At 39.4% G+C, this 144,179-nt stretch overlaps 1 protein-coding gene and 1 long non-coding RNA gene across 2 annotated transcripts in view; both read left to right on the forward strand.

Annotated features, from left to right (window-relative positions):
• Positions 1-8,875: 8,875 nt before the first annotated feature.
• tbx15 (T-box transcription factor 15) lies at positions 8,876-89,773 on the forward strand. The gene is made up of 8 exons (XM_052014277.1): positions 8,876-9,378; positions 45,551-45,776; positions 50,142-50,243; positions 55,198-55,369; positions 62,282-62,449; positions 65,530-65,594; positions 83,734-83,831; positions 87,717-89,773. The coding sequence occupies exons 1-8, from the start codon at positions 9,177-9,179 to the stop codon at positions 88,493-88,495; spliced, it is 1,812 nt and encodes a 603-aa protein (XP_051870237.1). The 5' UTR covers positions 8,876-9,176; the 3' UTR covers positions 88,496-89,773.
• A 48,359-nt stretch (positions 89,774-138,132) lies between these two features.
• LOC127569994 (uncharacterized) overlaps positions 138,133-144,179 on the forward strand; it is a 13,380-nt gene continuing 7,333 nt past the window's right edge. Inside the window, exon 1 of the long non-coding RNA XR_007956286.1 lies at positions 138,133-138,193. This is a non-coding gene — a long non-coding RNA (uncharacterized LOC127569994). The remainder of the gene's footprint in view (positions 138,194-144,179) is intronic.

A 144,179-nucleotide genomic window follows, 5' to 3' on the forward strand; every position in this document is an offset into this window, starting at 1 on the left:
TTACATACTACTACAGTGTATTACATACACCTTGCAACTGCCTATTATAAGATGCTATTGTAACAGTGTGCCCCTAGATTAAACTTTGCCTTGCCCTGCCTCTGCCATGACTGACTAGAATCATGAAATGTGTTGTTTTGCGGCAGCAGTACAGTGCAAGACATAAAGACTTAAAAATTACTATCAGTTACAAAAATAAATAAATAGTGCAAAAGAGGAATAACGAGGTAGTGTTCATGGGTTCATGGACTGTTCAGAAATCTGATGGTGGAGGGGAAGAAGCTGTTCCTGAAGCATTGAGTGTGAGTCTTCAGGGTCCTGTACCTCTTCCCCGATGGTAGTAATGTGAAGAGATACTGTGCTCAAGCTTCTTTCAATGATAGTCCTGTTGCTCCTCCTGGCCTCCTTCTGTGTATTAATCATTGTGTTAGTCTTCCGATTTGATGAAAATAGAGCCATGAGATTAGCAGGATGTGGGCATTGTCGATGAGATCAAAGTTTAATTTTCATTCCCAGTTGCCTTTGAACCATGTGTTGACTAGTCCCTTTCACTCAGCATTTAAGAATCAACCACAATGTTGTAGGCCTGAAGTTACATATACACCAGACCCAGAAAAGACAGCAGGTTCCCTTCTCTTAAAAAAATGGTGTTTTTACAACAATCCAGTAATTTATCACCATGACTGAAAGTAGCTTTTGTGTAAAAAAAAATATCAGATTTATTTTAGGTGGTTGGATTTAAGCTTTTATTTAAGGATTTGAATGCCTGTTTTAAGTTGCTAGCTCAGTCCTCCGGGTACCCAGTTACCATTATGCTATCCCACATAAGTGCCCTGTTTGGTTGCTGCATCTGGCGAGGTAGGTGTTCACAAAACACCAAGGGGCACTTCCTCACATGAAGAACAGGCGGAGGCGGATAGATTCTTGATAAACAAGGGGACGGTGGGTTACTCGGAGTAGGCGGGAATGCGAAACTGAGTCAGCAATCAGATCAGCGTGACCTTATTGAGTGTCGGAGCTGGTTCCAGGGGCCCAGTGACCCACTCCAGCTCCTAATTATCGTGTTGGTATGCAACAAAATATTCCAAAGGATGGTGATGGAAGAATCTGGTGCTGGCTGGAATATACGGGCGGGTGAACAACATTCTGTTCGGTTGTTGCTTGACTAGACTATGCTGGCAGATCTCACAATTTTGGACACAGACAGCTAGATGTTAATGAGGAAGAATTTGCGGAATGGAGGTGCATTGCTCAGGTGGCTGGATCTTGCCAACAGAATGGATGATTGCTGTCTTCTTGCTCAGTTCTGCGGCATTGATAACCGAACTGCTTATGAAGTGGCTTTAAAAAGTTATCCCAGCAGTGTGACACAAGGTACAGGCAAGATTACCCTGAAAAATATTTGAGCAGATTACTAATCAGGTCTGTTTTTAACAATTATTGCTGCGTGACCCCGTTCAGCCAGTAGAGGACACTACAGCGTGTTTAATGCAACTCCTGCATAGAGCGAATCCAAGGGAAAGGACCGTTCGGAGCAACTGGGACCCACGAATTCCCTGAGATGTATTCACCATTTGAATTCATAGCCATGGTCATTGTAGCCAAATTGGTTAATTAGAGCTTTACTTTGAAATATACTGTTTCTGTGAATACTTCCTGTCTGCATCAAATATCAGCTCATTTGATTATACGAAACTGGTCTTGCAATTGATTGCTTTTCTCAGTTCCCCGGTTTTGATGAAGGATCTTCGCCCTGAAACCTTAACTCTGTTTCTCTTTCCACAGATGCTGCCTGACCTGCTGAGTGTTTCCATCACTTTTTTTAAAATTTCAGATTTCCAGCATCAGCAGTTTTTGATTTTCGTTTACTGGCGAATTCACTGCCACTTCTCTCCCAGGAAAGCCAACTTCGTTCAGCTCTTCTCTCGACCGGATTTCCGTCTGTCTCTATGGCCTCGAAGTTGTCGACCTGACACTGTTGACTGTTTCTCTTTGCAAAGACGCAGCCTGACCCGAGCGTTTCCAGCATTTTCTGTTTTTATTATTGATTCCCCTAAATTTATGCTCGTATTGTTTTCTTTGGAATAATCTGAATTTTTACAGGATTTACATGCTGAGATTCTGGTTATGAATGTATTAAACTCTTTCCCAATTCGCTTTCTGGGATTCTTAGAATAATTTTGGAAAATATCGAATATGAATTTGAATTTGAATTTGATTTTGAATTTGAAAGTCCGTTGATCGGTTCCAATAACATTGCCCGTTATGATTACAGTAATTAATTGTCCACTTGATAGCTTGGTATACCTGTAATAGGAGGGACAGCCTGAGTATATCTGAGCCACTGACGGCTGCCCACGATGCTTGTATTACCGGAGACTCCCTGAATAAATCTGTAACCGGGAAACTGGGAATAACTACAACGAACTGATGGGAGAAATTATGAGTTCCTACTTTATCTCGTGTAATTTTAGTAGCTATGTAAAAATTCACTCGAAGGTAAAAGGGTCTGGGAACTGGAACACCGGAGATTGCGAGCTCGCTTATTTCTTGTGTCTAATGTACCCCATAAATGTCAGCTGCCATCCAATACACTTGGGAAATTACCATTAGTTATAATCGCTAAATGGACCGGCCAATTAGATGTCAAATAATTCATTAAAATATATGCTTAAATAAAAATTGCCTGCCAAACATTGTATCGATAGTAGATATTCGCTTGGAAATTTTCGAGTTATTTTAGAAGTTTAGCTGTCATTTACAGGCGCGTGGATCTGAGAGGAGACAAGTCTAATAAAACATCACTTTAAAATGTTTTGTTGATTGTCTTTTATTTAAGCGATGTATTCAATTAAGATATATATTAGCAGAAGTGAGATTAGTGCCTGATTATTGTTGCACACCTGGTGGCCTTATCGCTGGTGAGAAGTCAATCGTCGAAATGATCTTTAACCTTCCGTCTGCCTCGTTCCTGTTTATTCGTTCAGCTAGCGCCGATGTATGAAGTGTGCAGTGCTCTTACCTTTTTATACTTAACTGTATAGTCACAGATCCATTTCTAACGATTCAGTTGATCACATTTATTCCCGTGAACGGTCAGTTGTGTAACTTCCATTGCGCGGCGCTTCTCATGGATTCAATTTAAAAACATCGTTAATATTAAATGTCAGCTGTAATACTTAAATGATACATAAATAACTATCTAAATAAATCGATAGCACTGCCGATAACAAGAAATTCAAAGGAAAATGCGCAGAGAAATATTAGCATGACTTGAGCTTGCAAAGCTATTCTGTGGAATGATTTCGTTTCTTTCACTGAGCCCAACCACTGCGAGTACTGACCAGAGCTACTAAAACTAACCCAAGATTAATTAGTTTCCAAATAGAATCCGTTAAATTCACGAAGCGTAATGTTAGACATACTTGCGGAATTGATTTTAAATGATAATTCGGTTTTGGGTTTAGTTAGATGGAAAGATGAATGGTTTGGATTTGAAATAAGGGAGATGGCACTCGGGAAATATTGGTGAAGAAACGGTGGCGCAATGCAAATAAACATAGAATCAGAATAAATGTGTGACGGCATCGGAGGATGCCTTTCGGCCCATCGTATCCATGGCGGGCGAAAAAGAGCTACTCAAAATCGGCTCGCATTCCAGCACTTGATCCGTCCCTCAGCGGGTCTCGGCTCTCCAAGCCTATGTCCAATTCATATGTTGCTGGTGCTTGTGTGGACTCATAGTATGTCTAAGCGAACACGCATCCATTAAATTCTTTAATGTCACTCCAATGGTCAGCTACCGAGACAATCCCTAATTCGAATTTTGTAAAGTATAATCATTCCAACGGTTGTACAACATGCACATCATATTGACTAGTTATTCCACAGGATCAATTGAATCACAATGAAGTTCGACTTGGTCATGTCGTTCATAACTGGGGTCTACGTTGGATTAAGATCGCCAGCCGTACCTAATCTGTGATGGAAATTATTTCAACCAAAGTAGTTTAAAAAAAACTCCTGAACATTTGTTTCACTTGTAAGTGTATCATTTATTTAACACGGGCTGAAATGTATAAATGATAATGTTCCGTGTGGATTCAGTATTGAGCAAGCGAAGAGTTCCAGAACCACCTACAATCCAAACAGTAGAAACGCCGCCCGTAGATTAATTTATCTGCAGATAAACCTGGTAAGAGACTGGCAATGTCGAGCCGAGCCAGAAGACGTTAAATCGCTTTGATTGAGAGGCCTATATCATACAGTGAACAGGAGCAAATTTAAACTTAATTTCATCGATTCCACTTTCCTTTCTAAAATCTTTTGCTCTGCGTTTTTCCGAAGTTTCTAGGCATCGCCCACTACCCGCCATCAACAGAAAGAGAAATTCGATCAGTATGAGTTGAGGCTAAGGTTTCAACAGACCGAGGGCAGCAATAAACAATTCATTAACTTACACCGGCAACACGCGGCGACCAGGATGCCGGGAAGAGGTGCTTTTTTTGGGGCGACTCCTTTTGATTGACATATTTAGAGAGCCAGGGAAACTAGCGTCTCATTATTATTTTTATCCAGCAAGTAGGACTGACAGCAATGCAGCTGAAATGTTTTCATCTAATACATCTCTCAGTTATTGAAGTAATTCAGTTGGGCTGAAACTTCACTGATATTTTTATACTCAGATTCGACAACTCCCTTCCCCCAAGCATTAGAACAGCAAACCACGGAGAATAAAACCCGGGGGATCTTTTAAATGTAGAACTCATTCCGGGGTTTCTGATACCCTAAAAGCAGGAGAGTGGAGCTGAAAGTTTAAATCCAGTCCGAGTCTCTGGGCCTCGACATAACTCTCCACTTCAGAAGTCAACAGAAATTGATACACTTTTTGATAAACTGACAGGATTTTATTTTCCCGGTAGATTATATAAAACACCACTCAATGTACGGAACCCCCCGGTACCTTCCAAAATAAAGATGACCTAACTGGTTATTCGTTTGTTTACGGTCTGTCTGGGCCCTCCTGTTAATTGACTGCACGATTTAAATGTAAAAGTGACGGCACTTCCAGAAGAAACCGTTGCCTTTGAAGGACTGTGGGGCGTTCTTATTAGACACCACAGAAACGTGGGTTCTCGTTTTTAGTTTTCTTTAGAATCAAGTAAAATGTAGTGAAGATACCCGGCCAAATCAATTGAGCACCACGCAAGGCTGCATGAAATCTAAGATCGTGCAGGAGCAGAGGCGTGTAATTGACTGCACCACTAGAACCCTCGATCATACCTTAGCAATAGCACTTTTGATTCGACTTTGCCTGGGGCTCAGCACCACGCATAGTAATCGCCCCTGTGCGATTTACAGCTGCCTGGTGCCCGGTGTCACACCACGTCAATGGCATATTTGTGAATATGTATTTCATGAGGTTCAGCAGCAACGGCGAGTTGGACTGAACGCAGCTCCATGCCACAGCAAACATAAATTAGCCGACAGTGGTAGTTGTGAAGCCACCATCGTACAAACTTTATTTTAAACAAGGTAACGACTGCCTTTTGATTTCGCAATACTTTCATGACCATAAACAAAATAAATTCAGGACACATGAATATAGAAATTATCCGTGGATTATCAAACCATTATGCACACTGCTGAGAATTTTATCACTCGTAAACTCAGTGACCACGTTGACCTCCATGACTGTCAGTAACCCCATAGATTTCTGGGCCGTTTCACCTTGTCCAGAAGAGCCGCGGGCACGAAAATATTAGACGTGAATGAACTGATCGCATTTAACGTATTTAAAATAATTCCAAAATTTTGGCACCGGATGGTGGTAACCATCAATCTGTAAGAGAAAATTAAATGTTAGGGACACACAGATGTTGGGCATGGGTCGCCGCCAAACTTTTTCCAAGACTTAATCTGTAGATTCTAAAGAGATTCTGGAATTAATTATACGGGGTGATTTGGTCTTTGACAGAATAGAAGTTATTAAAATAAAAAGGATAAAGATAAATGCACCTATTAATAATAGATTAAATATCTCTTTTCATGGACACAATTATATGCATATAGAGACGTGCATATATTTCAGCCATTTAAAACATGCAGTACGGGAAGGCACCGCGCTTTCTATCAGCTACAGAGCGTGATGTAATGAATTATAAAACTGACCGAAACAGTTCCAATGACTAATGTACAGATCCTTCAGATCCAGGCTACCATCGCGTTTGTATTACGATATTTTTCTCGGATTATTACATCAGCTCTATACTCTCTAATCACTACATTAATTAATTCCACGTTTTTTTTTAAAGATCTTTGGTTGGATTCTGATGTTTGTATCATGTTATGATAACAATGTCAAATATGCCCGTTTCTCCTAGTTCTTTTTATGTGAGATTTCACAGATCTTGAAAGATGTGACAGTACTATAATTTCTAAATTGACTTTAAGTAATAATTCGTGTGATGGAGGTAGAAGATGCGGGAGAGGGTGATTCAATTGAACTACTTATTCTCCTGGTTTTTGTAGTTATTCTGAAAGTTCATCCAAAGTGACAGACGCAAACCAGAATAAAACCCAATCTCCAATTGATTGCAATCACAGCTCTTCAATTTACAGAAATAACGATAGCGGCATCGCTTGAACATTTAAATTCAAAGGTAAAATGCAAGCCAAACAGAAAATTAAAATGGATATTCACGTTATGTTTGTAGACAATTTTGTAAAAAAAATACAAGGTTGGCTGAAGTGTGCTGTACTCAATAAAATATTGAAGGGAGACAATTTCCCTTCGGTTCACCTCTTCTAAACATTTTCTTACCTTAATTTCCTACAATATTTTTGTATGTTTCAATTTCCTTAATTCTTGCTGACCGGGGAAATTTCCCAGGGTAAACCCAAACTTTTTCAGCTGGTTGCGGTAGGACAAGGGGGTGGTGGGGGGGGGGGGGAATCTTTGGAACAGGAAGAATAAAATTAATATTGCTATGGTTCAATCTGATGGAGAAGAGCAGAAGAAAATTATTTAAAAATTTGCGTTGGCTTGCAGTAATTTCAAAAATTCTAAACATCATCTGTAATCTGCGAAAGAGCAACGAAAAGCTAATGGCACTAACTAGGGTAACTTTACATCATATGTGCACACTCTTTTCTATAGAATATATCCAATTGTCTACCAAACCCTCAAAGACGTGTGTGATATTCACTATTAACATTTAGGTATTATTTCCTTTAGCTTTAGTTTCAAACAATTATTTAAAGAGGAGGTTTAAATAATTAGGATAATTTGTGAACGGAATCTGAGTTATTATCCAATAACCATTTTAAGGAAGTAACCGAGAATACAGAAACAACTAATACCTTTAAATTAATTGATGCAAATATTTGAAGCGTCGTAAGCTAACAAAAGGCCAACAAGGTCGTCGTGTTTTCTTATTGAAGAGCATGTCTTTAGAAAATGGAAATTTAAAATCTATTGGAAAATCTTGCAAATGCACGGCATGTGTTTGTGTGTGGCGAGGGGGGAAGTTGGGAGGGGAGGGCGCTGGTGGAGAGAGCGGGTGCAGCCTCTGCACGTCCATGCCCCGACCAGTAACCTGTCTCAGTATAGATTATGATAGAGCAATTATGTATTTCCAACATTTTCTATTTTATTTCGTTCTTTCTCGGCGTCAGCGCGTTGTCAGCTGAGCATCTTGCGACACATTCTGATCAAGGGTTGGTTTAAGACTTTATTTTGCAAATTATTTGCTTGAAATCGGATACCCATTCCATGTTTGTTCCCGTTGGTGCCCGTACCCCGCTGCGGGGTGCTGAAATCAGACTGATGTATTTTTAAGCAAGGCTAATGCTCCCGCAAAGTAACCCCGTGATCCTAAATCAAAGTGGATTACATTAATGGATATAAACTTTAAAACACTGAATAGTGCATCAGCTGTGGCCAACGAATGACGTTTTCCAGGAAAACAATGTAACATTTATTTTTTTGGCAGTACGCAGTACTTTTTTTTACAGATCGATTTGTTTGCTTGTATTATTTTATAATTTTGCCTTTTTATTTAATTTCTGTGACAAATATCTTACCCGCCCAGATTCAAACAAAAATCCCGCCGAGAAAGTCCAGCACGTTCCCAATGCTCTTTGATTTGCATAATACAGGGCCACCGAGGATACCGTGAAGTTATTTCTGAAACATTAAGTTGTTTCTGCTTTATTTCTCAAACGCTGCATTTCGCAGTACTTGTCTCCAGTTCGCTTTCCTGCTCCATCTCAATGTGGCAAGGGGAAATAGAAGCACATATGGGAATTAACCACTGAGGAGCAGGAAAACACTGACATAATGTGCAGAAAACTGGTGTTTCTTCACAAGCTGTGCTAGCACGAATGTAGGTACTAAGGTATTTATTGTCAACCATCCTCAGTATCAGAAATGTGCGAGGAAATTTAACAAAATGATTATTTGATGGGTTTCTAATCGAATTTCAAGCACCAACCAAGTGTGCCAGCAGCTGCCAAACGGTTAATCCGAAACACTTCAGCTCCATTTTAAAACATAGCGCGGAATAGACGGGCGACGGAGAGAAGCGCTTCTAATTTAGTTGCCCAGAAACTTTTATGAAGCTGTAATTCTCCAACAGATAACTGTGATTCTCGAGCAGTTTTCGGTCGCCGTGTATCGAGGTGTTTGGTGGAGACAAAACGTCCAAATTTACGGTTGTTTGTTTTGGAATTCTGCAGGCATTGGATCCTGGTTTGTCTTGGGAGTTTTGTCTGTCATTGGATCCCGGTTGCAAACTGCGATCCTATTGGACGGCAGAGTTTGACTGACACCCAGACCTCTCCCCTGCAGTAAAATGCTGCAGAAGTTTGCATCAATCAGCCGGGGGAGGGGGGGGGGGGGAGATGACAGAGTGGAGGCAGAAAGTGGACTAAATTCAATAACTGCTCTCCGTTAGCCAGAAACATGCTAACTGGGACTGTGAGAGATGTAACCAGCTCTGGACCTCTGTAACCCTTGTGTCTATCAAGTGCTGAATTTGCAACCATTATTTTGATTATTTTTTTAAAATTTGGAAACCGCTGCAGTGCTCACTGCCGCCTCTCAACTTCTCATATTGGTGTGTCTGAAGGAAAGTTTGGGGTTTGTTTGTTTCTGGACGATCCCTGTTCGGGCGATGAGTGAGAGGAGGCGATCTGCGGCTGCCCTCAGTTCGAGGGCGCACGCCTTCTCGGTGGAAGCGCTGATCGGGACAAATAAAAAGCGGAAAATCCAAGAATGGGGCGAAAAGACCATGGAGCTGAGTGTGGACAGTATAAACCCGGATTCGGAGCTTGGCGACAGCGTGGATTCAAGCCAGTGTATGGAGATCAACTCCGGTTAGTGTACAAATAAAAACAGACATCCTCAGCGGCTCTCTCCATGCGTTAGAACTTACCAACACAAGCGTGACTGTAGATCATTTCCCTGAGCCAGAGAACGATCAATCGGAAGTGCCCTTCTCTAAAAACAACTCCCCTCTCCAACCTTTTATTTCCCCGAACTAGTATTGCAACCCCCACCCCACCCCACCCCGTTTTCAGGGGCACAGGCTCTTGATGGGAGGGAAAAGTCCGGCTGGTTCTCTGTTTGAAAAAGGAAATATTCAGTTCTGTTTTTTAAAAAGAAACAAACTCTGCCACCAGCCTCTGCTTTAAAACTTTAGGATCTGACTCCGTGCACGTGTTGCCCGTTTTAATCTGCGACCGGACTGCTGTTTAAAAGCAGATGGGACCGTGTCACTACTGGGGCAGGGAAGCTGGCTATTTCGACTTTGCCGTTTGGTTGGGTCATGCGTAGAGTCGGGGTTAAATGTATTATACATAGAACATTAAGATCTTAAAACTATCCCGTTTTCCCTTAGCATTGTTACTAGTTTCACTGGGTATTTCTGCACTCGGGGCACGAATCTCGCTGTTCAGCGGATTGTTTAGCGAGCCACGAGTCGGACTGTCTTCTGTTGCTGTTACTTGATGTTGAAGAGTCCAACTACTTTTTCTGTGCCCAAAATGAATGACACAGCTACCGTAATAGCCCGAGTGATACCTAATGAAACCATTTCAGTAATAAAGCGGGCCACTGTTTCATACGGGTTTTCGCACACCCGTTAACTATCCTCTCTAGGTATTGCGATGGTCTCAATTCAATGATCAAACTCTGCCAAAAACGTTCATGGTAACTAAGTCACCCCTGATTCTACGAAAGCAACTCAGCAAAATTGAACCATGGTGCTTATTTTATAGAACGACATAAATGGTTTGTAATTATGTTTGGTTCTGTTTTACTGTTTTATTTAAACCCTGCAACATGAATTTCTATTTTATACCCTTATTAAGGACATAAAATGCTTTCTGTGTTCTATTCGAGATAATTATGGAACACAGAAGCATCCACCGTTGTATTTTGTTTGCGTGTAAGGCAGCTAAGGATCTGTCCGTGGCCATTAGTTTCACACGGCGCACTCGGGGTGAAGTACCATGTCCGCTTTAGCTTGTTGGTTCCATCGCGGGACAGTTGCACAATCCTCCAGAAAAAGAAATCTCTGTATTCCCTACAATGCGACAGTCACAACACGGATGGATATTAACATTTTTTAAGGATTTAAATGAAAATAATGATTTGTAATAATACACCATGCGGTCCCAATCGAAATAGTGCAGGGGACAAAGCTAGCGTGGCAGACATCCGCATTAAAATGATGATGCCGTCCCTCCAGTAGTTACTTCCTATTGATTTTTTTGATTGTAAATGCGAATTCCGCTCGTGGAAACGGCTCCAACTCGGCTTACTTTGGAGCTTTACAAAACAGAGGCGTTTCCATTTGCCTTTGTACCTGGTCGTCCTCCGTTTACAGGGGAAATGGTGGAGAGAGATAGTAGTGTGCGGGGTACAGGTAATCGCAACAACATGACAGGTGTCTGGGCGGCCGGCTGCCCCGGCCGTTTCTAGTTTGCCATGGCGATGGATGTTCGTAGATCAACTCTGGACCGCACTCTAAAGAGAAAGGAAATTAGCGTTGTAATTTTTTTAAAAGTTAAATCTGAGTATGTACAAACAAAACATCGAGCGCAACGCTTCTGGCGGGCAAGGAAAGCTTTGGGAGTGAGTTGGAATAGTCCCTGCTCCCGGCAGGTTGGGACTTTAGTGGCGCAGCTCCTTCCATTAGTGCGAACGGGTGTTGCTCTTCAAAACGCTGTCGTTTGTTATTCCCCATTTAATTAATTAGAAGAACACAACCCGTCGCTTGGTTCTCATCCCAAATTTTAAAAAATTCCAAACACACTTCGGAGTGTGCTACAAGGTATTGGAAGAGCGTTACTATCGCCCGAAATTGGGAAGAAGTCGTTTTTCAGCAAGAGGCTCTTCTGGCCGTGCTTCTCGCCAGCGACATTTAGGAGCGCAGCACTAAACCTTTCTATTTCAGTCTGCTATTGGGATTTAGTAGGGCTTGCTTCAAAAAAAAACTGCTATGAACATTCCAATTCGTATTACTCTTTTTACTGGCAAATCTATCCCCCCCCCCCCCTCCCCCGCCCTCACCGCACGCTCATACAAAGAATAAACTGAGGTTCAATTAAACTTCGGCCAATTTCCCAACGGTGACCGGGAAACATTAGTTTCAGGTTGTGAAAACGGGCAGCACAAAACAAATGCAAAATTAACCGAACTGTTGGTTAAAGCGTCTGCTTTTCGACGCAAAATAAAAAAAAACAATCTTTAAGTTTGAAATCTCTTGTTCATCCCGCTCGGGGCTGTTTTCTTTGGCCGTTTACTCCAGGTATGTTTCTGCGTATACTTTTTAAATATAAGTCTTTGTGAGCATTATTTATATGTTGATACTGGAGCCTCGGTCGCCTATTTATTGAGAACTTAAGAGTCGTCTTGCCTTTTCGCAGTATCCGAGGTTGGCACATTTCTCTTTCAGCAATAGTGTTGAAAATGCCCACGGCTGATCCTAAATTGGTAGATTAGTTTATTGGTAATTGCGAAGCTGTGAAATAAAAGCATAAGAATTGGCTAATAACTCAAAAAGGACAGAGGAATGGGAAGTTCAAAATGTATGCGTGAGTATGTGTGAATGTATTTGCAGATGTACTTTACAAGTCACCTTGTTTTGCATTCTTTCTCCGACACTACAAGGGGCGGTGTTGGACGGCATTTAAGACATTGATTAGAAAATGGATTTTACATTCGACCTAGTTCTTATTCGAGAAGGGTCGTGCTTGGGACGGCGTTTAGTACTTTAAATATTGCAGCTTGGGATAAATATTTTAGTTTGGGAACACCCAATGAATGTTTAACTAGAGGCTCTGTTGAGCATCTCCAATTATAGCAAGTATTGTTTCACCCCAAATCCCAAGTAGGGGTTTAAATGTGATGATTCAAAGATAAATATTTTAGCAGGCACCATGTTTCAATTTCAGTTTTATACTTAGGCGGTACAATGTCGATGATGCTATTTATTTTGTCTAATCTACTAATGTTTGGATTAGGCTTGTGTCTAATGTCATAAAAGAGTTTTACGTATTTTTAGTGTGGTAAATGAGCAAGGGCGCTCTATGTATTTGGGAACGGACAGTTTTATAATTTGGATCTTTTAAAACTGAGGTAAATAAACTAAAAGAATATCATTTATACTTTCAGTATGATCTTTAGAGAACATTTCCCACTTCAAGGTAGAGACGCGTTAGTGTAAAGGCTTCTTTCCTGCGTTGTAATTAGAAAGTACCATTGATGTATTAATTGATGTTATGTTAGAACAGTCAGTGTTATAACTACTTTTGATAAATATTAAAAAGAATCAGGCGTTGAATCAACGCGATATTTTAGAAGATGTAGGATGCAATTTTCGTATAATCCGGTCATGTTGACTTGTTACTACAGCGAGAAGTGACAGGTGTTCCGTTAGAGTGAGCTTTGTTATTTGAATTGTTATTTGTATGTAATGTTTGAGACGAGGCGGCGTTGCAGTTTGAAAATGCCTTGTTGGAATTTATCTGAAGTACTTCTATGGGTTGTTGATACAATTTCAGTCTCTCAGATTGCTCTCAATATATTTCTTGTAGTAATGAGTACAGTGTTATAAATTGGGTGTAGTGTTTTAGAAAGAGTGTTGTAATTTCAGTTTAAAATACGGCACCATGATACTTATTGCAAACTATTTTAGATGAGGGTGTAATGTGGGCGAAGTTCTTTCAGGATGCAGGGATGTAATTTCTACATAATATAGCAGAAAGGGCAGAGCACTAACATCTATTTAATACGTTGACACAATATTGGATTTTGGATTCTGAAGTTTTATAGTTTCACTGCAATAGTTATGTTTGATTTTTTTAAAGTGCTGTTCTATATGGAGCAGTATAATGAAGTTAATGTAATACAGTAGAAGAAAGATTTCAATGTAATTGGAACAGGCTGAATTTTAATTTCCTTGCTATTAGAAAAACAATGTTAGACTGCTGCAATAAGATAGAAGAGGCAATATTTTAATTTCACTTATTAATATAGAAATGGATATATTCTATTCTGTAAATATGTTTCATTAAAGAGACAAATTTCAATGTAATTTATTTAAAGGTACAGTTTATAATTTTAGTGCAATCCTTTAGAACAGCTGATATTTTAACTAGAGTGAAGTAGTTTTGAAGAATCATTGTTTCAAGTCAGTGTGACGTTTAAACAATTGTGGAAAAATCTGTATGGGATAGACAGATTCCAGAAAATTGGAGAATGCTGGAGGCTGCAATTGTTGGAATTGAATCCCAGAGATTTTTGAAGCCATTGACTATCACTCTTTCCCTTTACTCTTTCAACTATTGTGCCTTCTGAAATTTACAAAAAGCGCACAACTTCACAACAGGTGTATAATGCAAGTACTCTCACTATCTCTTCACACAAATATGCACACATATTCTGTTTGAAAAAAAATGGTTAATTGAAATTTTATCCCAATAATATTTTGACAACTATTTTTATTGTTTCTTTTTTTCAAATTATTTGAAGGAAAATATTGATCAGATATGCAGTGAACTGCAGCTGATGCTTTCTGAAGAGTTATTATCATATGCTTGCACTGCAGAATCTAAATTCAGCTCATAGCTTCTTGGCTTTGGGGAAAAAAAGTCCAAATGCAAATCACTGGGAAAGTGTTTTAATCAAAGAAAATTATTATATAGGCACTAAAAGACACAAAAAAATTCTCTGGGTAACTGTAATAATTTAATATTTAATTCTGAAATGTGTTTTCATATTCAGTTAATCCAGAGATTGGACTTTAGATATTTGTTTGTGATAAAATATGAAAAAAAATACAAAAAACTTTTAGTCAATTTGTATTCATGTAAAGGTGTAACTAAATTATGATATGTGGCCATTCTGTTTATTTTTTTCCTTTACCATTGGGAAAAAAAACCTGTCTGCCTGATAGCAATAGATATTGCAGCACTTTTCAAAGCAATGCGCATCCCTTAAACTGAGTTTTCTATAAAATAGCTCTTAAATGTTGCCATAGTAAAAATTTATTCTCATAAACAGGAAAAGTCTTTGTTGCAATTTTTCAGCATTAAAAGATGCAGCATTAAATTAAGTGAATAATCAATATAATATTCCTGAACAGACATTTTAAAGAATTATATATTTGAGGAGGCAATATCATGTTTTGGTGTCTTATATTAGTTGGTGTCTTATTCAGTTTGATGTTCTAGTGAGAAAAGCATTATCATTTTACTGCAATAATTTTGTAAGAGTAGCATTATTCGGCAAAGTACAGAGAATTAATGTAGTTTTAATTGAATACTTTATAAAATGTTCATCACCCTTTATGTGGTTATAGCTATACTCTGCATCTTCCCTTTTCTATATAGGAAGACCATGTTTAATTGTCCTACATCCTTAAGCATTTCTGAATCCCTGAATATCTTTCTTGTGACTTCTGCACCAGAAGATCCCACAAACCATCACAAGATAATAGGCCATTTTTAGGTATTGGTTGAAAGACAAATATTAACCAGGGATCTTTTACATCTCCAAGAGGAAAAGCAGACCTTAGTATTATGAATCATCTGAAAGATGGCACCTCCAAACAATACAGGCTGTACTTGATTACTAACTTTGATTATGTTCTCAAATAGCTAGAGTGGGACTTTAATCTATAGTTTTCAGATTCATGGTATGATCAAATGAGCCACACAGTGGGTTTTTTTGTACTCATATGGCCACCTTCTGGCGTTTGTATTCTGATTCTCTCCTATACATATAAATATAAGATCCAATTAATCTTCCCTACTGCCATGGACACTTGTGATTGCCAGACAAGCAGTATGCCATCATACTCTCTGTTGTTAGTTTCAGTTGACTTCCACCAACGTTCTGAAATCACGTCTTGTGTGGTGTCTTGTGCCCTTCCCTGACATCATCACTATACATTTATCCTTGATAAATGGCATATTCCAGTCATCATCCCATCTTTTCAAACTACTTACAAATGTTTGCGTTTGGTCCGCTTGTTTCATGTTATTTGAATCCCACCACATCTCAGCTCTTTATTTCATTGTGACCTTGAAACATTCAACAGATTTACTTCTGAACCCAAAATACAAAAAAAACAGCAGCTTTTGCACTTCCCCGTGGCTTTCTTGTAGTGATCTATGTTGGCACTATTCTATTTAGACCATGTCAATGATGACTCAGCTGGAAGCATGCGTATCTCTGACTCAGAACATTGGGGGTTAAAGTTCCACTCCAAAGCTTTAAGCTGATGCTTCAATCCATTACAAAAGTACTGCACTATATTCTGTGCTGCCGTTTTCCTTCAAGTCAACCATTATATGCCAACCCTCTGGCAGACAGGCTGATATCAATTCCTCAGTCAACATCACTGAGGATATATTGCCTGATCATTGCTCATTGTTATTTGTGAAACTCCAAACTGGCTGCATGAATTGTCTACATTTTAACAACAACCACACTTTAAAAAAAATCATACTTCATTGGCTGCAACACAGTTTAGTATTCCTAAGGTCATGGAATATGCTTTATCAATACATCTCTCTTCATATGTTTCATTATCCTCTTTTCCAGGATACCCTCTGACATCAGCATTAGTCTATTTTCTGAATCATCCCTATGACAAAAATATGCAATTTTATCTGTCCTTCTGCCAGGTCAGTGCATAATGATATTTCAGCCCACTTTTGATAAAACTCTGTCGCATTTAATGAGCAGGAGGAAAGTCTGGTCACTCAATTCAACAGATGTACTTTGTTCAAATTCAATTTTGAATGCAGTAATTAATTAGGTTCTGTTAGATTTCAGTCTGAAGTTACTTAATGACCTGTCTTTTTGAAATAGATTAGTTTGCCTGGAGTCTCATAAGTGAATTTGTCTGAAACTTCCAAAGAGACCTACTAAGGTTAATGAAAGTTAATGAGCTAAAAGTGACAGAAATTCGATATATACATCAAGAGGAAAAATTAATTTAGCATGGTATTTGTAAATTATATACTATTTTGTATTGCTATTTTGGATAAACTTAACTATGTTAAAAATAAATATATTAGCACTTCTATATGTTCAATTGCTGTTTCGTAAGCATATTTGTCAAAGTTTAAAAAGCAGGTAGACAGTGCAGAGTTGTCCTGCCCCTTCCTACATCAAGGGGGTTCCTTTAAAGCACGTGATAAAACCAGTAGCTGAAATATATTTTTTGAGCTTTGCTGTTATGTTATCCAGACTTCATTCAACTTTTAGCTCAAGTAAATGAAAACACTCACTGGAACGTAGGAGACTACAACTCAGGAACAAGAATAGTCTGGAGTATGAATCTAAAAATATCTTTAGTAAAAAAGGATAAAAGAAACCCAAAAATGCAGCAGTCCCAACGCACCTTCTCAAAAATGTGTTTTACATTTGTTACTTTCAAAACTTCAAGCATTAATCCTGTTTCCAATAATCTCTTGAAGCTATGACATGACCAATTTCCCTAACCATTTTTTAAGTATACTTGTATTGGTCAATCCAGCTTTCGTACTTTGATTTCCTTTAGCTCTCTTGGCCTATCAATAACTGCCCTGTCTGTAATTTTCATTTCTTTAAGGTTTCCTCTTCCTTCCGCCAATCCTAAAGCTTTAACTCAGCATGTCCCAAAGCGCTTTGGTCAATGAAATAATTTTGAAGGGTAGTAATGGAAAAACAAAAAGAAAACAGACAATTTGAACACAGCAAGGTCATTCTAAAAATTAGATAAATAATCAGATAAACTGGTTGCTGACGATATGATGCAGTTTGCAGGATGAATGTCGGTGAGCCATTGGCAAATCAGTTGGGTTTTCACAAATGCTTGACATTCCTCTTACTACTCCCTATCATTAAACCTGATTCTACACTCACCTTCTTTACCTTGATGTTATATTTGTACCAGATACATGTAATTTTAAACAGAAAATTAATTTCTGAGGATTCTTCTACTCCTCTACAATAACTTCAGTGAAAGAGCCTAGAACTCCAGAAAACTTTCTAAAAAAAAAGCTTTATTCCATTTCACTGGCATTTTTGTTGCCCTTCTGCCACTTTTACATGGACAAATTGAAGAATCACAATGGCTATTCACCACCATGATGGAAAGGCACCACCATTCACTTCTTCTAAACTGTATTCACTGTATTATTTAGGTTGTACCCAACTTAAAGTTTTCCCTGTGTACCTAGCAATCTAAATATTATTTATTTGTAATCTTTCCTTTAATTCTAATCATTTCTTTAACTTACCTTTCCACCTCCCAAAATCTGCCTATTTTGTTAACACTTAGACTGTTCACAGCAAAGTCTATTCTTCAAATGCAGTAGAAATGAGCTTCCATTGTGTTCTGTTCTGAATATTGAACTTCTGTTTTCAGCTTCTGGATTTAGCACCACATTAAGTCTGATAAAATTCAATGCATGGGTGAATTTTTTAAGCAATCATTCCATGTAACAATCCAATAGTGTATCTAGGATTATGTTTTCATTCTTATTGCACTATATTTTCCTATCTTCCCTGGCAGATTGAAATCACTACAAACAACCAACTTCATTAGCTTGTCTACATTTCTCTTATTTATCCAGAAGCTCTGGACCCTTTCCTTCTCTCAGTTGCTGATATAAGAAGCCCATTGTTTATTCTCTTGCTATGATAGTTCTTACCTCTTTAAAAGGTGAGCATGCAAACTATATAGCCCTATCAACATGATAATCAAGTCATTTTTCCCCAAAATTCAACTCACATACTAATTAACTGTGTCCATGTTAGACTGGTCCTTCTTCTACTTCTCAGTCTGTCTGCCACAGGTTATATGAAACTGGTAACAATCCTAGAAAATTACAGGATGCTTTTAACAAATTTCCTGATTTTTCTTTGAAAACCACACAATCATCCTCCAACATCTGTCTTGGATCAGATGGCCTTCACTTGGTTCTGTTCCTATATATCCAGTAATATCCAGAAAATGAACTGTGATGGATTATTTTCCCCTGCCCACACCTTTATCTACCTGGGTCCCCCTAAGATCTATACATGTCAAGTCCTATTTCCTATGCAACATCATTCAAAAGCAGATTGTTAGCTTTTGCAAAAATGTTCAGTCACCCACCTGTACTTCCCCAACATATCACTTGACCCCTCCACAGCCTCTGATTTTTCACACAGCTTGTCAAATATCTAGTAATGTAAACAGAAATTTCTTCTGGTTAAATGGAAGATCACTAACATTTTCTTAGATGTGCCACAAACTCTATTTTCTAATGATTGGCTCCCTCCCTCTCTCACAGTCTGAGGCTGAACTAGACTGTTTGCAACTTTTGTATCCATTTTGACTTTGATCCAAGCTTCCAGCACCAATCCTCTCTTCTTTTACACATGTGGCAAAGCTCACCCCCGTCCTTACCTCTAATTACAGCTGCTGAATCACTCATCCATGATTCTTCCAGTCTTCTCCTGGCGGGTTTGCACAGGAACATTTTAGACTAAGCTCATTTAAAAGTCCAGTATTTCTGCTAGACGTATCTGAATTTTCCCTAGGCCCTGTTTGGCCATAATGCCCGTGCATGCTAGCTATATTGGACCTCTGACCAGCAACATCTCAAATTGAAAACAGCCAACTGCCATGTTTTCAAATCTTTTCATGGTCTTGCCTTTCCCTATCTTGACTAAGTCCTTCATCCCTGGAAGCCTCCAAGATTTCTGTTCTCCTCCAATTCTGACTTTTGCACATTCCTAGTTTTAATTCTTTGAGTTGTTTATTGTTCAGAATGTGGACATGGCCAGTAAGGCCAACATTGATTGTCCATCCATAATTATCCTTGAGAATATGGTAGTGTGATTGTAGACAAATTTGTTGATGATCCAAAGTGGGAAAGCAGGTTATAAGGAGGACATAAAATGTCTGCAAATGGAGATAGGTGGATGACGTGAGTGGGCAAAGATTTGCCATATGGAGTATAATATGGAGAGGGCTTGCTATGGAGAGGGCTTGCCAAGATGAATGCCAGGAGTAACACCTACGCTTCAGAATGTGGGGAAGTGTGAGGTTGTCCACTTTGGTACAAGGAATAGAAAAGGGGAATGGAAAAAGACTACAGAAAGGTATTGGACAGAGGATCTAAGTGTCCTTGTACATAAATACAGAAAGTTAGCAAAGAGGTACAGCTAGTAACCAGGAAGACAAATGGAATGTTGATTTTTATTGCAATGGGATGGTGGTTAGAAGTAGGGAAGTCTTGTTACAACCATACAGGGTCTGGTGAGTCCATCCCTGGAATACTGCATATAATTTTGATCTCCTTATTGAAGGAAGGATATACTCGCTTTGGAGGCAATGCAGAGAAGGTTCACTCAGATTCCTGAGATGAGGGGATTGCCTTATGAGGAATGTTGAGCAGGTTGGGCCTATACTCATTGGTGTTTAGAAGAATGAGAGGCGATCTTATTGAAACCTAAGATTCTAGCTTGCCAAGGTGAATGCTAGGAATAACACCTACTCTTCGGAATAGTGCCACACTGAAGAACATCACCTGTTACCACATTACACCCCCTCCATTGCCCACTTACACCATCTTTATCCTTTTGCAGAGTCATTGCATCCTTCTCATTATTCACTTTCCCAGCCAGCTCTGTTTTGCCAGCAAACTTCTGTTCATGTTACAATCTGTCCTTTCATCTATATTTGTTACCATAGACAGTAACGACAGAAAGGCCCATTACTGATCCTTGTGTCTGCCAACCCAAAACAGACTCATTTATTTCAATGGACCAAACCATTGACTCCCCACCGATACTGCCTGAGCTGCTGAGTTCTTCCAACATTTTCTGGTTTTGTTTTGGATTTCCAGCATCTTTGCTTCAATTTATTCCTTTGCTCATTTCCTGCTGATCTGATGAAGTACCAGTCTACAGACAGGACCAGGCAGTCTCTCTCTCTCTCTCTCTCTCTCTCTCTCTCTCTCTCTCTCTCTCACTCACACGCACACACATATATAGATATATATATATATATATATAGAGAGAGAGAGAGAGGTAAACTAATTCAAGCAATTCCTCACATTCATTTCTAGATATTGATGGATAACCAAGTAACGAACCTATTGGAAAAGTACAGACATTACGTTTCTCAACCATGGTGAAGAATGAGGCAGATTTAAAGTTCCAGAAGTACATTCAGCTGAAAGTTGGGAGTGGATAATACTATTTAGCTAATAGAAATCCCCACCAACCCTGTCCCAGTCACCAGAGAGATCATGGATGGTTATCCACAGTGTCATCAACTGAGTGCCTTTTTTCAACGGTTTTGCCTCAGGAATTAACGAATTACTATCAGTGCAGGGGAGCTAAAATGGAGATACACAACGACTTGAAACGTATTTTGGATCAGTGGTTTGAGAGACATCGGGTATGTATGCACGTGCATTTTGTTTCCGATGAATCATCTCAGACATTTTTAAGATTTGGCCGTTCCTTTTTACAGCTAAAATATCTTTTTTTTTTGTCATCCATCAATGCAACCTTACAAAACAAAAGAGGAGCTTCGCGCAGAAGTGGAAACCTCGTGAGCTAATACCAGGCAAAGAAATATAACTTTTCTGTTCTCCACTGGAATGTCTACAGGATGTCCTGGGGACCTGGTCTGACGGGTTACACCTTCTCCGGGCGCTTATTTCAGGACGACTGTTCTGGTACAATTCTGGAAAGGACAAATGAAACGGGCTTGGGAACTGCTGGAGAGACACATTGTAGAGCCCTCTTAAAAAAAAGGTGAAAATAGTGAAATCAGACTGGCGTTGGTTTTGATCATCGGGTCAGGCTTTGCTCGGTAAATTCTGGAGATGAAGAGGTTCCGGAAATTGATTCATTTAAATACGAAACTGTATTTTCACAGAATTGTGTGGGTGCTATCAGGAGGTGTAAATCTCGCGGGAGCTCTTTGTAGGAGTGTTTTAAGAGAAAGGTAACGATAAATAGGGAAGGTAATATTTCAGGCATGGGTGGATTTTAAAAAACCCGAAGTCAGTTGTTTCTTGTCATGTTGCTGGTAAACGCGGTTATTTGTTTCAGGAGGTAGATTAGTTAAACAGGAGAGATTCTCGGTCCAAAGTTCTACTTAAATATTCGATTACGAAGAAACAGTGACACCCGCCGTCGGCTCCTCTGTGCATTGGCAGAAAGAAGGCTTTTCCACAAGACAGTGAAGTGGGAGCCGAGCAGAAGGCCACGGTGTATCAATTAAATAGACTCTTATTGGTCCAAACTACTAAGATCTCAAAACAAACTATAGCAGTATTGCCTCCTGTGGATGTAAACTAGTGGTATAAAGATCCCGGAACGCTATGGATCACTTTAAACCACATGTAACTTTCACCATTAGACGAGTTAGTAAAGCAAAGCATCGCAGATCGGGATAAACAAAAACCGTGTTTGGTTTCCAGAATGCATTAAACGCAGGGAAATGCGGACGAGAACCAGACTAAACAGCCTGAAATGGAAAACGACTAGATCAGCTAATTTCTACATTCATTATAATGTTAATTTTGAAAACTTAAACAATAACGGAGTGGGTCAGATTCAATAGAAGTATTTTAGTGTTTATCTAATGCTTTCGCCTACCCTGCACCATTTCCGTACTGTTTATTAATTCCCAATATGAGTCATAAAGGTGAAGGCGGAATACCTACAAGATGTTTATTAAAAAGCAACGAAAAAAACGGTGGACTTTAAAATTCACAGTTCATCATCAGGGCGAAGATTTGAAACTGTTAGCAAGCCTTTCTTTTGTACACAGTGTACTAAAGACTAGGGTCTGTACATGCGTGAAAGTTGAAGTCCACACGGTTAGTGCTGGACCACCCTTGCGATGGGATCCTAACCACTGTGTTAGTAAACGTCGTTGAATGACTGCATATAATATTAGGTTGAAATGATATTCAACGTTGCATCAAATTGGCTAATATATGGCTATATCCTGATTGTTGCTTTATTGCTTGTTATTCAGTGTCAAGGTGGGAATGAGGGAAAGGCTGGATGAAATATTCCGAAAACAAAACATTCTAGTTTGCCAACGTCGTCTTATTTTGACTCATTGAATCCTGAGTGGAATAATACTACACCGAGGGCCAAACAGGAGCTTCTGAGGGGAATCCCACTCTCCACTACTGGTTGAAAAACATTACGACTGCTCAGCAGTTCCTCCAGCATCATAATGTTTTTCATCTGGATTCCAGCATCTGCAGTCCTTTGTTTCTCCATGACCGGTTGTAGTCACGAAGCACCAGAGATCATCAATTTTGTTTAGATCTGTGGCGGCTCTTGTGCCTCCACTGCCCTCTCAGACAGTGAGTTCCACACTCCCACCACTCTTGAGGTGTTAGTTCCCCGCCCCAAATTCTCTCTCGTTCTTCGTCATTTGTTTTAAACCTGTGCGCCTGAGATCCTAATGTGTCTGGGTCAGCCTCTCCTCTCCTCTCCTCTGACTTGAATTTGAAGTATTACTCGACTATAGTGATAAACCACATGTATGAACTTCCTGGAGCCGTTAGAAACAGAGTTTCGTGTAAACATTAGAGAACAAATAAAAGACTGAACACTCTCTTGACTGGTAGAGTTGCAACCATTCAGTCTCTACAGATATTAGTCTCAGTTCGGCCCAACGGAGTGCTGAACATGCAACACACAAAGTTTCTACCACATGAATTTCTAACCATCAAAACCAAAATGCACCAACGATATTTTCACTGATTTTCTGCATTATGTGTACAAAGATGCGAGTTAAACGGAATTGTTGTGATATTCTCAGCTATAATCAATGACGCGTGGTGGTCTTAGTTTAGGCATTGGTCCCATTGTCAGCGGGCGGCAGAGAGCCACGGGTTGACCCAAAGTTCCAGACTGAGCGGTCTGGAACCTTGCAAAAACTAGATGCGCAAATAGGGAAATAAGACAGAAAATCCCGGAAAGGCTCAGCAAGTCAGGCAGCACCCGTGGAGAGAAAAACTGAGTAGCGTTTCAAACCTTTTATCAAAACTGATTCCTGTTATAGAAAGACTTGAACAATTCTAACTGCCTGGGTATGGATAAGACTGCAGTTTAAATTTGTTTTTTTTTAAACGAATCAGAAGATATATAAACTATGGGAGAAAGTCTCTTGATGAAACACAATGAATTATTTGCTTTTATCAGAACATTATGTCCATGGTTTATTGTAAAGATTTAATTTGTTGACTGAATTCTTTGAAAGAAGTGGTGAGAATAAGACCTAAATTTATGATTATTTTAGTCATACATTTTGAGGGGGGAGATCGTGTTTAGATAATTTTCTTGTTCTAAAGCATTATTGCGATGCTACAAATAAAAGGTGATTCTTATATTATGTAATGCACAAGCATTTCTTTAGTTTCAGTTTTCAAATAACATTAAACTTAATAATTAAAAAAAATGTTTAGTTTTAAAACAATTGAGGTAATAACAATTAATTTTAGAATATTTGTGTGGGGTTATAAAAAGCTCAATTATTAAGGTGACTGATGATGGTTAAGATATTCTGAAGACGTTTCTAATGGGCCCACTCATTTAAAAATTGAAGACCCATTAAAGAGCCCTGTCAATGAGAAGTGGTCTCTTCAGTAATCTCTTATTATCATAAGAACCTCCTTAAACTCTCACTGCAATCTGCAGTTGGCAGAGTTGCAAATTCATGGATTTCAGATCAAAGATCTAAAGATGGAAAAAGTTGTATTGGTGATGACTAAGATTTGTACATCTCAAAAGCAGAAGAGTTTTTAAACAGATTTGTAGATCCATATCATTATATGGAGAGTGCAGAATTTTAATTAAAATAATACCTTTTACAATTATTGTAAAATAACATGTAGTGAAGTGACAAAATGACAGAAGATCCTTAGCTATGTTATTGCTTTGGTTCACTATGAAATCATATTTACTTCAAAGTCTACTCCCTTATTTCGTCATTGGTAAAATAATGGAATTCAAGGTTCGGTACAATATTGTGATGGGTACGGCAGTGGCTAACTAACAGAAAAAGTGAGAGGGCATAAATGTGTGATATTTGTATTGGCAACCAGTAACTACTGGAGTGCCAAGGGATCAGAGCTGGGGCCTCAACTATTTACAGTGTATATTAATGACATGAATGCATCAACCTATTGTACCGTAGTCAAACTCCATGATACAAAGTAGGTTAGCAAGTTGTGAGGAGGATACAAAGTATCAATGAACATATAGATAGTTTAAGTGAATGGACAAAAATTGGTGGATGGAGTATAATGTGGGAAAATGTAAGGTTATTCGCTTTGAAAAGAAGAATGAAAAAATAAATTATTAATTAAATGGAGTGAGACTACAACATTTGCAGTGCAAAGGATCCCAGAAGTTGACTATAGGAAAACACAAAAAAGTAGCATACAGGGACAGCAAATAATGGAATGTTGCCCACTCTTGCGAGGGGTGTGGAGTATATGAGTTTTGATGCAACTTTACAGGGCTTTTTGAAGACCATACCTGGAGTACCATTTGGTTTCCATATTTAAGGAATTATATACTTGCATTGGAGGTAGTGCGGAGAAGTTTCATTGGATTGATCCCTGGGATGAAGAAGCTGATGTTTGAAGAAACATTGAACAGGTTGGGTGATACTCATTAGGGTACAGGAGAAAGAGAGCTAATTGAAACATTTATATCAAGAAGGAGGGGCATAGATTCAGAATAACAGTCACCCATTATGATGAAGATAAGGAGGAATTTCTTCCTGCAGAGGGTGGTGAATCTTTGGAATTTTCTAATTCACAGAGCAGTGTGAGTCATTGAATATATTCAAGGCAGAGATTGACAGACATTTGAGCTACATGGGAATCGATGGGTCTGCAGAGAGAGTGGGAAAGTGGTGCCGAGGCCAAAATTGGATCAGCCATGATCATAATGAATGATGGAGCAGGCTCAAGGTGCTATATTGGCCTACCCTTGCTCATGTTTCTTGTGCACTTTTTATGTTAAAGTACTACCAATTGCATCGTAGTTTAAGATAGCCTTAAGGAGGCCACCTCACACTGCTTGAACCCCAAGCCAAAGTCAAATATGGCCATGGAGTTATAGAGTTGCACAGCACAGAAACAGGCCCTTTGGCCCAACACCTCCATGACAACCTTTTTGCCCATTGACACTAATCCCATTTGCCTGTTGTGCCAGGTTGAAAATACACTCAGTATTTCTTTGAACACTTGGGCACTTGTCTCTATTCTTTGGATAATGGTGATATCAATAAGACAGAATTTATTGGTCATGCCTGATTTGCTTGAGGACACTTAGATTATAGTGTTTACTGTTGGACTAACATGCAGATCAGACCAGTTGGGAAGGAAAAATTCCAATCCCCAAAGGTCATTACTGAATCTGTTAGATTTTTATGACAATTGCTGATAGTCATAAATTAGCAGTTTTATCAAATTCAATTTTAACAACTTACAGCAATAAGATAGGACCTCCAAAGCTCTGGGTATTAGTCTATTCCAATACATACCGATTAAAAACCAAAGCAGAACTAATTTCAAAGACTTGAAGGTGAGAACACACTTTCCTGTATTCTTAGCGCTGTTCCCACATCCTAGGGAGTAGAAGTCCACGTGCATCTGTATGCACAAACATTCAGAACTCCAACTTGGCTCCCTCAAATCTAGTTTGGCTGGCAGATTCAAACTTGCAGTCAGAGGCATAAATGAGGGAGTTGTTGGGTGTGAATAGACTCTGTATCAACCTGAGACTACAGCTACAATGTAACAACAGTACGAGATTGAAACAGAACTGAGACAGGAAGGTGCTGGATATGGCAGAGCCCAGTGGGTCTTGTAAAACAACATGGCTTTTTTCTGGCAATGAATTCTGAGAACATAACCTGCATTGCATGTTATTGTACTGAATAACAATGAAAATCAAAATTCACACTTAATCTTTTAACTGTTGGCTAAAACCTGAGAAATTCCAGTGTTTAAATCATTCTCTGCTGTCATGAATTTATTACAGTACATGTGTGTATAAACTCTTATGGTGCGGACTTTTAATATCCTTGTTGGAGTGTTAAAAATTCCTTCTGTTCTCAGAGGTGTTTGAGATTCTCAGCATTGTGTGGACGAGTGTTCATTTTTAAAAAATCTCCCTTGGTTTAACTGAGTTCCTGTTGGTAAAATGGAGCCCACAGCATTTAGGGGCAAGTCCAGTCTGCCCTTGAAAGTCCATATGTCAAGTACTTCCTCTGGGGAAGTGGTCTAAATGGTCCCTAAGGTCAATTTGAGGCTAATTATTGTTGTTGTTAGAAGTTTTCAGAAAATAGCAGCTGCTTAGCCCAGCTACTTGTTCTCAACCACATTTACAGGAAAAACAAACAACAGAAAATAATTAGATTTCTTTTGAAGAAATGTTCACCTGATTTGTTCATATCTGATGCAAAATCTGATTCCCAGACTGTGAATTCTGGAATACATCTTTAGAATCAAGTCTAACACTCTCAAAAGTTTTTCATAAGATGGAAATTGAAAGAGAATGGTATGGAGGGCAGAGGCTTGGAGGACATTTAAATGCATTAGTAAACAAGATGGTGGAACAGGGTCAGACAATTCTCACAAGCAGTCCAGTAATCTGGTAGAAAAGTGTTCATTTGCACAATGGATGTTGATTTTTAATGTTCATTGGAGCAGCTGCATTTAGACTGAACAAGTCAAATTAGTGCTAGTCAGGTGAAAAATGAATTCATAGAATGCATACAAGATAGTTTCCTCAATCAATACATTGAGGAAACAACTTGTGTAAAAGCTGTCTTAGGTCTCATTTTGTGCAAAACAGTTAATTGATAATCTTGTTGTAAAGGGGTTATTAAATAAGCATCACCATAATGTGATGGAATTTGAAAGTGATGTAGTTCAATCCAAAATTAGAGTCTTGAATCTAAACAAGAGAAACTGTGAATGTATGAGGTGAGAGTTGACAGTGGTTGATTAGGAAAATACATTGAACTGTATGATGTTGGACAGGCAATGGCCAGCAATCGAATAAATAATGCAAAAATTGCAGGAAATATATCTCCCTTTAAGGCACAAATAACATGTGAGTAATAGCAGTAGGCACGAGGATTGGGAGCACCTCAGAACTCAGCAGAGGAGGACATGGAAGCTGCTAAAGAAAGGCAAAATAGGATATGAGAGTAAACTGGCAAGAAACATAAAAAACCCGTAGGAACTTCTGCAGGTGTTCAAAGAGGAAAAGACAAATGCAGATTTTGTTCAGAGAGAGAGAGAGAGAGAGAGAGAGAGAGAGAGAGAGAGAGAGATGGGAGGGGCAATTCGTATGGGGCATAAAGTAATGGTAGTGGAATTAAACAACTACTTTGTGTCTTTGCAGAAGATTACAGAAAAGTTAGTGGGAATGAGGAACCGAAGGAAACTGGAATTGGTAAAACAATAATACTAGAGATGTTGATGGGACTAAAAGCTGATAAGTGCCAATGAGCCGATGATCTACAACATCCCAGAATTTTGAAATAGGTGGCTATGGAGATGCTCTGATTATAATCTTTCAAAATTCTATAAATTTTGGAATTATTCCTATGGATTGGGGGGGTGTGTGATACCAAATGTGACCCCACTGTTTAGAAAAGGATGGAGAGAGATAATGAGGAAGTATTGTCTTGTCAACCTAATATCAGTGGTAGGGAAAGTGATGAATGCAGTGACAGAACACCTTGAAAATAATAATAGAAATGCGTAGAGTCAGCTTGGATTTATGAAAGCAATGTCATGTTTGATTAACCAGCTAGAGTTCATTGATGATGTGAATAATAAATAGCTAAGGGGGAACCAGTGGATACAGTGTATTTGGATTTTTGGAAGGCTTTTGATAAGGTTGCACACAGGAGCTTGGTCAGCAAGGTTAAAGCAGACACAAACAGGGGTAATATACTGATGTCCATTGAGAGTTGGTTATCAGACAGAAAGCAAAGAGTGGGAATGAATGGATTTTTCTCAGGTTGGCAGGCTGTAACTAGTGTGGTGCCACAGGGAATGGTACTGGGGCCACAGCTATTCACTATTTATACCAACAGTTTAGCTGAGGAGACACTTATCCAAGTTTGACTGAGATTTCATATTTCCCCATGGCATAAAAGAGGCCATTCAGCGCACCAAGTCTATGCTGGTTCTTGCAGCAATCCCATCAATCCTTTCCCCCACTTACTTCCCTGTAATCTATTATCTCTCACATGTGTATTAACTCCCTTCTGATTCTCCTGCCACCCACCTACCCATCACAGGGGTAATTTTATGGTAAGCAATTAACCCACCAAGCACATCTTTAGGATGCGAACAGAAATGAGAACATCCAGGGGAAATCCACACAGGGAGGATGTCTAATTAGACAACACAGACAACACCGAAAGTTGGCATCAAACCTGGGACACTGGAGCTGTAAGGCAGCAGCACTACCTGCTGTGCCACTGTACTGCATTGTGATGGTACACAACTAGAGGGGATAGTGAGTAGGCAGAAGGATATCAAGAGGCTTCAAGGGGAAATAGACAAGCTGAGTAAGTGGACAGGAACATGGCAGATCAAATCTAACATGGAAAAACATTAAATTAATCCACTTTTGTGCACAAAATAGCAAAGCCGAAACTGTTTTTTTAAATTGTGAGAGACTGGGTAATGTGGTTGAAAGGGACCGAGCTGTCTTGGCGCACAAGTCAATGAAAGCCAACATGCAGGTGAAGCACGCAATTAGGAAGGAAAACACTATGTTGGTCTCAATTACAAAAGGATTTGAGAACAGCTGCCTGGAGCATTATGTACAGTTTTGGTCCCTCTACCTATAAATGGATATACTTGCCATATAGGAAGCGTAGTAAAGATTCACATTACTGTTTTTCCAGGAATGGTGGATTTGCCATATGAGGAGAGATAGAATTGACCAAGCCTGTTTCCTGTAGAGTGCGGAAGAATGAGAGAAGATCTTAATGAAACTCACAAAATTCCTACTCAACAGGCTAGATTCAGGGAGGATGTTTTCCCCACCTAGGGAGTCTAGAACAGGGATCACAAGCACGAAATAAGAGTTTTCTTTAGACAGAAGGTAGTGAATCTTTAGAATTCCCAGTCCTGGAGGGCTATGGAGGCTCTGCCATTGCATTCATTCAAAACAGAGATCAAAAGATTTCTGGATGTTGGGGGAATTATGGGGAAAGGGTAAGAAAATGGCATTGAGGTATAAGATCAACCATTGATGAATGGGGAAGCAGACCCAAGGATTAGAGAGCCTACTCCTGCATTTTTTCTTACGTTCTTATGTTTTTCTCTTACTTACTACAATCTCAGTAAGTGGAGTGCGTTTGTGTGCATTTCCTTCACAAGTGGGTATTTACCTTATGTACCTAATGTGTCAGCATTTGGTATACATCTTCCACAAGTCTTGTTCAGAAATTACCTTTCTCATATATTTATTTACACAGAAAGCACGGTAATGCAGCGGTTAGCATAACGCTATTACAGCGCCAGCGACCCGGGTTCAATTCCAGCCGCTGTCTGTAAGGAGTTTGTACGTTCTCCCCGTGTCTGCGTGGGTTTCCTCCAGGTGCTCCGGTTTCCTCCTACGTTCCAAAGACGAACGGGTTAGGAAGTTGTGGGCATGCTATGTTGGCGCCGGAAGTGTGGCGACAATTGCGGGCTGCCCCCAGAACATTCTACGCAAAAAGATGTATTTCACTGTGTGTTTCGATGCACATGTGGCTAATAAAGAAATCTATCTTTCCTTGCGACATAGCAGGAAGTCATTTGGCCCATCAAGTCTATGGTAGTCTTCAAGAGCATTAGCATTAATTGCATTCCTCCAATTATTTCCTGTGACCTATTCTTTCACACATGCCCTTTGACACTCCACTGATTCTCCTGCTACCCATCAATACTCGGAGCAATTTATGGTAGCCAATTCATCTAGGGACTAATACTTCCTCAGGACATTGGAAAAAACTTTTGAGGTGAAGGGGAGAACATGCAAACTCCACACAGATAGGATGGAATCCAGGTCTCTGGAGCTGCAAGACAGCTACACTATTTGGAATACCACTGTGCCGTCCTATTTTGTGAAGTAAGAACATTGTTTAATACCATTTATTCACTGGAAAGCTGACTAACACTGGTAGATTGGATTAACCCTTCCCCATGTGCCTTCAACTTCCTAATAGTGTGCACTATTCAAATGGCTTCCCAGTGACAAGAGGCAGTTGTCTGTCAGTATCCATCTGTAGGGTTGAAACAGGCCATTTAGATCTTGTGTTGGTCATGGAGAGAGCACTTTTAAGAGTTGGTACTGCCCATTAACCCATCTTCTCAGCCAGCAAACTCTCAACACTTCATGTGCTAAGTCTTTAAAATGATTGATCCTGCATTATAATGTGAGGAGGAGGACAGGTGGACTCAGCTCATGGAGAGCTACAGTTCCTCCAGCACTTCACGCCTATTACACTGTTAGCCTGGGTCTCAGCCCATTGCATAAGGCTGAATGTGGAAAAGCTATTTCTTAAATTTGATTCGTGATTTCTCTTTCTTAAATTTTGTATGAACAATGTATCCCACTGCATCCTCATCAATTCTCTTCATGATTTTATAAAAGTAAGATTGTGCTTGTATAGATTTTTATTCAGTGCACATATAGCTCTTCAGGTGTGATAGCATTGTGCTCGTGTTACTGGACTAGTAATCCATAGACATGGACTATTAACTTGAAGCACAAGAATGCAAGTCCTACCGATGCAGTTGATGAATTTGAAATCAGATGAATTAATATGAAGTTAGCTTGTTATTTAAACTGATTTACTGATGTCTGTCAGATTATGAAACCTGATGGTCTTGGCCTATTTGATTGATATGATGTCATGGTATAGGTCCTGTCAAGTGTGCTTATTTGGTAACACTCTTGCCTCTGATTTAGAAGGTCTGAGTTGGTCCCACTCCAGAGACATGAGTAACAAAAGCCTTATACTGCAACACTGAGGCAGTGCAACACTGTCAGAGGTGTTGAATTTCAGATGAGATATTAAACTGAAGCTGGGTGTGCTCTCTCAGATAAAAGATTTCATGGCACTATTTCAAAGAACAGCAAGTAAGTTTCCTTGGTGTCCTGGTCAATATTTATACGTCAACCAACAGGAAAAAAATAGATTAATTGGTCACTATCACATTGTTGGCTGCTATGTTTTCTCCATTACTGTACATCACTGACTACACTTCACAAGTATTTCACTGAATGTAAAGCTGTTTGGGTTCTGAAGGGCTCCTTCTAATTCCAAATCTTTCTTTCTTGACTTGACCTCTACATGATGTATTTTGCTCTTATCTGTCCTCTGAAATGGACAAGCAGTTAATTTTGTTGTATCAAACCACAATGAGTGGTCAAGTAGGTGTCCTGCCATGACTTTATCAAGGCAATTAGCTGTCAACAATGTTGCATCCTTAGAATGTTTTTTTTCTAAATTCTCTTTTCAAATAGCATGCATCTAAAACTTGAAGACATTGTCATTGTTCTTTAGATTCCTGTAACAGATAAACCATACTAAATAAAAGCCTGAATAAAGATATTTGACTTGGTTTTGATTGATATATAGGGAGTAAAATGAGAGCAGCATTGATAATATTTAATGCATTCTCTGAGTTAGAGTGAAATAAAATCTAAGTATTTCTTTTCTCCCAGCTTTATAACCTACCTGATTCTCAGATGCTATTGAATTTATTTTGTAAAATAGATGATGAAATAATTATCACATATATATGTTCCCTCTCCACAATTAAATATATGCTGTACATGTAAAAAAAAGAAACTGGAATGTTTACTTCAGAGGAACAAATAGCTTAGGAACTAACATCAAACGTAGACTCTGGACTGGCAAGAGGAAAATCAGTAATGCTTTCTGCTACTAATCATTATCCAGAAATATCCACATACGTGTGGATGTCAAAAACACAGGCTTAGCTGCAGTGCTCCCATGATTCTGTAGCCTGATTCAATAATTAGGTTCACTTGTTAAATATGTCCATGGTACATGGGAACAGTGAAACTACTCCAAAATTAACATGTTATACTTAGGGAAGAACAGGAGCAAAGTATAAAAAATTGAGGGAAAAACCCATGATAGAAAGACGTAGTTTGACTTCATATGTTTGCTGCCCAAATAAATTGGAACGTATTAAATTTGATTCAGATGTTTAGAACTACTCTGTTTAAGTCTTAGTTCTGTGCAGTACGCTATGGATTCTAAGAGAGAATATAGTAAACACAAATACAAAATCGAGGCCAGAGCAGCAAACTAACTAGAACTTGGTTAATTTAGTCGACTTTTGCTCCATGTCCTAAGGCAGAGCATTGTTCACATTGGAAATTGCTTCCATGACATCCTGAGGTCACATTGTTGTTCAACCCAAAGATGATTTTTAAATAAATGTAATGTGAACAGGACTTCCAGCAGCTTTTTTCTGCCCCTAAGGCTGCATCCCACCTGGCAGCTGGAATGAAAACTGATGAAATTGTGAAAGTATTTTTCAGTGTCAGAGACATTTGGGCAGGGAAGCCATATGTCGTAGGAATCTGTGACTCAAACCACTTGCTCCATTCAACTTTACGTACTTTATGAACTAACATAAATTATTACTTGGCTTAAGAAATTAGGTGCAATCTGGTTGTTTTGTATAGTTTCTGACTTTTTTATTTGTAATATTTTATTGTATTACCTAACACCCAGGGGAATCACTGACAAAAGCGACAACGTTAAATGCTGGCATTGTTATTTTGAATACTATTTTTGTAGGGAGCAGCTTTCTTTGATTTTTTTCCCTTGTACTCAATTGAACATTCCTACCCCATGAGCAATTCACAACCAAGAAGGCAAGTTTCCACCAATACTACAATATGCCTAGAGGCACATAAGAGTGTCAAACTTGGAAATGTCTTCCAGCTTAATTTTCCCTGCCCCTTCCATATGAGGAAAATACAGTCTCTTATTTTATACTTGCAGAAGGATAAACATTTCCACTCTATGTTGCAGGAAATCTTTGGAATTAATAAAAACCCTTCCATTCTGTGATATCACAAAAACTCCTCACATGCCAATGCACTATGCCTTACTTAAGACAATATTTAAACACAAGTGGAGATGTGGCCTTTTTTGTATAGTTGTAGTGACAGAGAAACTAAAAACAGTTGCCCTCACTTCACTGGGAAACTGACAGCAGCTTTGGGATTTCAGTGCACTTGCAGTTTAATATACAGGCTGTCCCCGGGTAAGGAACGGGTTCCAAAATCACTCAATATGGTAACCGTACCTCCACAGTATTGAAATGAATGGCATCAAAATCACTTCAGGCAGATATGAAAGAACAATTGCTAGAAGTTAAGAGAGAGAGAAAACTAGCTTGTTTGTAGTACATATGTTGGACTTCTGAATTTAATAATATTATTGGAGCTTGTTCATATTTAGGGGTGTCAATAAGTCAGGTGTTGTAAACCAGGGACAATCTGTAGAAATCTGGAAGTCTCTGTTAGTGATTTTAGTGCTCCCCCACAGGCTCTGCAGCTCTATACCTTTCTCCTGCATAATCAAGAGAAACCTGTGAATTGGCAGCAATACTTCTAAACCTTTCCTGCTCAAAAATATCCTGACAATGTTACACTCACTTACCTTAGAGGCCTGAAGCCATAAAGACTGTTTAGCAAACTCTCTGATTCTGCCTAATCTCATGCCTGTGTTCCAATTCCTATTTACGCTCCATAAAATATTTAAATCTTAGCTAATAATTGGACTTATTTTTCTTCCTGGTTGATACGAATTTTGCTACGTGATTGGTTGCCATTTTGCCACTGAATGCAAAATCAAGGCCAATATGTTTCATGATTTGTACATTTGAAGTGGATAGTTAGATGTATTATCAACTTAAGTAGAGGGATATAATGTGTGTGGAGCAATACATAAATGTCAGTGAGTTACAGGATTGTAATTCAATTGAATGTCTCTGAAAATGTCATAAGCAATGAAAGAGCCTCAGGCACTATATAAATCTCAACAGGATTTTACAGCTCATTTACTACATTCCAGTGTGCCAGATGTTTGATACTTTATATATTATTTAGTCTGGGAATACAATGCAACCATTAAATGGTTGCTACATGGCCGATAGATAAAGTTCTCCTTCTCATCTACTCACTGGCCCTTGTTGACATTTCCATGATCTCAGTGTCAGTTTCCATATGTATGCAGGCAACACTCAGCTCCCCCTCGCCACCACTTCCCTTGATGCCTCTGCTGTTTCTATATTGTCACAATGTTTAACACCCAGTACAGGATAAACAGGAACATCTCCTGACTAAGTCTTGGGGAGACTGAAGCCATTGTCTTCAGACCCAGATGCAAACATTGCTCCCAAGTAACCCACTCCATTGTGACCTGAAACTGAACAAAGTGTCCATACCCTTTTTGACCTAAAGAGGGGCTTCAGACCATACACCATGCCAATCCAAAGACTGGTTATTTCCATCTCACTGACATCCTGATGACCCCGGTCTTGCCTGAGCTCCTTCTGAATCCGCCACTCTTGCCTTTGTTACCTTGAGACTTCACTATTCCAACACAATCCTGGCTAGTTGCTCTCATTCCAACTGGAATAAAACTGAGTCATCCCAGGCTTTGTGGCCAGGCCTAATGCACATTAATTCACATTCACCCTCTCCCCAACGCTGACTGCTCTGGATCAGTTTAGCAGCCCCCCAATTTTAAAATTCCTCCTTGTTTTCTAATCCAGGCCTCATCACACCTTATCTTTGCAATCACTTCTAACCCCAGATATAACTTGCACCCCCCCCACCCCAGTCAAAAATAACTGCGCTCCTCAAACTCTCTTAATTATCCCAGAATTTAATTGCCCCTTTCCATTGCCTGGCTATCCATTCACTGTCAGGGACTCAAGCTTTAGAATTCCCTCCCAAAACCTCTCAGTCTCTCTTTCCATTATTAAAAAGTTTCACTTTTCCAGGTGTCAGGAAGTTGAGAGTGAGAACAGGAATTTGCAAAAAAGCAAGTTTCGTTTCTTACAAGTTTCAATTTTCCAGGAGGTAGGAGCTGAGAGGGCGAGCGGGAACTTGTAAAAAGGCAGGTCTCGGTGATTCGCTAATTGGAGGGCACTTTAAGCAATAAAAGGAAGGTGAGGTGAAGTGGAGCGGCCATTTTGGAGCAGCCTGTGTGACAGTGGGCCAGTGAAAGAGTGGGGACTTGAGGCTTTGGCTAGAGGGGCTTTGGCAAGGAAGCACAGGTGAGGAGCAGGTAAGGTTTTTAATTTCATATTCATCCTTAGCACTTGACTCAGTGTAGGCAGGATGGCAGTGGAATGCTTCTCCTGTAAGATGTGGGAAGTCAGGGGACATCACCGTCTCCCTGATGAAAAACACAATGATGCTGGAGGAACTCAACAGGCCAGGCAGCATCCGCGGAGAAAAGCAGGCGGTTAACGTTTCGGGTCAGGACCCTTCTTCAGGAGCGTTGCTTCAGACAGTTGTTGCCTGGCCTGCTGAGTTCCTCCAGCATCACCGTGTTTTTCGTCTAGGTTCCAGCATCTGCAGTCCTTTGTTTCTCTGGTATCACGGTCTCCCCGATGACTACATCTGGGGGATGTGCACCCAGCTGCAGCTGCTGGCAAACCGGGTCAAGGAATTGGAGCTGGAGTTGGACGTACTCGGGATCGTCCAGGATTCTGAGAACACCATAGATGAGAGTTTTAGTGAGGTGGTCACCTCCAAGGTACAGGCTTCAGATAGATGGATGACCACCAGGAAAAGCAAGGGGAGTAGGCAAACAGTGCCGGGTTCCCCCGTGGCCATTCCCCTCACTAACAGGTATACCTCTTTGGATACTGTTGAGGGGGATGACCTTTCAGGGGCCAGCAGCAGCAGTCAGGTCTCTGGCACTGTGACTGGCTCTGAGGCTCAGACTGAAAGGGTGCAGTCAGACAGGGTGATAGTGATAGGAGACTCGATAGTGAAGGGGCCAGACAGGAGATTCTGTGGACACGGAAGAGACACCAGGATGGTGTGTTGCCTCCCGGGTACCAGGATCAAGGATGTCTCTGAGCAGCTGCAGAACATTCTCGAGCAGGAGGGCAAACAGCCAGAGGTTGTTGTGTACGTTGGTACAAATGACATAGGTAGAACAAGGGATGAGGTTCTGCAGAATGAGTATTGGGAGTTAGGTAAGAAGTTAACAAGCAGGACCTCGAGGGTGGCTATCTCCAGATTACTCCTGGTGCCACATGCTAGCGAGGTCAGAAATAGAAGGACAGGCCAGATGAATGTGTGGCTGAGGAGCGAGTGCAGGGGGCAGGGATTTAGGTTCTTGGACCATTAGGATCTCTTCTGGGGTAGAGGCGACCTGTACAAGAGGGATGGGTCGCACGTGAACCAGAGGGACCAATATCCTTGCAGGGAAGTTTGCTAATGCTACACGGGAGGGTTTAAACTAGATAGGCAGGAGGGTGGGACTCTGAGCAGGAGCAAGTCATGGGACAAAGCAGTAGCCAGCGAGAACAAGTTTAGTAATAAGGGTAGCCAGGGGCACAATAAAGGCAGGGAAAGGAATACCCAGTCAAAGTGCATTTATTTCAACGCACGAGGATTAACAAGTAAAGCGGATGAACTCAAGGCGTGGATTGGCTCTGGGGACTGGGATGTTACAGCCATAACAGAAACATGGCTGAGAGAAGGGCAGGACTGGCAGCTCAATGTTCCAGGATACAGATGCCACAGGCGTGACAAAGGTACAGGTAAGCCAGGAGGGGGTGTTGCCTTCTTGATAAGGGAGGACATAACAGCAGTGCTTAGACATGACATCCTTGGAGGATCGTCCAGTGAAGCCATATGGGTAGAATTTAGGAACAAGAAGGGGAGGGTCACTCCAGTGGGGCTGTATTATAGACCCCTCCCAATAGTCTTGAGGAGGAGGTGTGTAGAGAAATTGCTCATGGTTGTAAGAATAATAGGGTTGTATTAGTGGGAGATATTAATTCCCCCATATTGACTGGGCTACCCAGAGTGTTAAGGGCATGGATGGGGTGGAATTTGTGAAATGTGCCTAGGAAAGTTCCCTGAGTCAATATATTGAGGGCCCTACTCAGGAGGGTGCAATACTGGACCACCTGTTGGGAAACAAGGAAGGGCAAGTAACTAAAGTGGCAGTCAGGGAGCAATTTGGCTCTGGTGAACATAATTCTATTAGTTTTAAGATAGTGATGGAAAAGGATAGGGCAGGTTCACAGGTTAGGGTCCTAAACTGGAGCAGGGCTAATTTTGGGGGGTATTAGGCAGGATCTAGCGGAGGTCAACTGGGTGAGCCTGTTTGAAGGGAAAGGAATGAATGGCAAGTGGGAGGCTTTTAAGAGTGTGATATCAAGAATCCAGGAGCAGCATGTTCCTGTTAGGGTGAAGGGTAAACCTGGAAAGTTTAGGGAACCCTGGCTGATGAGGGATATTGAGCCCCTGATCAAGAAAAATAAGGAAACATGAATAGTATTTAGGAGGTGGGGGACAAGTGAATCCCTTGATGAATATAAAAAGATTAAGAATAAACTTAAGATGGAAATCAGGAGGGTAAAGAGAGGATATGAGATGGATCTGGCAGGTAAGGCTAAGGAAAATCCCAAGAGGTTCTATAGATACATTAAGCGTTAAAGTGTAGCTAGGGAGAGAGTAGGTCCCCATAAAGATCAGCAGGGCTACCTATGCCTCGAGCCACAGGAGGTGGGTGGGATTTTTAACAAATATTTCTCCTCGATGTCTACTGAGGAGAAAATCATGATTGCTTAAGAGATAAGGGAAACAAGTGGAGATGTCTTGGAGAGCATTCATATTACCAGGGAGGAGGTATTTGCAGCCTTACAGCACATTAAGGTGGGTAAATCCCCAGGGCCTGACCAACTGCATCCTCGAACTTTGTAGGAGGCTAGAGAAGAAATTTCAGAGGCCCTTGCAGAGATATTTGCTTCACTGTTAGCCACTGGTAAAGTTCGTGAAGACTAGAAGGTGGTTAACATCATTCTGTTGTTTAAGAAGGGGAGCAAGGACAAGCCTGGGAACTACAGGCTGGTCAGCCTGATATCAGTAGTAGGGAAGTTACTGGAAGGAATTCTGAGGAACAGGATCTACCAGCATTTGGATAGACAGAGTCTGATCAGGAGGAGTCAGCATGGCTTTGTGCATGGAAAGTCATGTTTGACGAATCTTTTGGAGTTCTTTGAAGGGGTAACCAAAAGGGTAGATGAGGGTAGGGCAGTGGATATTGTTTATTTGGACTTTAGCAAGGCCTTCAACAAGGTCCCACGTGGTAGGCTGGTCTGGAGGGTTAGGTCCAATGGAATCCAGGGAGAGCTAGTTAGGTGGATTCAAAATTGGCTCAGAGGTAGGAAGCAGAGGGTAGTGGTTGAAGGTTGTTTCTTGGAATGGAAGCTGGTGACTAGTGGTGTGCTGCAGGGGTCAGTGTTGGGACCCTTGTTATTTGTTATTTATATAAATGATTTGGATGTGAATGCACAAAGCTTGATCAGTAAGTTTGCAGATGACATGAAATTAGGAGGTGTTGTTGATAGTGAAGAAGGTTATCGTAGATCACAGGGGGACCTTGATCAGTTAGGGAAGCGGGCTGAGCAGTGGAAAATGGATTTCAATACAGATAAGTGTGAGGTGATGTATTTTGGAAAGTCAAACCAGAGTAGGACTCATGCTATGAATGGAAGGGCACTAGGTAGTGTAATGGAACAGAGGGAACTAGGAGTACAAGTGCATAGTTTGTTGACAGCGGCGTCACAGTTCAACAGGGTGGTGAGGAAGGTGTTTAGCACGCTGGTCTTCATCAGTCAGGGCATTGAGTATGGGAGTTGGGACATTATGTTGCAGTTGTATAAGTCGTTGGTGAGGCTGCACTTGGAGTACTGTGTACAGTTTTGGTTACCCTGTTATAGAAAAGATGTGGTTAAACTGGAAAGAGTGCAAAGAAGATTTATGAGGACGTTGCAAGGACTAGAGGGCCTGAGTTATAGGGAGAGGTTGGCCAGGCTAGGTCTTTATTCCTTGGTGCGTAGGAGAGTGAGGGGCAACCTTATAGAAGGGTTTAAAATTATGAGAGGCATAGATAAGGTGGACAGTAACAGTCTTTTCCCCAGGGTAGTGGAGTCCAAAACTAGGGGGCATAGAGGGTGAGAGGGGAACAACTTAAAAGGGACTTGAGGGGCAAATTTTTCACGCAGAGGGTGGTGAGTATATGGAATGAGCTGCTGGAGGAAGTGGTTGAGGCAGGTACAATAGTATCATTTAAGAAGCACTTGGAGGAAAGGGGCCTAGAGGGATATGGGCCGAATGCAGGAATTTGGGACTAGCTAAGTGAACAATGTGGTCGGGATGGACTCATTGGGCAAAAGGGCCTGTATCCATGCTGCATTGCTCTATGACTCTATGACTCTAAAACCAACCACTCTGTTCCAATATCTCCTGGTATGACCAGTGACAAAGTTTGATAACGTACCTGTGAATTGCCTTGGTATATTTCACTGTATAAAAAGGCTTTGTATAATTGCAGGATACTGCTGCTATAATTGTAAAGTAACATATTATTATGAAAACATTATAATTAAACATAATAATAGTGCAAAACCTGATTGCATAAGTCAAGTGTTGTGAGCCCACAGGATGAAGGGGAGGTCAACTGTGGATTATTGGAAAATATACTGCAAACTATATAATATAATGTGGTTTAATAAAACAAGATGGAACACCCACCTTAAAATTACATTTTTACATTAATATGATGCAATATCTTAACTTCTATTTCTAAATTATGCTTTGTTCAGCAAATTAAAATAACCATCCTTAAATTTGGTTGCTATGTGGCCAAGAGATAAAGTCTTTCTTCTCATCTAACTCACCTCTTTATTGGCGTCATTCCCTGAGCTCAGTGTCAGTTTCCATAGGTACACAGGTAACACTCAGCTCTCCCTCACCACCACTTCCTTTGAGACCTCTACAACCTCTATGTTGTCACACTGTCCAACATACAGTACTGATCTGACTAGTAAACAGATCCAGGTTTGATGAGCTACTGCTTAGGTTATTAATTGTGGTTGGAACAGTAAACTGCATGTAAGTCAAATTAACTTTCTGAGCAGGAAATGTTGAACCCGTGTTCTGCGGTATGCAATGTTCCATTGCTTTATAAATAAGTTCTGTCGTTTTTGTCTCAGGCTGGGTTGTCTGATGATTTATATTGCATAACATTTTATCTGTAATTGTGACACTAATCCTGTTTATCACTTTTTTCATTCTTTTAGCAACAAGTAATCTGTAAAATTCTTCCCATCTCCTAACCAACATCCTTTAATAAAAGTCTGGATAAATTAAAAGCAACTGTAAATATAATTTGGATGCAGCAGAGAATCCATTTGTGCATCTCCATACCTTGCTTAGTTCCATTCTATACTGCCACAATGTACCATTTCACATCCATCTTACCAAATTGCTGCATTGCACACATTCATTACCCAGTAGTGGAAAATTCTTTGAATCTCTCATCTTGCTTGAGAACATGTGAACTCTTTGCTCATGTCTTCTATTTCTTCAATCATAATCTGCTAAATTGATTACTGACATCTGTATTATCCATTCCTCTAAGCATTTTGAAATGTGGGATCATGTTCCATTTCGTTCTGTTTTACATTGAAAACAAATCAACTCTGTAAGGTTCCTGTCATAACTTGGAGCCATAACTTTTTGAATTATTCCGACTGCCCTTCTCAATCCTCTCACCGATTTATTAATGTTTCTTTGATGATACGAGCCTGGAATTTCCCTGGGGCTTTTCCTGAATCTGTTACCATAATGTTGGTTAGCAGTGCCACTGGCATCTTGCTGTTGTGGTAGTTGATACAGAAGAACCTGGTATCGTGAACAAATTAAGAAAATCTGGGTAGGCTAATCTAGATTATCTACCATGATTTTGGTCTTTTCTACTATTTCTCCTCAAGGTCCAAATTCATCCAATATTCCAATTATAGCCTTGGGTACAGGTCATTGTAATCTGCTTAATTTGTAATCAAATGTTTTAAAAATATACCTCAATTCCCGACAATCTCATTGTTACATTTTGCTTTCATGTGAATGCTGCATTAGTGCAGAGTAAATCCCTGCTATGCTCTCTCTGTTCTATGATAAACCCCTTCTGTTCCATGATAAACCCCTTCTGTTCCATGGTATAGCCTCTCTGTTCTACTATATACCCTTTCTGCTCTGACATATCTAATCTACAGACACTGTGCACAACCACACACAAAACACTACTACCATCTTAATGTTTTATGGAATGTAACTTTACTTTTTAAGTCTATTGCACCTATTTATATAAAAAGCAGTGTTCATTCCTAATGACCATAGTTTGACAATATGTTGCTCGTATTATGATCCAGCATTTAAAATTGAGGCTTTTGAGTTTAAGTTCCTGCAAAATACAGACTATTCCATATAATTGGGTTACTATTCCATTCAAAGGATCCAATTCTATTGAATTATTCTGTATCATTCCCATTATATAAGAGCTCTCATTGAAGCCACGTAGGTTGATATTTCTCTCCCTCTGGGGTGGTTGTGGGCTCAAATCCTTGGGCAATAAAAGGTAGGGTGCAAAATAGCTCATGGAGTGCTGCATTATTGGAAGTGTAACTTCGTGTGTGTTGTAAAAATGAGGCAAAATCTGCCATTTCAGAGGAACATAAAAGATAATGGAGAAATAATGAAGAAGGAGATTATCTATAGTGCCCTGGATTCTCATAATAAAATTCACTAATTACAGCTAATGGACAGACAATCTACAACACAGAATCAACATCCTCCAGTAATGCTATTAACCCAATGGTAAAATGGACATTTTTGTTAAGTACATTCTTCTCATGCCGTTTATTCTAATTGAATCATTTGTAAAGCTGTGGAGCAACCACTTGGCTGTCAACATACAATATACGAGAACCCTACCTACACAGAGTTTTCAGCAGAAGCATAAACATTTTTAGCGATATTCATCAGAATTATAATTTTTATTTTGTCTGAATATGAAGAAATTTCAGTTTGAATTGTGACTAAATAGCTAAATGAATATTGTAAATACTGATCCACTGTTAACTATATCAGAATTATGGATATCACTCAACTAACTGACTCTAATCAATTCTGCTCTTCAACAATCCTGAACACGTGATTAGCATCAAGTCTCTCACAGTGATTCATAGGGATTTACAACAGATAAATTTATTCACAAAGGCCTTTATTTTATATGATTTCAATCCAAATAAACAAAAAAATAAGAACATGTCACATTTTGGGATTGGGATTGTTTTCCTGTAATTTTTTTTGTGCAAAAATAGTTACTTTTCAAATGCTTTATTTCAAAGCATGATATATTTGCATAAGGAAAAGGGCACCGAGATGTAAACAGAAGTTAATTTTCTTCTCTAAAGAGTGTAAATAATAATTCCAGAAAATACTCAGCAGGTCAGGCAGCAGCGTCAAGAGAGAAACAGAGTTAATGTTTCAGGTCACTGACCATTTATCAGAATCAGGAAAAGTTAAGAATCAAACATGCATTAAGTTGTAGAGAAGTTGGAGAGGTGGAGAGAACAGAAGTAATGTCCAATGAGACTAAAATGAGACTGAATGACACAAGTGGTGGTGTTGCCAGCTGGAAGAGAGCAATTTGTGTTTCTTCACCACAGTTAATTTGTCTGAAGTAGATGTGGAGAGAAACAGATGAATGAGAACAGAGAGGAGAGACAAAATAAAAATGTTTGAACTGTAAGATACAAAGCACTATAGCTGTTGGAAATCTGAAGCAAAAGAGAATGCTGGAAATATTCAGCAGGTCAGGCAGCATCTGTAGAGAGATAAAAACAGAGTTAACTTGTTAGTTCTGATATAAACTGGAAAAGCTAGTTTTCTAAAATTGTTAAGTTCATTTTTAAGTTCTGAGGGGTGTAATGTATCTCGTCTGAAGATGAGCTGCTGTTACTTGAGCTCATGTCAGGCTTCAATAGAGCAGTGTAAGGCATTATTGATGGAGAGCTCAGAGTGGAAGTGAGATGGAGAATTAAAGTGACAGACAACTGGAAGCTCAGAGTCACTCTCGTGGACTGAACAGGAATGTTCTCCAAAGTTGACTGCATAGAACATGGAACAGTACAGCATAGGAACAGGCTCTTTGGCCCAGGATATCTGTGCCAACCTTTATGTCAACCTAAACTAATCCCATTTACCTGCATATGGTCCCTGTCCCACCATTCCCTGCCTGTTCATGTGCCTGTCTAAGTGCTTCTTAAATGTTGCTACTGTATCTGCCTCCACCACTTCCCCTGGCAGTGTGTTCCATGCATCCACCACTCTCTGTGTAAAAAAAACTTGCCTCATAAATCTCCTTTAAACCTTCCCCCTCTTAGCTTAAAGCTATGATCTCTAGTATTTGAATCCAGCATGTGAGTAATTTTTATTTCAGATTTTCACCATTTGTACGTTTTGCTTTTAAATAATAATTAACTGTCTTAGTAGTTATTAAACATCTCAAAATTGATTATTTTTATCATCCTAGTTCCTGAAGCATTCTACCATTGAATGGATTCCAAACATTAATGTGACATTTTCCTAAATGGTGGTAAATGACTGATCTAGTATTGTTGAAAACTCTAATTGTATTGCTAGTTGAATCCTAAGCATAATCTTCTGAGTGAAACTTCACATATTTGTACTTACCATGAGCTAGCAGTTAAATTTATGTCAAATTATCTATCCAGAAGGAAAACTCTACTACGAACCGCCAGCTGAATGAAATCTGCTGTGTCAGATTCAGGAGGAAAAGAAATTTCATAGCAAGAACAAATTGGTAGAGAAGTTTATACTGACGATAATTTGACTATTGTTTAAAACTATTAACCAGCACCAATCCAGTATCCAATTAAATGAGCTTTTCATACCAGCTCAATATTAAAGCCTTCAGTACTGGTAATAGACCTAGAAATGCAATTAAAAAATCCTGAAGCCATTACCATATGACTTCTTTGAAGCTCCTTTTTCTACAACTTGGTGAATAATTTGGCAATATTAGCAGTTTAAAAGGAAAATCTATCTTGATATCTTAATATTGCTCAGAGAAGGACAGATTAAAATCAGCTGAACGTCACACTTTTGCACAGCTGGGAAAAAATGAATGCAGAAAATATAATTGTGATAAGAAGATATCATTATTCGTGGCCTGAATCTTAAAACTATGAAAACCATGCAGCAGTATCAAGATGTTGCCATGGTCGTGTTTGTTTATTGTGAAGTTACATGTAATAGTGGCAGCTGATAAATAATCTGTAGTAGAAAAAGGCCTCAAATGACATTAAGGAATCTTATACAATAACTACATCATTTGCACCTTTAATTTAACTGAACAAAGTCTAAACTGGGCCAGGGTAGGCAAAGTATAGATTCTTTAAAAATGCTTTTCAAAGTGGTGATGATATCGCAAGGTAATAGGACATAGGAAGCAGATCCAAACTTCGGGATAGGAAGGCTGAGGGTTCTTACACTAATGTTATACCAAAGGAACTTGACCCCCCCCCAATAATTATCATAATATTTAAGAAGATAAAGGATTAGTAACTTGGTCTTTCTCCTTTTTGGACTGGAGAACTCCAGGGGCCTTCACAAACAATTCCTTGCTGCTTCTGTGGGTGACAGCGAAGGGTTCCATGTGAAGTGCTAACCCATTTTGTTTCTTCTTTCTGGTGCTGGTTGAACTGTTCCAATTTTCAAAGTTTTTAAATATATTATCCTATATTTCTCAGGTTCTGATTGCTTTTATCCTGAATAGCTTGTAATGTGATTTCCTCTGTTGTGTTGCAGAGTCCCAGCTGAGCTCAGATCAAGAGCAGAGCCCGGCGGCAGAGGGGGAGAGCCCAGCTCAACACACAGCCTGTTCCTATAGCTCTCCCACAGAACTCACTGCCAACCCCTCCTCATCTCTCCCAACCTCCTCCATGGATGAGATTCAGATGGAGCTACAATGTGCTGATCTTTGGAAGAGATTTCATGACATTGGCACCGAAATGATTATTACCAAAGCTGGAAGGTACCACTCGAGGTTTTTTTTTAGATCATTTAAAGTTGTGCCATTTCAGTAAGCCTTAACATGAGATTCTATTTCAAGGCTGTATATTTTATTTTAAACTTCCAAATTATTCCCCATATATTTGTGCAGGAGCGTATGACTTGTATCATCTCACTCACAGCTTTCTGCATACCATCGGGTCTCAGACCCAAAGAACAGTGATTTTATAGTTTATGTTTATGAGTTAGTCTGTGGTTGGTGCCTGACTATCTTCATCAATTTGTCACAGCATTATGTTTGAACATGGAACTTTTGCTCTGACCTGCTCTTTGGATCTCCATTATTGCTAGCAGACTCCTTAGTCACCATATCCCTCTGCTCTGAAATTCATATCCTAAACAACAACTATTTATCTGCTTCACTTCTAGCAAAGCCTTTTTGATTGCAGTTATGGCCAGTTTCTGTTATTACTCTGGTTTTCTGCTTGTTGATCTCCAGTTTTTTGTAAAGTAGTATGAAATGTCTATGAAGTTATTCTATAAGTGCGCATGTTGCTGATACAAATTGTTTTAGGAGCCCATGGCATGTAGTTACTTTTGATTACTCGCCAATAGGACCAGTTGTAAGAGCACATGCTGGAGATGAGGGTAGGATTAGGCTTCAGTCACCTGCAACCACTCACTGCAAATTCTGGCCATTTGACAGAATGGCAGAAAAGGCCCCATTACCTGTGGGGCTGTATCTCAGCAAATAATTCATGTTGTCATGACAAATAAGCAAATAAAAATTAACATGAATGTGGTTTAAATAAAAATATAAAAAATGGTCACCATTTGTTTAAAATTAATACACTCTTAAAATTATTATGAATTATACATGTCAAGAAACACTCTTGGTTCCTCCCTCCTCTTCTGCATGGAAGACTTCCTGTGAGTTTAGCAACACCGCCAAGAATTAACAAAACTTGGATTCATGAGTTTTGAAGCTGCCAACATCTGGCTAGCTATACAGACATTGAAAAGGAAACTATTCAAATCATGGTTCCTATGAATTAAAAAGTTAAAATAATTTACTTAACCTTTTCCCCCAATATTTACATTTTTAGAGATGATTTATTAATAGAAATTTTGATCTGAGCTTTATGGTTTTTTTTTGGCTGAAGCATTTGAGGTCATTCTTTAAAAGACTTCCATCTGCGATTCTGCCAGTTACTCTTGGGTGGTGCCTGCCTGCATTGATTGCACCAAAGTCCTTATAGAAGATATATCATTTACACGGGATCAGTGGGTGCCCAGGTGACAATGGGGAAATCTTTGGTGTCTGTGTATATAATCGTCCCCAGTAATTTCTCTCTTCTACTTTCTACTGAAGAATGACTTAAATTTATAAAACACCTTTTACAACCTCATGACATCCTTCTGAAGTTTAATCACTGCTGTAACATAGGAAAATGGGGCCAACAACTTGGGCACAACAAGCTTCCATACATCATGTGAAAAAGAACAAATGATCTGTTTTTTAATGATGTTGATTGAGGAATAAATTTCCGCCAGAAAAATTGGATAACTTTACCGTTCTTCTTCAAAGTAATACTTATGTAAGGGACATGATGGGACTGTTTAGTATCTTATCCAAAATACCCACCTCTGACTGTGCTGCACACCCTCAGTACTGCACTGGATTGTCAAGCTAGATTTTTGTGCTCAAGCCTTCGGACGGGCACTTGAATCCATAACCTGATTCAGAAGTGAGGATGAGTTGCAGCTCAAGCTTTCCTCTTCCTTGTGACTCTAGTCATCATCACCCCTCTCACCTCTCCCAGATTGACACAAATTTTTGGCAAAATAATTTGTGTCTTTTTACAGTGCTGCTGGATATTTTCTCTGCCTGAACTAATACTACCACAGCCCCTGAACTTCAGGATGGGCCCATTCTGACTATGTCTCATCTCAAAGTGTACTGGTGTCAAGGACCACATTGAGCCTATTTCTCCGGGGAAACAGCAACTCCCAGGGTGTGTATGTCTCTCACATCTATTCCATGACCTGAGGCTACCTCCTAGCACTAGTACCTCTGGAGTTCAAAGGACTCTGGAGTTCTATTCCTTCTAAGGTTGACCGAAAATTTGTAGATTTGGAAAATACCAAAGCATGCTTTATACTTTCTGGAATACAGCTCCTTCCCAACTTGTACTCAACTGTATTTTCCCCACCAAAGTTTAAAGGATTATTTCCAGTCCAAACACTCCACTGAGTCAGGAAGTGTACTCCGTGGCACATGAATTCAAATATAAACCTGTCATCAGTTTTAACCTCATCCACCAATTCAAACGGTTAAGTTGCACTGATGTACTTTTAATTCTGAAATTTTTTTTGCTCATAAATTGAACTCTCGTTCAATGCTCACTTATTTCATCCTGCTCTGTGGAACTCCTTGCCCACCAACATGATGAGTTATTTCCAGGACAGAATGGCTTGGTGGGTGATCTGTGCCAGACCACTGTTTATGGAGCTTCTAAGCAGGTGGGACAATTATCAGGGAACTTCGAACTGGCTTGGCTGCTAATTTTACTGCCCTGTCCAGAATGCTCAGCTGAAATGAAGAATAAATAAGAAATAACTGACACCAGACAAATTTACCATTCTGTGTTCTACCCTGTTGGTGCTTAAGCATGTGGTACTGCCAGGCATCACTCACACCCCATCCAAAAACAACCTCCATGAACCTGATGGAACAACTTTCACCTTGCAAGCAAACAGCTTAAACAAGGCATTAGTCTGAAAATGGTTTCAAACAAGTCATTGAAACTATAACTGGGAAAGGATTGTGAAATAATCACACAGATGTTGCTGACCATTTCAAGGAATCATTTTAGAATCTTGCCCTGCTCTGATTTCATTCTGAACTAAATATAAGTGTATAGCACTGAAAAGTTTAAAAGGGAAGGAAATCCCTGGGGCAGTCAGTGTTAATAAAAATAGGCCTTTAATTCCTCTCCCTAAACTGTTTCTGCCATATAATTTCACTTTTACTTATTCCCTTGTCGATTTTTTTTTGACTGGGGGCAAAGGTGAAAATGCAAACTGGCATTGAATTTCAGTGCAATGAATTCTGAGCACACAACTCTCTTGCATTATGCATCCATGTCACCACTTATTCTGTGCTCGGTAGACCATATGTAAAATGACTGAAACTCAAAATCCCTTTGAAAGCAAATTTGAAGCTGGACAAGAATAGACAGCTTGCAAATCAGGTTCAAACAGAATTAACCCTTCTTGGATTGATCAACCTTCAATTACATCGAAACAAGTTTCTCTTTGTATACGTTTCAGAGTACAGAAGCAAAATAAAAGCTATCACTAAACACAAGGAATTCAGCTACAGCTTTCCTATTATATACTTTAGAACAAACATGAACAATTGTTCTTCACTTTTCATATTGAAACCTATTCATGTTCCATTTCTTTCCCAGGATTTGCTTGTTACACACCATTTCCTTCATAGAGGATACACTGTACTTATGTTATTGAACATTGTCATTTACAAAGGCTGAATGGTAGACAGTGATTCGTGCCAAATATTATACCCACTTACACTTGCCCAATCATTCAGAATGTATCAGCTCATGATAATTGAAGCAGACATATTAATTTTCTGATGAGCAAAATACGGCAGATGCTGGAAATCTAAAATAAAGCTAAAAAATACTAGAGTTACTCAGCAGGTCAAACAGCACCAGTGGATCCCCAGAAAAGGACCCAGTCTCATTTCTGAATCAGAAAATCATAGTTCAAATCCCATTCTGGAGACTTGTGACTTCAGAAGTGAGACATGGCTGAGAATCCATGGGCTTTGAATAATGCATACAAATAGCATCTTGTATTAAAGGCATTTAATTTCAATTTATATTGAATGATGCAAATTAGGCTTTATTCAATAGCCAAATTCTATAACTGGTTTGAGGAGATGACAAATGAAACTAGGTGTTTCCCTACTACCACAGGGCTAGCCTTATGTAGAAATGAGTTAAAATGGGAGGTGTGTGTGTGTGTGTGTGTGTGTGTGTGTGTGTGTGTGTGTGTGTGTGTGTGTGTGTGTGTGTGTGTGTGTGTGTGTGTGTGTGTGTGTGTGTGTGTGTAGAACTTATATTTAAAGAGGTTGGTGGTGAGCAATTGCTTCTCTTTCCCTCATAGTATGGTGCACGTGCCTGAGGAAAAAGAACCACATAGAAGAGGAACTCTCAGCCCTGTACTTGCACATGCTCTGCTCTGACAATTAGCAACCTGTTTGTAATCCCAGTCAGGGAATGGTAATAGTTTGGCAGATTTCAAGGGAAAAGGGGAAACATATAACCTTTGAACTAATTCATTATAATTTCATTCATAGGCGAATGTTCCCGGCAATGAGAGTGAAGATCACAGGGCTCGATCCACATCAACAATATTACATAGCAATGGACATCATTCCTGTTGATAACAAGAGATATCGGTAGGTTTCTACAGAGTTTGATCACTTTGGGTTGATTGTATGGATATTTTAATTTTTAGAAATGAGAGATTAATTTTGGAAGGAGTCCTACACAGGAAAGTTGGCTCATTAAGTATTTCTTAATAAAGATTTCTATTTTAAAGGATGGGCTTTCATTGTTGCTTTTCAAGGATTGATTATCAAACGAACATGTGTCCATTGTGTGAGCAGTCACTGAATAACTCACTGTAATAGTCAAAATGAAATATATCAAACTTAAAAGATATGATGTGACATTAAAACTGACTTACAAACAGATTATCATGTCTTGTTTAACATTTTAACTTGGATTATGGTGTGGTACTTGATATTTCCTACAGCATGGTGACATAATATACTAGGTTGCTCAGCATCTCCATTTTGCATTTGACAGCAGAACACAAGAGCCAAACTTCTCCTCTTGCAACTTGAACCGAAATGTTCAAGATATGAGCAGCAGCATCAGCATTCTGTAAACAATTAACTCGAGGATTCTCAGATACATTTTATATATGGTTCCACATTAGGTTACAAATGTCTGCTGCCAGCACGGAAGCTTGTTAGTGGCATGCACATTTCTGAGAAACAAAGCTGACTCATAGTGATATTTTGTAACTTGTAAGTTTTGGGACAGAATGCAGATTGCACTACTAACAAGACTAGGTTACATTTATATCATGGAAGTAGTTACATGAGCTCCCACACTGAATTTTACAACTGTGAGAAGACTGACTCAGCAATCTTCTAAAAGAAGCTCTTCTGCTTGACCTATTTTGACCTCAGTCCTAGTGCAAGACTTCTGTTATTTCACTTGGTGTTGTGGTACTGTTAGTAGTAAACATTTGGCACATAATCATATGCCAGTTGTAATATTGGACATACCATTTATAGACTTCTTATGCATTGTGTATCTTTTTGTTAAAACCATTAGGTTGCCATGTAAAGGTCTGCTGAAGTATTGACAATTGTAGTACCAATTCTAATGAACAACTCTGCAAGAAGTACCTTTGGGTGAAGGCAGTGAGCTCATAAGAAAAAGAGTCTTTGGGACAAATACCTTCAGTTGGTATAGATACTCAATAACCTATCCCTATGTAAAATGTCACTACTCTCTGGGTTTTTCTGAGCAGCAATTAAGACTAAAAACTGCAGATGTATCAAATCTGAAACAAAAACAGAAATGGCTGGGGACACTCTCCAGGTCATGCTGGTAAGATCTAACTTACTTAGTGTTTCTGACATTTTCTGGTTTTATTTTATCTGAGTCAGAAGGTTTTCAACAAATCCATAACTCTGAGAGGTGGTACCACAACACTCCACTGTGCCTTGTGTAAAAGTTTGTGAGAGATTTTTGGAGAGTCAGGTTAACTGTTTGAGCCATGGTGCATGACCTTAATTAGAGCCTCCCCCAGCCTATGGAATAGCACAGATATACAAAGATCCAAGGCACCACCAAGTTTCTGACAACTATAACACCAAGATTTCAAGTAGCAATTGCTAAAGTTAGAAGTTATGTCTCCTCTGGCCTTCCACCTCCCAATCCCTGAAACCATCCAGACCATTTACCAATGAAAACTTAGCATTTCCCAAACTCACAGTTTCTTGTATATCAGTCCTCTCAACTGCCATTGCAATGTCCCTTCAGTTTTGAAGGCCATTCACAATCACCTCCATCATTCTCTCCCTGTTTTAACATCCTCCTTGAAAGCATCTCTTTGAACAAGCTGTTCTTCTCCCCTCCTAACATCTCTTTCTTTGACCAAGAGTCAAACTTTGGTTGGTCCTACTCTTGTGAAACACTTTGGGACATTAATGACACCATATATGTGCACATCAATGTTGCTGTACATAAGAACATGAGAAAATGAAGCAGGGATAGGCCATTCAGTCTCTTGTGCCTGCTCCACTAGTCAATAGATCATGGCTAATATTTTACCTCAGTACCACTTTCTTGCACTAGCCCAAAAGCCTCGATTTCTTTAATGTCTAAAGATCTCTGACATGAATATAGTCAGTGACGGAACCTCCACAGCCCTCTTGTTAGAGAATTCCAAAACATTATGAGCCTCTGGGTGAAGAACTTTCTTTTCATCTCTATCATGAATGGCAACCCTGTGTTTTGAGATTGTGACCCTTGGTTCCAGACACAGCCAAGAGAAACATCAACTCTACATCTATCCTTTGAAGCCCTTAAAGAATTGTGTACATATCAATGAGGTCACTTCTCAATCTTCTAAACTCCAGAGAGCTTAGGTTCCATCTGCTTAATCAAAATAGACTCTCTGAGAGATGCTGCTACTTTTAATATGGAGTTAATTTTATTCATTACACATTATACCCTCTGGGTAAAGAAATCGAGAATGAAGTGTAAAAGGCAGACTGGAGAGAGATGTATAATGCAATCTGAGTTTAAGATTTTCTTATTTAGAGATCTTGTTCGAGAGAACAGTGAGGATCATGAAATTAAATCAGTGCAAGAAAATTAATAAATGCTGGATATTTGGGAGATATCATGTCTCCAAATGCACCCCAGCTAATCCTCTCAGGTGAATGCACCTTCATCCTTTTTAAAGGTGAGTAGTTTCAGCCTGATCTCTTCATGGACTGGCCTGTGCCTCCTCTAGCAGCTGAGTACCTCTTTGACCTGTCAGAGCAGATTTCAGAGATTTCAGGAACTGCATGATTGCCCCAAACAACACTCCCATTCCCGAACCACTTGCTTACCAGTGTCAGGCCTTTGCAGGTTAACCTTGATGCGTCTCCTAACATTGAGTGATTATGTGCAGCATAGTACTGTGACATACTACACTTAAACCATATGTTGTGTGAACAAGTGCTGTAAAAAGGAAATGGATATTCTCTGCATGCCATCTGCACCGTGTTGCTGGGAATGAACATTCATATTGGATTCACTTTCTTATAGGTGAACACCAAACTTATGTACAAAGGTAACCATCTATCTTGGCATTCTGATGTCACTGGCATGTTTCACATCTTCTCACTGATATGCCAGCCTCAAAAATTGCATTTCTTCTTCCAGCTCCCTCTGCAAGTAATTCTTGTGCTCCAAATCTATCAGTGGGTGGCCTTTGGTATGAATGAATGCCCCTTAATACATTGTTTTCCTACAGCAGTATCTCTAACAGCAGTCTCCAGCCTCATTATTTATATCTCTCTCCAGTTCTGTGCTTTAACACCTCCTTTTCTGTGTATGTAAAATAAATAAAGTTGTCTCTTAAAAGAAGACACAACATAATTCCTTGGAAATGCATTGAATTGATTTAGATTTCATACATATCTGTGAATTAGGAGTATGTCGGCCCCTCAAGTCTGCTTTAGCACTTCATGATGTGGCTGATCTGATCATAACTTCAGCAACAAACAATCTGCTGGAAGAACTCAGTAGGTCAAGCAGCATCTTCTGGAGGAATCGTCGATGTTTCAGGTTGAAACCCTGCATCAGGACTCAATCCTTTCCTTTCATTCCACAGATGCTACTCAACCCATTGATTTCTTCCAGCAGATTATTTGTTGCTCCAGATTCCGGCATCTGCAGTCTCTTGTGCCTCCTGATCATAACCTCAACTCTGTGTTTCTGTCTACCTGCGGTAGACTTTAACTCCCTTGCTTATCAATTATCTGCCTCTGCCTTAAAGATATTAAAAGAATCTGCTTCTATCACTCTTTGGTGAGGAGAATTCCAGAGACTCATGATACAGAGAGAAAAAATGTTGCCTCATCTGTGTCTTAAATGGGTGACCACTTATATTTAAAGAGACCGCTAGTTGTAGATTCTCCCACAAGAGGAAATATTCTCTCCGTATCCATCCCGTAAAGACTCTTAAGGATCTTATATGCTTCAGTCAAATCCACTTTCACTCTCCTGAACTCCCCCTGATATAAGCCTATCCTGTCCAGCCTTTCCTCATGTGGAAACCTGCCTACTCCAGAAATCAATCAAGCGACCTTTATCTGGTCTGCTGCCAGTGCATTAACATACTTCCTCACACAGGGAGAATGATACTGCATACTGTGAGCTTTCCTAATTACTTGTTGTACCAACTTACTAGCCTTTTGTGAATGGTGCATTAGGAGACCCAGATCTTTCTGGATCTCCGAGCGCTGCAGTATCTCACCATTTAAGTAATACACTTCTTTCTTATTTTACCTACCAAAAAGGATAATTTCACAATGCAGTGTTCCAACATCACACAAACTATTTACCAGACTTTTGCCCACTCACTTATCTATATCACTTTGTAACCTCCTTATGTCCTCTTTGCAACTTCCCTTCCTACCTATCTTTGTGCAATCAGCAGATTTAACATCTATATCTGCAGTGCCTTCATCCAAGTCATTCACATGTTGAGGCCCCAGCACTGATCCCAGTGGCACATCACTTGTTACATCTTGCTAGCTGGAGAAAAATCATTTGTGCCTACTCTTTGTTACCTGTTAGGCAGCAGATTTTCTACCCATGCCAGAATGTTACCTCCCACACCATTTCTTAGTCATTGTGTCTGTCTGAAGGGAAGTGCTTGATGGCTGGGGAACCTGAGGTAAAAGGGGACAAGTGTAAATAATAGGGCATGTAACTGATCCTGACAATATTACAATAAACTTATTTCTGTAGTGGTCACAGAAAACTCTGATGGCATAGTCTTACCAGTAAAATCTCAGCATTATACTGTGACCACTACACAACACATGTATAAATAAGTGTAATCATTGTTTTCAATAATCAACAAACACAGTTTGTCCACATTCCTAACTAAGTATTTTACGAGCTCACGATCAAGTCACCAGTGCTCATTTGTGAGACTCTGTTACAGTTTGAAGCCTCAATTACCAACCAAGGGAATTGAAGTTGACTGGGAGTGCATTGTTCCAGGTTCTGCTGAGGTTTTCTGATCTCTGGTTTCCTCTCCATCTGCAGATACGTTTATCACAGTTCAAAATGGATGGTTGCAGGGAACGCAGATTCACCAGTCCCTCCTCGAGTCTACATCCATCCAGACTCTCTAGCATCTGGAGACACATGGATGCGACAAGTCATCAGCTTTGATAAACTCAAACTTACAAACAATGAATTGGATGATCAAGGACATGTATGTAGATAGCAATTTATATTTTAAGACTACTTTCATTTCACAGTGATGTTTATATTGCAATTTTGGGCAATGTTAATCAACAGACAAGCAAGGATACTCAAGCTAATGGCTCGTGGCATTAGTTAATTATAACATGAATATATATTTCTTTAGTTCCTGAAGCCAGCAACACATCTAAATGCACTTCACAAGAACATTTTCCAACAAGGACAGAGAACTAGATGACCAGCAGAAAACAGAGTTGGAATAAATGTAAACAAAAAAAACACTGCTGATACTGGAAATCTGAAATAACAGGAACTTCTGGAAATGCTCAGCAGGTCAGGCAGCATCTATGGAGAATGTTTCCGGATAATGATCCTTCCTCATCAATTGGAATAAATGACTCATTTTCAGGTTGGCAAGCTAAAACTAATGGGATGTCACTGGGATCAGTGGTGGACCTTCAACCATCTACAATCTACATTAATTACTCAGATGAAAGGTCTGAGTGTGCAGTAAATTTGCTGACACTGGTGGGAAAAGAAGTTAGGAGGAGGACAAAAACTGTTGTAATGTAGGTAGGTTAACTGAAGGTAGTGGTGGGAGAAAAAACATGGTATAATGTGAGCAAATGTGAGATTATAAACTTTGTTAGCAAGGAAAGAAAATCAGAATATTGTTTCAATGAAAAGAAGGTTCATAGTGTTGCTGTACCTTGGAATCTGGGTGTCCTTGTACATGATGTAGAGACGTGCACTTATAGCCAATAATCAGGAAGGCAGATTGAATGTTGGTCTTTATTGGAAAGGGTATGGAGCACAAATGCTCCAGTTTTGGTCTCATTATTTAGGAGGGGTATATTTGCATTGGAAGCTGTTCAGAGGAGGTTCTCTAGGTTAATTCCTGGGGTGAGAGGTTGACATATGAGGAATAATTGAGTATACTCAACTCCAATGAGCTAAGAAGAATGAGAGGTGATATTACTGCAATATGTAAAATTCTGAGAGAGCTTGACAGTGTAGATTCTGGAGGTATATTTCCCCTCCTGAGTAAATCTAGACCTCAGGGGCATAGTTTCCAGATAAGGAGTCAGCCATTTAAGATGGATTCCTTCTTGAAGAGGGTTGTGAATCTTTGGAATTCTCTACCCAAGAGAGCTGTGAGGGCTAAATCAGTGAATATTTTCAAGATTTTTGGACAGTAGAGGAATGAATGGTTATGGGGACTGGACAGGAAAGATTAGTTCAATCATAATCCTACTGAATTACAGAGTAGGTTCAAGGGGATGTATGTCCTACTCCTGCCTTAGTTCTTAAAATCCCACTGAGCCATGTACAACAAATTAGGGCAGATGATCATTAGCTTGGTGAAAGAAATAGGTTTTGAGGAGCATCTTAAAGGAGAAAGCAAGTTGGATGGATTTAGAGAGAGAATTCCAGAGTTTATGGCCTTGGCAGCTGATGGCACAACCATTGACAGTGGTGATTAAATCTGGGGATCATAAAAAAGCCATAACTGGAGGAACATTGGTATCAGGAGAGTTGTAGGGCTGGAGAAGATTACAGCGATGTGAAAGCCACAGGAATTTTTAAATCAAAGCATTGTTTAACTGGGAGCCAATGTAGTTCAGTGAGTACAGGTGAGTTGGATGAATGGGACTTGTGCAAGTTAGGACACAGACAACAGATTTTTGAATGAGTTCAGGTCTAGGGAGGGTAGAATGTGGAGGCCATCCAGGAGTGCATTGGAAAGTTGAATCTCGAGGCGTGGTGTGAGTTTCAGCAAAAGAGGAGTGGTGGCAGAACACCAGTAGATGAACAGTCCAAAAATAAGCACAATAGCAAACTCTTCACTGGATTACTTCTCCAACTTTTACCACAGAATTGAAAGTTTCATTGATGTTTCTGGTGTTTCATTTCCATAGTTCTCATCAAGTAATTCTGCAGAGAATATTATTTTACAATTTATTTTCCAGACATAGTTCTTCCTTGCCTGTTTCCAGGTCAAAGCATTCAAATACAGTTTGTGAAAGTTAAAGCTTTAAGAGACTAATAAAGTAATTCAAACCTGAATTCATACAAATCTGATGAACATTTCAAAATATACCAATCACTAGCATATTATCATTATTTGATACATTTTCCATATAAATATACGTTTACCCAATCTTATTATATACAAATTAAAACATAAGCAACTCCGAGTCATTTCTGACTACCAAATTAATATTTATTGTACAATTTGTGGGATAGTCTTGGTGAAGACTGTAAAAATTTATACATGATTAGTGATAAAGAGTGCAGTATTTACACATTTCTGAAACAGAATTGCTGCTATTCTTTTCAAACTAAAAGCTATTTTTAAAATTAGAACCGACAGCCAGTGAATAATTGCAAACTTAAACTGCTTTGCGTTTGGTGAAGGCACCAAGCACTCTAAGGTCAAAAATAGCAGAGACCAGATGTGATCCAAATCTTCCATTCCCAAAATGTGCCTGGGTTATAACTTCTGAAGAACACTCTGTACCAGTCCTGTGATGTTTTCCATTCTCCGTTACCTTCTGTGCATGTGTTCTCATTGATGCCAATTGATGCCAACTCAGTGGGCACTTATAACCTGTGAATTTATTTCCATTGGGGTTTGGAGTGAAGTCAAATCTTATTCACCATAACAACAACTATAAAAGAGAAACATAAAGGTGGACAATTTCAAGTTAGACCACTAAGTAAAATGGAAAATACTAGAAATACTTGACATGTCAGTCAGCATTGTAGAGAGAAAAACAAAGCTGACATTTCACGTCAATGACCTTTCGGCAGAATTTCTGATCAAACGTTAACTCTGTTTGAGAGAAACCTGGCCTATTGGGTATTTCCAGCATTTTCTGTTTTATTTTGGGTTTCCAGTACCTGCTGGATTTTGCTTTAATATCATGAACAGCACCTTGATGAAGGTTGCAGACTTCCTTGACAGAAGAGATTTGTGTTTGTGTGTGCACACACTGTGTAAGACATAGAACAGTACAGCACAAGAACAGGCACTTTGGCCCATGATATCTGTGCCGACCACAATGCTAATTGAAACTAGTCCCATCTGCCTGTGTATAGTCCATATCTCTCCATTCCCTGCCTGTTCATGTGCCTGTCCAAATGTCTATTAAATTTTGCTATTGCATCTGTTTCCACCACATCCCCTGGCAGCACATCCCAGGAACCTACCATTCCCTTATAATAAACTTGCCTCGTAAATCTCCTTTAAACTTTCCCCCTCCTACCTTAAAGCTATGCTCTTTGGTACTTGACATTTCCACCCTGGGAAAAAAGACTCTGACGATCTGCCCTATATACGCTTCTCATAATTTTATATACTTCTTTCAGGTCACCCCTCAGCCTCTGGCACTTCAGAGAAAACAATCCAAGTTTGTCCAACCACTCCTTATAGCTAATACTCTCTAATCCAGGCAACATTCTGATGAAACTCTTTTGCACCTTCTCCAAAGCCCTTCACATCCTTCCCGTTAAGCAGCGATCAGAACTACACACAATACCCCAAATGTCATCTAACTAAAATTTTATACAACTAAAGTTTGATACATTCTACTCTCCTGGTCTTGTTTCACATAGTGGTCAAGATTTTCCTGAGAAACGTTGTGACTTCCATGCAGAAATATTGATATTTCCTATCATAAGTGTCAGGAAAGCTGGGAATCCTGTACAAAAATGCATGAATACTCCTACATTTCCCAGGAAATATTTGGTGGTGATTTTGCAGCTATGCTCTGATGTTAGATTTGCATCTAGCAATATTGTCCACTTCCAATTTTATAATAGTGATTAACTTTGATATTTTTTGGATGGCTCTGCATACTAGAGACATTCAGAAACATTTATGTTGTTTGACAGACAGTTAAACCTGGGGGCTTAGCTTGACTGGTTGTCAAAGCAATTTGGGTGGGGCTTGTACTGTCCTTTCATGTGATGCTATTTACTGCGAGAACACATTGTGCTGCGCAGGGCTTTGCCAAACAGATTGGAGTTGGCTTTGTTCAGGAAGTTGCCATTTGTTGATCTGCTCAAAGTAAATGCTGACCTAACAGGTATGGGGCTGGCAAACATGGGTGGTATTAAAGGGAATAAGCTTCAGTATATAAAGGTACTAGGAGATTCTTACTATTTGAAAACATAGTTCTACATCGGAATAGAATTGTACAAAATCCAAGAATGCTTGGAACAAATTCATTCCTTTTTTTTATTATAAATCTTTAAAATATTTTTTTCAGTAACGCCTATTTTAACTCCAATGTGAAACTGAAATGAAATAATGTGATTGCCAACATTTGATTTTCACCACAGTTGTGTTTCACATTTCACATTTGCTTAAAACCAAAGCTAGCTTGCTTCAATGTAAAAAGTGTAACAATATATTAAGAGAATTATTTAAAGCCTGCACAAAAGCAGAAAATGCAAGTTATCTTTGCATTTTCCTAATTTCTTATTCTTTCTAAATGGGATGATTACACTGGACATAAGCCAACTTGGAACTGGACTAAGAACTACCGAACTCGTTTCACAGGAGTTTGATTAAACCCATCAGGGAAAGTATTTTGTTTTTCTTCCAGAGAAAGGAAACTTTCATTCCCTCTGTTTGGACTGGATTTGATCCCAGTTTCTGGAAACGAGGAGGCAGTGTTAAAAAACATGGTACTATCACACCTTTCAACATGGAAACAGAATATTTTTTCATCTGCCGTGGTTAGATCTGAAACCAAACCTTAGAGTATACTGTACTGCCAAGTACTTCACATGGACAGATGCTTACCTGCTTTTGAACTGTACAACACCTGGGTTCCTGAAGTAAAAGTACAATACTCTAATATACTTTACATCAACTTCTTCAAACAAGGAGTTTATTCTCCTTATTTTCTTGTGCCTGGTTTGGATTACAAAGCAAATTTCTGAGGTGAAATAGTAATATTTTAAAGCACTTTACCACCAAGTGAAAGGAGCAAACATTTTTATGGTCAATTAATGAATGTGATAAAATTGTAATATAAACTTTAAGTTGGTGAAGAACGTCAATGCAGTAATTTCAGCCAGATATCAAGCCACTGATTCATTGAAACCTTACAAAATTCTTAGGGACTTCAAAGGCTAAATGCAAAGCTGATATTTCCTGTGGTTGGGACATCTAGAACTGGGCAACAGTCTCAAATTAAAGTCAGTTAGTCAGAAATGGAGTGTACAGAATCTTTGGGATTCTCAATCCAAGAAGGCTGTGGATGCCCAGTCATGAGTAAATTCAAGATGGAGATTGATTTTTAGACAGGAAGGGAATCATGGGATAAGGTCCTGCTTTTATTTTTCATGCTCTGATATGCTCATGGCACTGGAACTACCAGTTTGTCATTACAAACTCATCTGATTCACTGATGTACTTTATTGAAGGGAATCTACTTTCCTTACCTGATCTGACTCTTAAAACCTATTTTTGAAGTGGCCAAGCAAGTCACTGAGCTGTACCAAGTCTATAGAACAAAGCAGTGGTACCTTCACCAAAGGTGGCAGAGCAGCAGCACCTCCTGAAAGGGAAATAAAGATTTTTCTGCTGATATCCACATCCCCTGACTGAATAACTAAATAAAAACAGATTTCACCCTCTGCTTTTAACAAAATGAATAACTGAATTACAGCAAAAAGGATCTAAAAGAAGAGACATAGCAATTTTTAAATGCATTGACTGTAATCTAATAATTGGACAAATTGTATGTTAATGCACACTGGTTTGAAAAGGAGAGGTTATTCTGTGGCAAGAAGAATTGTAAAGTGAATTTGCAAAGTCAATGGTACCCTGGTGATATACAACTAAAATAAGGAGTACAAAAGCCATGTATAAGGAGATTCCATGTCCGATTGGTATGATCATGTAAAGGCACGCACCAAATTAGGAAAAGTTATAAAGCAGCTAATACCAAGATTCTTTTCCATGGCCTAATTGAACATAGTGTTCTCTCACCTCGATACAGGAAAAAATTGATTTACTAGCGAGGTTGGGCGTTCTTTACATATAAAATCAATTCCATTGTATTACGGCCTGTTTGGGAGGATTTTTTTAAAATGGGACCTTTTCAATACAACACTGATTTTTTTTTAAGAACAAAAAAGATCCGAGAGTTATAAATGTGCTCCGAGATAATGGATGAATTGTGTTAATTATCTTTATGTGGGACAATCTCGGACTGTCTGGAACTGAGGCTTCTGTCCGCTTGAAAATAGAACTGGCTGGAATGCAGGGTTGAACAATTAACCGTTTAATTTGGCTAGCACTCACTCTGCGATCAGTCACTCCAGTACTAATCACTGTGTTAATAAGAGATCTAAAACTGGGTTGAATTAGTTAAAGCTTTAAAGTATTTCCCACTCAATATAATTCAGTAATGAGCGCCCGCTATATCCACCAAGAAAGCAAGGGTTATCTTCCCACACAATTGATCAGTGCATTTTTTAAGTTCAGGGTCCACAACGCAAGTAGAAGACTGCCCACTTGTTTTTTTTTCCTAATTTAACCCTTTTCTAACCAGACTGCGAGAGTTCTGTTTAAAAAAAACACGTTTTTAATAAACGCAATTACATGTCCATTTATTTTATTGGATCATTTTACTAATTTGGTAGATTGATTGAAAGAAACTGACGCCTTTGAACACATTCAGTGCGTTTTGTGTTTATCTAAGTCTGGGAATGCTTCCGTTTGAACCAAGTATAGCGCACGTCACTTTGTGAAGTTTTAATCGGCGTGTCTTTTGTTCAAATTTTGATTGCATTTCGGCCCGTGCATGATGTAATTTAAAGCACATTTGGCTGATTTTTTTGTTACTTGGCTAACTCAAAAATAATGATCTTTATTCCTAATCTCTCCTCGTTCTCCTAACAGATAATTCTTCATTCCATGCACAAATATCAGCCCCGGGTGCATGTGATCCGAAAGGATTTCAGCAGCGAACTGTGTCCAACCAAACCAGTGCCTGGGGGAGAGGGGGTGAAAACTTTCACTTTCCCAGAGACGGTCTTCACCACTGTAACAGCATATCAAAACCAGCAGGTAGGTCTTCTACCACTCTACATTCTGCAGAAAGAAGTGGCGATTTCTTTCGAGTTCTTGGATGCTGATCGGGGGGAGATTCGGAACATTGGTCTGCTGTAGTGCTGTGCCTTGATGTACAGTCGTCACAAGATAAAATATAACTCTCCCCATCCCCCTCCCCTCCAAAGAAAGCCTTTACATTGATTTCAAGTCTATTTAAAGAGTCCATAAAGGCGTGTCGAAGCCATTAAGTGCCCCTCTACACAAAATTCTTCCCAAGAGGAATCACCGTGAAGCAAAAGCTCATTTCGTGTTTAAATCAAAACAGATAAAGGAAAACTAATTTCCTCATGTATAGAATAATTCTACATAGTTTCCAGAGTACAGCTTGGAAAAGATTCAGACATATAAATCAGGGGAAGGAGTGGAGGTATGTGTTATGAAGAATATGTTGCTGAAATAGATCCGAAACTCGAAAGCTGTCTCCCCCACCCCCGCCGCTGTATATTTCCAGCAGTTTCGTTTTATCTCCGTGTGCTTTTAAGAACTTCTTCAGCATTTCTCAGGAAATTGCGTAAATTGTTCCATGAATATGTAAATAATTAACTAATTAACTCAGTGGATTTATTTCCATGCATTGTTAGCTGTTTGGTTTAATTTTAGGAATATTAGATCATGCTACAGACCCTTTCAATAATTTTTAACCGTACAAGAGTTGCTTTGTTCAAATAGCAGGTAGTTAAGTGATTATAAGTGAAACGCTGATGCGGTGAGGAGCATAAACACAAATAAAAGTACGTAATTGGCACAGTTCTGTCAGAGAGGGCCTGGTCTGCCCGATCCGATCATCTAGGCCAACGGGAATGTCTTTGGTGTTTCAGCGGAAAAACTGTCTAGAAATCTGCTAAATATTTAGTCACAGTCTTCACTGAAACTCCTGGCGCTATAGATAAAAAAAACGAATGAGTGATTGAACCACAACTGCATGTCTTGTTTTTAAATATTCTCCAACACCGTTGTGTTCTTGTAAACAACCTGAACGAAAATGTTTAAAAATAGCCCTACTCTGGACTATTTTAAAGCAAAAGATTCCCATACCAGGGAAGAATTTTGCTCGGACGCTGGGCTGCTGCTCCTTGCTATCTGCCAATTTTCCCGCGTTATTTACCTGTATAAACCGGTAGCACAAATATGTACGTGGCCCACCGACTTTCTAAATGCAATATATGTATTATCACAACAGTAAATGTAGCGTTAGCCGCCACTTTTACAAATGGAGGCAAAATTTAAGCTAACACGAGATATGTGATTAGAAAGAAGACTACTATTGAAGTCCCACCAGTTCCTGGAACAGTTCTTTCAAATTGGCTGCTAATTAATTATTTCAAATCACATTTGGTAAGTCTTTTGTACGGGCTCGAGCCGCTGAAAAGACCATTTCTAATGAGTGAAAATAAGTAACAAGTCCAGTAATTCGACTGGTCAAATACAATTTTTGTTTGTACATGCGGGAGAAAGTCTGCGTGTTCTCTTTGAGATGGCTAACGCTGGCGTTTGTGCTGTAAAATGCCCAAGCGAGTTTAGTGAATTTAAACGATAAATATTCATATCTTTCTGGGGAAAATCGTTAAATGAAATATTTTTAAACCGATTTTTTCATCCTAATCAAAAACTTAAGTTGACATGTATGATCTGTTTTTAAAAGAAAAATCTCCTGAATTATTTTATTCAAAGTCCACAGATTTTTACTTATTTCTGTTTAAACTGTCGTTTCTAATTGCACCACACATCCTCCAAAAGGAAACAATATTTCGCCTTTAAACAATAAATAGGGACAAACAACATCAGAGGGCGTTGGAAAGAACGCGAGTCAGTATTTTCTGGATCCATGGACGGGCTGATAAAGTTAACGTTAATAAACTCTGCGTTATTACACTTCACTCTAGTTATCTGAGCCTGGTTACAGCCGTCGACTAATTCCATTCCTTCCGCAAGGGAGAAAATTGTGCGTCTTTACCAGTGCCCGGAGCTCAACTCGTTGATAATGGTTTATAAGTTTTCGAAGCAACCAATGCAGCGTTTAAATTCTCAAAAGGTTTAAACATTTACATATGTTGATTCGGTGTCCAGGAGATCAAAGAGAGAGCTGAGCAGTATTGAAACCAAATTTGACACCACACTTCAATTATACTCAACAGCAGGTGTGAGTTCCTTCCTCCAGGCTGCTTTTACATCGCTGGACTGTGGACCAGATTTGGGAGTTGCACTGTCAGTTTCTGAACACATCCCAATTCTATTCCTCGGCAACGTACGCCCGGCAGAGCGAGTCCATCACTCTACATCTGAACTTCCAATGCATTTGAGAGTGGCACTGTATGCCTTGTATGTCTACTTTAACCTTTAGAGTATTCCCAATCTTTCCCCGATACAGGAGTTGAATTTCTTAGAAGAGTCGGGGCTCCGTACCTGAACGTTGTGGTGTGGAGGGTGGAAGTGGACGAAGATTAGCCCCAGTAAACGGAAGATTCTTCGGAATGATTGAGGAGTTTTACTTGCAGCGTTCTCTTTTAAAAGAAAAACAGTCTCCCAACCGCTCTCCAATGATCAATTTCAAAATTACACCCCCATCGTGAATATTCTTAAAGTTTTAGATTCTTTTAGACCACGTCCTTTTTAAAATACAATTAACCAGCTAACCGCGGCAAACCTGAAACCTGAACAATTTCAAAGCTGAACAAATTCGAATCTGTTAAAGATGTTAATGTAATTGAAAATAATAATTTAGTGCGCAGGAATAAGATGATATTTTAAATGCAATCAACTTCTCGAAGAAACTTCTAGTTTTCGGGATTATAACGCTGTTTTCAAGAATTAATATTTACCACTCTCATTTCCTTTACTACTTTTATTACTGAACTGTTTTTTGATCTTGGAGGTTTTCCGTTTTAAGGCGGAATTAGATGTATCCACTGTGGAATGTTTCCCGATCTGTTCTCCCGGGGAAACCAGGGCGTTTTTTCTCTCCGCCCTCCCGCGTTCACCTTTCTGCAAACCATTATCATCTCACCGCTCTTTGAATCTCTTCTTTTATTCTCCAGATTACAAGGCTGAAGATCGACAGAAATCCATTCGCGAAAGGATTCCGGGACTCGGGCAGGAACAGGTGAGGAGTCAAAGCTCAACAAATACTTTGAAAGAAAGAATTCCGACCTGGCAATAGAGGAATGCGCTTTTTTTAAACTTTCATTCCCAACTCCATAGATATGCATGCGCTACAGACAATGGTCAAACATGTTTGCCACTTAAAAGACTCGGGGAGCGCTGCAGACATCTGCATATTTTTAAAGAAAACTAAAATGAACGTGCTTATATTTATTCTTTGGGTCCAGGAGTCGGTTCTGCCCGCGGAGAAGCGGCGGTGTTGTCGACTGCCGATTCCTGGCATATCCTGCAGTGATGTTTGCGACAACTCGCATGTTATCATTTACGTTGAATTTGCAAACTACAATGCAGAATGTGCTGTGTGCTATTATTAATAATTTTTGCATTTGCACGATCTTTACCGATTTGCTTCCAGTATTTTGCGAATAAATAGCTATCTTAACACCGCCCTGGTATTAAACTGCCTTTACAGAGCATTTGTGGAATTGCACATTAAAGTGGAAACGGCAGAATATACTGGGAAACAAATGTCAGGGTTACAAGACGCAGTTTGTTCCTCTCAGTAGGTGCAGTGGTACCAGATACAGTGTAGGTTAGGTACCAGATACAGCGAAGGTTAGGTACCAGATACAGCGCAGCCCTTTGCATGTTCACACTCTAGCCCAGGAGAGGGTTTTAAGAAATGTCAATGTTAGGATAAAGCTGGCGTTCCCTTCGCGGCTGCTAGTACTTGTAGTTAGGCGGAAATAACACCGCTTTCACTGAAGTATAAACACAGGAGTCTCTGTAATACCGACATCGGTGCAGTCAGCGGCCAGCGCCTGTCAGCACCCACCAATCACACTTGGCTGAGGAGCACCAGGCTCATCCCGCAGACAGGCGTTATACCGTTAAGTGCTGAATGCCGTGAGTCCAACTGTAATCAGCCGGCCTCCGTGTATTGGCGTACACTCGAAGCTCCCTCCTTAGGCGGGAGAATTAACTTTCTCCGAAATTTATTTTTTTGGGGGGAAAAAAAGGGATTTAAAGTGCAGATGTGCCGTAAGGTAGCGCAGGATGCAGTAAAGCTCCATTTTAAATCAAAATGTGGCAGAGCCCAAGAGGATTTCGCTGCCTTTCACGGCTTCCATCGGTACCCGATTCTCCCACTTGTCTCATTTCTATCCCTCATCATTTGACAACGCACCAGATTACACACATTCACCTTTATCCACCTCTCCATCATTTGTCCTGTCTCCCACACTGAGTCTAAATGGTCAGTCTGCAGGTCCGACATCCAACACTAAATGAGCAGACATTTCCTCCAACTAAACTGAAGTTTCTAACCATTCATGCCATCCCTCTTCCTCACAACTATCTGAAGCTGATCCTCAATCTCTGCAATTGTTGTGTTATATTTGACCTTCCAACCATGTCCCCTACATCTGTGAATCACCCATATCCACTCCTGGCTCCCCTTATTTCGCCCTGACATGCTTGCATGTGTCTTTGTGAGCTCTGGGCTCAATTTTTCCAATGCAATCCTGGCTGTTTTCTATCTTCCAGCCAGCCTCCATAACCTCTGTCCACATCCTAAATCACCATCACATACACCATCACCCCCGTGCTTGCTGACCCTCATTTGCTCCCAAGTAAACAATATTTCAGCTTTGAAACTTGCATTCCTGTTTTTAAAGTCCCTCCATTGCTGATTTACTCAATCCTTCCTTGTGTCCTTAAACCTCTGACAAGGCCAACAAGCATCTCTAATATTGGCCTCTGGTTCACCCACTATTTTAATCATTCCACTGTTGGTGGACATGTTTTCATCCACTCAGGTCCAAAGACCCAGATTTCCTTCCCCAAATCTCTCTGTCTGCATGCCTCTTTCTTTTTAAAATGCTCCTTAATGAATATATCTTTGACCAAGTTTTGGGTCATCCATCCCTGTATCTCCTCAATGGTATATTTTGTTTGATCGTGTTTCTGGGAAGGATCTTGGGATATTTCAATATATTAAAGGTGCTAGATAATGCAGCTTGTTGTTTATCGTATGATACTCCTTTGCAAGATTCTCACTTAGAATTACATTGCATTGATATGGTAGTGGAAACATGAATTTTGTTCCAAAAATTTTTCCAGATATTAAATTTGAGTTAGTTGCTTTTTCAGCAATGATGTTGCAATTTTATTGAAAAAAATGCACCTGACCTATTTTCTATATAAAATATCTCACAATACCTCCACTTTGGAGCATATTTTGCCATAAGCAATCAAGAAAATTAGCTTGTGTTTGCCTTGCTGAAAGCTGTTCACAAAGGTTTTTGACCCATATTAGAGCACCAGTTTCATTGAATTCAGTGTCTGTTACAGCACAGTAAATCTCCTTGACTAATAATTTTAAAGAATCCTAAACAGAGTTAAAATCAGTGAGCACAAAGCCAGAAATATAAATTATATGTGAGTGGTATACAGGAAGTGAAATGGAGATTTGAGAAATGCATCTGGTAATAACAAAAGGAAAGATGCTGTTAGAAAATATCTCTTTATTTATTAGTCACATGTACATTAAAACACACAGTGAAATGCGTCTTTTTACGTTACTGAGAGTGTTCTGGGGGCAGCCCGCAAGTGTCGCCACGCTTCTGGCGCCAACATAGCATGCCCACAACTTCCTAACCTGTACATCTTTGGAATGCGGGAGGAAACCGGAGCACCCGGAGGAAACTCACGCAGACATGGGGAGAATGTACAGACTCCTTATAGGCAATGGCCAGAATTGAACCAGGGTCGCTGGCACTACACTAACCACTACACTACCATGCTGCCTTCCAAGTAAATCTCACACCATATTTGTAAAATTATTTTGGGAACCAGTGATGTTCAGCACTGACTCTTATCTTTTAAAAAAAAACTCACTCACTCTTGAATGTCCTAACTTTTTAAGGCAACTTTAGTGAGCATCTTTAGTGAGCAACTTCAGTGAGCAAGTTCAAGTTGTTGCCATTGCATCCATTTCAATGCTTTGTCAAGATGATGGAATAATTGGATTATTCTGTGTGATGGTGGGTATGGATGACTACTAATTTAAGATTTCCTCTCAGAAAGAACATTTCTCTCAAAAACAACAGCCGTGAACGTGGACTGGTCAACTGAAAAGACTGAATCTGCAGTTTAGTTATAAAATGTTCTGATAGTTATTGCGTACTTTGATTCGTCAAATATAATTTGAATAGTCTGGTAAATCCTCTGATCAACAATGTGAAACATTTGTATTTCTGCAGCACCCCACATTTGTAGGAAGGTGTTGTAAAATTCTTAAACTAAAGGAATATTGTAAATAGTCCGCATTAAAGAAGAAAAACATTAAATCGCAAAAAAGAAGAAGGAACAATGTAAAAGTGGTAGGACAGTTGATTATCTTTCAGGGCAAGAGGAAGGTACAACCATGAAATGGTGATAAGACAAAAGGTAATACTATAGTAAGCATGATGACGTTGGTGTAAAGACCTGAGTGAGTTGAGAGGATACTGGGAGCACATAGTAGGACTCATTAAATGAATGTCCTGAGGGGAAGTTGTGTGAGAAACAGGAATGGTGTGGCCTCAACTGACTGAAGTGCAGGAGAGATTCCTGGGAACTGGGAGATTAGAACAGCAGTGATTGTCTAAGAATATTTGTTTTTGGGATGCTGTTAATAAAGCTGAGGGAATGTTGCACATTGTGGATTACAGTTGTGTGATAGAACAGGCGGAAGTGGCAGATTAACTCACCTTGAATAATATTGGGTGAATTGGTTAGGTCTTAATTGTAATCTAGCAACCTATTTGACAACTCTCAAATAATTTGATTGCCAAATTCAGTTTCATGGTTTATTATGATACGATTTAATCTCTTGATTTTCGGGTTACTAGCCTGGCACTATAGCTTTTACACTACTGCATCTAATCGCAGATGACCACTGAGCACATAATAGGTGCCTTGAAGCAGCAAATCTGCTGCTTGGAAAGATGTGGAGGTGCATTCCATGCATCCCTGAGGATTCGGCAATGTATTTCTATAACCTGGCATTAATGTGGTTGCCAACATCTGAGCAATAGGAAAAAGGGGAGGAGGAGGAGGAGCAGGAAGGATGAAAATCATGTCAGAAACCCCATTGCCATGCAATTAGACATCAAATGATCCTCATATGATTCTCTTGTTGTCTTGAATATTCTGTTATAGAAAAGCACATTTACTGCAGCACTCACTTTATTCTCTCATTAGCATCCCCTTAATCAAAAACACTGCAGCACTCCACACAACCTACTTTCTGCAGCATTTTTCGACTTGCACCATTAATTAAACCCAAACAACTGATGCACCCACTATTCTCCCCTTGTTTTGCCATCTGCCTTCCACATGTCTCTGCCTATTCTTGTGTCCTACACCATGGCCCCACCAATGGCTGTGCAGACCTGGTGGAAGTCTGCTGACCTGGACTGGAGGAGTCAGCAGATGGCCTCAAAGTGTAACACCCGTCGTGTTCGGGCCTGGAAGGTCTGCACCCTCCTGTCCCGAGAGACGGCCATTTGCACCAGCTGGCTGACAGACAAGGGCAGTAGTGGAATTTCAGTGATGAGACAACTAGTGCTGCTACACTGAGAACAGCAAGTCTGCACTCCGTGAAACAAATGCTGCTCCCTTCAGTTGTCATGTAAAAGCCTCCTTTTGAGCTGTTGCAGGAGAGATTCTGGGCTGATGTCTCTTGTGCAAAGCCCTGTTCATCACTGGTGCCTGAGGCCATGATGGCAGCAGTCTGAGCATCCACTGCAGTGCTCAGATGTTGGATGGCTTGTTCTTGGTGTAACATAAGCTGAGACAATGGCCATTAAACGATGCCTGATTTTTGGTCCATGTATGTTAAAACAAAACCAGCTTACCACCTTCCTGCAGGAAGGAATGGGCTGCAAGCTTCCTTCAAAGCCTGGTGTCAGGTTGGAACTGGGTTGCCCTGTGTTCATTTGGAGTTTTTGGCAGCTCTGCCAACAGATCAAGTATTTCTTTGGTATACACATCAACATTTATGTTTATAGGCAGCTTTGTTTTACCCTTCACTTGCGACTTCTGTAGCAGGACTAACGTATTACCTTGCCCTCAATGTTGCAGTGTTTTCCCAGTTGTGAAAGAACTTTTAGCATCATTTTCAGCTACAGCATGCCTTCCATTTAAAAGGTGCTGGACAACTCCAGCTGGTGCTGACCACTTCAGATTCAAGAGCATGATTCAGTGCTACCAGTAATAGGGCATTTAATACAGGCTGATTACTCTAGCCATAGTAAAACGGTCCAAGCAGACATTTACTAGCTGACCTCTATGGGCTCAAACTGCCACAGCCTAATCGTATATTGGAAATACTGTGTCCATTTTACAGCATTGCCCAATTACTCTCTAGTTATCTAGTCCAGTCTAGTCTACTTACCTAGTCTAGGAAACCCAGTTTCCTCCCACATTCCAAAGACATACGGGTTAGGAAGTTGTGGGCGTACTATGTTGGTGCCAGAAGCGTGGCGACACTTGCGGGCTGCCCCCAGAACACTACGCAAAAAGATGTATTTCACTGTGTGTTTCGATGTACATGTGACTAATAAAGATGTCTTTTATCTCTGCTGTTAGCTGTTTGCGTTATCACTATTGTATTTTGTATAAAGCAACACTTGGTTGTAAAATATTTTCAGATATAATGTGTAAAAATTTCTATCTGAAAGCAAGTCCTTTCCCCTTTCTGTGCGGACAGTGTTGCATATTGCTTAAGAAGATACCTTGGTTTATTCATAAGGCAGCAATTGGTTTGAGATTGGAACCAATGCAGAACAATTAGAAGCCCACAGGCTGGATGATATTACCAGTTCTCTGCAATTTTTGGGCTATGTTTAAATCACTGACATTAGAGTGCTGAACAACTCTTCAAAGGTAACAAAAAAATCTCTCAGCTTTTCACAAACATTGCTCATTTAACACAAATTTACTCAGAGGGTGTAGGAGACTACCTAAGAAGGAAATTAGGAAGGCAAAAAGAGGTCATGAAATATCCTTGGCAGGTAAGATTAAGGAGAATCCTAAATTATTTTAGATATTAGGAGCAAAAGGATTGCTAGTGAAAGGGGGGTAACCTATGATTGGAGCCAGGGAATGTAGGCGAGGTCCTAAATGAATACTACTTTTCTGTATTCACCAAGGGAAGGGGAACAAGGATAAGCCTGATAATTACAGGCTAGTGAGTCTTGAGTCAGTGGTAGGAAAATTGCTGCAGAAAATTATAAGGGACAGGATCTTATGCTCATTTGGAAAAGCAGGGACTGATTAGGGATAGTTGACATGGCTAATTTGAGCTTTCTGAGGAGGTAACAAACTGATTGATAAACATGGGGCAGTAGATGTTGTCTACATGGACTTTGGTAAGGCAGGGCAGCAGAAGTTTACTATACGGACTTCAGTAAGGCATTGGACAAGGTCTCACGTGGTAGACTGATCCAGAAGGTTAAGGTGCATGCAGTCCAAAGCGAGCTGCCTAATTAGATCCAAAATTTGCTTGGTGATAGGAGGCAGACTGGTAAAAGGATGTTTTTTTCTGATTGGAAGTCTGTGACCAGTGATATACCAAGGGGATCAGTGCTGGGAGCTTGGATATTTCTGATATATATTAACAAATGGGATATAAATGTAGGAGGTATGATTAGTGAGTTTGCAGATGACATACAAATTGGTGGTGGTGTGGAAGGTAACCAAGGTTACACAGAACACAGATAAGTTGGTAGGTGTAATTTAATCCCAAGTGCAAGATGATGCATTTTGGGAAGCCAAATAAGGGTAGGACACGTACAGTACATGGTAGGGTACTAAGGAATGCTAATGAGCAGAAAGACCTTGGAGTCCAAGCCCATAGTTCCCCGAAAGTGGCAACATGGGTGGATAGGGAGACGTAGAAGGCATATGGCATACTTCCAGGGTACAGAATATAAGAGTTGGGATGTTATGGTGCAAATTTACAAATCACTGGGGAGGCCACACTTTAGCATACTGTACACAGTTCTGGTTGCCACACTGTAGGAAGGATGTGATTGTGCTGGGGAGAGTGCAGAGGAGATTCACCAGAATGTTGCCTGGATTGGAGGAATTTCGATATGGGGAGAGATTGGATAGGTTGAGGTCATTTTCCCTGGAGTGAAGGAGGCTGAGTGGTGACCTGTTAGAGATTATGAAAAACACAGATAGGGTAGAGAGTTAGAATCTTTTTCTCGTGGCAGCGGTATCAAAAACAAGAGGGCATAGGTTTAAGCTGAGAGTTAGAAGCTTTAAAGAGGATCTGAGAGATAAGTTTTTTTTAATAGTGTTGATATTTGGAATGCACTGCAAGAGGAGGTGGTTAAATCAGATACAATTATTATGTTAAGAGGCATTTAGTAAAATACTTAACTAGGCAAGGCACAGAAGGGATTAGTGTAGATAGGTGCAAATGTCAGTATGGATGTGTTGGCCAAAGGGCCTGTTTCTGTGCTGTGTAGACCTATGACCCCATGGCTATTACATGTAGTGACTGTTCTGATTCTGGTATCTGCAGGCTGGGTTGCTAACAGGTTGAACTATGTTTACTTTGTCTGACGGGAATGGTAGTGGTGGTCTTGCCTATAGAGAGTGGTATGCATGCAATACAGACATGTGCAGTACTCCCCTCCCAAGTTATTAAACCTAATTTTAGGTACTTTTGCAAATTACCTGCAAGGACCATCTGAATGCTTTGTAAATCAAGGTTGGTTCCTCATTAGATTGACATTTCAAGTGGGGTTAAACCTATGCCACTTAGTTTGTTGTTATTAAGAACTCAGATTTGGTTTGAAGATATTACATTTGTAGATATTTAGAGTAAAGGGCAGCAGGTCACCTGAAATCCCAAGTTTTCTCAATAAAGTTATTAAATAAATGTCTGTACTGCAGTTGGATTCATACTGCAGCCAGTATGAAGCCAGGTAGTGTGACATTAGTTCCTTGTGAAGGTGGCACAAGTGTACACAATCTGATGTGGCACCAGATTAATAATCTTTTCTCTTGCTCTGTGGCAGTTTATTTGCATGCAATTAGCAACAACTTTAGGACCACATATGTTTATATATTCATCGTGTTTCATTGCACTATTGGATGCATCGACTTCTCTACCTCATTTCCTTGCTGATATCATTGCTGTTACATGTTTGAACAAAACCTCTGATCATAATAGCAAAAAAAGCAATGAAGAGCGACAGCTCCACTGCTGAGCCTAGTTTTGTTTTAACATCCCTCTTGGGGGAAAAAATGGTATGATCCTTGGCTTTATATCCTAGAGTCACAATAACTGAAATCCATGAGCAATGTGCCACAGGCACTGGCTACCTGAAATGAGAACAGAAAATGCTGGAAATACTCATGAGATCAGGTCGGGGAAAGAGTTAACATCCCAGGTTTATGACCCTTCATCAGAATTCAGCATCATTCCTTTAAAATTCACGTCTCAATGAATTCAAACTCAATGTGATGGTGAACTCTTCTTCCATTGCCTTCCCTTTCATGTCCATTTCTTTGGTCAAACTGTGGATCCTTTCTCTGGATTTAATAATTCATAATCCACCTGTATCCTTCTCCCCAACCTCTTAACCACCTCTGTCTATTCATTGTTAAACATCAGCAGGATTTTGACTGTCTTACTCCCTCTAATCTACCCTTCTCTCAACTCGCTGCATTCCACTCATTAAGGACCAACATCGCCAGTGTCATCAAACCTGCTGACAAGGGTGATGCTGCTGTTGTTTTGCAAACTGACTGCTACCTTTCAGGGAACTGAACGACTTTCTGACACCTCGTATCTCTGTCTGAGTGACATCAGCTTATTATTTCCCAGACAGTCATTTCCGCTCGAAATTTCCCCTGGCATTTTCTAGCCTCATAGTTCCCCCAAGCACACACAGCCCACATCTATCTGCTCCTTCAGATCTATAAGCAGCATTGTCCCATTATTTCAACTTTTACTTATTCCAGGATGTTTATTTCTTCCTACCTTGACTCTATTTTCTCTCCTCTCATTGTCTCATCCCACATACATCCACACTGCTGATGCCCTACAGCACTTTAATAGTGTTCTGAACTTCATCATAGATAGCTAATCCCTCTACACCTCAATCCCACACAAGGAGAGCATGAAGACCCTTTGCTTCTTCCTAAATCAGAGATCTGCGCTGTCTCCCTCCACCATCAACTTTTTTTTTTCCCCTGGCTGAACTCATTCTCACACTGAATAATTTCCCTTCTAACGCTGCACACATCCCACAAAGGGAACTCCCATGAGTCTAAGCTGTGCTGTCACTTTGTGAGCCATGTGGAACATTCCTTGTTTTACTTTGGACCTCTCTCTCACCACCTTTTTTTTCCAGCACATGGGTGGAGTCCTGATGAAAGGTCACCAGCCTGAAATGTGAGTTGTTTCTTTTTCCACAGATGCTGCTTGATCTGCTGAGTATTTCCAGCATTTATGAGTTTTATTTCACGATGATTAAACTTTGAAAGTGAATTTCTATTTCCATGTTGTAATTTTGAATTTGATGGGCTAGTATAATTCCCATCTTTTTAGCATTACTAGCATATTGAAAATGCTATAAAGTTTGTGTTCGACTAAAACTAGTTTCTAATAACTATTATAGTTACAAAATATAGGGCCAGATATCCGATGGGATTATAAATGTATGTGAAGACTGTACAGACAGTCTTAAAAGAAAATTGTGCAGCAGTTTTTAATGATTCTTATGAATTTGAAAATGTCCTGCTCATAGTGCTGTCATAATAGATTGTGATAAAACCTGTTTCTAATCTGCTGTTCAGAGATGGATTTTAACATGCTGAAAGCTATTTGAAATAACCAGTACCGACTGTACCGGAATGTTTTTCTAGCCATAGATAGACATCTGAAGGAATGACTTAACTGCTTCATATCTTTGAATATTTAGTAATTGATATGTACAGTATATTTCTGCTACACAAGCTGGTATTAATCTGGTAGCAATCAGATGATTCATTATACCTGATAGTATTCCACGTTGCAAATGACCACATGTTCACTTTTTTTTTCCTTTTTTAAATAATAAGTAAAATTTCTTTTGACACAGCAGGAATTAAAATGAAAACTTAAAGTTCTTTTTCTGTCACAATGTAAACTCTGTGCACTGCTGGCTATGCAGCTGGTTGGAACACAAGTGATCAATATTACTCACTGGTTTGGGTGAGAGAGGAGGCTGTGACTACTGCTCTGTCATCACTAAGTTGTAGGTCCACACTCAGACATTTTAAGGATTATTCAGAGTGAATGTATGGGCATAACCACACCATCCAGGAATGAGAGGAAGCAATAGGCTGATACTCAACAAGGTGAACCTTTTGGAGATATGCTGCCAATAATAAAGTGTAAAATATATAGTGCCTAAAGCAGCCAAGTAAAGATTTTAAGGTTTTAGGTAATTTGCAATATCTACAGCATTAACATAAAACATTCTGAAAATATTTCATTTTTCAATTTCCTTTTCAGAAGAGAAAATTTTTGTCAATGCATAAGTCAAAGTTTAATGCTTGGCTGCTGTATTTTTTCATACAGAATCCGACTTTTTTAGGATACTGGTCCCAGTTGTTACTGAGTCCATTTTGAATAAGCATTGACGCCAGAACTGTAGTCACTACTAATTCATTCAGCTTTCCATCTCCGAAAAACTTTTGCTGTTTACAGATTTCACTCGATATCAAATAGCACCATGTACTTGACCAAACTAGGAAACTTAATGCATGAAAAGAAGAATGAAAAGGGGAAATCCTTGACATGTGTAATATTATGAATAAACTAATATTTCTGAAGTAAAATGCAATTACTGGTGAATAAGTTATCAGGCCCACTTTGACATTTAAGCCCATTTTGTAAAACTAGTCCAGTTAATCATATTCCCTCGCTTTTTCCCCATGGTCTTGCAGTTTTTTTTTCCTTTCAAGTGCTTAAGCACTATAGTCTCTCAAAGATGCTTAAAAAAATGTCATTAAAAATGACTTGACTAAATTTTCCAATGGTAGGTCCTTCGTGATTTTATTTTTCATCTGACTAATTGTGCTGTGTCCACCTTTTAAAAGAGTTTCCATTTTCCATTCAGATCTTAAAAAGTGGATTCTGAGAACTATTTCTCATTGTTATTAATGAATTCCATTATCTATTGAAGGAGTGTTTTTGATGGATAGTCTTCATCCATCTATCTCAATGGAAGAAGTTAACTCTACAAATGTGCTTGCACCAAATGGAATTAAATGATATTGATGCAATTCATTGATAACATGATGAGCTGCCCTTGATGGAAAACCCAGAATAAATATTCACTTGAACTATATTCATAGGTTATGGTTTGATGTTAATCCACAGATTATTTTCCTTTAGTTTTTGTACGTCAACTATTATGTTACCTGTCTTTGGCAATATTAGCATTTAATAATTGATTGTGAGGTAGGATTTATTGTTAATTTTTTGTTGATTCTTCATCCTGGCATTCTTCAACAAGAAAGGAATAAGGTCTTCTCAGTCCTTTGGAATGTCTGTAATTTAATTTTGCTTAAAATAGCTTGGCACATGTGTGGTGAACCAGAAATTACTGCCCAGTCAGTCTCCTCACATCCGCAGTAAGGCTATGGAAGAAACCATTGATAGTAAAATTATGCAGCACCTACTCATGATGTGCAGTTGGAACAAGGAACAGTACAGCACAGGAACAAGCCATTCGGCCCACGATGTCTGTGCCAACCATGCCAATTTTAATTAAAATTGTCTGCCTGCTCATGGCCTTTATCCTTCCATTCCCTGCCTGTTCACATGCTAATCAAAATGCCTCTTAAATGTTGCTGTCGTACCTGCTTCAACCACGGTTCTGTCCAAACGAGGAGAGTATTCATAGGCTTCGAGAGGACACGGGCAGCTGCTGAAATGGGCAGACATGTGGCAGGTGAAAATTATGCAGGGAAATACAAAGTGATGGATTTTGAGGGGAAGAATGAGGAAGGATAAAATAAAGCATAAGCTATTATTCCAAAGTATGAAGGAAAGAAGATTGCAGGGCAATGGGAGGATAAAGCTTGGAATGGGACTAACTGGATGGCTTTTACAAAATGCCTTAATGGGCTCCATGTGCCAATGTACCACTTCCTATTACTGTACTGACTCTACTTCATCACAGCCTTAACTTGGACATGAAAAGCTGAATGTCAGAGGTGTCAATAATTGACAAGGAGTCAAATTTAAGGTTGCTTTTCTTCAAGAGTATTGCACTGGTTAACCAATGTGTTTCTGCTATGTCACTGTCAAATTTGAAGACATCAAATATATTAAACTATAAAGACATTTAGTAGCCTAGGGTTTGTGGTCAGCGTCAAAGCAACCGTGCTTATCACTGATCTCAAAGAAGGATTTAGTGGTTTCCTTCGTGCAGGCTTCACATTTTCCAATGTTGAGTGGTATCAGACTGCAGCTTAAGGGATCACTGGACTCCAGTGGCCATGATGTCATCAAGCTATCAATCACACTGAAAGCTTTTCGTAGCAGCAAATCGGGATGCAGATAGCCAAACCTGAGCTGATGTTAAGTACTTGCCAAAGGCTAAAATAAGGATTGGTTGAAGCAGGACTAAATTTGATATTTATTTTTAAATATTATTTTAAATACTATATTTTGACATATTTAGCTGATGAAATTACAATCCAGATACAAAACTATTTTAGCCAGGTTGTTTGCAAAGTATTAAATATAGGTTTCAATAGCATATTAATCCAACTCTCAACTTGTGGAACAAAGTTTAACATTTGCAGTTTTTGTTTTGAAACACAGCAAGACCAGTTTACAAGTGGCTGAAATATTTGTCAATTCATTATGACAGAGAAAGCAACCAAACAGTGCAACCTGTGGTAGAGGATCGGTTCCTGGCAACACCTTCAGGGTTTCTGAGATAAACAGTGTATGCATGGAAATCTGATTGTTGTTGTCAGTTCTAGTGTAATAAAGGCAAAACCTTAAATGATATAATTAAAAAAAATGAAATGGTAGCTTGTAATTTATTTGGTTGGCTACAGTAGAAGTAAACACTGAAGAAATAACTTTATGCAAGAGATCCCCAGATATGCAGTAGTTGAATTAACATTAAACAGGAAATGATGTTTCTCTTTACGTAGGCATTGCAGTCAAATAAAGATCCAGCTCATTAAAATGAACCGAAACATTACAATGTGACTGACTTTTCCTGAATATGTGTTTCACTGACTTAATCTAATTACATCAACATAACTGGAAAAAGCAGGTTTGTAATGGAAAATTAAACTGAATCTTCCTACCCACATGGTTGCAGATTTGTACTGGGTGCCTCCCTGGAGCCCAGCTCATTTGTATCAATCCCAGCTTGACTCTATGCACAGACAGAAATAACATACCACATGCAGAAAGCAAACAAAAAATGAGAATGCCAGGGTTGGAATGAATGACATTAAAACACATTTAATAAGAAAAAACTCTGTAGCTCTTCTCAAATCCAAAATATTTGAGGATGGAAACGGAAAGAGAATTGCCTAATATACAGGATGCATGTGGAAGCAATTAAACTGCCAAAATTGCCAAAATCTTTTGTTGTTCTTCTACAACATACGAAACGATTTACACCAAGTAGAAAAAAAAGTGGACTTTATTGCAGAAAGAGGAAAAGAACTAACGAAAAAGAGGCAAAGTTATGACAAAAGTGAAGATGAAACTTTGGGAGCATTACTTTGTGTGTTGATTATTTTGCTTCAGTGGACAATTTGTAAAGCTGGAAATTCTGCATACTGCACTTTTGGATGGCAAATTGAAGTTAAATGTAAATTTTAGGGATGGAGGATGAACATGCTACTCAAACGTGCAACAAATTAGCAAGTCAACCGCTCTGTGTTCATATGCGCCAGTCCTGAGTCTCAACTGCATTGAACTAATAAATCACAGATACCAATGGGTCTTCTCAGTAATCCCATCTGCTTGGTGGTTGCCAATTTGTGCTGGTTGCAATGCCAGTTGTTCTTTGGAGGCAAGGCTGGGCTCGGAATGCTCAATTGTAGTGCTGAAAGTTAGAAGGAAGAACTCTCAGTTGATGTCCCTGCGTATATTTGTTCCTGGTTAGGACTCTGCTTATTTCACGGGTGCTACACAGAATAGGCATTACACCTCTCAGTGTTGCTAACCACGGATTTAACACTGGCTTGAAGATGGAGTCATTAATTTGGAGCATTTCCAAAGGGAATAAGCAAGTAGAGAGTGTATGGCTCATGAAATGCATGACCTAGGTGCTGAGGTCACTGGCATCTTAACCAGTAATGGGAGTGAATGGTCACACAGAGCAGTCACCCAAAATCAATCTAAGTTCTGCAGCCAGAAATCAAGCATGACACTTATTAATTTAATCTTATAGTTGTCCCTTTCCATAGGGATGAGTTAACATACTGCCATTCTTTAAATATTAAATCACTAAATATGACTTTAAAAATCAATACCAAAATTTTACTGACATCCCTGACTTTTGTCAGTTTCATTAATGTAGTAACTTTTTTTTGAGAATCTTACAAAGGGCTTGATGTTCCTTTGTGCCAAATCAAAACAGTCCAATTTGGGGATCTCAAACCCTGATAAACAAAAGCAATGAACAGGAACAAAACCATTGTCTTTATTTTTGAGGAAAACAACTTCCAGCACAATGTTTTTGAACTTGCAATTACAGATTGCAGAAACTTAACTTACTGTCAGCATATTTTATGCTTAAAATTTCTTGACATTATATGCTGATTTCCCCCATTTCCATTGAAACCAGCATAAACCAATAGAAATTCCAAGCCATTGTATTTCTGCAATTTAATTAAATTGCAGCTCATTGAAATACCTGACATGCACAAATTCTTACATCTCAATTCAATAAAGAATGCTTGTTTTATTATGTTTAAAATTGTTAATGATTCTTATTTATATTGTATTATTCAGCACCTGGTTATTTTTTCATCTGACAAATTAGTCGCTTCATTGTACACTGGTGAACATGTTCTTAAAAAAATCGAAGAGTTGTATGTAAATTTGGTTTTCCCTTTTATACAATGTGATATAGTTATTCCATTATGATTATGTGCAATTTCCTAATTCTGCCAAGTGATGTTTCTTCAGAATACCTATTTGCCATGGAAATCAATTATGATTATTTAAATTGCAGCCTATATTATACCATTTAATAGTTGAGATGAAGTCTGCAGCAGAAACATTAAAACTGAAGTACATCACCAGCATAGAGAGCCATATAATCAAACCCAACTACAATTCCATATGATCAGTAGTGTTTGCATTAGCAACGTGCACATACTATAGGACGGTAGTGATAGATGGCTTCTCTAATTGGATAGAGCTTCAGTAGAATACATTACAATGGAAGTGAAACTACCTGCTGAATGAGAATTAACAAGTGTACAGGACAGCACAGGGAAAACAGAAATCCTTTGAAACTTGTCTGATGAAATGCAAGAATTAGACTGAGGTTGATTAAACACAGATTTGGTTTAAAGTTCTGAGTAATTGGGATTATGAATGTGGTGTGTTAACTTTGAAATTACTTTGTAGAAGTTCAATTGTTAGCTTAGCAGTTGATGTTTTTAGGAGAAAAAATATGATCCACACTTGGAGAATGATAGTTATGTCCTCCATTATCACATATAATTTTGCTTCTGTAATTACCTCGCACGCCAGTTGGAAATCACATTAAATATTTTTTCTTGCTCTTGCTATGCTTGGTTATTTGGAATTTGCTCTGCCTCTGTCTCCATGGAGAAAATTGTGGTCAATATGATGCACTATTCTAAGGAGGATTACAGCTGTAACATACCCTGGCTAGCTTCAATTGTATGGTTGAGTACACATGAAGCAGATGTAACTGAGTAATTGGATTACTGCTGGCAAGTTATTTTCTCGCCAGTACTAGGAATCCCTATGTTGTGAAACACTTACCCACGCACTGATGGATAGATATATTGATGTAGAATCACATGGAAATCTGCCTGCTCCCCAACACAAAATGAATCAAATTAAGCATTATGGAATATTGGTCCAGCTTTTGTGGTCCGCATTGAAGGCCGACTCCGTCACTGGCCATAAAAAAAAACTGAGCATGAATATGTAATGGGCTGTAGAACTGTATTCTGATCTGATTTGGTTATGCATACAAGGCTGCTAGAGGTTATTGTCAGTTTACATGAATGATGGCAAACAGTTTCACTGTTGCCACAACCACATATTGCCTTTCGAATACCTTTCTTACTTCTCTGGATTCCCCTTTCAACCTCATTTATACCATTGTAGTCAATTGTGTTAGCCTTGGACCTGACTTTTACGTTAGAATATTCTTTGTTCTCTTTTTTTGCATCCTGCTACTTGTTCACCTGCTTTTTCACTTGTCTCCCCAATATTTAGTTTGCCCTCATACTACCTTTTGCACCTTTCTGGTTTTAGAGAATACTCACTATGCATTCTCATTCCTTTCTCCTTATTTTTAAATTGTCCTGCATCCTACCATCTATCGTTTAGCACATCGAACATAGAACAGTACAGCACAGGAACAGACCCTTCGGCCCATGGTGTTGTGCTACTTTTCATTACAGTTTGCTTACCTAGGCCTTTCAGAAAAAAGTGAATTCAAAGTTATCCCCACCTTCCCTCTGCCTCCTCACCCCGATTGGGCAGGTCATGTATAAATACTAACTGCGCAGTTATGGAAAATGGAAAGCAAAATAGTTGTAGTTTCAAGCAGGAGAAGATCTTTGGACTACCTAACTTATCTCTCCATTTTATTCTCTAGGAGCATTTCTAACATCTTACCTAGTTCCTACTTGAAACTTATTATGGTTTTTTTCTGCTATTGCCTGCACTTTGTTTCACAAGAATAGCATGCGCTTAGTAAAAAAAGTCCTTCCTGCATTTAATGGCCCAGATGTTCTGGCTGTAATGAAAGAGACACTGTCGGTGTTTGCTGTTTGTGGTAGTAACTTCTGAAATATTCACATGAGTAATGGGATTGTGTGTCAGTATGTCAAATCATTGATGCAAATTGTGTGAGGTATAGATGTTTTCTTTAATATTATGCTATGATTTATGGATTAACAAACTCTGTGGTCTTAGAAAAAGAGCTAATTTTATCTTCGAACATTATCATTTCTTCAGATAATTATTTCAAAATGATTTGCTGTTTTTAGAAAAGGAACATTTTACAAGTTTGTATAGAGTTCACCTTCGACTTTTTATGTTCCACTGATTACTTGACACACTGTAAAATGTTTAAAATGTTAAAATTGTTGTTTTTGTATTTCCTGGTTTGTTGTCTGTGAGGATTGTTGAATGTAATTGTTTGCTCAGCATGCTTGATGTGATCGCTTAGAGTTGACAGCTGGCAGTGAGAAAAGGAGAGATCCATGCCATGGAGATCATTTGATCTCGCGGACTGTGGCAGGTGGCAGTTTGCTGCTTTCCACCAGATCCAGGCTTTGTTTTCACTGAATCAAGACCTGATGTGTAGCGAAGGAAGATATCATTGTTGAGAATTAATAAATAGTAACACTAAATCTCAAATAAAAGCATTAATTTTTGTGTATCTAATAAACTAGGACACATTAAAACAACATCCTCCCTGTAGTTCCACCTCTGAGTTACACACCAAGGGAAATACCCTCATAAAACTTAGTGATGCTTATTTAAATGGAGAGAAAACACACAGGTATGTACAAATTATGGAATACCAATTGTACATTCCATTTATTTTAATTTTGAAACTATTATAAAGGGAAAAATGCAAAATTAAGCAACTTCCCTTCACAGTCTAAGAATTTAGAAGAATTAACTCTCAGAATAAGGGATTTCATTCTGTAAAGTAGACTGGTTAAGAGGTTAAGAATGAATTTTGTGGGAAATGTTGAAACATAAATCTAACAGGAACAGTGTGAGAAAGAAATGCACCAGCTGGAAACAGGACAATGTGGAGATTGATGTGCGTGTTGAAGCCATACACAGTTATATTTCCTCTTTGCTTTCTTTTGATCAGGACTGGCTTAGAAGCCATCATGGAGACATATGCCTTCTGGAGACCTCCTGTTCGGACTCTCACATTTGAAGATTTTACCAACATGCAAAAACAGCAAGGTAAATGAGCCAGAGAATTTAATCCTCCTTTTAGTTCTCCTTCCTGTAAGACTATAGAATTTGTAACAGCCATTTTCACTACTACTCTAACTAGTCCTAAGATGCCTCCTGTTAGATTGTGTATCTAGTTCCTTCTCTAGAGAAATAATATTGCCATATGAAATTCTTCACTGGTCTGCCGACAGAAAGGCAGGTCATAATTGAGACTGAAATTTTCAAGTATTGCACTGTCAATTCAGAAGCGCTGAGATTGACACGTGTCAAATGAGCGTTATAACTGCTGTGCAATTAAACATAATCGGCCTTCAGAGTAAATGGTTAGCTTTGGACTGCAAGATAGCAGACTCTTCCAGAAGTACAGAGTGATAATAAACAACTCTCTGCTTCATTAATTTGCATCAGTTAACAAATCATTTCAATCTGTACATACAATGGGCTGATGAGCACCCTTAAGAGCTGGGACTACTTTCTGATACTCTCTAAGCACTTCAGAAACAAATTCTGTTTAATTGGAAGCCAATTAAAGCTGAACAAACAGCTTTGAAGGGAAGGACGATGATATGTTTTCCCTAAATTTTTGTTGCTTTGCCAGAAATTTAGGAAGTGCTGTTCAGCTAATCTGAGACTTGAGGAAATTGTGGCCAGTAAATTTGGGAGGCAGATTGAATGACTTCTCCTCATGTCTGTCTGACTGTGGAATCAAGATCACAACTGCTAGGTTATAGATAATACTAATATGAAGCAGGTAACGAAATTCAGTCATCATAGTATACATCAGTAGGTATCACCTCAAATTAATAAACTGAAATCCCAGATTCTTGATGGATTTAATGATATTGTTACCAGAAATCAACTAGTAGGCACCAAATATGTTCCAAATTGTATTGGATGGCAGGTTCAGCACAGGCCAATTGGAAAATATATTACTAAATTTATTTCATTTTAAATGGAGATTTTTCCCCTTTCTACTTTGAAACTATTTGTCCCAACCCGCCCATGCAATTCTCAAGTTGAGAGAGAAAACATAAATCTGTTTCAAGATCTAGATGAGGATTGCATTCCTCACCTGTTTCTCCTTTCTCCAGAAAAGTGCATCTTTCATGCAACACCACATGAGGAATAATGGTGGGAGAATTTCCATCTTCCTCTCGTGTGATGCAATGCATTGATAATATTTTCTATATGATACTTATTTGCTAAGATGGAAATATGTTAGATTGTTGTCTTGTATGGGGTATGCAATTCACTGTTGATTATGGTATACAGTACAAAACAATTTTATCTCTAAATTCACAAAGTTGATTCAATATGGAAATATTTTATCAGCATTCACAAGCAAGTTGCATTCTATTAATGGTCTACTTTGTCCTTTGGCCTAATTGGCACAGAACATGGCTTTTGCTTTTGTCCTATTTAAAACCAATTGAGTGTTCTTGTGTGTGCCAATTTCATATTGCCCAGAGCAATGCATGGTTTTACTTCTCTCACACTTTCCCATTGTTTTCAATTGGAGACACATTCTATTCATGTAATAAATCCTTGTTGCTTAAGACAGTCTTTTATGATGTCATAGAAAAAACCTGAAAAAAATCATTGGGAAAATACTGTACAAATGCCAAAAGTTGAATAAAATGCAGTGTTCTTCTCAGCCATGGATTGGAATTAATCCAAGGTTGGCAGATTGATTTATTTTCATATTTTGATTCATCTTACATAGTTACTTTACTCTGTTAGATGCTGTATTTTATTAACAATCCATAATATTTGGTCTGGCCAACAGTATTCTGTCTTTTCTCAGTCTGGTCTCCTAGGACAGACCTTGGGTTCACAGCACAAAGCTGCATTCTAAAATCATCCCTGTTACTACATTATTTCATAAGATTTCTGAGAGATGATACAAAGAAGAAAATGTCATTTCTCCCAGCCTGTGAATTGTGCCTAGTTTATTCTTTTAGAGTATAGAGCAAAGAGTTTCATTTTGCATCTTCCCTCTGAATAATTGATAATACTGGCTATAAAGTTCTCCCTTCACTCACCTAGATAATTACCACCTTTCCATCCCAGCCTCTTGGTGGATCGTTCAGACTAATTGTTTAGTTTTAATTGTTAAATCTTAAGATAATCTACCACAGCTTTATTCTGCATATAGTGCTATTTGTCATAACAATCTGAATATAATTGTTTTTTGTATGTCTTTTTTATTTGTAGATAAAAACAGGAGTTAGTTTGCACCTAACTTGGAGAAAATTTTATCATAGGTTGTCTCAGAAGTATGTAGTATTTGTGGAGAAGGGAGTCAGCGTTTGTGAAGAATAGGAGGAAATGCTTGCAGATGTTATAAAAACCAAAAATCCTGGAAACATGCAGCAGGTCAGGCAGCATCTGTGGAAAGGGAGAGAGTTAACATTTCAGGTCATAGAGTCTGTTCCTCTTTCTACAGATGCTACCTCCTGAGTGTTTCCAGCATTTTCTGTTTTTATTTCAGATTTCCAGCATTTTTAAAAATTTTGAGTATTTAAAAATGGTCTTGTCTGTAAGGCCGCAAGAGATGACAAAGTGGTCTTGATTATAAATGTTTATATGGAAGACAGGAGGACATAGAAATCAGAGATGGCAAGACTTGTTGCAGGAACAGACAGAGGTGACCAGGAAAGCAAAAGAATGAGTTATGCTCACTCTATGACTCTGCCAGAGAGGGCTAGGGTGCAGAAATCAGGGGCCAGCATTTAAAAGGAAATTGATTTCTGTGCTGGATGGATTGCAGGGACCTTCCACAATGTGATGGATTATATGAGGAAATGGTTTACTGACTTCATGTAACTCCAGTCCGATAATTCTGCCTCCAGGAAAATGTTTACATTCCTGTTTTCAAATAACCTCCATTTCTGGTGACAGACAGTGAAGAATCTTGGATAACACACACTTGGCTCCCTACCTATTTAATGCAGACAGGTTTTAGTGAGGGGACATAGACATCAGCCCCCTCATCTATGGTTGGAACAGACCTAATGACTGTTATACATGGCTGCATTACAAATACAACTGGGCCTTGTTGGGTTTGTTACATACCAGTAAAATAGACACAATGCAGACCAGCTTCTGTCCCTTGGTTTTCTGTTGTTTCTTTCTGGGTGGAAATAAGGCTGTACAGAATTCAACATCTCATTCCTGACGTTGCGAAAGTGAAAGATGTAAGAGTGTGGCTGGTGTAGGTTTGTCTATGAGCATTGAATCAGAGGAGAACGGTTGAAAATGAGGTTCAAATGAGGTAAGAGATCAGAAACAAAATCATTTTAACTGCAGTATGAATCTTTGGAGCAATCTCAGGAAAAGCATTTAATGGTGGATTGATTACAGTATTTTTTAAAAATGCTGTAAAAGGATTAGATTGGAAAGGAGAATGGAGATTTATACGTGTGAAATGTAATGATAAATTGCCATTGGAGACAACGGTTCTTCTGAGGAGGATTTTGGGGGAAGGGATTGAAGTGGGAAGAGGTGTAAATGATGTGGTTTCTCAAAAGCACCATTTTCATACTTGGATAGAGGAAAATGTTAGACTTTTATCTGATAGTCTTTGAAAAATCAGGAAGCACTTACAGAGAGCTGTCTCCTGGGAGATTAGATAGCTTAAGCAAATGTCTATGAGTCTATTCAGCCAAGAGCACTGATATATCAAGTAACTTATGCTCATTCCATGCTGTCTTATGTTTTTACGTTCTTACTTTATCTTAACAATAGAATAAGTTTCTTTTACCAATAAACAAGATTTTAGTTTGGAACGGTGACCTTTCTCCATAGAGTTAAGACATCATAACTTGCAGAACACTGGAAACTATTTTGAAATGTTGTCAATTTATCTGCACTTCTCTGTTTTGGTTTCAGGAGGTAGTACAGGAACATCTCCAACAACTTCTAGCCCAGGAACTCCATCCCCTTCAGCATCTTCCCATCTGCTGTCTCCATCTTGCTCCCCGCCAACCTTCCACCTCACCCCCAATACCTTTAATGTTGGCTGCAGGGAGAGTCAACTCTGCAACCTAAACCTCTCCGAATATCCAGCTTGTGCCCGAGGCAACATGGCCACCTTGCAGAGTTACCCAGCTCTAGCTGAGGGTGGATACAACCGGTTACAAGGTCCTAGTGCATCTTCTCAACCACCAGCAGAAACATTTGTTCCACAGAGGACTTCTTCATTAATTTCTGCAGTACCCACCCCTTCTTCATTACAAGGCAACAACAAGATGGATGCTTACAGCAGTCAACTGCCACCATTTACTGCTTCCCAGTTTCAATACGTCATGCAAACAGGAAGTCCTGCCTCTAACACCTCTTCATCTCACATGTTTAGTGGTAGTCATGTCCAGCAGAGCTCCTACAATGCCTTTTCATTACATAACCCCTATAATATTTATGGCTACAACTTCTCTGCCTCACCCAGACTGGCAGGCAGCCCTGAGAAACTTAATGCATCCCAAAGCACTTTACTCTGTTCCTCTTCACCCAATGGGGCCTTCAGCGAGAGACAGTTCTTGTCCACGGGAATAGATGGGATGCATGTGATTGGCTCCAGTCCTACCCAGCAGCCGCAGAACGCATGTGACGCCAGACAGTATGGGACTGTCCCAGGGAGTTCTTCACAAATGTCAGTTCATATGGTATAAAAGCAATATTTAAAAATAAAATCTTTACCTGAGTTGTCCATACACATACAGCACTATGCACTACGGCCTTCACAGTGGATTGATGTCAGTACCAGTTATGTAGAAATATTGACTACAGAGCACATTAAATCTAATCTTCCCACTTTAACTGCCCTACAACACAGATGACACAATGATCTTTGAAGCTGTAGTGTTATTGGGATAAATAACCCTTAGCTAATCTACCTATACACTACACAGAAGTAAACATAATCGGGTCTCTATCATTGTCTAGAACTTGTGGATATTTACCCTTTTACACACATTATAGAACATATAAGTGAATCTGTTGCTGGAACAGCTTAACTTCCAGAAAATGGATAACGCCTGTCCCTTGTAGAGGCAAATGTGATTTGCATTGATAATGGACAGTGTATCGTGTCTAGTTTTCAGTAAAAGATGCTTGCATTTCTTGAAAGTATTATATCCTGTTTTTGGACCTTTATTGTGCCAAGCTCTAAATTGTAGTGTTCAGAATTTTCTCATCCTCCATTTGGCCTCTGCACCAATTGTAGTATTTCACAAATAGCCCATTCCAAAGTCAATTTCATAGGCCCTTAACAGAAGAACTTTGTTTTAAGTTTCTAAGAAACAAGCTTTTTGCTCCCTTTTTGCAATTTTGCAAATATGTATTGTTGGTTAAGTAAAATACCTAACTTGATCAAAGTATAGAAAATTCAGACAATGGATGGATTTGGGCTCGTCTGGAAAATAAATGAAAACGTTTCTCATCAGTGCTGACAAAGCCTATTAATGTTGAAAGTTTGTTTTTCTTTCTACTTTTAACCAACTGTTTGAATTAAATGAACACTATTGGAAATATTGCACTGATCCAGATGGGCACAGTGTTGTGCAAGTAGCAAAGCACAAATGTCATGAATTAAGCCTTTGGGTGATAAAGTGTACTTGCCTGCCCTATTGAATTCCTTAGTTTGGATGTGCCATGTGAAATAGCTGAAAGGCACACAGAATCTTCTCATCTCTGGATGGTATGACAGCATATCTTCATCCAAAGAAGAATCAGCACTTACTGAAATAGTCTTGGAACTTGGTGAATTACATGTAAGGAAAGTCTTGACTCTTTTGTGCTAAGTGTTTGGATCTGCTAATCTAACAATGGAAACTTTCCCTAGCTCGTATAATTCTGCCTGTATTGAAGCAACTCCCTGTAAACTGTTCCTGTAAATCAAATTAAAAATGTGTGGGGAATAAAACTGTGCTTGTGAAAATGTTCCTTTTAAACAAAGGCTCTCATTATTGGATTGAATAAGCAAAATAATTGGAAAGGGGAAGGCTGAGGAGTAATTTATTCAAGGTGCATATTATTAGGGGCTTGGCTTTAGTAGAAGGGAAGAACTAATTTCCTTTAGCAGAGAGACATGGTGACAAAAAATTAAAGTACCTGCCGGAAGGATGAAAGAGTGTGATGAAAAATAACTCACCATGCGGTGGTCAGGATCTTGGTGCCTGAAAAAGAAGTGGGGGCAGAAAAACTACTTGGATGCACTCTTGAAGTATCATAAGCCACAAGGTTACAAGACAGGAACTGAAGGAGGGATTAGGTTGGATAGTTCCCCTTTAGATTGGAGAGATATAATATGCTGAATCAACTCCTTCTGTGCTGTACAGTTCTGTGATTCTATGCATGTTGTTACACTGAATAACAAAAGGGTTAATTTTTTTAGCTGGAAATAATGAAACATCCAGACTCTAGCTTAGCTCCATTAAATGCTGGGCAACTGACATGATCAGTGTTCAAGCAATACTTAGTATGCTTGTTAATTGGAACAAGGGAGATTGGCACAATGAAATACACAGCTCCCTTTCTGCAGACTGAAGTCAGGATAATGATCTGACCCATGCATCATCAATCTGATTCTATGCAACCTTCCCTGATTTGGATTTAAACCAAAAATACTAGATTTATAGAGCATTTCTAAAGGAGTATTTGTAAACTTGGGTACTTTTAAAATCCTGTTTTAGGCCTCTGAATTTTTTTCAAAGAATTAGTGACTTCCTAGAACATTTCCAATCATAGCTGCATTGAACAGCATTTCTGCTGAACTTTCTCCATTATGTTATACTGTACAGTATAAACCATTGCATTCACTGCCACTTTTTCACTCTACAAAAATGACCATACTAGCAAAGTATGCTGCACTTAGCTCTTACTTAACTGCAAATAATGTTCTTTCTCTAGCATCAGAAAATTTTGGAAGGTCTCCTTACACAAGAACAATACTTCTGTGAAGGTTCTGGGAGAAGACAAACTTGAGGAACTACCTGTATCCACCGAAACAAGCTCAGCAATATTTTGGATTAATACTTACAAGCACTTGGATAGGAATATTTCCATTTTGCCAAATAACTAACATTGTAGTTCTAAAAAAAACAAAGTGAATGATTAATTAGCCTCAAATTCAAAGAAAAAGATATTGTCTCCATAAATAACCACAAAGACTGGCTCCTGAGTTTCCAGGAGAAAGGAGCTAATAAACTTCAAGAAGCACTATAGTTTTATAAGTAAACCCTCATCAAAAAAACCTTTGAATTAGCTGAAGGCAATCAATAGCTGTTGATAATTTACACTTAATATTTGAAATTTCTTTAGTATTTCAGGATAAATTGTTTGAAGGTAGAAACACTTATTTTACAAATTAGATTTTTCAGAGTAAGCGTGCAGGTATAAACAAGATTAGGATTGCCTTTTCATCATGTCTATGTGTTTTGTGCATCAAGTGTCTGTAGTTCAATGCTATCCTCAGATGATCATGATTTTCCTGCTGCTTTACATTAGGGAAATGAATGAGCTGACCAATGTTCATGAGGAATCCAAGGATTCTACATCAAAATGGGGAGCTCTATGAATGGGAATGTAATAAGGATATTGTACTGTAGGATTAGATAGAATAGATACCTCAACAGGTTAAGTAGCATTATACAAGTGAGCCCTTCAACTTAGTAGTGTGTTATGCTGGGGAGATCTATGGGCCCATCAGCTCAGTTATAGGGAGATTGTTGGATGAGTGGTATGCTGCTGAGGAAAGTAGATTACAGAGAGCTCATTTTCATCTGGAAACCAGGAGCTGAACTGTGTCCTACAACTGGCAGTTATATGAACTAAGCAATTACTTGCACAAAGATTCTAACTCTACTATCTGAGGGTAAAAATAATTATTAAATGAAGGGTAATTGTGTCAGCCTAATGCATTCACAGAATTTCAAACTAATTAATAATAATGTAAAATATCAATAACTAATTAAAGACTTCTCAGAAGTTCTAAGAGCTTAGGTGTTATGTGAATTTATTATTATTATTCCATTTCCCCACCATAACTGTTTCCTTCTTGACCTCCGAAGGTTTCCTCATTACAACTATTTTAATATGGCAATAACTAGTTCATCTTTCAGTCCACACCCAGCCCCATTAAACATTTGTGTTTAGTAGAAGGCACATGATGTAGGATAAGGTTTAATGCAAGTCCTTTCAGAACTTTCTACAAAAAGCTAATGATTGCGGCAATGGACTGCTCACATCTTTCTCAGGTTTCCTCAGCACCATGTCCCAGGCGTGTGCGTACACAGACTCAGGGACAAGTTACAGTGTTACATCTTCAGAGTTTGGGTCGATTCGTACCAAGCAAGTTCAAAGCAAACACTGTTAAGAACTTGGTACAGACTGAGGTTTTACTTATATTATTTTCTTTTAATATTAATCTTGTTTCTGTAACCACAAACGCTAACACACTTTTATTAGCTACATTACATTCTACTTTGAGATAATTGATTTACTGTAACCAACATTTTAAACTATATCTGCTCAAACTGAAATGCTACTGGTTAAAAATATTCAATTAAATTTAACAAAAACATTTATGAAGGAAACTTCTTGAACAATGAGTAGTTCAAAGCTCTATCCTAAATGTTGGACACCAGCTGAGAGATATTAGTACTCTATTAGTATACAGTATTGTTGTTGGGGTTAGCTGTAATACTTTATGTAAATACATATCAATTATTTATTTTATTTCCTAAATAGTTCATTTTTGGAAGTTTCAAACTACCCTTTTTTTCTTTTTTTTTGAAGATATTATCATTATTATCTGCTAGCAATGATTCTGGAACTGAACAGCAGAAGGCAAGTAAGATACTTGAAAGTGTCATTGCAATTTTGTTAAGAGCTGATGCTCAGTTCCTGCAATCTTCAGGGATACCCTGTGGGAATATCTGCATTGTGATAACCACTGATAACGGTTCAACTGCAGTGAGATTTTTATTCATTGAAAACTGTGTCTTACTGTGTGAATTTGTCCTTCAAATTTGAACATGTAATACAACTGCTGGGATTCATGTATTGATTGACTATGACATCTTACAGGAAAAGTAATAGCAATGATTATTGTTGATCGCCACTTAAAGCATGATAGTCACATTTTAAAATCTCATTGCTGGAATTGACCTGAATGTAGGATCCTTCCGTTTTGGATATGAAGGAGACTGCAACAATGTTGTGCCCAGAAGATCATTATGTTTTTGCTTCTTTGAAAGAAAATAGAGTTGCCCCCACAATTCTTTGAGTATAATTTAGCAAACCAATCTAGAACATAAAGCCCCATGTACAAAGTCAAATTGCAGCTTTGTTATGGTTGGTTATTCCTGAAGCAAGATGAGATGTAAAGCAATAAGGCTGAAGAAGAAATCGGTAATGGAATCCTATTTCTGCGCAAAATTTTAAGTAAGCTTCTTCCATTAGCCGACTCCAGTAGTTTGCAATGAAACATGATAGTAAGTTTCCCAGTATGCCAGTCAAATCAAGTTTATCAAGCACCTTTGGAAGTCATATAAATGGTATAATTTTACAAAATTTATCCAAACTCTCTTAAGTAACAAAATCAGATTTGATGGATGAAAGCATTGATAAATATGCTTTGTGATATGTTGTTTATAAAGACATATTTATATGCTCATGGTAAATCATAGATAATGAAACGGACTGGTCAGATAAATGTAAAATGTAAAAGTTATAAGAAAATGCCTATACACAAAAATGTGTACATAATGAATATGAGTAGAGAAATGTTGCAATAAATAATTCTGATTGCTTATCTTGTTGTGAATATGTTATGGGAATGCATTTCTTTTACTTTTTTTTACACACGTGTACATCATTCTCTGCGAATAAACCATGGGTTTGTGTTCCTTCTCACTGAGCTTAATGTTTCCAATTTCCTTGTAGGGTGCAGTAAATCACAAAAAAAAATCTTCATTTCAGCATTTGGAGTCTCCTAAAGTTGTGCACATTTTATATGCTGTAATAAATCAAATACAAAAAGAGTTTAAATTTGTTGCAGATGCAACACCAAAAATGTCACATTTCTATGATAGGTGTCCCAGATGTGGTGAGGATGAGCACACTGTCCGAGGATGCCTTGTGTGATTTGGTTTGATCTTTATGTGAACCAAATCCATCCTGTTGACTTGAAAGTTAGTTCTGAATCAGTCCACGCAAACCACAAGGGAGAGTTTGGCTCATGCTACTCTGGCTTCGATTTGTGAGTTTGAATCTGGTTCAAATCAATAATATTCCCTACTTCAGGTTTTATTGAATCTTTGACCCAGATATAAAGGATCACCTTTAATTATAGCATAGATATTGTACATTTTAACTTCTTCCAGCAAGGTTCAAATAAGATTAATATATTTCTAATGGATTCTAGTTCCAGATGTGTTACTTTTCCTCACTATCACATTCATAATTCTGATAGAATTTCTCATTAATTGTGCACAAGATGAAGTAAATATAAGTTGAAGTGGAATGCTAAACCTGGTATAACACTGAACAAATTCTGTATATTGTTCTTTTTAAAAAGGTACATTGAATTAAAGTTTGATAATTAAGTCAGCTATCACACAGACCCATAAATTAAATAAAGAATAAGTTGTAGCTTTTAATCAAACTAAATTTTTATTCAATAGTAAATGAAAGTAAAATAAACTGTAGATATTGGAAATTTGAAATAACAACAGAAAATGCTGGAAACCATCAGTAGATCATGCACCATCTGGGGAAAGAAAAATCAAGTAATGTATCAGGTCCAATACTCTGCAATATTGGTTTGCTTATACATGCAGTGAATTTGGAGGATTTTGCAGACATCATTAGTGTTATCTTTCCAGTGCCTTCAGCTGCCTATTACAGTTTTGTGCAAGGTCTGAGGTCCTGATTGTCGAATAGTCTTTTCCTCAATCAATCAAAGGCTTTCCTGGCTGAATGAAATTGGTGGTGAATTTCATTATTGATACCTGCCTGAGATATGGGAAGTTGTCCATGTTCTCTAGGGTCTTGCCATGAACTGTTACAGTCAGAGGGTGGAGTAGTGCAGCAACAACAGGTTGATAGAGGGTCTTTGTCTGGTGGAGGTTGAGTGTATGACCCATCCTCTCATTTGATTCAGTGAAAGCATTGATGATGGCTGGAGCTTGATCTCTCAGCATGCACAATTAGCATTATCAGCAAACTGCAGTTTGACTAATTAAGTTTGGGTAACTTTGGCTATAGAATGATTAGTTGACTGAACAGCTTCAAATTAGTTTCTAAGATTAGCTGCATGAACTCTGTTGGAGGCAAGATGCAACATTGTGTGGGGTGATGACAAAGCCTGTTTGATGTACCTGACAATGGTTCTGTTGTAATGTCCTGGCTTACATGCTATTGTAGAGCAGGTGTAGGATGGATACTTCTTCCAGTGCTAAATCTGAAGAGAGTCCCGTTAATGGAGTCAAAGACTTTGATGAGATCATAAAAGGCCATGTAGTGTAGCTAGTGCAGCTCTTTGTTGGCGCTATTGCAAGGTGAAGATCCTGTCCCTTGTGCTGCTGGATGGAAAGAGCCCACAGGTTAATAAGACTCACATAGTCTATGTGCATCAATAGGTGAATGGTTTGTGCTTGTGTTACTTGGCTTGTTCCTGTGTCATATTATTTTGCTTATGCTTACAATCAGAATCAGATTGATTATCACTGACTTATATGATGTGAAATTTGTTGTTTAGTGGCAGCAATACGGTTCAAAGATATAAAATTACTATAAATAACAAAAATAAATAAATAGTGCAAAACAAAAGGAATAACGAGGTGTTCATGAGTTTGTGGACCATTCAGAAATCTGATGGCGGAGGGAAAGAAGCTGTTCCTGAATCACTGAGTGTGAGTCTTCAGGCTCCTGTACCTCCTCCCCGATGGTCGTAACGTGAAGAGGGCATGTCCTGGGTGGTGAGGGTCCTTAGTGATGGATGCCACCTTCTTGAGGCACTGCCTCTTGAAGATGTCCTCGATGGTGAGATTACGTGCTTGGTGCATAATTTAATATAGGATGTGTCGGTGTATATTTAATGAATCTCAACATCACTGTGCCTATAGTCAGCAGGTCCTCACCTTTGATCCACTACAAATGCGGTACACATACAGGGCACATTGCAGAGGAAATTTGTTATTGAAAAGAGTCATTCATCACGTCAGGAAGTTCCCCACAAACATGCATTTTTCAGAGTTTGGTCATTCTGTGGAGGTGATTTCAAAACTTTCCCAAAGAATTTGTTATAATATGATCAATCTTAAAACTCACATCTACTGTATTTTCAGAAACTGGACAGAGTCACAGATATGGGCATAAAGGACATAATTTGTTGGTGTGGTTACATTGATATTTAAACAACTTGGTTTCTGCTATGCCTGTATAACTTTAGTGTTCTCAGCATAATATTTAGCTCAGTTTTTCATACCAGACTTCAATTTCTGCCTCTCTCAACGACCTGTTGTATATTTGTCTTCTAAAATTTTTGGTTACTGCCCATCTCGTACCTACTGAATTGGCAGGTACAATGACATCACAAAGTTGCTCCATGCACTGTGACTGGTGATATTTTGTTAGAAGGAATGAATTGCTGAATTTTGTCAGGTCACCACAATAATATGGAGATACGAGAGACTGCAGATGCTGGAGGTACTCAGCGGGTCAACCATCTGGGGGTTGATAGTCCTGATGTAGGGTTTCAATCGGCAAATCCTTCTCACCTCTCCCCCAACACAGATGCCACTCAACCTTCCGAGTTCCTCCAGCAGATTGCTTGTTGCACCTCAAAAATATGTCCAACTCTCCAAATGATGAACACTAATCTCAAGACAAGTTACAGCACTGACTCTTGGAATTTTTGCTCCTGTGGCAAAAAAGACCAGTTGATAGAACTATGTTTATGAAATGCTTGTGATATTCTTAAATAGGACGATTTAAATCCATCTCAGTCAGAAAAGACAGGACTGTTATATGTAAGGTTGACTGGCAGAAGGCAAAGAGTGGGAATAAAGGGGGCTCTTTCTGGTTGGCTGCCGGTGACTCGTGGTGTTCCGCAGGGGTTGGTGTTGGGTCCGCTACTTTTCACCTTATATGTTAATGATCTGGATGACAGAATTGATGGCTTTGGGGCCAATTTTGCAGATGATACAAAGATATGTGGAGGGGCAGGTAGTGTTGAGGAAGCAGGGAGTCTGCAGAAGGACTTGGACAGGTTGGGAGAATAGGCAAAGAAGTGGCAGATAGAATACAGTGTAGGAAAGTGTATGGTCATGAACTTTGGTAGAAGGAATAAAGGCATAGAATATTTTCTAATCAGGGAGCGAATTCCAAAATCGGAGGTGCAAAGGGACTTGGGAGTCCTTGTGCAAGATTCCCTAAAGGTTAACTTGCAGGTTAAGTCAGTAGTAAAGAAGGCAAATGCAATGTTAGCATTCATTTTGAGAGAACTAGAATATCAAAGCAAAGATGTAATGCTGAGAATTTATAAGGTGCTGGTCAGACCACATTTGGAGTATTGTGAGCAGTTTTGGGCTCTGTATCTAATGAAGGATGTGCTGGCATTGGAGAGGGTCCAGAGGAGGTTTACAAGAATGATCCCAAGAATGAAAGGGTTAACATATGAGGAGCATTTGATGGCACTGGGCCTGTACTCGCTGGAGTTTAGAAGGATAAGGGGGATCTCATTGAAACCTACCAAATATTGAAAGGCCTGAATAGAGTGGACGTGGAGAGAACATTCCTAGTAGAGGGAGAGTCTAGGACCAGAGGGCACAGCCTCAGAATAGAAGGACGTTCCTTTAGAACAGAGATGAGGAGGAATTTCTTTAGCCAGAGGGTGGTGAATCTGCGGAATTCATTGCCACAGACAGCTTTGGAGGCCAAGTCATCGGGTGTATTTAAGGCAGAGATTGATAGGTTCTTGATTGGTAAGGGGGTTAAGGGTTACATGGAGAAGGCAGGACAATGGGGTTGGAAAAAAATCAGCCATGAATGAATGGCGGAGCAGACTCGATGGGCCAAATGGCCTAATTCTGCTCTTATGTCTTATGGTAAGTCAGCACTAGAAATTATTTGAATAGCTTGCTGAAATTGAGCAGGCTTTTTTAATTTTTGTATTCTTGCTAAGTCGTCTTGATTAAAACCAGAAGACGTTTAGCCTGGTTTAGTGACATTATTTTTAAAGCTTCAATGATTATAAGAGAATGTGAGAATGTGGTAGCTTTAATATATATTCTTCATTCAGCAATTTCTGGTATTTTGGGATTGATAATGTGCGCTTATGGTAACCCAAATCTTGTTGTATTAAGATACATATTTTTATTTTTAAGAGATTCAATCTGCTTATGGACACTTTAGTCCAATAAAGAACATAAGGATAGCATTTGGAAAAGCATGAAAGATGAAAAATGGTGATAGCACTACTGAGACATTTTTGGTGAATCAATCTATAATTTTTTTGGTAACATTTGTGTAACTGCCCAACTCTGTGAATGAGATGCAGTAAATAGGCCACACCTTGTCTTTGCACTTGCACTTGCAAGTTTTTGATGTTCTCCAGCACAGCACATGTTGATATAGATGCAATTATTTTGCTCAAGTACTTAAATCTACGCTGTAATGTAGACAGAGTTGGAATACTTTACTGAATAGACTGACAGTTTTCTACATGTGCCTTAATGTGGGTAATATCATAACACATGTAAATTGAACGATTAGACAAAGTTGTCAAGACTGTTACTTTGGAACCGACCCTAGAAGAAAGGACAGCAGGCCTCTATTTTGGAAATGTCCAGTTGGAAGTGTTACAGGATTACGAATTTATTAACAATTTACTTAACTTGATGATGTACTATAAACTGGCAGTAAATTCCAAATGAATCTTGTGCAAATAACAATAATACTAAAGTAACAAATTGCTTTGAAATAGTTATTTATTCTTACCAACATTTGCCAGCAAAGTGGCTACAACTCCCAATTTCTACAGGAGTCAATTTCTTGATTGGCTATGGTACACAAAAAGTTATTCCATTTATCTTTCCTGATAATTTTTTTCAGTAAAGCCGAGTAGTATTTTTCCCCTGACAGACGTTCCTTTTATCTTTCACTTGTTGATATCTCTTAAGAGAAGAGCTTAAAAGAATTACACACTTTAACCTGGTCTGTAACCATAGGCCATTTCAGTCTGGATGGTGGATTTGACAAATGCTTTCCACCTGTTAAAGAAAGGAATGTTGAGTTAAATTTACGACAGTACTGTCGCAACCTCCGAAGCAACACAAAGTATTTTAATTAAAAAATCTGCAACTCAATATGTGTTTTGTCAACAAAAAAAAATCAAAGCTTTAATAATGAATAGTTACAACTTTTGAACTACTGCTGATAAAGTCAAAGACCAGAATGTTAAAGTTTAACATCTGAGTAGTTGGAGTTCTCAGTATCTTTTTTAAATATAGAAAAATTAATAGATATGCTGTGAGGTATATTTCTATGATTTCATTATCATTGACTCCCCCAACACGACTCCTCCTTCTAACCCCATTTGATCTTTGTCATGCCATATTGAATTAATACTAACAGTATGTTTTTTTTGACATAGTGCTTGATTAAAATTCTCCTTTACCTTTGCTACCAGATTTCAGATCTGGACCAGATGAATATGATACAGCTCTTGTTGCTGTAAGGGTGCTTTGAGGACGGATAATCTCAACCCACTTCCAGGAGTCAGTTTCGCAAAAATGTGAATATGACATAATGTGACACAGTCTTGAAATCTGAATGAAATAGCTGCTGAAATCAAGACTCAGATAACTTTAATTATTGATTTATACTTATCATTAAGTGGATATTAGCTAACAAAACTCAAGTAAGTTAGAATTCCTGAAAAAGTTATGAGAGGAGATCAAAAAACTGCAAATGCTGGAAATATAAAATAAAAACATAAAATGCTGGAAGCACTCAGGAGCTCAGGTGAGGATTCTTGGCCAACAAATTGGACACAGAAGCAGAGTCAGTGGAAGAAGATTTCAACATCATGTCAGGCTCAGAATTCATTGAGGTGCAGGCATAGGGGTACAAAGCTGAGGACTCTGCTGCGGAGTCAGAGAGGGGGAGATTGGAGTGGATGTTGAAAACTGGATGATATGCAACACCTGCCCATTCACCTCTTCCCTTCGCAACATCCAGGACCCCAAACAATCTTTCCAGGTGAAGCAGCAATTAACTTGCACTTCTTCCAATCTTGTCTACTGCACTCAGTGTTCATCATGTGGTCTCCTCTACACTGGAGAATCTAAACGTAGATTGGATGATCACTTTGATGAGCACCTGTGCTCAGTCCACAAAGGTTATCCTGAGCCTCCTTTTGCATTCCATTTCAATTTTCAATCCCACTCCCTTTCTGACCTGTCTCTCTGCGGTCTCCTCCACTGTTATAATAAGGTCTGACATAAACTAGAAGAACAACAACTCATCTTCCATCTACGTACAGTACTTTGCAACTTTCTGGAATGAACATTGAATTCTCCAACTTTAGGTAAATTGCTCTCATCTTTTCCCATTATCATGCGTAATTCCCTCTCTCACTGTTTCTCTAAAATGCCTTGCTAACAGTCAGTACTCACACTCCTTATCATCTGATCAGCATTAATCTATCTCCATATGTTTTTTTTTTGTCTTACATCTCACTCCTCCCCCCAGGTCCTCTGTGAAAACTGTAAACCCTCCACTCTCTTTCCCCCTATTCTGACGAAGAGTCGTTGACCTGAAATGTTTCTCTTCCACGGATGCTGCTTGACTGGCTGAGTTCTTCTAGCGTTTCTGTTTTTGCTTCAGATTCCAGCATTTATTTACTTGAAACATCCTTAAGAAATGTCTACATAAGTCAATTGAATTGAACATGCTTCAGTTTTCCTTATCCCGTTACAGATAGAATACTTTAAAATTCTCACTGAAGCAAGACAGTCCTGTTGCTGCACTGTACTAATTACTTACAATTCAAGTGTTAAAAGTTAGACTGATGCTACTTTGTAAAGCAGTGACTTAAAGGGCATTATCTACAAGATGTCATAATGCTTGGTTAATTTTTGCAAACAAGTCCTGAGGAAGTTAGGCACCTTTACTACTTTCACTCTGTCTTGGCATTAAGCATCCTTTGTGACATGTATCAGGACTAAAGGCTCCACTTACTCAAAAAATAACTTTGGTGTTACTCCATCAACCTTCTGACTTGAGTGCAATTGTTGCCTTGGTACTCATTACTCCATCGTTAAATCCTGCCCATTTATCATTTCATATCCAACATTCTTCCACCTATGATTTCAAATACAATGCTCTACTACCACTCTTCTATCTATTACTCTAAACATAATCCTTTTCTTTTCATGATTCCTTCTGCAATTCTTTCCTTGGTACACCTGATTTCCAATCTCAACTTTTTCATACCTTTACATTATTCTGTGTGAAATAACCAAATCGCTGTTCTAATAAATGTAAGAACTTTTAAGTAATTTTCTCACAGTTTGCATCGTTCTTGTATGGCTATGAAATTCTGAAGATGTAAATTATGAAGCAGGTGGAAGAAAGGAAACAGTATGTCAGGAATGAAGGATATACATAACTCTATCATTTTATGTGTAAGCTGTAAAATCTAATATGGCTACCATATGCACACAGGTGCAGCATCCAAGTTTAATGTGGGAAAACAAAAAATATAGAAAAAAACCTAAGCTTTAACATCAAGGTGGCTTAATGTTTGTGAAATGGGCTTTAACCTATTTGACCTCCGAAGTCTTGAGACTTAACTTTTTAAAATTGCAGCAAGAAATTGTGATTCCAGTAATTGTTCTGCAGCTGGTATAATGCACCCTAACTGTGCTCAGCTTTTCTTATCCATGGGCTCAATAAACGGCACTGGGTGAAGGGACTTAATATCATAGGCATCTGCTGACACTCTGCAGCTCCCTCCAATAACACCAAGGTCACAGTCCCACCAGAAACAAAAATACACCCGCTCGACACAAGCCAGATAGGCTGTCTTTGAAAATATTAAAGCAGAACAGCAGTTATTTATACCTTATTGAATGGATGCCTGGAGTATTTATAGTTCAACAGAGGATTAATATCTGGTACATGAGTCTTTACTGTGTTCTGACATTAACCCACATTAAAGACACGGACAATTGGCAGCCAGCATCAAACAAAATATTTATTCAATGCCACTCTTGGTATTTTAAAATATGCCAAGTATGGCTTCATTTTGAACAAAAGTAATTAAATTTGAAGCAATTGTTACTGCTTCTACAATTACCTTTCTTGCATCATAAAATCAGAAATGGGTATGCGCAATCATCAGTGAACAATGTTTAGAACATTTCCATTTGCAACTCCTCTAAATGATGGAGTCCCCATCTGGATGCAACAAGACTAAGACAACATTTAGGCCTAGGATGAGGAACAACAATAAAATTCAAACTACACAGTGCAAGGAAATGACTAAATCCAATAAGAGAGAGTCTAACCACCTACTCTTAACATTTAACAGCATCACCATTGCTGAATTCACCACCATCAATATCCACACAGTCATTATTGATCAACCACATTAATTCTGTGGATATAAGAATAGGTTTGAGGCTGAGTTTCCTGTGGCAAGGGACTCCAAAGCCTCTCCACCATCTACAATGTATAAGTCAAGAGTGTGATGGAAAAATCTCCACTTAGCTGTAAGGGTGTAGTTCTGATAATACAATTCAAAACAAAGCATCCACTTGATTGGCACCAGATCCATCAAACTAACTACTCCCTCCCTCTATCAATAGCACACTGTGGCTGCATTGTGTATCAATTACAAATGCACTGCCAAGGCAACTCCAACACCACTTCCTAAATCCCTGACCTCTACCACTCAGAAGGACAAAGTATATTAATGCACCAGTAACTTCAAGTTCCCCTCCATATTCCACAGTTTCTTCATCGTTGCTGGATCTAAATCCTAGAACTCCCTATTCACCAATATCACGGGAGAATGTTCACCAATAAAACTGCAAGAATTAAAGAAAGTGGCTAACAATCGGAATTCTCAAGGAATCAGAAATGGAATCAGGTTTATTATCACTGACATATGTTGTGAAATTTGTTGTTTTGCAGCAGTAGTTCAGTGCAAGACAGAAAGACATAAAAATTACTCTGTTACAAAAATAAATAAATAGTGCAAAAGAGGAATAACGAAGTAGTGCTCATGGGTTATGAACACTACTTCATTATTCTGGAGGGGAGGGTGGAGGGTAAGAAGCTGTTCCTGAAACGTTGAGTGTGAGTCTTCAGGCTCCTGTACCTCCCTGATGGTAGTAACATGAAGAGGACATGTCCCGGGTGGTTAGGGTCCTTAATGATGGATGCCGCCTCTTGAAGACATCCTCGATGGTGGGGAGGGTTGTGCCTATGATGGAGCTGGCTGAGTCTACAACCCTCTGCAGCCTCTTTTGATCCTACACATTGGAGTCTCCATACCGGGTGGTGATGCAACCAGTCTGATTGCTCTCCAGCATACATCTGTAGAAATTTGCAGGAGTCTTTGATGACATACCAAATCTCCTCATGCTCCTAATAAGGTAGAGCCACTGGCGTGCCTTCTTCATGATTGCATCAATGTGTTGGGCCCAACAAATAAAGGATTACATCATTATTGGGAAGAAGGTTAGCTGCATTGCCATGGGAAGATATCCACTATAGAGGGGCATAGGATCCAAAGATGAGGATGCTGCTCATTATAGGATATATGCATAATCTTGAGATGGGACAGAAATAAAATTCTGAACATTTAATGAGAATTAGGAAGAGGGTTTCAAACAACTGAGGACACATGATACATTAAAGAAAGGAATCAGATATGCTGGGACGATAAGCCATTCAGCTTTTGTCTGGTGCATCACACACAAAGTGCTGGAGGAACTCAGCAGGTCAGGCAGCATCCAAACAGTCGACGTTTCTGGTCGAGACCCTTCATCAGGACCGGAAAGGAAGAGGGCAGAAGCCGGAATAAGAAGGTCTGGGGAGGGGGAGGAGTACAGGCTGGCAGGGGATAGGTGAGGCCAGGTGAGAGAGAGAAGGTAGGTGGGTGGGAGAGGGGAGAAATGTAAGAAGCTGAGAGGTGACAGGTAGAAGAGGCAAAGGGCAGAAGAAGAAGGAATCTGGTAGGAGAGGGCAGTGGACCATGGAATAAAGGGAAGGAGGTGGGGAATAGTTGTCTGGCATTAGGTTGCAATGCATTACACTGAGCTACAAAGAGTTGACTTTGGCATTGACAATTTTAATTACTATAATGTATCCTTAAGCATGACACATGAAGTTCTCTCTGCATCTTTATGTGTGTTTATATTTTGATCCTATTGGACAGTAGAATCATGTTGTGTGCCTGTTTCTCAAAAAATGTAATAGTTTCACAGACAGTCTGGAACATTTAGTTTGTAGCAGGTCTTAAAGATTGAACATGTAAATAGTTTTAAAGGTGCTGTCTTGCAAATAAACCTTTCTTTTTGGTTATATATTTACTGTATCTCAATGCAAACTGATATTACAATTACCACCTTCCATTGCCCTTAAGCAACATTGCATGAGATTTAATTTTACTCCATGCCAAGCAGAACTTCCCTCCTCTGTCTCGCTTCAGTCAACAACATATTGACAACTTCATCTGAGAACTTCCAAGCTCTCTACTCCCAAGAATCCATCATTGATGTTGTGCTTCCAGGCAGAGTGATAGTCCTTTAAGTTGTTTCAGGCCTTTAAATCTTGAGTTGTATTCTACTTCCCACTCCCCTTCTCAGCTAATAAGGTTCCAGTTAGTGGCGTCCCTGACACTTAGTTAACTGTGTAGTGGTTTGCGTAACGCTATTACAGCGCCAGCAACCTGGGTTCAATTCTGGCTGCTGTCTGTAAGGAGTTTGTATGTTCTTCCCGTGTCTGCATGGGTTTCCTCCGGGTGCTCCAGTTTCCTCCCACATTCCAAAAATGTAGGGGTTAGGAAGTTGTGGGCACGCTATGTTGGCGCCGTAAGTGTGGTGACACTAGCGGGCTGTCCCCAGAACATTCTACGCAAAGATGCATTTCACTGTGTGTTTCGATGTACATGTGACTAATAAAGATATCTTAATCTTCTCAACTACAAGGGAGTGGGAAGAGCAGGTACAAATAACACAATAACCTTCTTCTGTGTAGGATTTCCTCAAATGAGGACCAACAAATTCTCTCACTGCAATTGTAAGTCTTAGTTGATAAAGAAAATTCTTATTTCATCAAGGCCAATAAATCATTTCATAGAATTCATTTAGTACTCTCTGGGTGGTCCATTCCACACAACATAGTGATGGGACTTATTGGAGTATTGGTCTATTTGTGTGCAGTTGTGCTTTGTCACTCTGCTAGTGTCATTCTACTAGTTAGAAACACTGTATACATTTGAAACATTGTATACATTTGTTTTCCTTTAGATACCTGGCATTTCTTTTCCAAGCTTAAGAAATAGGATAAACAGAACAGTGCCATTTTATAGTTGATGCCCACACTGCTTTTCTAAACCATTGTAATAGCTTGAAGTAAAATCATTGTATTGGTATTGGTATTGGTTTATTATTGTCACTTGTACTGAGGTACAATGAAAAACTTGTCTTGCATACCGTTTGCACAGATCAATTCATTACACAGTGCATTGAGGTAGTACAGGGTAAAAACAATAACAGAATACAGAGTAAAGTGTCACAGATACAGAAGAAGTGCAGTGCAGGTAGACAATAAGGTTCAAGGTCATAACAAGGTAGATTTGAGGTCAAGAGTCCCACTCATCGTATAAGGGAACCGTTTGATAGTCTTGTAACAGTAGGATAGAAGCTGTCCTTGAGCCTGGTGGTATGTGCCCTCAGGCTCCTGTATCTTCTGCCTATGGGAGAGGGGAGAAAAGAGAATGACCCTGGTGGGTGGGGTCTTTGATTATGCTGGCTGCTTCACCAAGGCAGTGAGAGGTATAGATGGAGTCCATGGAGGGGAGGCTGGTTTCCATGATGTGCTGGGCTGTGTCCACAACTCACGTTAACCAGCCTCCCCTCCATGTCTATACCTCTCGCTGCCTTGGTGAAGCAGCCAGCATAATCAAAGGCCCCACCCACCAGGGTCATTCTCTCTTCTCCCTTGTTTTGATGTAACCGATGGTCAGATTACTTCAATGTCATACTGAACATGAAATCAAGTCGTGTATGTTTAAGCACTGATAATGGTCAATGAAACTCTGATGATCTTTACCCAGGTCACTGTTGTCTGCCACTAATCCACCTTTCTTTGAACATTTTCAACTTCAAACCAATTCTTGTTCTAGCTCTAAAAGCAATGACAGATGTAATCTTCTTGACAAACATCTTTTCTCAAGATTCTTGTCTAAACTGATGAGTTACAAAAGTTGAATTGCTTCCTTGATTATTGGATTTATAGAAAAGCTCACATTGTATTCCTACTACCTGCCAACTTTGGTGAAAGCATATTACCACATTTTTGGAGGGGGCTAGCTACTGGTGAAGCATGTCTGAGCTTTAAAAATGTATCCTATAAAATTGTACTTGCACAATACCACAAATGATTAAATAGTCCACTGTAGTCTTGTGAAATTATCTTTTAGCGTGTTCACTCCTGGAAATGAATTAACAATCATTGCAGTAGTAAACAAGTGCGCATTGAAAAAGCAGCAAAGGACATAGAGCAGTGCTAGATTGAAGTTTGAATTTCATTCCTGGAATATCACATATTTCAAGGAGTGACCCCAGCAGCTGCATCAGGAGGGGTACTGGACTCCCAACTCTGAAGGTCATGGATCTGAATTCCAGTCAACAGTGACATTTGAACTCAATCGAGACAATGTCATTGAGTTTTTTTTTTAACTAATGGTGGAGAGGTTATAATGACAGTATATATGAAGACTGCCAGGAAATACTCCTACCCCTCAGAAATGGATGGATAGGAAACAACCACCAAATATATGCAAAATTCAATATATAGACTGTTCATGTTCCAACTCAACAAACAAATTGTGATTGTGTGAATACAGAATGCATGTAAGAAACTGATTGATAAATTATACATTCAACGTAAACCAGAATAATGAGGTGCAGACTGACTGATGCCTGGTTCAAGAATTATTATGTATATGGGCCCCGACAGGGAAAAAAAACTTTTCAAATTGATAGAAAATGTTTCTTAATAAAAATGAGGCAAATGTATTATGGAGGAATGATGTTGCAATGTGTCTGAATGTCAAGGATTTTAAGGCATCTTGTCCAAACTACCAATCAAAACAAATAATTGCTTAGTTTAGATTTCTCCGCCATTTCGATATGAGTAAAGCAACAGTCCCTGTGGCTTCCCCATGAGAAAAAGGAGACAGTCAAAACTGAATATCTAATGTGAAACAAAACCTGGAGACGGATTTTTTTCATTCAGTCCAATCACCAAATCCAGCAGGAATTGGTACCCAAAACTCTCCAGTTTTGAGAAGTGTATTTTTTTCTAGTGTGTATCCTCATGCATTTGCATATCAAGAAATCCAAAATCTATAACGTATCAAGACAATTAACCATGCCTGGAAATCCATCTCTAGTCAATCACATTAAATATATTTAACACCTGTATTTGCACATTGCTCTCCTCCACCAAAATCCATTACATTGATATAAATGATGTGAATTTTGGTGGTAGAGTATAACAAACCAATTTGACCATGCACTGTGTTTAGGACAACCAGCTAGGGATAAAATTTTAGCCAGTAGTATATTAAATAGAAACTTTTCAAACATGCTTTGATAATATTGGTGGAGGCACATACAAAAGAGGCATTTAAGAGGCCCTTAGGCATATGAATATGCAGAGGATGGAGGGATATGGACCATCTGTAGGCAGAAGGGATTAGGTGTCATTAGCTTAGTTAGTTCAGCACAACATCGTGGGCTGAAGGGCCTATTCCTGTGCTGTACTGTTCTATGTTCTAGTACTGCCTGTTAAATTTAAGAGCAACAACTTGCTACAATTTAATGAATACAGCTGAAATTATGTCCAGCTAGTTGATTTTAATATTATTTTAAATTAATTAAAATAAATGTTAAAGAAAACAATACAAAATATCTTGCTGGTTATTTTGGGGTTTAGTAGTAATCAATCACAGTCATAGAAGGATACAGCAAGGAAGCTTTTCTTCTCCCCATGTTCCCATAAACTACCCCCCCCCCCGCCCCAACCTAATGCTAGTCTTTCAAAAATTGCTTTCAAAAGCATTAAAAATATTCCTATTAGTGCTCTGGAGTCCAAGAGAATAAATATAATTTTCAGAAGCTCCTTGAAGGCCTACAAACTTGTGCAATTAGCAGAACATTTGCTGGTGACTAATTCAGCCTGGGAGCCTTGAGAGCTTTGTGAGTTGGGTCTGCTTCAAGCACATTAGTTTTAGAAACCAGCAGAAAGATTGAGGGAAATTCAATTCACGCTGAATTCAATTTGCACTGGCTATATCAACTTTGAATGAAATACTCTGAAAATTCAGTACAATTGAGTGTAGGTTCAAGCCTAGAATATTTCAAGATGAAAAACACGATGATGCTGGAGGAACTCAGCAGGCCAGGCAGCATCCGTGGAGAAAAGCAGGCGGTCAACATTTCAGGTCAGGACCCTTCTTCAAGACTGCAGCATCTGCAGCACCTGCAGTCCTTTGTTTCTCTAGGCTATTTCAAGCTCGCATAAATATTCTCTTTTGCTAAGAATACCAGGTCGATGAACAATTTTCTTTAAATATTAATAAAATTCTGGGTTCTGAGCAACAATATATGCTTCTGCATCATCACAATCAGTCAAAGAGCAATCAATAGAACTTTTTTTTATTACAGATGACTCCTCACATTCTAAATATTCAGTGGCTTCGGGATGTATATTATGAATTTCTATTGTCGATTTTAAGGATCTATAAGATGCAAGAATAAACCTAAGAATAGTGCCTCAATAGATTAATGGAAAATCTGTACAATCAGATGTATACACTGTTGGTATTAACCCTCATTTCTTTGATGTTGCTCATTAACATGCCAGAAATACACTGCCTCTTGTGGGAAGATGGATCATAGGTTCAATCAAAAACATATTCAGGATGGTACTTCAAGTTGTTTTCTGCAGAATATCCAGCCTCTACAACTAAAGACCTTCCAAAGTCAGTTGTAATAGAGCAGGAAAGTACACCTGGCTACCAACATTCATGGTGGAAATTCAGTAAAAGAAAACCATTTTTCTCCTAAAATATAGTAAGAAGTGCAAGGAATTCAAACTACCCAATGGGAGTTGCAAACTGAAGCTAATGTCAATGATTTGGGCTACTTTACTTTAGAATTTCTTGATGGAATCTAATTTCTTGCCTTTGATTGATGTAAATGGTATCTACATGAAGTCACAATGACAGGGTAAAGTCAGAATGAATGTTTAAAGAGATGGAGCCTGAACGTTTAAAGTTGATGGAACCAAACTGGAGAATGGAGCAATGAAACCAGACATTGTCAGTGGGACTCAGCAATTCTAGAAGTACCAGAGATGATGCCTACATCAGACTTAGATATAGTGAAAAGCAGCAGTAGATTTCCTGAACAGTAAGATACAAGTCCTCCAGTCATCCTGGTCTTCTTCCCAGTTTATTTGGTCTGGTTGGACATTTTCTGGTTTCCTCCCACATCCCAAAGAGACATGAGTTGGTCGGTTGATTGGTCAATGTAAATTGCCACTGGTTTGTAGGTGAGTGGTAGAATCTGTGAGGAGTTGATGGGAAGGTAGGGGGAATAAATAGAATTAGTGTAGAATTGGTGTAAGTGGGTGCTTGATGGTTGACACAGACTTATCGGGTCAAAGGGTCTGTTTCTATGCTGTATGACTCCATGACTTACATGAGCTCAGGTTATGGTGCTGCACCTTGACCAAGGATCCATGGCTCGTATTTGTATCCTGGAAATAAGTAGTTTATCCACTGGGGACATTGTAGGTGACCATGATTCTGTTTTTGATCTGTACCGACATGCACACACTACTTATAGATTAGGGGCCAGAGCCTTGGTTGATTTTTCCAAACCACAGTTTTAGTCACCAAGACCACTTTTCATTTATACCAATTAGGTTAGCACATTAAGAATCTAAGATGGATCTTAAGTTACACAAAAAACTTCCTGAATAAATTTACTTTTATCAACAGTGAATAGGAGTTCAATCTATGTAATGAAATGTAACTTTTTTAAGCAACTGTTCCCTTAAGTTTAGGAGTGGTCTTGTATGTGTCAGCTGAAACTTTTGGTGGTACTCTGTAGTTTGAAAAAAGTACATGAACTGCATTGTAGTGCAAGATGCACTTTAACAGTTGACTGCACAGTGGGGATCATGGAGCACTGGGGGCTAAGGAAGGTTGACAGCAGAGTGAAGGGTATTCATTCCATGGTCACATCCAGAAGAACTCTGGTGTACCTCTGGAGAACTTAGACCTGTAATTCCAGATTTCCCCAACAATTGCTCAATCTGATAGCAATTACATAATTATATCAGGAGTGAAAGTTTTCTCAGTGAAAACTTGACACAATTATTAATTCTGATTCTTTCATTTTCAATATTTTTAAATTAAGACTGATTCAAGGTAAATTAAAGTAGATATAGTAAGATTCTTTGCCTTTCCATCATTTTTAATTGAAAAACGTATCACATGTAGACTGGAATTAGAATATTATCAGACTGCAGAGTTTTAGGGGTTGTTCAATACCATTTACGTATGAGTAATTTTTCAAAAAGCTGTTAATTGTGATCTGAATCTTAAACTGTTATAATCGTGCCCTCTGCTGATCAAATTTATATGTGCCAGCAGAAACTACCAGATGAACTAATCTAAAGAAGGACTGGATTGATTAAGAATTACGCCAAGTCCCAGAGGAACAACACTTTTAGACTCAGTTTGCTGCAACTGAGCTGCTGCGATATTCGAACCAGCACAGGGCTTTCCCTTGACAAACCTGAATTCAGACCAAGTAATCTGTATAATATTACGCACTTATTATGTAATTTAGTTACATCACAGTCATTAATTATTTCACAAGTGCAAAACTCTAAACTATTGATATTTATCAACTTGTATTGACCTTTGCAATATGTTTTCCAAAATTTGAGTCTTTCTACGTTCAAGCACTTATCAAATATGAAATGCAATTTAAACAATGTGGTCTGATAGTTGATAGGATAAATCCCTTGGTCTGAGTTAGCATTTTAGATTATACTTTGACCCACGGGTACTTAATTGTTGTCAAGCTAATAATGAGCACCTGTGTAAGGTAGGAAAGGCTGTGTGCACTTGATACATAAGCAATTTTCCAGGTACAGAAAATAGAGCCCTATATGATGTGTAGTTATCATATGTAATATAAAAAGAATAAGGAGTCCATAAGCATCCCAATGGCAAGAGTGAGTAAACGTACATCAGGTATATTTTAACAGTTGATGTTAAGTGGAAACAGGATGGGTGGACAACCAAAACAGGATCAATTCATAACCCTCCCTTTTCCTTCAGCTACAATTTCAACCAACAGGATTGGAAGGGTGAAATACTCATAAAGCTGGCCCTGGTGGGGATTGAAAGAGAAGTTGCCTTGTGAATTGTGTCCACAGGGTCTGAGAAGAGTGAGAAGAGTGCAATGTTGAGAGCTGTGGTTTACAGGAAATAATGAAAGCAAGTTACATTCAAAGTTAAAATACACTAGTTATGAGTGTGCTTAAATGAACCTTTTAGAGCAAAGGGTGTACATTTCACATAGTATGATTTGCAAGATCTCTTTGGAATAGTTGTATGCTAACATGAAACATGTTGAACATGGATGCATTGATGCACAGGAATGCAATAATAAGCTAAAGCTGAGCTGTTTTCTGGACATTTATATGTCAGAGAGTTGGAATTTTATTTCTCTTTTTCATTTTTCAAGATTGCTTTGACTTCAATTTTCTCTGCTTTGGCTGCGAGGCCAATAATAGGCATTCAACCTCCTTTTTGAAGACATCAGTTACAAATTCAGGAATCTGTTCAAACAAGGTGGGCTACAAGAAGGCTGTCATGATCCACCTTAAGACTGCCTTGTTGCACCAAACGCATCAACATATGACTTTACTCAGTAAAGAGGATATTCTCTGGAATTTTAAAATCAAGTCCAGTTCAGTGCTTATGAAGCCACTCAAACGTCACTCCTTCTTTCATTAGATGGGATGTAACTATATACAGAGAAACAACCTATAAAACAGCAACCCAATCCTTCTCATTCACAGAGACCTTCAGGATCTTGTAACTCAATACATGATCTCTCAAAACTCCTTTTAGACACGAACCAGCACCTCTCACTTCATGACTCTAAGAATCCGGGAGGAAAGCTTGGCGGAAAATACGCTTACAACAAGTACCATGTAACTGATGCAACAACTCAGCAAACATACAGCACATGGACAACCTTACTTATTAGGATTTGTCATGGCTAATATAGTAATCCAATGCACAAGTAGCATTTGGATCGTTGTCTGGCTGCAATTGTGGAAAGCCTGATTAGACCAAGGAACACATAATGACAATCTGCCCTGGATACTAGGTTCAGGACGACACCTTGGAGTTACATTTATTCTCCATCATGCATTGGTCTGGTTAGGGGACCATGGTGTAAAACTGTGATGACAGTTTCTGGTTCTACAGTCACATGGAAGAAGATTCCTCAAGATGCCCTGTTCAAAACTGGACAGTTTTCAGTCTTGCCAAGCAAACTGATCTCAGAACTAATTCTGCATATCTCTTGATCCAGCTGCAGGTTGTCTAATGATAAGCAATGGTCTGGCTTTCCCACTCTCCTTGTGGGAAAATAATTAGCCTGTGCTTGATGGAATCTCTCATGGTACAATGGCTGTTTCCACATAGAGAACTGAAGTGTAATGATTAAAAGCAGCCTTAAATTGGAACAGTGGTCCAAATTTCATGAATAGTCAAAGACAAAATTTTCCTGTAAAGATCACAGTGCACTCTTATTTAATTCCGTGATTTACCACTGTGAAAATTCAGTAATCAAATAGTTAATCAGATAGAAAAGAACTAATCCTGACAGTAAGAGAATGACACTTCTGGTTGCAGTTTGCTGTCCAATTGAAGATTCCACCAAAGTCCATCATCTTGATCTTAATCCTTCATGCCCTTCAACAAATGTCTCGAGGAGGGTTGTGACAAAATGCGCAGTGGAATTTACTAGCTTCTGGATTTGGCTTGCCTGGGTGAAAGGAACCCTATGATCACATGTCTCAGTAGAGTCCAGAAATTCCTCCCTGACAACTGTGATGTTTACAGGAGGATTCGATGACAGTTCTGAGGATATCACTCTACTCTCTTCACACACGATTTGGATTTGTCATCAGATTCAGAAATCTTACTGATTTATGATCTTTCCATTGCTCTTTTCCATTGATTATTTTTCCTCTCCATCTCAATTTCTGCCCTGATGACCTTTAAAATTCCATAGTGTTTATTTTTTTCCAGCTGGTTCTTTTTCCCTTTCAGTTCAAATTTTTTGACATATACAGTAGAAACCAATAAACACCTGCTCCAACCATAGTACCACAGTGTGCTATCCTGCCCACTGCAATTACATAAACATCATTATCCAAGGATAAATATTTCCACACCAGTTAACTATGAGTTATAAGCTATAAAATGGATACCATTTAAATCAATGATTCTGAAACACCAGAATGTGTTGAGTCTGATTTCCTCTGGGAATTGGGGCAAGGAACATTGAGAACATAGCATCACCAGGATTCCATCTCATTTGTAGTAAAACATTTGAAGGAAACAGACTGCAGGTCAGGCAGCATCTGTGGAATGAGGAAGGTCAAGGTAATATTTCAGGTCAATGAGGTATGATGAGAATGGAGGAATGTTATAAGGAGTAATAAAGACAATGATAACAAAGGCAGACGGTAAAAAGAAATTGATTTAGAGGAGGGTCAGAAATGATTAAATAGTTGAAGTGATAATAACGTAACAAAAGTCTGACAAAAATAAAGAAAGAACATTTTTATCTAGGATTAAGAGGATTTATAAGTGGCTAGAGTAAAGTATCAGGGTGTAATAGAAGTATGCAAAATCAACAGAACACAACTAAATAAAAATCTGTCATAGTGTCATAGCATCATACAGCAAGGCAACAGTCCCTTTTGCCATCAGATTCTTATCTACACTAACCCCATTTCTCAGCACTCAGCCCATTGTCTTCAATGCCATGATGTTTCAAGTGCCCACCAAAAACCAAGAACATTTACTTCTAAAGATGTTTTAGGAATACCTGCATTCACCACCCCTTCTAGTAGTGTGTTTCAGAGTTCAACAATCCTCTGGGTAAAAAGATTCTCTCTCAAATCCTTTCTAACTACTTACCCTTTACTTCAAACCCATGCCCTCTCATTTTAGATACCTCTGCTAAGGGGAAATGTTTCTCACTATCCACCTTATTTATGTCCTCAAAAGTTTGTGCACCTCAATCAGGTCACCCCCTTTTCTGCACCAAAGAAAACAAATACGGCCTATCCATTCGCTAGTTGAAATGCTTCATCCCAGGCAACATCCTGGCAAACCTCCTTTACCTCCAGTGCAGTCCTTCCTATAATGAGTTGACCAGAACAACACACCGTACTCCAGCTGTGGCCTAACTAATTATTTGTGTATTTGTGCCATAACTTCCCTGCTGTTACATTCTATGCCCTGGCTAATGAAGGCGTATCCTGTATGACTTCTTAACTACTTTATCTACTTTGCTGCTGCCTCCAGGGATCCTTGGATAAGCACACCAAGGCTCCTCTGCTCCTGACTACTTTCTGGGGTGCTACCATTCATTGTTTATATCCCGTCATTATTAGTCCTCCCAAAATGCATCCCCTCACTTTTTCAGGATTAAATTTCATTTGCTCTTCCTGTGCCTATTTTACCAACAGATCAATATTGTTCTGTAGCCATAGACTATCCTCCTTACTAAAAACAATGCCAATAATCTTTAACTCATCTGCAAACTTACTAAACGTATCTCCTACAATCACATAGATTGTTAATGATATAACAGAAAGCAAGGGTCGAGGCAATGATTCCTTTTAAGGTCAAGAATCAGTCCTCTTAAGACCTTTTAAAAGTCCTTTAGTCTTGGTGGGACCTAGGTGATACAAGTCAGTCCCATCAAACACTAATTAAATCAGGCAGCTATAATAATGCATGGCTAATTCACTACTGTCTATTTTGCCCCAATGCCAAAGTTAAATTTCATTCCCAATGACTCCACTGGGAATTGAAGCATTTTCTGTCTAATTTATTTTTCAATCTAGAAAGATTATAGGACACCTCGAATGGAGTGAATGTGACCTGCTTTATCTTTAAGCAATAGAGCACTGCACAATAAACTTTCCTGGGTCAATAATATTACCTCGGCCTGGAATTAGGATGAGGCCTCTGCCTTCAGGATAGGGTGCTTGGGATATTGCTCTTGTACCAAGGAGTGTGCCCAGGAATTTCAGGAACTATATCTTCGATGTGGAGACAAACTTTCATTTTCTTTACATTCCTTTTTAGTATCATGGGAACATAGGCACTCTAGGGACTAATTATGTTGAGCTGTGATTGAACTAGACCTCCTGCTAAATTATTCAATAGTTTTTGTTTCGGTGTTCTTTCCCTCAGGTTTGTCTCCTGTTACTGCCCATTTAGAACTTTGATATAACTCCTACCACTGCAGAGTGATAGCAGGTTTTGGCCCCTGGATACCTCTCACATTTACTGTGAATGTTTCTAGGCTTGTACACGTAGAAACACACAATTTAGAAAGGCCATATAAAATTATACTATTATCATAACATTAGGTTTGCCCCTCCATGGAGTAGAAACTCACTACGTTACTAAAACATGCTATAATTCAGGTGAGAGCTACAATAATTTGCCTTGGACAATAATTTTGTCTGGTAGAAAATCTAAACCTTTTGTTTGAAAATAGCAACTTTATATTTGAAAATAGCACGTTCAACCTCTCTGTCATCCAATCTACTGAAATCAACAAATCCACATCTTAACTCTTTCAGTTCTTTATTTTTTTTACTTTTTCTCCTCTGGTTTTAGGAACCAATGCACTAATAAACTAATTTTTTATATTTATTCAGTTATCTGGATTTGAGCATCGCTATCCAGGCTTTTATTGCTCATCCCTAATAAGAAGGGCAGATTCCTTAGTCCCAGTCAGTATTAATGTTGTCGTCAATAAGGTGTAAGAAGAAGAATGACATTCAGGAAATGCTTTTCCCTTGCTTTGATTAAGTGGTACACCATTAGCATTTCTTCCAGACTGATACAAAAAAGATCAGGATTTTTAATTGGACTTCAACTGGGTCACATCTATATTGTATGGCGACACTTAAACCCAGTCTATTCAGGTTGTATCCCTTCTGAAATCAAATATCTCTCCAGAGCAATGCTTTCACTCAATAAAATCAAATTTCTCAGTGCTTCACTGTACTTGCACATTTAAAATTTAAAACCATTTCAGTCTTTTCCCATTAATCAAATTCTACTTTAATATGCACTGCTGAGGAAGTTTTACTCATATTCCCAGTGCCCTCAGGGATTCACTCTGGCTATTTGCGCATTTTCTAGCAACCCAAGCTTCACCTATAGCACCAGAACTAATAAGATGGCCCAGGGAGCACTTGAGGTTGACCTCCTCACCTGTGGCCTTCAGCAGATGTTGCTGCTCTCCACAGGTCTCTTTATCTCTATCTGCACTTTTGAATGCTGCAGAATTCAATGTATTTATCTGCTATATGTTCAAAATGGGCACATTTACACAGAATGGAATGCAGATAGATATTAAAACTTAAGTCAAAAATACTGCATGCCTGGTTAATAGATTGGATAACAATGAACACCATGACAAATATGTAACTTGACTAAAGGCAAGTACAAAATATTACCCATGTTGTCCAATTTTAATTTGGGCTACCCCTTTACAAAATATTCATCTGTATACATTCTGAGAGTAGTTTCCAACTGTAATAATATGGTGTGAATGTGACTGCAATCAAATACTGTAATCTAATTTGCTTGTCTGTCTGTCTGTCTATTTATTTATCTCATGTGATTGACCTTAATGTCAGGACATGAAGAGTTAGCTCATGTGATATAAGATGTCCCTGCACAATGAATCTACCATTTTTTTTATTTTTATTGCAAATTTCAACCATGCTGGATCATGTAGGTTTGGCCATTCAAACAAAATGTGGGATTTTGGGCTGTGTTCAAATAAAAAAGAAATGGGACTCTTACTCACCAGAAAGCTGGAAAAATGGAATTGCAATACTACGTTGTGCACTATTATGTCCTCTTTAGCCTGTACTGAGATGGCAACATTAGGTTGGGGCTTAAGTTCTTCCCTTGCCCCATCTGCTGTGTTATATGGTGGTAGTTAACCCATGTACAAGTCCAAGCCTATCATTGCTTCTTAGAAAAAGAATAATTTTTGTCTTAAAAACTGGTGGCTGTAGTGTCAAGGTGAACAGAATGACAAGATGCACTAGGATTTGTCGATATGAAACTGAAAACATTCCAAAGAGAGGTGACACTGCAACTCTACCCTGTTTATGAAAGTAGATCCCATTTTTCTTATATCATATCCAACTATTGCTCCCCACCACATTGGACTGAAATAGAGCAGTTATTTTTTTTGCTGTTTGTGCGTGCTAATTCTAACACTCTACATATGTCCCCGATTGGACAAACTGTAGACACGACCCTGACAGCACAAGCACCAGCCGTGTCAAGTTGTTTTGAAACAATTTATATAAATCATCAATCACGTTTTTAATGGGGTCAGGAAAGTTGATGAATGTGTGAACACAATGTCAAATTTTCAGCTGATGCGTCTCAGCGAATTTTAAAGATACATGTATGTTATAATAAGCTAGATTTGTTGCATTAGCAAAATAACAAATAAAGTAAAAGGCTACCTTACATTTCATCTGGTTTCCATACAGGCATTCATGAGTTCAGTGTTGAGGCATTTTTGTTGCTGGGTAAATTGTGAAGTCAAGAAGGCTTTGATATCAAGGTTATTCAAAACATTTATAATATATTAATATTATAATATGTTATAAATAGTATAGTAAAGTTAATAAGAAATAATATATTAAAGTTGATAAGAATATTAAGAATAACATATTAAAGTTATTCAAAACAAAGTGTATATGATTGTAATGTATGGATCATGTAAACATCACAGTAGGCAGATTATAAACTAATCTGCATAATAATATAAGCTGCATAATAATAAAAATTGTAAATACAATAGACATGGTAGAATGCAGATGGCGTACCACAAAGAAATGTTGAGCCTATGAGAAAGATGGGTGAGCTTATTAGGTAACATAAACTTCAGCTTTTTAAACTAGTATCTGAAACAAAAGAGCCATGCTCAATTTTCAGCAATATCAGAATAATCCATGTCTCAAAGGTAAAAATGCAACTTAGCAGCAAACGCTTCAAAACTACCATGAACAAAGCAAATGAGAAGACATAACCATAGAATCATCTTATATCATCAGGGGCATACAAAATGGATCATTTTTTTAACGTTTTGTTTTATGGGTGGTAGATTTTTTTTTAATGATTAACTCTTAATTGTTTACTTGTTTAAAGAGTATGTATCAATCTGTTGCGTAATTGTATTTACTTGTCTTCTCTTTGTCCTGTTGAGGCAAAGCTCTATGAGAAGTTGGCAGACTCTGGCTCCTCCAGGAGAATGCTGTACCCTCTGGCCTAATAGAGAAGGCCATGTAAATTGTAAAAAGCCTTGAAACCAACCAATCTTGACTAGACACACAAAAGTAATATACTGACAATGCTGAAAGCCTGAAATAAAACAGTATAGGCTAGAAAAACTCAGTGAGAAGGCAACATTTATGGGGAAAGAAACAGTTAATGGTTCAGATTAATGAATATGCATCAAAAGGTTATGGCCAGGAAGGGGATTCTAAAAATGGGAATCTGGTTTTGGGATTAAATTCAGGAGGACTGAGGGAAACTTGATCTTCCGGATTTCCTGACTCCCCCATCCTATGTGTCTTCCCATTAATACTGGGAACATTGTCAAATTAACCAAATTCCAGGAAGTATTACTTTCACTTCCATTAATTTAGTATGCACCAAACTGTAAGTGGAACTGTTCTATGCTGTAATATGTGGCAACATGGCACCAGGAAATTAAAGAGAGTACATATAGGAGGTATGTTGAAGCATCTGGTAACCTTACTCAGTGAATATATTCTATTAAATACAAGCAGTCAATCATAACATAGGGTGAGATGATCCTGTATCTAACAGACAAACTTTAAACAATCCTTTCCCTTTAAAAAGAAATTAACAAGAGCAGGGAGCACAATGTAAGCTATGTTGGTGCCAGAAATGTGGCGACACTTGAGGGCTGCTCCCAGAACACTCTACACAAAGATACATTTCACTGTGTGTTTCGATGTACATGTGACTAATAAAGATATCTTATCTTATGTATCCAACAACTGATAAAAATCTTACCCATGAGCCAGAGAAGTGAAAATAATCAAATCAACAACCAAGCACCCAATAAATCAGCACCACTCTCTTACCACCAGAGGTGGTGATCTGCCGTCTCCTGTTAATAACTAAATAAATAATGAAATTTGACTCTGTCTGGGGCTTCATTTTCACATTTGAAAATACCACCAGTGTTGTATATAACTGTCAGCAACCATGCTGCTAGTGTGACCATAGTTTACTAGTAAATAATAATTAAGTGAAGCTTTGGAATTGGGAGTTGGATATTGTACTAGACAGCTTACTTGTTACTATTTCCTTTATTGGTGTTTTTTTTCTGCTTTGTATTGAGTTAAGTTGGAGAAAGAAATCATGAGTTCAACATTTATTTGGTGTGGTTTGATACTTTGTATAATAACAATGTTTAAAATTTGTAATAGGATGTGGGAGAAACTAGCAAGGTGGCATTTGCTGCCCATCCAGAATAGCCTTATGAATCTGATGGTGGCCTTTTTGAACAACAGCATACCTGAAGGAAGAAATCCTATGTTCTTACTTTAACTCTCTCATAAATGGCGCTAGTCTAACACCAGTGTGGTTGGCTCTTTATTACCCTCTGATGTGGCATAGCAATCCACTCATTTGGATCAATCTGCATCATTGCAACAATGCAGAAAGGTCTACCTTTACCTTTTTAGGGCAATTATAATGGACAATAGATGTTGGTCTTGCTGGTAAGGACCACATGACAAGAATGTATAGTGAAAGAAGTTTCACAGGTCAGTAACTGGCCACATTTTTGGAAGGGATGTATATTATGATATTTCACGCATTTAGAACATAGAACATAGAACATTACAGCACAGTACAGGCCCTTCAGCCCACGATGTTGTGCTGACATTATATCCTGCTCTAAGATCTATCTAACCCTTCCCTCCCACATAGCCCTCCATTTCTCTATCATTCATGTGGCTATCTAAGAGTCTCTTAAATGTCCCTAATGTATCTGCCCCATAACTTCTGGAGGCAGTGCATTCCATGCATCCACCATGCTCTGTGTTAAAAACTTACCTCTGACATTCCCCTTATACCTCCTTCCAATCACCTTAAAATTATGCCCCCTTGTGTTAGCCATTGTCGCCCTGGGAAAAAATCACTGACTGTCCCCCTCTATCAAGTCACCTCTCATCCTCCTTCTCTCCAAAGAGAAAAGCCCTAGCTCACTCAATCTATCCTCATAAGACATGCTCTCCAATCCAGGCAGCATCCTCGTAAGTCTCCTCTGCACCCTCTCTAAAGCTTCCACATCCTTCCTATAAAGAGGCGACCAGAACTGAACACATACTCCAGTGTGGTCTGACCAGAGTTCTATAGAGCTGCAACATTGCCTCGTGGCTCTTGAACTCAATACCCCGACTAATGAAGGCCAACACACTATGCGCCTTCTTAACAACCCTATCGACCTATGAGGCAACCTTGAGGGATCTTTGGACTTGGACCTCTGTTCCTCCACATTTGGCTGAACAGGTAGCTTTGTTTGTTCTTGTGCACAAGTTTCCAGCACTATTGCCAAACTATGGACAGGATCCATGGGCCGCTAAATGTAGCTCTTTAGTTCATGTTTTTTGATGTCAATTGAATATTTGTGCATGAGTCATGCCTGACACCATGCTGGTGAGGACACTAATACTTGCACAGCTATCAAACACTGGAACTATGTAGAGTAGCCAGATCAATGTTGCCAGTTGATTTGATGTCATATCTGCCATTTAGAAGCTCAACTCTTAAGTAATTTCTTTCTCTTAATCTTGCACAGCTGAGCACACATTCAGCACTGATAAGACTTCCCATCATGGGAACCAACCACTTCTGGGTTATTTGCTACTGGCTGTTGCTGAGTGTTTAATACTTTATAGAGTTTGCTAAAATGGCTAAGGTTTACAGGGTGTGGTGTGGCAAATGAGTCCTCTCTATAGGGTGGTTGCTCTCAGACATGGAGACACCAGGAAGCAGTTCCATTGTAATACAGATGCTTGGGAGAATGAACAGAAGACACATACAGCAGGACTAGCTATTAGAAGGGGAGGAGTGAGCAACTCAGCAGAGGGCTAGAGCTGCTCTTTTTGTTCCTTGCATCTCAGTGATGTATATGCTTCAGTAATGACATCCTCTTTAAGATCGATTATCTTCTTCAGCCACATCTCCAACCTCAAAGAAAAGGAAAGGGTGTATGGCTGTGAGAGTGACCATGGCCATAACGTTAATTGTGTCAGGCTCCTTCAAGTCTTGAGCTGAGGATTTTTGCAGTGTCTTGCACTTTACTATCCAGTGCAGCATGAAGGACATTCCTAACATTCTTTTTTCAAAGACAGCTGGTTACATTACATTCTCTCTTGCCAGAGGGCAGCAGGAGGAATGAAAATGCAGCTTTGTAAGGATTGTAGGTTTCACCATGATGCAGAGTGTTATTGACTGCAAACATATGTACTTGGAGCTGTGTGCCAACGAAGAGAAGTATAGAAACTGGAAGGTTAGCTACTCTGAACCAGGGACTAACCACTGGCAAACTGGCTTGCGACTCCAGTGCATATCCCACAGACACAAGCAGCAAAAGCCAAGCTGCCACAGGAAACCTGATGGAGCAAGCCACTGGTGCACACTGAAACAATGCTCCTTTCAAACGGGTTAATCTGGAGGGGTCCTGCATTACTTGGTCAAGGAGATCTCAAGATTCGTAGCACTCTGTGTCATACGATTGGTATTGGTATTGGTCTATTATTGTCACTTGTACTGAGGTACAGTGAAAAACCTGTCTTGCATACCATTCATACAGATCAATTCATTGTACAGTGCATTGAGGTAGTACAGAGTGCATTCAGGTAGTGCAGGGTAAAAACAATAAAAGAATACAGAGTAAAGTGTCACTGCTACAGGGAAGTGCATTGCAGGTAAACAATAAGGTGCAAGGTCACAACAAGGTAGATTGTGAGGTCAGGAGTCCATCTCATTGTATAAGGGAACCGTTCAATAGTCTTGGAAGCTGTCCTTGAGCCTGGTGGTATGTGCCCTCAGACTCCTGTATCTTCTGCCTGATGGGAGAGGAGAGGAGAGAGAATGACCCGGGTGGGTGGGGTCTTTGATAACTACAGGATGTAGTCACTGTGAGATCAAGAGGTTCCACCCCTTGTTACCAGTTACACAAGGAGGAAGAGGAAGAAGTAGTGAATTGTAACATCACCTGTAACCACTCATGATATTGAACACATGCTGAAGAATGCAACCACTCAAAATATGGAAAGCACTGGCTGTACACAACAATTATGCCAATTTACAGGTGTAATAGTGTGCAAAGTTGGTGTGCAGCCTATATCAGAACAACAAGTATGTGTTAATTGTGCATTGCTATGTGGACTTGTTTTTGCTCCCTGTATTCCTCATTGTATTGAATGCATTTGATAATTCCTAATGGTATCTAATGATGGAAGGATGAATGAAGTAGCACCCATGATTAAATATGAAGGCAAACATTGGTCTGGGGGAGATCTATGGGGCCAGGCAAGACATATTAAGGACCATCACCACCCAAGACATGCCCTCTTCAAGTTACTACCATCAGGGAGGAGGTACAGGACCCTGAAGACCCACACTCAATGTTTCAGGAACAGCTTCTTCCCCTCCGCCATCAGATTTCTGAACAATCCATGAACCCATGAATACTACCTCATTATTCCTTTTTTGCACTATTTATTTATTTTTGTAACTTATAGTAATTTTTATGTCTTGATGTCTTGTACTGTACTGCTGCCGCAAAACAACAAATTTCACAACATATGTCAGTGATAATAAACCTGTCTCTGATTCTGATTCTGACATTAAACATGCAATGCCCAGTGGGCCAATGCATTTTTTGCATGATGGGTCACCGCTGTCAAATTCTATTGGGCATAAGGTCCAAGGTATTGTGTGCAACAGAGCAGGCCTTTCCTTTTCTCTGTCTGCCACTATCGAGAGAGTGGAGGAAGATGTATGGATTATGGGTCCAGGTTGCTGTTCACATTGGGGGGGGAGCTTGCTGGAGTTTCAGTCAAGTCATGCTTGTGATCTCTGATTAGTCATGATATTAGAAAGGGGAGGTAGTGATCAGGTTGGGAATTGGGGTTTTATGAGACTGAGATGTGATGTTGGAGTCCGTGGCAGTTGGGGAGACCACATTCCTTTAAGTTTTGCAGTTTCTGAGTCAAAGTAAATGCAAGACTGCAGGTATTTGAGTTTACACTTGCTTGTACTTATAGACCTTTTAAAAAAAACCTCTTGTATCTTACTTTATTTATACGGAAAACATTTTCAGTTATTTCTTTTATCATTTTTAGTTACCTCATATTAACAATGACAATGTGCCATTTTAGTGAATCAACACTTCCACTGCTACCTATATAAACTGCCTGAAATGATTAAAGTGTCTGCTCCTTTGTGGCCTTGTGTCATTTTGTGGGAATTTGGATAATTTTGCCAAAGGGGAAGTATCCTCATTCAGTCCCACTCTTGAGAATTGTGTATAAAATGTACGCAGACTCTTCAGTATACTGCTGAGAGAGCTGAACAGATGGAGGCCTTTTTTCCAGAAGAGACTTTAAACCAGGGAACTGTCTGCAATCTAAACTGTAGATTAAAGATCTCAAGGCAATATTCAAGAGAAGAGTTCTCCTTGGTGTCCTAATTATCCTAATGTCTTTAAAGAAAAGGTTACCTGGTTATAATCATAATGACATTTGCTTGCTGTGTTTCCTGAACAGTATTGCAAACATTGTTTGTAAAGTGCTTTGGGTGTCATTGTTCTTTAGATTCTTTCTTTAAAAATGTTTGTTCAGAGTTGACTAGCCTTGTATTTGGTTGATTCCAGTTGTAAGTTTATTTGTAGCTCATCTTTTTTCCTTGCAGTGCTAATTTTATTGCATCAGATCACTGAATTTCACAAGTAGATCACTCTGTTTGATGTTGGCTTGATTTCAGCCCACTAATTGATTTTTTTCACGAAGCATTGGATTTGAAGAAATACTTAATTTGGTTGGTATTTTCCTCTTAGTGATAATGGCATGGTCATTGAACAGCAATGTGGCGCAGTGACCTGAGTTTAACACTAACCTTGGGTGCTATTCTGTGTGGTGTTTACATGTTCTTCCTGTGACCACATGGGTTTCCTCCATTTGCTCTGGTCATTGATAGGTTAATTGACCACTGTAAGATACCACTAGTATGAAGATGTGTGTTAGAATCTAGAGGGGAATTGATGGGAAGCTGGGGAGAATATAAAAAACAGAACCAGTATAAATGGGTGCTTGCTGGTTGGTACAGTCTTGGGGTGAGAGGCCTGCTTCCGTGGCTATATGATTATAAATCAGAGAGTGCTGGGACAGAAATCCAGTTGCAATGGGAAATCCTAATCCCAAAGGTGACACAGTTCCTATGGTATCATCCTTCTGTCACTTATCACCTCAGTGCCCCCTTCTGCACAAACAATGAAAGTCAGAACCAAGCAAATCCACATGATAAAATATTAGTATTTCCAATTAAGACTAAAACAATTCAATTGTTGCCTAATCACCCTTGTTCTACCCCTAAAACTTCTTATCCAAATGTCCTTGCTTGCCCTAGTACTTCCATACAGTTCTTCCTCAGTAGTTGAGCCAAGCTGGTAGATGGTTATTCTGCTGGTTACACATAGAGTTGAATCATGACTGCATACAATTCTGGGCCTGAATGGCCTGGCATTAGTTTCTGTCACTTTGCTGATGATGGCAGTTGTTTGGCATTTCCGGCTGGTGGATAACTTTGAGGTGACAATAGCAAGAAGACAACTGAATCATCTTAAGAGAGGAAAGCAGGTGAGAGTGCAGAGGCTGTGGATATTTACTTCCAGGATCAAGCTGCAATGAGTGGAGGACCAAATCTGGTCCATGACTCCTTTTTGAAGAATATGAACAACTAATCACGTCCTGATATTGTCCTTTAGGTCACATCAAGAAAAAAGACAAATGAGGTGAAAGAAGCTACATTCAGTTAGACAGACAGGCTCGACTAAATTGTTCTTCGACTTTATTATATGAAAATAGAACCTACACTCTCATTGTGCTTTGTTATTCTTGGAAGCTGTACAGGAAAGGCTGCAGTTACATTGTGCTGATGCATTGATAAGGTATGACTACATGGAAGTATGTGCAAAACAGTCCAATATTGTCTTATTCTATCCTCTTCTTCTTAGGTAGTCCCTCAGGATCATAGATGAATTGTTTCCGCTCTGATTCTGTGGTTTATGAGGCCAACGTGGGACTTGGGAAACTGTAGACACTGCTACAGGCTGGGTAGGAGGTACTTGACAGGCAGGTGGGGGAGTTTGGGAAGTGGTGTGCTCCATCTGTCATTTATGCTGGGCTGCTCTGTGTTTCCAATGCATAGCCTCGAGGTCCTTAGTTCATCCCATGCTCCTTCTCTATTCTGAGCAGTCATGGACTGGGGATTCCTATGAGGAGTTGGAGATGAGGCTTTGAAAATATCCTTGCATACTGTTCACCTGGTAATCTTTTCTCATGATGAAGCTCAGAGTGCCCAGACTGGGAGTCTGGAATCAGGCAGGCAAACAACGTGGCTCACCTACTGGAGCCGACTGAGTGTAATTATTGTTTTGGTGCTGGAGGTGTTGAGCTGGGACAGCATCCTGACATTATCCTGATGACAGTATTGAACGATTTTTCAGAGACGGCATTGGTTGTACCTCTCCAGTGATTTGAGGTTTTTGCTGTACATGAATTGGATGTGTACAGAGAAGGTGGGGATCACTGATGGTATTTCTGGTGGTACAGGACTGAAGCACTATTCCTTCATTTGAAGGTTAAGGAGAAGTGGGTAAGGCCCAGATGGAAAATGCTGACTGCATAAGGCAGAAGAGAAGATTTGTGTTGGAATGTTCTCTGATACCCTTCAGAGCAGTTGAGTCACTTTATTAGCAGTGTCCAAGTCCAGATATTTTTGTGTAGTAATGAACGGCCGGGTGCTAGGGAGTGTAACAGAACAAAGGGACCGAGGACTACAAGTGCATAGTTCATTGAAAGTGGCACCACCGGTCGACAGGGTGGTGAAAAAGGCATTTAGCACATTGGCCTTCATCAGTCAGGGCATTGAGTATTGGAGTTGGGACATTATGTTGCAGTTGTACTGTAGAAGTCATTGGTGAGGCTGCACTTGGAGTACTGTGTACAGTTTTGGTCACCCTGTTATAGGAAAGATGTGGTTAAACTGGAAAGTATGTAGAAAAGGTCTGTGAGGATGTTGCCAGGACTAGAGGACCTGAGTTATAGGGAGGGGTTGGCCAGGCTAGGTCTTTATTCCTTGGCTTGTAGGAAAATGTGGGGTGACCCTATAGAAATGTTTAAAAGTATGAGAGGCATAGATAAAATGGATGGTAACAGTCTTTTCCCCCAGGGTAGTGGAGTCCAAAACTAGGGGGCATAGATTTAGGGGGAGAGGGGAAAGATTTAAAAGGGATCTCTTCCCATGGCACATCTCAGAACAGACCTGTGTCTACTTCAGGAGTCTGATGTTGGGCATGCCAACAACATGGGCTGCCAACAGAGCTGAATGTGACTAGGATCTCTACAGTGTGGGTGTTGGCTGAGAGAAAACACTGACATTGGTTTACTTATCCTTGTAGTGAATTTGAGAATTTTGCAGAGACACCATTTGGTAGCATTTTTTCAGTGCCTTGAGATGCCTGCTGTAGGTAGTCCAGGTCTCAGAAGCATATAGGTGAGCAGGGATCACAGTTATCCAGTAGACCATGAGCTTTGTCCCAGGTCTGAGGACTAGATCTTCAAATACCCTTTTCCTCAATCGACCAAAGGCTGCGCTGGAGCATTGAAGGAGGGTGTGAATTTCATCACCAACGAATACCTCAGCTGAGAGGCAGTTGGCAAAATATGAGAAGTAGTCCATGTTTTCCAGGGTCTTGCCTTTATTGTTGGAGGGCAGTGTGGTGCAGAAGGGTCCCAGAAAGATAGCTCTTTGAGTCATGAACACTGACCCTGTGCCAAGCCCCTGCCTAGGCCTTCTTGCAGAAGTTGTGTGGATCCTCATCATTGAGGTTTTATGCAGTGTAGGCCCTTTCACATGTGAATACCATCATGTGACATGGTCAGAACCAAACCCACCCCAAAAGAGCTGAATTCACTGGCTCAGCTGGATGTGGGCTGAATCAAACTGGTTCCTACTTATCCAATTTCACCTGGGCTAGATGTGGAGGGCTGAACAAGCTGACATTTTGCTTTTGCATGGCAAGAGTGAGGCCTCCGTATCAAGTAGGCCTCAGGTTGTATACTGCTGAGACCCTGCCCCCAGAACACCTGACAGCCCTTGACAAAGGGCAAAGCTGGACACTCATCTCCTGTGAAAGTTGTCAAGGCTCTGTAACAGATTTCAAATGTTTCTGAAATTGTTAACTATTTAGATAATTTCTGTAAATAATTTTAGAAATACAATTTTCTCTAGGAAATAATTGAACATATTAAGACAAAAAGAACTTAATATACCCTTTTCTTCCTAATTCCTTGTCCTTCAAATGAATGGAGATTCTAGTACCACGTCAGGTCTGACTGGAAAAGTTTGTTACCAAGTTTTGATCTAATGTGTTTTCTTTAAAAAAAAATTAAAATCTAATTTTAATATGCTGTTGATCTAACAAGAGTATGCTTTGCCTTTGAAATCCATTTGGAGTCCATGATGGAGCAGAGCAACAGATGTGCTGGCAGCTGTCACTCAGCACATCTGAGAGATATCGCAGGTCTGAATAAGTCCAGAACATACTTACCCAGGAGTGACTGAGCACCAGTGACTTTCAGAACCATTCGCCACAACCCTAACATGCAAAAAATATTAAAATCACTCAAATTAAATTAGTTTATTAGGTGTTAAATGTATTAAAACATGTAAAACAATTTAACATTTTTAAGTAAACTCAGTTAATTCAAGAAAATATAAATTCTGTAACATTTGCTGGGTACTTCACAGTCATTCCCCATTGAAATGAATGGAGCCATAATTGCAGCACAAGATCTCAGCTGGTGGGAGGTCAGAGGTGAGATTTCCCCAGGGTAAGTGGTGGTGAATTGCTGCAAGTTTGTACTTGGGCTCTGGGCATATGAGCTCCAATGGCAGAACATAGTCAGCCAATCCCTGTCAGTGTTGCTCATCAAAATCTGGGTCAGGGATTTGTTGATATCAATGAACACTTTTGGGATATTCTGAATGACAAAGACACAATATATGTGTAAGTTCTTCCTTTCTTTCATTATCATGATTCATTCAGCAAGTTAAAAATAACAAGTATCTGAAGAATATTTGAAGGAACCTGCTGGGGGTAAGAACTGGCTTTCTCCTTTCTTTTGGTATAGATAAAGATATGGATGGATATGTGGGAATTCTTCACTGTAAATCACTTTGAAAAGGAAAACTATTGAGTGACTGGAGCAACACTCAAAATGCTGGAGGAAGTCAGCGGGTCAGGCAGCATCTATGGAGGGAACTAGACAGTCGATGTTTGGGATGAAGGCAGACATGCAGGAAGGATAAGATAAGACAAGATGTCTTTATTAGTCACATGTACATCAAAACACAGTGAAATTTGGTATTGGTTTATTATTGTCACTTGTGCGGAGGTACAGTGAAAAACTTGTCTTGCATACCGATCGTACAGGTCAATTCATTACACAGTGCAGTTATATTGAGTCAGTACAGAGTGCATTGATGTAGTACAGGTAAAAACAATAACAGTACAGAGTAAAGTGTCACAGCTACAGAGAAAGTGCAGTGCAATAAGGTGCAAGGTCACAACAAGGTAGATTGTGAAGTCATAGTCCATCTCATTGTATAAGGGAACTGTTCAATAGTCTTATCACAGTGGGGTAGAAGCTGTCCTTAAGTCTGGTGGTACGTGCCCTCAGGCTCCTGTATAAATGCATTTTTTGCAAAGAGTGTTCTGAGGGACAGCCCGTAAGTGTCACCACACTTCCATCGCCAACATAGCGTGCCCACAGCTTCCTAACCCTTACGTCTTGGGAATGTGGGAGGAAACCGGAGCACCTGGAGGAAACCCACGCAGACACAGGCAGAACGTACAAACTCCTCACAGACAGCGGCCGGAGTTGAACCCAGGTCGCTGGCGCTCAAATGGTGTTACACTAACTGTTACACTACCGTGCCGTACCGTAGAAGAGATGCGGGTAAGGGCTGCATCGATAGCAGTGGGGGGGGGGTGCCCCGTTTTCTGAAAACATTCTCTGACACCCCTCTTCCCTTTCTTGATCTCTCCATCTCCATCTCAGGAGACAGATTATCCACTGACATCTCCTACAAACCCACTCACTCTCACAGTTACCTTGGCTACACCTCTTCCCACCCTGTCACTTGCAAGGGTGTAATTCCCCTCTCTCAGTCCCTCTGTCTCCGTCACATTTGTGCTCATGATGAGGCCTTCCACTCCAGGACATACGAGATGTTTTCTTTTTTCAGAAAGCGGGTTTCCCTCCCCCCGCACTGCTGTCAAAGCAGTCTTTACTCTTCTATTTCTTCTATTTCCTGCACGTCTGCCTTTACCACATCCCCCCTCAGACATAACCGGGACAGGGTTCCACTGGTCCTCACCTACCACCCCACGAGTCTCCGCATCCAACACATCATTCTCTGCAACCTCCGCCATCTCCAATGGGATCCCACCACCAGGCACATCTTCCCCTCCCCTCCCATCTCTGCTTTCCGCAGGGATTGCTCTCTCCGTGACTCTTTTGTCTGCTTGTCCCTCCCCACCAATCCCCCTCCAGGCACTTATCCCTATAACCGTGCAAAGTGGCACACCTGTCCCTACACCTCCTCCCTCACCACCAGTCGGGGCCCTAGACAGTCCTTCCAGGTGAGGCATTCCACATGTGAATCCATCGGTGCCGTTTATTGCATCTGGTGCTCTCGGTGTGGCCTCCTCTACATCGGTGAGACCCGACACAGATTGGGGGATTGCTTCATCAAGCACCTTCTCTCTATCCACCGTAAGAGCCCAGGTCTCCCTGTGGCCAGCCATTTTAATTCCACTTCCCATTTCCACACCGACATGTCTGTCCACGGCCTCCTCTACTGCCAAATTGAGGCTAGGTGCAGATTAGAGGAACAGAACCTCATATTCCGCCTTGGTGGTCTCCAACCTGACCGAATGAACATTGATTTCTCTAACTTCCGGTAACCATTCCCTTTTTTCTTTCTTATCCCACTTGCCCCATCATCCCTTCCCTTTCCCCTGCCCCACCCTCTCAACCTTCCCGTCACCCATACATTCCTCCCTCCGGTTCCCCTCCTCACCTCCTTCCCTTTGTTCCATGGTCCTGTCTGATTACATCATTCCCACTCTCCCCCTCCCCCCACCTGCCTATCATCCCCCTCTCACCTGGATTCACCTATCACCAGTCAGCTCTTGATCCACCCCTCACCCCTGCCCCACCCTTTTATACTGGCTATTACCCCTCTTTCTTTTCAGTCCTGATGAAGGGTCTTGATCCAGAACATCGACCGTCCATTTCCCTCCATAGATCTGCCTGACCTACTGAGTTACTCCAGCATTTTGTGTGTTGCTCCAGATTTTCCAGCATCTGCAGTCTCTCTTGTGTCTCTATTAAGTGACTGTATGAGCTGTGGTAATGCAGGATCTGTTGTATCTGCCTCAAGCACATCCCCTGTGTTGAGATATTTTGCTTGATAACTGCATCACAAAACACAGAAATAAAATGAATAATCTGGATTTTTCCAGTAATCTTTTCAATTATTTTAACAGATGACAATAACTGAGGTTTCAAGCAAAGCCCATCCTTCATCCATTATACAGTCCATCCATTCAAGTACGATATGGTTATTACCGCAGAGCTAATACACACACAGTCACTTTAGGTTTGCACAAGTGACACAGACAAAGGTGTCTGTGCACTTGACAGGGGAGTTTTAGAAGTGAGACCTCCCAACCCTCACTAATAGTCTAATCCAAGTACACAATCAGTTAGATTGTTAATGCACTTGCAAAACGCGAAACTGTTAAAAAAAAATTTCAATCCTTTGGAATCTTCCTAATTGTTAAAATTAAACATTAATGATAATCCATAATGGGAAGTTGCACATTCTGTCTATGACCACATGGGTTTCCTGGAGTGGTCCTGTTTCCTCCCACATTCCAAAGATCTTCTGGTTGATAGTTTAATTGTTATTGTAAATTACCCCTATTGTAGATGGATGGCAGGAGAATCGGGGTGGGGGGAGAGGGAGAGCTGAGGGATGGTGGGGAGATGTTGAAGGACATGCTTAAGAGGACAGATTACAACAAAATAATTGCGGGAATGAGATTGATGGAAATGCCTGAAACCCAGCATAGTCTCAATGGGCTGAATTGTGTCATTAGAAATATGAGGATATAAATATGAGAATGATACTGTAACTGCTCCTACTTTTGACACGTTTGTGTCAACATTCAGTGCTAAGGGCAGAGATTAAGGCTGGGCTGTAGTTCCATGGGTAGAAATAGCCCTTTGTTACATGCATAATGGCTATTCCGCACAAGAGCCTCAGCTATGGGTAGCGTCATAAGGCTATTCAACAGCAAGGGCATTGCTGCCTTAACTTCCATTCCCTCTGAGATTTATCTATGGATAAGGATTGAAATGGCAAGGCTTAGCTGGTCTTTCTCTTCTCTGGTCACCAGTGCTGGGGCCAGTTATTGCACACATTGCCAACTATGTCTTTAGCCTACAAACTCATCACACGTCTTAAACCCGTATTTTCTATATCATTAAGTGATTTTCCTCATTGAAACATCAGATTATTTAAGTTATTGAGATGATGATTAAACACAATACAGCATTGACAAATCAGATGAAGTGACATCAAACTGCACAGCATGCATGTAGTTCTAAGCTGCATAAATTTATGGGGGCAGGCTTTATTATGCATCATACCCTCCTTGTCACTTATTTGTACCACATGTGGCTTCAGATGAAAATATGTGGAAGTACTGAAGGAATGGGCTTCTTTCAGAGCTTGCTCAATGCTACCTAATTATTTCCATTGGTAGGTTGCTGGATCACGGCCTTCCTTCCTGAGGGCACCAGTTCTTGTCTAAGATTGCAGGAGGGGGTTGTGCAGGCTGCTGTCAAATTGTTGCATTTCATTTTTAGTGGATTATTTGTGTTCCACAAAATCATATTCTGGAGTTCTTATGTGGTATTGTATTTATGATGTCTAATTCTTTTTGGGTCCAAATTCAACTTTGGCAGGAACACAAATCTGTGGTAGTGGACAATCACGGCATTACACATCACGCCCAATGTTCCCTCCTACTGAAAAAATTAAAGAGGGTATACAATGTGTAGCAGATTTGGTAGGGGTAATGTTCAGATGACACTAATTTAAAAGGCACAGTACATCGTTTGGATGAGCACAAGAAATTACAAAGGCATAGTGACAGAATAAGTGACAGGACAAAAATATTATAAGTCTGAAATAAAATGGACAAAACTGGAAAAATCCAGTAGGTCAGGCCGCACCAGTTTCTCTCTCCACACATACTGCCTGACCTTATCAACGTGTTCTGCTTTGCTTCAGATTGCTAGCATCTGCAGTATTCATGACTTGGTAAACTACAGGAATGTACCATGCATCTGAGAAGCAAATTAGAATATTTTTATTGGTGTAAGACCAGGTAGAATGAAAGAGTAAAGAAATCTAGGATCAATATGGAAAAATAACCAAAACAAAGGACAAATGAACACTACCTCATTATTCCTCTTTCGCACTATTTATTTATTTTTGGTAACCTTAAGTCATTTTTATGTCTTGCATTGTACTGCTCCCGCAAAACAACAAATGTCACGACGTATGTCAGTGATAATAAACCTGATAAAAGACACAAAAAGTAATCAAAATTGAAATACTTTATCTCAAGGAAATTGAACTGAAAAGTGAGGCAGGGTTTCTTCAGTAATACAGAAACATGTTCATTTAGACCTTGTCTGAAAGTCAATTATTCTTTTTGATCTTCAGAAAAGAAAAGGATACAGCTCAGGTTCAACACAATCACACATTTTAAATGGTAAAATAATAATAAACCAATAATAATAAATGCAGTCTATTCAGAGCACTACATTTTAAATATTGACTTTCTCTGGCATATATTATAATGTTCTAGTTATGTCATTTGACGCTCTGTTCCTTCTGAAAACTACTGCTCAGCATTGGTTGAACTCTTAAACTACATGCACTCTTTTTGAGCTCCTTCTGTCTCACATATATACGTCTGTACACTCCTTAATGGACCTCATTAGAGATTAAGAGTCTATTAAGCATACATACATTAGTCTCAAATCAGAAAGGAAAGCAGTCCTGTAGCAAACTTCAAACAACAATCCTGGAAATACCCAGCAGGTCAGGCAGAACTATTCCTTCTGCATAGATACCTGGCCAGATGATATGTTTCCTGCAGCTCTATCGTTAATTATTGCAATACCATTCAGGTACACAAATCCTCCATTTTCCCTTCTGCAATTCCCTGCATTAAATTTTATATGCAATTGTTTTTCCTCCTTGTCCAGAATTGCTTCTTTGATTCCATTGTCCCTATCGTATGGCATTATTTCAGAATGTTATTATTGATTTTCTGAATCCATGTTATTTGAATAAATCAGAAGTATTGGGCCCAACACTGAGGCACTCTTTCTTTTCTAAAATAAGCATTTGACTGGTCTCCATAATTCTAAATACAGCTAAACCAATAACTTATATAGATTGCATTATTCCTTTACTTTTGTGCCTGTGTCACCGCATAAAACAGGTTCTCATAACTTTTGTTTTTACAGCTGTGTTTAGTTATCCTCCCAATTTAAAGATTTGTGCAGATCACCCTGATGTGAGTTGGGAGGCCAGCTTCAATCCATTGATTTCTGGGTTTTACAGGCATGGGACAAGTGGCAAGCAGCCAACCCACTGTCAAACATTTCAAACAGCCCATTGAAGCTGGATTTTTGATTTTGCCAGGTTCTAGGAAACCCGGCAGCTACAGTGCAGCATGGTCAGCCCTAGGGTAAAGCAAGCGCCTCAACAAGGTTCAGATTCAGATTAGTTTATTGTCATATACACCAGGGTGCAATGAAATTCCTTGTTTGCATGAAGCTCAGAGAGTAAACACTATACATGGTCATAATAAGTACAACAATAAGTACACCGACGAGCGTAAAACAGCAGAATGGTGCAAAGACTGTAGTGCAAACTGAACTTGTGCAAAAAGAAACGCTAAAGTGACGGTAACAGAATAACTGAGAGAGGCAGAATTAAGAGAATGGGAAAGTGGCAGCACCACTGGGAAGGGGATGTGAAAGAGGTGATTAGTTCAGACGTCTGAAGGCAGCGGGGAAGGAGCTGTTCTTAAGTCTGGATGTCCGGGTTTTCAAGCTCCTGTATCTTCTCCCAGAAGGTAGCAAAGGGAGAAGGGAATGGCCAAAGTGGCAGGCATCCTTGCTGATACTGTTAGCTTTCCTGAAGCACCATGGAAATGGATTGGATGGAAGGATGAGAGAAGCCTTTGGTGGACTGGGCTGTGTTTATCAGTCTCTGCAGGTTCTATCGGCCCAGAGAAGAGCAGTTGTCATACCAGGCTGAGAAGCAACCTGTCAGGATACTTTCTGTAGAATCCTCATGGACAAGATGAATTTGCTCAGATGCCTAAGAAAGTAAATATGCTGATCTGCCTACTTGCTCAGCATATCAGTGTGAAGGAACCAGGTGAAGATGCTGATGATGTGAATGCCAAGGAACTCTATTGATGAGGACAGGGTTGTGTTCACCCTCTGCTTCCTTAGGTCAACAACCAACTCTTCCTTCTTGCTGATGTTAAGGGTTAGGTTGTTGTTCTGACACCATGACACAAGGTTCACAATCTCTTTCCTGTACTCCATCTCATCATTGCTTTTAATCTAGCTGATAACAGTGGTATCATCGGCGAACTTAAAGATCGAGCCCACACTGTATCAAGCCACACAGTCATGAGTGTACAGGGTGTAAATCAGGGGACTGAGCACATAACCCTGGGGAGCACCAGTGTTGAGGTTCAGGTTGGATGAAATGTGATGATGAATTCTAACTGACTGAAGTCTGCCAGTCAGCAAGTCTAGAAGCCAGTTGCAGGTGGGGACCACAAGGCCAAGATCCAGGACTTTAGAGAGGAGTTTATTTGGTATTATGGTGTCAAAAGTTGAACTATAGTCACTGGATAGCATCCTAACGTATGTATTCTTGTTGTCAAGGTGATCCAGAGCTGAATGTAGTGCAAGGGAGATGGCACCCTCCGTAGACTTATTTTTCCTGTACACAAATTGTACGTGGTTGAGATTGTCTGGGAGGCTGTCGCTGATGTGGCTCATTATCAGTCTTTCAAAGCACTTCATTATGGTCGATGTTAGAGCTACCAGTCGATAGTCATTGAGACAGTGACACTTTACTTTTCTTGTGGACTGGAATGATGGAGGTTTACTTGAAGTAGATAGAGACAATAGACTGTTGAACTGAGAGGATGAAAATGTCAGCGAAGGCAGTGGCCAGTTGTTTGGCGCATGATTTCAGAATCTGACCAGGGACTCCATCTGGATCAGCTGCTTTCCGAGAGTTTACCTTCGTGAAAGTGGACCTGACCTCTGCCACTGAGATGTAAGGGACAGAGCCAGTGGAAGATGGGGAACACGCCTTGGTGGACCCTTGTTAGCCTGCTCAAAATGGGCATAAAATGCATTGAGCTCATTTGCTGGAGATGTGTCATTGCCAGAGAACACCCCTGATCTTGGCTCATAGCCCATAATGGTATTCAGACCCTGCCACTGTCACCTGGCATCCATTTGATTGAATTGGGCCTGGTATTCTCTCTTGGCATTCCAATAGCCTTATGGATGTCGTACTTGGCTTTTTTGTACAGTACGGGGTCATCCTTCCTGAAAGTCTTGGACCTGGACTTTAGCAGAGAGTGGTTTTCCCTGTTCATCCAGGTTTCTGGCTAGGATAGACCTTGGCTGTCTTCTTTTTCTTGACGAAACTAGTAATGATTGAGGTATACACATTCAGGCTGGACGAAGTGGCTTTGAACATGTTCCACTCCACCGACTCAAGGCAGTCCTGAAGTAGACCCTCAGACCAATGCAGTAATGCTCTTTTTGTTGTTGCCTTGTGCTTCAATTACTGTCTGTAAGTACTCTTTAGAGGTCAGGAGGTGCTGAGTTCTCCCTCCTGGACCAGAATTGAACTGTCCTCATTGTCAGTAATCAGACCTTATTCTCCTTGGTTATAGATTGAATCTACCTGGTCCAATACAGCCTATTCCAGAATGGTCAGACAGGTAGACTTTTGGACAGAGAGCTTGTCGGGGCTAAAGGGCAAAAACTGTATAGAGTTAAAACTCTGCTACAAGTGGGGGAACACAGACTTCTGGGTTTCTCATCTGGAACCCTACATCCTCCATCTGTTTAACATGCCCTAGTAAATATCCAGGCTTCAGGATCAGCCTGGTAGCTCTACTCTGCACTTCCTACAACACTCATTTGTCTTCTTTATTTAGTCCTGGTCACTAAGAAACATCATACTTAGGATGAAGGCAGAGTAGAGCTCCAAAAATTTTGATCACTAACTTTCCTGGTTTATGTTCAATTGTTTTTGGTATGGGGGTCAATATCCTCCTTTGATTGTTGCTCTGTGTTGTTTGGGTATTGTTGGTGTCTAATCAGCTTGTAAAAACCAGATGGATAGGTATAGTACTTAAACCCTTCCTGGTTACCTAATTGCCAAGGAGACTCTGGCATCGTGATTGTGACCCAATGACAATTTTTATTTTGTTGATTGAAGGAAACACAATGTATCTTCTGCTTGGTCCATCTAGCGGTGAAGTAGATTGGGATGGTCAGGGGCCCCAAAGAGATACGTTTTAAATATTTTAAATCAACTTTTCTAGTGAGCCAAGATGAGCCACTTGTTCTTTGAAGCCTGCCACAGAATTGCTGTCCTTTCTGACTGCAAGAGTAATGTATGTGTGCTTTATGGGTTCTTAACCTTCAATGACATCTATTGAGGAGTGTACGCTTATACATGAAAGACACAAGGACTCAAACAAAGTGTGTGCAGTTTATTCAAGGGCTTTCATAGAGTGTCAATGAACACTTCTATAAAAATTGTTGAGGCCCAGAGAAAAGTTACTCATGATATTATCCTTAAAGTAACAATAATTGTTAATAATGATTGTTATTGAAAGGCTCTCACACACTATTTTCAGAACTTCTTGTAAACATTGCTGTAGCCCAAAGATTAGTCAGTCACATAAAGGGGTAGCAGCCTTCAAGTAACAATCATTAACATGCACTATTTCTTATACTACACAACTTCCCTTTTCCTAAGAAATAGGAAACACATTTACATATTTTCAGTACTTCTGCAATTTAACTGAGTCATAGGCTTTCACAACCTCTGTCACTTTTGTAGTGGTGCTTGTGCTAACTTTCTGAATTTGTAAATTCACCATTTGTTTTTGGAATATAATGCATCGCTGGGCTTGGTGAGTGATGTTGCCTTATCTTGACTCTAGTCAGCCATATTGTGTGTTGTTTCTTTTCTTGAAGGTATTTTTGTTGTTTTCTTGTTTTTTTTTCTGAAGTGCGATTCACTTCAGTAGTATCTTCAATCTCGCAATCTTTTTCACTATTCTCTCAGGCATTGTGCACTGAGCTTCCACCTGGGCTTTTCAAAATTTCTCACCGATTCTCACAAGATAATTCCTAGAATCATATGCTTCCTCTATTTCCTCAATATTCCATCTTCTCATTTCCAACCTGTACAAACCCTTTCTTGCCTACTGAACAACAATTGGGTTGAATGAGACTCAGACATTTCCTGAACCTCTGTGCATCAACATGTGGAATTGCAGTGGAGTATGGAATTGTTCTATGGCTGAGAAAAGCTGCTGCAAGTTGATTTTTCGTTCAATGTTTGAGCCATTTTCCTTACACTGTTTCTTCAATACCTTCTCTCCATGCAAACTAGTCTTTCAACTTCCATATTTGTAGGGAGAAGTGGAGATGCTTTATTCCATTGCTCCTCATAAGTTGTTCTAACGGAAATCCAAACTATGAATGTTGTCAGAAACAACTTCTTCCAGAAGATTAGGTGCAGCAAAAGTAGATCCTTATGCCTCTATCATGTGGTGGTACATGACTGCATACTATTTACTTTGAATGGATGGCAATTAATTCTGAAATGTTCAGTTCTTTTTCACTATGATTTACATGAACTTGCTGGAATGGTCATTTCCATGTATAGAGTGGCATTCCAGAATGTTATGATCTACAATCCTGACATATTCCACACCTACTGGCTGGATCTTCTTTACTTTGTCTATCCCTGGCCAATAGACAAGTCTTATAATCACTGGCTTCATATTCAATAGACCCAATTGTTCTGCACAGAATTCTTCCATAATCTTGCTTTGAAATTCCTTTGGTATCACTATACTGTGTCCCTCTTTTATGCAATCGTGCTTCATAGACAATTCATAATTTTTGCTATGGAACAGTTTCAAAGTCTTCATTTAGATCTATATCTGAAACAGTCCATCTACTTAGTGTGTGTTCATAAATTTGTCTCAAAATCAAGACTTTTTGTGTAGCTCCACTATTTCCACTGCTGTGACAGAGAAATTGTCCTTTTCTGCTGGTAGGCTATAAATTTTATTTTCTAAGTCTGTTGTGGCTTCTTCATGGGTCAGCCACCGTGTTTTTCTTTGGTAGTCAGTTTTATTGCCAAAGCCCACCTTTGCATCCTTGATGTTACTATCGTGGGAATGGCATTCTTCAGGTACCAAAATGGTCAGCATAAGTTTGCAGTCAGTTACAAGTGTGAGTGGTCTTCCAAGCAAGAACTGGTGAAATCTTGTAACCCTGACCATGCAGAGAATTCAGACTTTTACACATAAGCCACAAGGAGCTCAAACAAGGTGTGTTCAGTTTAATCAAGGGCTCTTCATAGATTGTCTATGAAACCTTCCATAAACATCGTTGCACCCAGACAAAAATTATTCATGTGATACAATCCTCAAAGTAACAACCAATTTGCTCTCTCTCTCTCTCTCTCTCTCTCTCTCTATATATATATATATATATATATATATATATATATATATATATATATATATATACACACACACACATATATACACAATATATCAGCAAGATCCCTGCAGAATGCCCAAGTAGCTGATCTTGTGACCAACTGAGACGTTGTCTCCAGAATGAGGAATTTTCTTCTGTTTCCCAGCTGGATGGAAGAGAAATAAAGCAATGGGCTTTACATGAGGCCGAGAGTAAAATTGCCCCAATCTACTTTATGATGCAGTAGATGACTTTCCTACCTCACACTACTGCCCAGTAGCCTCAAGGTGTCCCAGAGTTAAAAATGAGACTTTCTTTCAGCCTCGGGTATTAAAAGCTCCATACATGGAATATGTGCACACCATTCTTTTTCTTCCTGTGGGCTGTTCATTGCACTGTCCTGCACTAAATTTCATCTGTCATTGTTGTGGCTCTTCTAAATCTACTACTATTTTAGTAGCTTTGAGGTATATCTTTGCATTTTAATCTCCTGTTAAAATGTCAGCTTCAGCATCAGAGTAATTTCTATTCTAGTTCCCATTATTAAGACACAGTTTAAAGTTGGAATAACACAATGTACGTGCACACCACAAGTCAGACATATAGATTTTCCACTGGGACAAACAAGAACACATCTAATAATAGAAACTGAGGGTCTTCAACCTGAAATATCCACTTAGTTTCTCTCTCTACAGATGCCGTCTAATCAGCTGCATGCTTCCAGCAGTTTCAGTTTTTATGTCTGATTCCTAGCATTTGGTTTATTTTGTATTTGAACAACTTTCAATACCACTTTTCAGAAATGAGGTTGTTGCTCAGTTTTTGTGGATTCTCTCTCTTGCCTTGAATTTTCAGCACAGAAGCAGACCATTGGCTTAATTGGTTTGTGCCAGTGCTCATACTCCACACGGTATCTTGCTTTAACTCACCCATACAATGTTCCCTTCTGCTATTTTTCTCATTTTCAAGGGCCCAGAAAGGAACATATTTAAAAACATGCAGCTCATACAGCAAGGATGTATAATGTATGGGGATATTCAAAAGTAAATTACAACCTGGAGTCTCTGCCGAAGTTCCTTTGCTTGTTGGCATAACTCCACCTGTGAATCAGAAGGCTCCTCTTCTGGAATAGTTCTGCTGCTCCCCACCCACCCTTGCCACCTCAGCTATTTTCTACAATGATTAACACAGACAGATCTACTAAGATACACTTGAGAAAATTCTCATTGCTCACAAAAGATGGGAGTTCATCTTAGAACATTTTCCATCATTTATGACAAGACAAAATCAGATTTGTCCAGTGGTATTGGGAGAGGAGTGAGTTATAAATTAATGGCCTTTAAAGTTTTTGAAGGCTTAATCCTATGAAATTCTAAGTACTGCATCAGCAAATTTCAGTCAAACATACGTATATGCAAACTATGCATATCTTAATAGAAATCCATTGTGGATATTTGATGGGAATTATTTGTGCTGTAAGTAATTGGAGTGCCAGTGAAATTCAATTTCAGTCAGCCATTTGTGTTGTAAAACCTCCAGTCATTACAGAAAAGGTTACCATAGAAGCATGAACCCTTCTTCTGATCCTCCAGCTGACATCAGCTAATTAATTCTCACTTGAGTCTAATTCTGCTCTCCACTGCCAAGTCATTTCCACAGGATCTGAGAATTATAGCTATCTGAAGTGTCCGTCATCGATGCTCGGCACTGGCTGGCTTGAACCATCTGGACATATTTACTTAAACTCGTGTTTCCAATGGCTCCCAATAGCCGTAAAGGTCTCTCCATATGAACCTGTCAATCACTGAGACAGGCTTAAGGCCCTGGGTGACAGGCTCTGCAGACACACTCACACTTGTGCAGTGTCACCAAGGTCTTCAGGCTAATTATAGTCTAAATGCCTGACAGAGAAAAGTTATAGGGGAAAAGACAGCTGCGTGAGCCTGGGGAGAGGGGTCTTATTTCTTGTAAATCCTCTGTCCATGATATTGACCCACCACCCCACCACCACCACCTTAACTCTTTGATGACTAGAACAGAATTTTTGTCATTTACACAACAATGAAACGTTTATCATAAGGAGTCAAATGATTGATTTGTTCACTTTATTGATTTTTCAATATTTAACAAAGCGTAACAAAATCATGCACATAAAATCATTTAGAAAAACTACAGGTCAACATCACCTTTAAGCTTCCCTCCTCATGGAAGTCATATTCCACAATACCAATATAGAAGATGTTCCATATTTAATGGAGTAGAAAATAAACTGTAAATAAAAACTCTAGATATCTTTACAATATAATTAAAATACTAAATATATAAATGAACAGTTCAAAGAAAACAGAAAGAGATGCCAAGCTTAGATGCATGATGCATTTAAACAAACATGCTTTTTTTTAGTACTTTATTATTATGTATACATATCTAAAAATGATGCCACCTTGAGCACGATTGTGTGGAATTAATAGGCAGAGAGAGAAAAATAAAAAGAACTGCCACAAAAGGTGATAGTATAGTTAAGTATAATTACTTGAAAGCACCATACAGTCATATGTTGCTCATATGGAAGAAAATGGCTATAATTCCATTGCCTGCCAAAGGCAGGGAATTAAGAGCCTCTCTATTTGAAGATGGTCATTGTCTGGCACTTATGTGGCAAGTAACATTCATGCCATATGTCTTTCCAAGCTTGATTATTCCTCAGGATTACATGGAAAAGAGATGAAACTGTTCTTATAATTCTAAAAGAAACACTACTTTCCTTGAGAACATGGTGAAAGTCACCTTCTTGAAATACAATTTGTGCAATAAAGATACCACTCTGCCATTGTACAGGGACCTCCAGGATTTTACCCTACCAATAATGAAGGAAAGGCAATATATATCTAAATAAGGGTGTGTGATTTTGACAGGAACTTGGAAATGGTAACGTTCTCATTATTCTTGCTGCCTTTATTCTTCACAGAGGTAGAGACATTTCCCAAAAAGATTTGGCGAGCTCCTGCAATGTATTTTGTAATTATTGCACAATAAAGCCTATACTGGGCAAAATATTGCACAATAACTGCCCAGTGGTGGAACAAATGAGTGTTTATGGTGGCTGAACAGTGCAGATGATGCAGGTTACTTTATCATGGATGATGCAGAACTTCCTGAGTGCTATCGGAGCTGCAGTAACAAAGCCAGGAGTATCCCATCACACTACAGATTTGGTTTCTCAAATAAGGTGGAAAAACTTTGAGAGTGTCAGGAAGTGAGTCAAGACATCCAATGTCTGAGTTTCTCTTGAAGCCACAGCACTTTATATAAAGTTACTCATCAAGGTTGATCCCCAGTTTAGTGATGGCAGTGCAGTCATTGGCAATAATACCACTGAATCTTAAAGGGCAGTGGTTAGAGTCTCTCTTGTTGGAGACGGTCATTGCCTGGCACTTGTTTGGTATGAATATTATTTTCACCTATCTACCCAAGTCTGAATATTGTCCAGTTTTGCACCACACAGCCAGGCACTGTTTCATAATCTGAGGAGTTGCAAACATAACGAAACACTTTACAATTATCATCATGAATCCCCACATCTGATCTTATATTGGTGAGCAATGTTGAAGACTCAGGTTTATTATCACTGTCTTATATGACGTGACATTTGTTGTTTTGAGGCAGCAGTTCAGTACAATGACATAAAAAACTATAAATTACAAAATAAATAAATAATGCAAAAAAAATGAACAATGAGGTAGTGTTCATGGGTTCATGGTCTATTCAGAAATCTAATGAAGGAGAGGAAGAAGCTGCTTCTGCATCATTGAGTGTGAGTCTTCAGGCTCCTGCACCTCCTCCCTGATGGTAGTAATGAGAAGAGGGCATGTCCTGGATGGTGAGGGTCCTTAATGATGGATACTGCCTTCTTGAAGATATCCTTGAAGGTGGGGAGGGTTGTGCCCGTGATAGAGCTGGCTGAGTCTACAACTCTCTGCAGCCTCATTTGATCCTGTGAATTGGAGCCTCCATACTAGGCTGTGGTGCAACCAGTCAGAATGCTCTTCATCACATAGCTATAGAAATTTGCAAGAGTCTTTGGTGACATACCAAATCTCCTCAAACTCCTAACGAACTAGAGCTACTGGTGTGCCTTCTTCATGATTGCATCAATATGTTGGGCCCTGGACAGATCCTCTGAGATGTTGATGCCCAGGAACTTAAAGCTGCTCACCCTTTCCACCACTGACCCCTCAATGAGGACCGAGGAAGAGCACCCAGCAGATGGTTGGAGTTTGGATGCTGCTTAAAGGAATTCCTGCAACTATGTCCTGAGGGTGAGATGATTGGGCTCCAATAACTATAATCATATTCCTTTGTGTTAAGTGTGACTCCAGCCTGTGGAGAATCTTTCCC

The sequence above is a fragment of the Pristis pectinata genome, chromosome 4, assembly GCF_009764475.1.
Source record: "Pristis pectinata isolate sPriPec2 chromosome 4, sPriPec2.1.pri, whole genome shotgun sequence".
Taxonomy (NCBI): domain Eukaryota; kingdom Metazoa; phylum Chordata; class Chondrichthyes; order Rhinopristiformes; family Pristidae; genus Pristis; species Pristis pectinata.

What these genes read in the sequence shown, in the direction of transcription:
- tbx15 (XM_052014277.1), top strand. Translation starts at nt 9,177, where the DNA reads ATGAGTGAGAGGAGGCGATCTGCGGCTGCCCTCAGTTCGAGGGCGCAC. An exon ending in AATTGGATGATCAAGGACAT is followed by an intron (nt 55,370 to 62,281) that starts GTATGTAGATAG and finishes TTCTCCTAACAG; the next exon opens with ATAATTCTTCATTCCATGCA. An exon ending in CAGCATATCAAAACCAGCAG is followed by an intron (nt 62,450 to 65,529) that starts GTAGGTCTTCTA and finishes TTTATTCTCCAG; the next exon opens with ATTACAAGGCTGAAGATCGA.